We start from the raw sequence: 144179 nt of genomic DNA, 5'->3' as shown, positions 1-144179 counted from the left end.
CTCACTGGCTGAGTACCGGTCACGAAAAAGACAAAAAAAAAAAAAAAAAAAATGGAATAACTGGACATCCATGTGCAAAGGAAGGAAGGAAGGAAAAGAAGGAGGAAAAAATCTAGACATAGACTTTAGACCTATCACAAAAATTAACTTCAGGAGAATGGACCTAAATGTAAAATACAAACAATAAAACTTACAGAAGAAAACATAGGACATAGAAATACAGATGATCTTGGGTTTGTTGATGAGTTTTTAGATTCAACACGAATATCATCATATGTGAAAGAACAAATTGGTGAGTGAGTTGGACTTCATCAAAATCAAAAACTTCTGCTCTATGAAAGAAACTGTTAAAAGAATGAAAATAGAAGCCACAGACTGAGAGGAAATGTTTCAAAACACATATCTATTAAAGAATTTGTATCCAAAATATACAAACAACTCTAAAATTTAACAATAAAAAAACAAACAGCCCAATTTAAAAATAGATGAAAGATTTAAACAGACACTTCGCCAAAGAAGCAAACACTTCACACAGATGGCAAACAAGCATATGAAAAGACGTTCAACACAATTTATCATTAGGGAATTACAAATTACAATAACAATGTGATGGGGCCCAGGACACACCACCCCAAAACATAAATATGACTGCAGAAGACCAAAATATGCACTTTTGCATATTGATTATTTTGAGCTGGTTATTTTGAGAAACTGTAGATACAGGTGAATCTCTGAAAAGTTGCTTTTTTGTAAGACATTCGCAACTATCAAGGAAATCTCCATTGTATGTGTCTCCCTCTCTGCACCAGGAAGAAAAAGATGATAAATCACTAGCGACTCTTAACCAATGGATAAGGCATAGACTTAAACTTGCATAACAAATCTTACCTTTATTTTATGGTGCTTTTCCTAGCCCTCTCCTCTTAACCAGGCCTTTCCTCACACACTTTTTTCTTTATTTCAGAGAACAGTAATATTTAAGCCTGAAGTTTAAATGCTTTTTTGAGATCTACTCTGGAGATTTACTCATTTCTCTGGGTTTTCTCCCAGGTATTTACATGCAATGTACATGTTAATATATTTCTGTTCATTTTTCTCTTATTAATCTGTCTTTTATTACAGATAGTTTCAGTTAAGAACTACAATGTGTAGAGAGAATATTATTTTTTGTTCAAATGAAATACCACTACATACCTATTAGAAACTAAAATCAAAAAAAAAAAAAATGACAATACAAATTGCTCCTGTTGCAATTCACAGTAACAGGAGCTTCATTTATTGCTGGTAGGGATGCAAAATGGTATCTTTTGGAAGATGGTTTGGCAGTTTCTTACAAAGCTAAGCATAGTCTTGCCATATAATCCAGTAATTGCCTTCGTGGAGAGTTACCCAACTGAGTTGAAAAATACGTCCACATGAAACATGCATGCAAATGTTTCTAACACTTTAACTCATAATCACCAAAAACTACAAGCTAAAAGATGTTTTGCAACAAATTAATGCATAGCCAGACTCTAGTATACGTTGAGTATCCCTTATCCAAAATGCTTGGGACCAGAATTGTTTTGGATTTCATATTTTTTTAGATTGTAGAATATTTGCAGAATATAAATGCTGAAGAGTTGCTTTTTTGTAAGAGAAACTCACAACTATAAAGGAAACTCGAAACCCAAAAATCCAAAATCCAAAGTGCTCCAGTGACCATTTCCTTTGAGCATCATGTCTGCCTGAAAAAGTTTTGGATTTTGGATCATTTAGGATTTTGAATTTTTAGATTAGAAATGCTCAACATGTATATACAAACAGTCCAAATTATTGAGTGGTTTTAAAAAATGAGCTGATATGCCACAAAAAGGCCTGGATGAATCATAAATGCATATTGTTATGTGAAAGAAGCCAGTCTGAAAAGGCTACAAACTATATTGTTCCATTTATATGACATCCTGGAAAAGGTAAAACTATAGAGTTGATAGGTTTATCAGTGGTTGCCAGAGGTTCGAGTGGGTGAAGAGGGTTGAACAGGTGAAACTATTCTGCATGATATTGTAATAATGAATATAAGACACTAAGCAGCTGTCAAAGAACTATTTGGCACAAAGGATGACATTTTAATGTATACAAATTTTTTAATAAATCACTTAGGAAGTCAAGTTACCCCAGGATGTAATGAAGATTGTGACAAAAGAAGAAAACTGTATTACGAGTATATGAAACAATCTCATGGGAGAGGGTGGGAGAAAGTGTACTGACCTAAATAACTTTGGAAATGAGTGGAGTAAGTAAAATTAATTTATATATAAATATACAAGCACTATATTCTAGTTGATAAAGTAATATCTTTAGAGTATATAGGTTAACAATTCTAATACTGCTATCCATGCATACTGGAATGGAACAATTAAGAAAATGGATGGTGGATGATGGGATCCAGGTTTCTCACTGTTGCAGTGGTAGATTGCAGATAAGCAAGGGAAGGAGTCTAGAATTATCCATGTGGTAATGGATTAGAGTCAGAGACATAGGTATGAACTGGTGTTTAGCTTAATATGCATACAGATTGTAACATAAAGAAATGTTTATAGATATGCAAATATACGTGGGTTACTATACACATATATTTCATGGATCTATCAGCTAAGAGGGCTTAGAAGCAATGATACCCCAGTAGCAACATGTACACCTAGCCCCAGATTCTCCATCAAAAGGAAACAGCACTCCTGGGACTAACAACTAGTTCTAGGACCAGGGCAGGAAGTATACCACATGAGCTGGAGCATCTTACTGTGCCAGAAAGAAAGGAAGTGCTCGAAAAGAGAACATGCACAGCGTGACTATGTCAAAGGGGCACAGGAGCCAATTTACAGAACTCCCAGTGGCCAAAGCTGGAACAATTTGAGCAATAAAATTAAGTAGCATCAGATTATAACCCAAAGCATAAAAGAAATATCCATGATTCCAAACTAATATAAATAAATGATTGAATAAGTAAATGAGAAAGAATAGATGAATTGCCTATGCAAAAGAATTCCAAATAATGTATGTAGATACTCTGCCCTCCAGAAGGTAAAACATAACTCATCACTTTTTAAGTGTGGGCTGTATTGAGTACAGTTCGGATGGGGCGGACAACTTTACAGCAGAGAAACTGACAAATGCTACCTCAGCCAGTTGATCAAAGTTCACAGTGACAGGGAAAAGTCGTGCTGAAACATGTACCTTGAATATGATGGGATGAAAATAACACTTTGCTCCTATGGTCTTCCTCCCAAAAACACTTAACCCTAGTCTAATCATAAGAAAAACATTTTAAAAATCCCAATTGAAGGACATTTCACAAAATACCTGACCAGTATTTTTCAAAAATGTCAGTGTGATGGAAAACAAGTACAGTCTTAGAAACTGTCACAGCCAAGAGAAGCCTAAGGAGACATGACACTAAGTACAATGTGGTATTCACTAAATGTAATGAGATCCTGAAGAAAGAAAAGAACATAAGAAAATATGAATAAAGTATGGACTTTATTTAATAATAATGTATTCATATTGATTTATTAATTATAATTGTATCATCCTAATGTAAAATAATCATGAGAGAAATTGGACGTGGGGTATTTGGAAACTCTCTGTAATATCTTCACAAGTTTTCTGTAAATCTAAAACTCTTCCAAAATAAAAAGTTAATAAAAAAAAAAAAGCAATGAGTCAACTTCAGGGGATGAAAATGAAACAATTCATTATCTTGAGAACTGGTAAATTAAGGGAAAGAAATTAGGCACTTATCCTGTTATTAGTAAACAAACTATACCCTGAGTGATTTTGGTAGCATTGTAATGTGTCTACTTGGTTAGAATAAATTATATTTACCAGAATTTCCTTTCCTGTATGTTTTTGGTTAGGCTATGCCTCAAGGTACAATTCAAGGTCCATGCAGTGTGAGGCCTATAGTGGCCTCCAGCACACCACATGGGCAGAGCCAGTTTTCCTGGAGTCAGGCTGTTAGAGAATGTAGCCCAAAGCAAGTGGTAAACTCCATCTTTGGCTAAATATCAGCGAGAGACTGATATTTAACAAACTACTACCATAAGGACACATTAAAAAAAACTTTGAAGAGAGAGAGTGAGCAAGACAGAAAACACCGTCTTTACTGATCTAACTTAGGAAGTGACATCTCATCACTTTTGCCATATTCTATTCCTTGTAAGAGAGACTCTGGGTCCATCTCACACTCGAGAGGAGGGGATTACATGAGGACACGAATCCCAGGGCACAGGGAGCCAGGGCATTGGGAGCCATTTTAGAAGCTGCCTACCACGGTTTGCCTCTGGCCCCACTGACCCACATCCTTCCCACAGGCAAAGCACACTCACCTCTCCCAGAGTCCCCAAAAGTCTCACCCCATCACACCATCAGGTCAAAAGTAGAATTTATCATCTGCCGGATCAGGTCTGTGAATGGATGGGGCTCCTCAGGTGTAGTAACTATTCATTTCTCTTTTTAAAAATTAAAAACCCTAATTTCCAAATCTAAAACTTGAAAAAATATTATTAGCTTCAAGGTAAACACCTCCTTTCTGTCATTAGCAAATCTTGCACCATCCATCATATCTGTATTCCAAAGTGAACATTTAAGTACTAAAGAGAGAGACATTTTAGGAGAGCTTAATTAACAATTGCCAGGTCCACTGATTAATCTTGACAAATGTCTTTATTAAATGTTAGTGAGAAACCAGAAGACTGACAAGAATTCCCGGGGTTAGCTGATAGATCAAGACTCGATTCCTAATTAATCTTAATTCTGCCCTTTCCTATTTTTGGGTGTAAAAATGACATTTGTGACATTTTCCACTAATATCAAGAAAGTGAAAAAGGGAAATTTTATCATGCTCTCTAAAGTAGTTGAAACTCTTTCATTCACAAATGACAGAAGCTTACTTTTAACTGATATAAGCAAAAAAGGAATAAGGAATTTACTGGTTTGTATAACTGGGAAATGTAAGGCTGGAGCTGTATTCAGGTGCAAATGGGACCTCAAATGATATTGTCAGACCTTCCTGCTTCCCTTTCTCTCCAGCTCACAGAATCAGTTCTCTGAGAGTGTTAGCAAACTCTCCTCCCCAGGTACACAGCAACCCATCAAATGATCACAGAGCAGAGAGAGAGATCTCCTCTTTTTAAGAATAAACATATAAAATTTCAGGGAATGTCTCTGATTGGTCCACCCTGGGTCACATGTCTCTTGGGATGCCCTTGATCAAGAAGCAAGGTACTGTCATCACAAACCCACCAGAATTGGAGTAGAAGAGGTCAAGCCCCGTGAAGGAAAGTAGGAGAAGGAGGTGGGAACGGTGATGGTACGGTGGGAGGGGAAGAATCTTACCAGAAGAGGAAGGAAAGAGATACTGGACAGGCTAAAACAACAGTTTCATTACACTGTCTTAATTTTCATTATACTATCTTAATTTTCAAACTAAATCAATTATTTGTGAATTATCTAGCTATATCTAAAAGGTAAAAAGATACCAACATTTCAATTCAAGCCACTTCACCTAGCCCAAGATTTCCCTCCCTGCTCCTGAAAATTAATAATCTCCATATTCATTCATATCCATTATACATTTAAACTTTCAATTTGTTGATATTTAATTGATTAGAAGAATTATATTTGTTTTTATCTAAGCAAATATCACCTTATGTTAGTCTGAGTATGTTGCGTTGTAGGTAAATGTTAAAATAGTTTTTAGGTATGGCTCAAATTTAAAAGTTCTCTAATATAACTCTTCAAATAAAAACATGGTATATGCAAAAACAGCATGTTTATAAAAGTATCTATCTCCTATAAGAGTGGGGTACTATTGACATGTTATTGATATATTGTTTTGAATTATATTTTCAACTTTTTTATTTTAAAATAAAACATATACAAAAACATAGAGAAAATGAATAACTTAAGGAGTTATTTTAAGGTGAACTCACTTATAACCACAACCCAGATCATAAAATAGAATGTTACAAGCCACCTACAAGCCCCTCCATATAACCCATCACAATAAAAAGTCCCACATTCCCCCAAATTTAGCCACTATCCTGACATTTATAACAACCACATCTTTCTGTTGCATTATTGTTTTACCACCTAAGTATGCATCCATAGTTTAATCTTACCCCCTTTTTAAAAATTTGATGTGGGTCTTTTAAATCTTTTAATCTATTGGTTCCTTCATCATTCCTTTCTTTTCCTTGTGATTTATCTGTTAAAGAACCCAGAGCATTTGAGCTGCAGAATATCCCAGCAGGTTGCCTTGGCACTTCAGTTCTTTCAAGTCTGTTCCTTCACCTCTCCCAGTAATTATGTGAGTTGCTAATAATTCTGAATAAATTCTTTTCTGTTTAAACTAGCTAGAGTGGGTCCAAGTGCCTGTAACTATAAACCTTGATTAAAAAATGCAAATAACTTTTTGATCACAAAATTAGTTTTCTACACATATATATAATACACACATATACATATAGTGGTATGTAGGGTGAGGATAAAAGTTATCTGTAACATAATGTTTATTAAACTTTTTATTAAAAAGTAAATTCACATCATGAGGAACAGTATTACAGCTTAGTTTCTCAACGTCATGTAGTCATCAAGACAACAAATCTCTCTAAAAGTGCTTATCACTTGTCAGAGATTCATATGAAGATTTCTGTCAGTGGGGTTACAGTAGGAAAGGATATGTGTTGGTATGGATGAAAATACCCATGCAGAGAAACATGTATGAGAGAATTGCAGCAAAATTTAGATGTGCTATATTTCCAACAAAAACCAAATTTAGCTTTAGAATTTAAAAAGCAAACATGATCTAGCCTTTAATGAGCATAAACAATATACATGATACCACCAAAAAGTAGAGGCAATCATTTATCTTTATACACAGTCTGAAATTGTCATATAATTTAAGTAAGATAGAAGATAAAGACTCTGTGAAGGTTAATTCTATGTGTCAACTTGGTTAGATGAAGGAATGCTGAGAAACCTGGTAAAGCTATCTTTTTCAGTGTGTCTGTGAGGGTGTTTCCAGCAGAGATTAGTATGAGAGTCTGAGTGGACTGGGTGGGAAAGACCCTCCCTCAACGTGGGTGGGAACCATCCAATCTGCTGGGGGCCTGGAGAGAACAAAAGACAGAGGAAAGAGGTGAAGCTCTCTCTCTATCTGCTGGAGCTGGGGTACACTCTTCTCTTCTGCCCGTGGACATCAGAGCTCAAGACTTCAGCTTTTGGGGTCTAGAACTTACACCAAGGATGCCATCAGCTTCCCTGGTTTTGAGGCCTTTGGACTTGGACTGAGACAAGCTACTGGCATCCAGTTTCTAGACCTCCTGTCGTGGGACTTTTCTTCATAGTCACATGAGCTAATTCCCCTAATAAATTCCTCTCATATAATTATAACATATCCTATTGATTCTGTCTCTCTGGAGAACCCTGACTAATACAGACTCCAAACAAGGACAATATCCTTAACAAAAAGCAAAGCCTGGAAGTGCGAAGTGACTTTAAGTGTAACTACTGTTAGACTTAATGTAGTAACGATTAATGAAGACATAGAAGTATTACTTGAAGGAAGCTGGGAAATGGCAAGTAAAACATTGACAAACAGAGTGTGATTATTCTAATCCTATATCTAATTGACTATCCTTATTCTGTACATACAAAAGGAAAATCAGAGGAAAAGGCTGGAAAATTATTTAATAAACTTACCACATATTTTATATGTTTCCCATTGACCAGGCAAAGGTCCAGAATATAATTAATGTTTTAGCTGAATGTATCCTTGGTATTACCCAGAGTGGATGAAAGCTCTTCAATAACAGTGCCTAATAAAAAGATAAGAAAGTAGTGTCAAGATATATATAATACATAATAGGATTATGTAGATCATAACATCACGATGGTAGAGATGCTAACAGAGGTAATGATAAAAAATCTACAGGTTCACACATTTTAAAGCAATATAAAGAGTGACTTATTCCAAAATTCCTAACTTGGAACAAATCATTTTTTGTATTCCAGGCATTTGCTTGGTCAATTATGTTTTACTTTATACCAAAATTAATTTACACTGCAACATCTATCTGTAGAACACTAAAAGACAACAGCCTATGCAGCAGGCACTGTGCTATTTGCACCAGACCCATGTTTATGTCAGATGATATCTAACTGACTATAGCATTCTTTCCTTAGGATGAGGGCAAAGATTCTGAATTTTTTCTCAACTCATGGCCCCAGGCAGGTACTGCTAATTGAACTAGCATAGATGATCCTTGAGATACAGTCTATTTGCCCTCACTGGCCTGGAGTTAATAGGAAGAAGGCTAACCTCCTATTATTTGTCAAGACATAAGCCAAAGAATAGCCAGTAAGAAGCAGTATGAATACGCAGCACCGAAATTTCCACACAAAATGATGCTTTATTCTGGAAAAAGCTTTGAACGTAGATTTGAAAAGTCATGTTTCTTCAAGTGGTATGATATGCTGTCAAATTATTTAAATCCCTTGTTTTTCAAATAATATTCAGTCAAATCTTTTATGTTACATTGAGTGCTTATGCTAATTCTCATAAAATTAATAATTCATTAAAAAGTAAGTTACTTTCAGCATCCCTTACCAGGCATGTTTTTGAAGGAAGCACAAATGTAACATAGACTAACCATGATGCATCAAAGTTTAATATATAGAAGTATGTTTCTTTGAAAATACATATGCAATTTTTATTTACTATTGAGCTTCTACTATGGGTAATGCTCCTTTGAAGATTACTGTATAGTGATTCAAAATATGAGCTCTGGAATCCTAGGGCTGACTGGCTCCACCACTTCCCAGCCTGTGACTGTCAGACAAATAACTACTCTATGCCTGGGTTTTATAAAATGTGGTAAAAATATCACCTGTGTCATTATGAAGTTGTACAGATTAATGATATACTATAATGCAACAATACTACACCATCAACATATAGTAAATGCTCAACAAATTTTAAAAATTATTGTTCTTCTTTTTGTTGTTGTTATTGTTGTAATACAAAGATCAATACAACTTCTTTACTATACTCAAATCCTGCTTTAAGAGTCTGGAAGCACGGAATGGGAGAGGAGGTGAAGAGTGGGGAGATAGGCGGAAGAAAGAAAATACATGTAACAGAGTAATACTGCTATAAGAGATACCAGAAAAATATTGGTATAATGATATAAAAACTGCTATATCAATTCACCTGTTATTGGAATTCAAGTTCGGGTGAAAGGATTAAGAAATTCCTCATTGAGAAGATAAAATTAGAGAAAGACCTGAGATAATACACATGATTTCAACAGACAGAAGTGTCAACATGAGCAAGCCAGAAGGAAAGCAGAAAATAATGAGTTAGAGGTTATAGCAGTGAATAAGGAAAAATGTAAACATATAATTTAAAAGGTAGGCTGAACCATGTTTTGAAGGACTGAGAATGCTATGCTGAAGCTTTAACTTGAATAAAATGAAGTTAGAGACTCAGCATGTAAAGTGGGGCTAGAAGTCTGTGCATAGTAATAAGTCATAATAGAGTTCTTTTGTGGGACAATGATGGAGGCACTGGCAAAGTCGGATGCCAATCAAGTATGCTATTTTTATTCCCTTACTTTGAATTACAGTATATCTGATTTTTAGTTAACATTTTTAAATTACAGAGAAAGTCTTGTAAAATCTAGTTTATCTTGGAATTTGCACAATGTTACTCTAATCTGTCTTCCACCCTCTCAAATAATAACCAGTAAAAACAGAGCATGTAAAAGGATTATGCCCAACTGATGTTTTCACACATATTTACAATACCCAAATAATAATCTACATTAAAAGCAACATCTTCAAAATCAAAAGACAATCTTCAGATATCCATTTCTTATAACAAGCAATTATGGAGCTCTAACTAAATGGCACTGAACTTGATTTTATAAAGTGATATATAAGATTCTCTTCAAAGATACCTACATAAGGAATTGAGATATACATTTAAAATAAATAATAATAAAATAAAACACCATGTTAAAGGGCAAGAATAAAGTCAAAAATGGAGGGAGCTAATCTTTTATGAAATCCATATATTTTATATCCCCTATCTCATTGAATCTGCCCAGCAGCCCTGTTTCTGCAGGTCAGAGAGGTTATCAAGAGGTTATCTTTCTAACTCGGAGGCCAAGTCTAGACTCTGGAGCTAGAAGTTCAAATGCTACTACTGCCTCTTAGAAGTTTTGTGATCTTAAGCAAATGGTTAAGCCTTTTTAACTCTGTTGTTCCATCTGTTAACTTGAGAATATAACACAATTTAATATACACATGCTGTGAAGGGAACTGAAGAGTATATGTGAAATAATGATGCCCTGTTCTAGCATTTACCCAAAATGCTTTCTGAGGGAGATTGCCATGACCAGAAATGGATCTATCACCTTATAAATTGATTCTTGGGAACTCCTATGTAAAATTTTTACCTTTTGGTGATTTATAGTGTTCATTAAGACTCTGAGAAGTCCTGCAGTTCAAAAAAGTTCTCTTTAACTTTACTTAGCCTATAATTCCTCAAATTTATTTTGCCATGGAATATTATTTTCCTCTTTTCCTTTACATCTACTATCTTTCTTTTGTAGCTTGTTTGTTTTCTGTAGCATTTAAACCCTTATATCCAAAGAAAATTGTTCCACAGAACATTCTACAGAAAACGCTCTAAAACACAAAGTTAGCATTCACAGAAGGCATGAGAGATTTTAACAATTAGCAATTTTTAAAGTCCTAATGTAGAAGAGATGAATGAGAAGTGGAATGGTCTGGGCCTTACAAAAGAAATAACCCTGATGCAAAGATACAAATTTAGACAAACAGAAAGAAAAGCAGACTTAAATGAAAGAGAGCACACCATAGGCAGAGTGAACACAGCGCAAATGGAGAGTTTGTAAAGATAATAATAACGATGGTGATACCAGATATGATGGCTAACACATAGTGAACACATGACATTGAAAATTGATCTCCAAAGTGATATGCTGGATGCTATGTGTGAAAGGAGTAGAGAATTGACATACTGAGAGCACATTAGAAGGCAGTGAAATTGGGGGGAGGAGAATATAGTCAGGGAGACAAGCTAGCAAGTTACCATATGAATTCAAGTGTCAAATGGTGAGGGCATGCATGGAGACAGTAATGATCAAGGCAGGAAATAAAGAAAAGGGTTAAATGAGAAGTCAGTTCTAGGTGTTGGAGTTTAAGGGAGAGATAATCGAGACTAAGAATAGCTTAGCGCTCTTAAGGAGGGTCTTTAAACTGCAGGTTTTGATAGCGTAGGGTTTGTGGAATTGGTTTAATGGATCACAACTAACAATTTATTGTGTTCAAAGAAAAAGAAAAGAAAATATCAGAATGTACTATATATAGTAAGGACTGTTTCATAAAATGTTAATTTCAGAAATGTGTACTATAGACATGTGCACTGGCGCATATGTTGTCAAAAAAAAGTTTAAAAGCCTATGTGACTAAAGAATGAAATAAAGCAGTCAAAGCAGAAAAACAGAGGGGAGAATTTTAAGGAGAGGACATCATCATGTATCAAATACAATAGAAGCAAACACAATGATTTCTTTGAGAAAATGCTCAGATTTTGCCAGAAGTAGGTCAATCAGAGAAGAACAGACATTAAACTACTGAGAAATATCATTTATTTATTATTTTCCATTCATAGAATTGGTAAGCCAATATAGCTTAATCATATGTAATGTGGAAGTCCAAATATTTTAATTACATTCACATCTCTGATAGACTTTTCTCCTTTAATTAAATTAGTTTCAGTTGATAATAATTCAACAGTTTAAGACCTCCAGTGCACACTATTAAGAAAATCTTTAATCTATGAAAACCAAAAGATAAATCACTAGCAGGGTAGACACATAGAAAGTGTCTGATTCCATTCACACCAAAAGCCTTTGGCAAAGCAAAAGTTATGTTACCCTTCCAAAAACTTTATCTTGATTTATTTATTTCTATTACCCTTTCCATTAAAATACAGCATCAGACACAAACTATTTTAAAATATTATTGAAAATATTGCTCTGTGTTAGAAGAGATAAGAAACTTAGCTATATTGTCAGGTGTTTGTGTATTACTTTGACATTCTACAGGACAAGACATTTGGCCATCTCTGGTTGTCTAGACCTGCAGTGGATGTATTTCAACAAATACTAAATTCAAAGAAAATTTATTGCATTTCTAACATGTAGGAGTTTCAATAAGACCTTAGTTTTTTGCACATAAAAAGCTAACAATCTTGTAAGAGTTATAATTATATAATGAACCACAATTAAGGCAGAATATGCTAAGTGCCATGCTAGAGATTAAATCCAGGGTCAAAAGGGTTTTGAAGGATGAAAGCATCTCTTGAATTAGAATGATTAGTGAAGGCTTCACAGGAGATGTGACATTTTAACTGGCTCTTGAGAAACAATAAAGTTCTGACAAGTCAAAATTAGAAGTAGGGATTCATGATCTAAGGAGAAAACCAAGGTGAAGAACGGAGAGATGAAAAGCCATACTTCAACCAGTTTGAATGTATAATGAGGTGCAAGAATATGTGAAGAAGGACAGAGGATGCTGAGATGAGCCACTCAGGTCTCTCTGAAGGAATGAAGGACTTTCAGCCATTAGATGTCAGCCCTCTGCATAAATATCCTTTGCTTGAAAAAAGCCACCTGGACCAAGAACACTCTGCCATCAAGGGACAGCCCACATTTAAGGACTGATTGATGCAGGAGTACAAAGGCAGGATGACTCTGAAGGCCAGCCCAGCTTCAGAGCTTCCGGTCAGCTGAGGCTTTCACTGAGACCACATCACAGCTCTGCCAAACTCTGCTTCATTTACTTACCCTCCTTCCACAGGAGCTGATCTAAACAGCCCTCCCTAATAAACTGCCTGCACAAAAATATCCTTCACAAAGTCCTTCTTAGGGAAGCCAACGTATGACAAGAAGCATTCGTAGGAATTTCTGATTTTTAAGAACAGAAAACCGTTCAACCCTTTCTATCTATTTTATCCTCTAAGTTACCTCCCAAAACTCACAAGCAGTAAAAGAAATAGAAATGCCATGTTTAATAAAACCAGGAGATATCTTCAAACCCAAAATGCACTATATGAAGAAGGAAAATAGACAGAGACCAAGGCATGTAGCAAAATAGCGGATAGTGAATCCTGCAGAAGAAAATAACTAGAAGACAGTTTGCTCACAGATTCATGATTGTTAAAAGACTGAATTTTGTGCCCCCAAAATTCATATGTTGAAGTCTTAATCACCCCCTTCCTGGACCTCAGAATGTGACTATATCTGGAGACAGAGTCTTTAAAGAGGTAATTAAGTTAAAATGAGGTCCTAGGTGGGCCCTAATCCAATATTGCTGGCATTCTTGTAAGAAGAGGAAATTAGGACACAGAAACATACTGAAGGAAGACCATATAAAGACACAGGAAGAAGATTGCCATCTGTAAGCCAAGCAGAAGAAACCAACCCTACTGACCCTTGATCTTTAACTTCTAGCCCCCAAAACTACGAGAAAATAAATGTTTGTTGTTTTAGCCACCTGGTCTATGGCATTTTGTTATGACAGCCCAAGCAGACTATGGGTCTTATTTAGTACACCATGCTTAAGGATCATCAGATATTTGAAAAACTCAAACTAGCAATTAAAACAGCAGAGTCCTAAAGAAACATAAATGACAGAGTAGAGTAGCAATAAGGGAAGAAATTGTATTACGAAACAAGATATAGATTGCTATAAAAAGAACAAAAAAGACAAACCCCAAAACAAGTCCTTGTAAGTTAAAAATGTGACAGATAAAACTAGAAAAATATTAATAGCATGTTTAAAAAATAAAATTTGGAAATTTCTCATAAAATATTATAAAAAGAAAAGGTATGAGAATAAGAGAGAAAAAAAATGAAAGGACCAGCTGAGGAAGGCCAATATTTAACTGAAAGGAAGACCATGTGACATTGTTCTGGCCAATGAGACATAAATGGAAGTTGTTAGGTAGAGTTTCTGGGAAAACGTTTTACAAGAAAGACTCAGAAAGCACATGCTTTCTGCCCTTTTCCCTTTATTTCTGCCTGAAAGATAGATGAGATGCTGGAAATAAACCATTCATCTTACAACATACAAGTAACCTGCATGATATATAAAAAGCCATATGAGAAGAATTACAAAGTCAGAATGTAGCTTGTGTACCTAATGGCATCGTGAAACCTATATATCAGCACTGAACTGCCTATCTCTGGACTTACTACAGGAGTAAGATTGAACCCCTTTTTCATAAGGCGCAGCATAGTCATGTTGTCTATAATTAGCCAATACAATCTTATTTCATTATCATAGTGCAATAATTGACTCAGCAGAGAACAATACTTAAAATATCATAAGAATAAAAACTCTAAATTTAATTTAACTAAAAATTATAATATAACAAAAAACATTACATATTGAGAATATAAGGGTTATCTATGCCCTCACCCTGTAGCCTTCAGACTTTAAAAATTTAGTAAAGTCCATTTTCATTTTTTTAAGTGTTCCATGAGAATTTTAAGTCAGAACTTCAAGTGACTTCAAATATAAAATCAGAAAAGTACAAACTATTTTAAATCACACGGTACTCCTTTAGGATGGCTGGCGTTCAAACATCAACATGCTCCACACTTTAACTACCCACTGTCCCAGTGATGGATTTCCAGGATTACCTTTTCACTATACCAGTGATAGACTTCAGGTTTATCTATCCCTGGTTCAGGTGACAAACATCCAGGTTGTCTCCAGCTCTTACCTCCACAAACATTTCTGCAAGGAAAATCCTCACTCATGTCCTCTCAATTTCCCTGAGATATGTAGTCGGAAGTAGAAAGGTGAAGCTGTACACTTATACTTAATCTGAATAAGTCGTGTCAGATTGCTCTTCACTACCACCAGAAGTACAGTAGCATTTTTATGCCTTCATACCTCAATTGCTATTACCCATCTTTCTAATGTCTGCAAGTCCAGTAATTTAAAATCATAGCTTAGTGTTGCTTTAATTTGATTTGTATTTCTTAAACTACTCACCATTTTGGCCACCTTGTCATATACCTCTTAGTTTTCCGAGTTTGCTCTTCTGTAAATTTCATGTCATCTGTTTTGGTCTTTTTCCTGGGTGGTTTTTTCTAGTTGACTTCTGGGAGTTGTTTGCATATTTTAGATACTAAGCCCTTGTTGCTGTTAGATTTTGCAAATATCTTTCCACTTACAGTCAGTTAACTTTGTATGAAGAGAACTTCATTAAATGGAATATTTAATTTTGAGGTAATGATATGAGTTTGTGCTTTATAAGTTTTAGAAACCCTTCTGAGTCTCTTGTCACACAACAAAGAATAGTATGCAGCAGTTGGAAGCTACATTGGATGTACAAGTAGCAACATAAAAGATCTCAAGAAGAATGCTCAGTTTTAAAAGAAATAGAATATATAATATAATACTATTTGTATAAATTAAGAACATGTGCATACAAAAATATTTGGAGGGACACATTAAAATTAAAATGTATAGATTAAAAACATTAGTTTCCATTGAGGGGAAATGGGAGTGAGGTATTGGTGCCCCATGTGAGCATTCTGACTCCACAGATCAGAGACTGACCTGCCAAGCCTTGGAAAGGAAATGGATGTCTGACATTTATATTTGCACATCCCAGTAAGGGAATCACAGGTGGCGCTCAATTAGCATTGCATGCCTGATGCAGGTCTAGCTAGTTTTTCACCCAAAGGTTTCTTTTCTCTTACTTTCATTCTTTAAATATGGAAAATTCTTTAATTAAAGAGGAGGTCAACATAAATTACAACTCCAATGTCTCCTTAACACAGCCAGCTATAACGTCACTGAACGGCAGCTTGTAAAACTATTAGTGGTTATTAGACATCTATGACCTTGATACCCCATGGAAGGGAGACTTGACATAAAAATTTGGAAACAAATTAGTCACTTGTTAAAAAATACAATGGGTCTTGTCAAAGCCTCTCATCTAACAGTTTGGAATCTATGTCAAGTCACTCTGAGGTCTATTCTAGACCTTAACAAAAAACAAAGACATGTTTATGTCACCAAAAAAGGATAAAACTGAATCTTTGCCAGTAACTGAAAAAATTTTAAATTGGACGAACTAAAGTAAAAGAAGTTAATATTTCTTTGCAATGTTGGTTTTGTTTGAGCATGTTTTCTGTTCTTAACTGCATGTGCTTCACCAAAAGATTCTGAGGCTTTATGAGAAACGTAGCCCTGGTGCCAACCAGACCTCCTTTTGGGTCTTCTGCCTTTCTCTGGAGACCCCAAAAGTCAAATGGCTTCATCTCTATCTGTTTAATAGTTCAGCCCTTAAGCTCAGTAACCCATTTGAGAAACAAAAACTAGACTAAAATCTACCTGTTTTTGTTACCTTACTTTCTCTAAAACAGGGTGAGGCCTCACAGAGAAGCTTTAACATTTTTTAGAAACACAATTTAAACCTGACTGTCCTTTTATACCAGCAAGTTTTCTATTTTATCTGTCTCCTTATTTTATTTTAAACAAATCCTATAAAATTCTTATTGTTTCTGTTTATGTCTACATATATATATGTACATAAATGTATGTTTTGTCTACATTTTCATGTCTATATATGTTTGTATTGTCTGCATGGTACCAAATTGGCTTATAAATAATGTGTGCTCATTGAGTTAAAAAATGTGCTTTTCAAGTTCACTTGACTTTAATTTTCTAAAATTGTTGATAAAATAGATGTGTTTTCAAAATTTGATTTAAATGTTTTGCCTAAATTTGTTTTTTGGTCAACACATTTTGTGGTATGTTTGATGCTTGTTTAATTTGTTTAAGGACTAAAAGCTGTAAGAGCACTGGCTTCTGGGCTTCTCCCAAAGCCCTGCACATGTCTTGCTGTTAGCTTGTGTTTGATTTTAAGCCTCTAGATTCTGAACACTAAACAGAGGGCCATGGTGAGACCAGAGGACATAATGTGTCCACAACACATGGGCCATCAGCTGCAGGACAAAAACCCAATACATCTCCTCCTTATCTCAGCTCTGCCTCCTGGCCATGCTGGGAGAAACAACATCTCTTAGACATTATCTCTGTGAATGCTGCCCTCTGCCTTAAGCTGCACATGGCCTCTCTGGATTCCACATGGCCCTAAATACCACTTGGATACTTGGGACCCAGGATGGCTAGTGAAAGGGGACCTATGCCCAATATCTCAAATGCTCTAGTTAATATTGATTGATAAGGGTATAGCCTGATATGAGTAAATTAAACAAATGTGAATGGGTTAAATGCTTATAAGTGAGATCATTATAGTTTCAAAATTTCTTCTCAGTAATTTAAAATCTTAAAGTCATGTTATGTTGATAAAGTACAGAAACATTGGTTTTATACAAAAAAAACTAAGTATACTTAGATCTGTTAAAATTAAAAACATGTCTTTTCAGAAATGGTTTTCATCTACAAATATTAATATAAAACAATTCAAAATTGCTTATTTCCTAAATTTAATAATCTGGATTGGTCAAAATTAACTGTAATATTGACAGTACACTGGCCCTTATTTAAATTTTCATGTAAACTATAAAAAGTAAACAATAAATAGAAGATATTTTCCATAACTCACAGAGACTCCAGATTGCTGCCTCATAACTTTAACCTTTGCTAGAGACCTCTGAAACTACTTAATATACCCAGTTTGGGGCTGGGAAACCATAAATATCTATTCAATAGAAATAGCTGAGACTCAAACTGGGATTTGTGTAATCTGCTCTAACAAATGGATGCCCATTACTAACCTGAATGTACAAAAATGTTCTTATCAGCACACATCGTTGCCTGAGTTTACTAATCAAACAGGATTACATTTGTCTTTGCTAGAGTATTTGTAAGTTGTGAACCCAGCCAAAACCAGAAAAACCTTTCTATATTTGTAGACAAATGAGGCCAATTTAACATTGATAGAGAAAAAACAAGTATGTAAAAAAGAGGTGATATAAAGAAAGCTACAGATGTGAAGATGTAGTTATGGTTAGAAAGGCTAAAAAGAAAAGAAAAGAATTTTTATGTAAGGAAGTATCTGGTACAGTGTATTTTTGTCCTAGGGTAAAATGACTGGCTACTTAGGAAGTAGGAAGTATAGGACAATAACAAAAAGACTGAGTAAGTCATGATAATGGTTTGTACAGGTTAATTTGTAAAGGAAATTTTAAAAATTGGCTAAAGTCAAAAACAATTTATGTGTAAGTTTTTCTAAAAATTAAACATTAATATCAAAAGTAATCTGATACAGATTTAGAATTTGTTCTCCTGCATTGGAACAACCAGATTTCCTAAAAAGCACTTAACTGCTCTTAATAGAAAATTGTAAAAAGTTTTCTTTATCTTTTAGATAACTGCTCTAGGAAACTTATTTCTTGTTTTATGATGATAATTTCTTGTGCTCTCTGCCTTTGAAATCCTTTGTCACTTTGGTTTTATTTTTTGTAGTGATTTGTGATCTTATTCAACTAAGTGTTTTAAGCCTTTGTTATTTGACAAACTTTCCAAAACTAAATTCTGAAAACTCATCCTTTTGACTTAAACTAACTTTGAGGGGTTCCAAGGGCTCTGGAGCTTCTCAAAGGATATATATATGAGATGTATCAAAACTAATTGGCTTATTTGATAAATTAGACTATATGGGAAAGCATTGTCAGTACCAAGATGTTATGAATGTGTTCAAAAATTATGTAAGATTCTTAAAAATCTCTGTCTTATAAAATGCTATCAATCATAATCTTGCTTAAATAATAATTTTAAAGTATTATATCCTAAACTAACAAATACAGTTTATTCTAATGAAAAAACTAAGAGGGCTATAAAATTACTAACCAAGGTAAAAAGAACAAAAATTAATTACATAAAAATAAATTAACTAAAAAAATTATAGATTTTTTACCATTTCTTTATTTTGAAACATTGTTGGCTCCTTCTAACAATTAAAATATTTACTTTTCTCTCTACTTGCCTCCAGGATTTTAAAACTACTCATGAGTATTGTCATTTTATGGCAATATAGTCATTAACATGAGCTCAATAAGGATCTGTTCTTCTTGTAACAGGACACAATTGGAAACACTGGTTATTTTACCAAGGATTTGTTTGGAATTTTATACTTTCAGTTATGACCAAAGTGCCCTGCCACCACCTGCCCCAGCCACTGTGGTACAAATATGTTAATTGGAGAGGGAGCTTACACTCACCCTTGGGCAGCCCAGAACCTCAGGCTCAAGTCCAGACTATAGATTTAAAGAATTGTTTCTTTAACATTCCTCGGCATGAAAATGATAGGCAAAAATTTGCATTTTCCCTCCCTATCATTAATGCTGGGGCTCCTTTACAAAGATATCAATGGAAAGTCCTCCCTCAAGGTATGATTAACTGTAAGATTTTGTAGATTGTGCTTTACACCCTGCTTGTATGGTTTTTCCAGGTGCCTTGATTTATCATTACATGGATGGCATTCTCATTGCTCATCCAGACTTTAATGTACTTTTTCCAACTCAAATTAAAACTGACTATGGACCCACATATACTTCTAAGGCCTTTCAATTACTTTATGATAATTAAAATATTAAACATGTTACAGGAATGTCATATAACCCCACTGGCCAGGCAATTGTAAAAAGAGCTAACGGCCTACTCTAATCTCAAATAAATAAACAAAAAAGGGGGAGTATGGAGAATGGTTTGGCCCCTCATGAACAGGTCTTTAAGGCTTTGTTCACTGTAAATTTTTTTAAAAACCTGCAATTCTCAAAATTTAACAGCCATAGAATGATATTTTATTCCCACTGAGGAAAGACCTAAACGCTTGGTTTTCTACCACCACTTACCTATGGGACCACAATAGTTGGAACCTGTTAAATTGTTAATATGGAGAAGAGGGTCTTCTGTTCTTTCTCCTACAGGCTGACTTTGGATACCAGCAAAGGCCATTTGCCCCTATCGTGTGGCACCATGCGAGAACAAATCCAATTCCAGAACTCCAGAATCACGTAACTATAAATTTCAAAGGTCCAAAGGTAACATGTCTGTTTGTAACATATGGGCTTTTCCTTTTTATTCAGCCTTCCATAAGTAATAATGTTTATTGGACCCATGTTTTGAATCCTCCCATTTTTGAACTGCTTACTTGGGGTGATTCAGAGCCTCCTCTTTCATCTAATGATACTGCTTACACTGGAGGTCTCCTAGTCCATTACAAGTTTGCAGAATCAATTGTAGTACTAATTTTACTGCTAGCAACTTTTGCATTCCCTTTCAAGCACAATGGTATATAAATTATATTTTTACAGATTTTAATCGTATTATAGCTGTAAAACATCAAATATTTATTCAAACGGCAGGAGTCAGTGGAAATTCTAAATGGGAAAACAATCATCCTAAACCTGATATTCCTGTGTTCTCACCCTGGGTTGCTATTGGAAATGGTCTGGACTTTAATTGGGTCTCTTGCTATTCAAATAATTTTACAGAAAATAAATTATGCTGGATAGCTAATGTTACTTTAACTAAGTTTTGATCCATACATATTTGGATCAAATATGTATGAATCAGAGAGAGAGTGCACCCTAAGAGATCCTTGGATATTCTTATGGCCTCTACAGCTGCAACTGCTACAGCAGGGACTGTTCTCATTCTATCCAAACAGCACAAAGAATGGCTCTTTTCAAAATCTGACCTCTGAGCTTCTATCTCAAACTAAACTTTAATTCCTCCACTACATGGAAGGATGTACAAGACTTTTACATGAAACTTTGCATTCTGATTTAAATGAAAATATTCAAAACTTAATATTTAAACTTCTACAACAAATGACACTGCTTAAAAAAAAAACTCAAAAGATTACTATTAATCAATTAAATGATTTGGCTCATTGGCTTAATCCTACCCATTGGTTTTCCAGTTTAAACATAAAAATTTGGGTTATTGCTGGAATTAGTGTCTTATGTATCTTGTGCTTTCTTATAGTGATTAAACTGTTATGTTCCATATTCCAACAGATGCATCAAGCTGAAGTAATGCTGACGCTTCTTCATCAGAACGTCCTTGACTCCAGCTCCATTGACTCCAACTCCTTGAGAGCTTCCAATTTTTAAAATAAATAAATAAATAAGGGGGAAATGTAGAGAGTTAGAAATCTTGATTCTCATTTGATTTTAGAATAGGGTTTTTAGGTAAATGCATGTATAGGGCAAAAGCCCTCAGGTAGGGGCCACAGCCCACAGATAATGTATCTAATCAATTCTAATTAATTAATGTTGATTCTCATTTGATTTTAGAATAGGGTTTTTAGGTAAATGCACGCATAGGGCAACAGCCCTCAGGTATGGGGCCACAGCCCACAGATAGTGTGGCAATAGCCCATCTAATCAACTCTAATCACTGTTTAGGTACGGGATTGTATACTTTAATGATTTTAGAGACAACAGGTGGTTGTCATACCAATCCTGTTAAGAGATTTTAAGAATTGCTGAAGAGAAAGTTGTGGAAAAAGTGTTTGCTAGGGGCAAGCTGTCTGTTGGGGGAAACTTTAGAGATAATTGTATTTAGATTTTATCATAAGAATGTAACTTTTGCTTAAGGAGAGGTTATACTTTAGATAATGAACCAGTTTGACCAACTTAGCATTTAACTAATGGTACTTTGGAATGTCACTTTGTTTATTTTACTGATGTTACTAGCTTCCATTGTTAAGCTATACCTAGGCATAGATAACTTTTGTAACTCTGCCCATGTTCTTGTGTCCTTTTGTGATGACTGAATCAACTGAAATTTCTTGTGAAACTTCCTTGTCTTTACAATAAAAGACAGAAGCTAACTTTGAATGGTTTTTGTATCCAGTTTGCTCTGGGATACAGACCCTTCAGGCTTCTCAATGCATTCATGGTGCTTTGAGTAATCCTTTTTTCATCTCCATTACACAGTGAGAAGTGTAGCAAGGTATGGTAGATAAAAGAAAAAAAAAAAGGAAAAGAAGGATGAAGAGAAGAAGGCCTTGTATAGACCAATGTGGAAAATAAACTGCGGACTAAAGAATAAGATGAGTTCAATAGCACTTGGCAATTAAAAAAAAAAAGTGAATGAAATTAGAAGGCCTGATCACAAGCTACATCAATACATTGGACCACTCCTCTACCTTAAAATATTTATAGTTAAAAATTATATAAAATTTATATAACATTATAATAATGATTTTTATATTTTATATCATTATATAAATGATATTTAGACATTAATAGCTAAAAGTGAGGATCCATAATTACTAGAATCAGCATACAACATGTATTTTCAAATGGGTAAATTCTGTTTCTATTACTATGCCAGATTTCCTTTATGTGAGATTTTTACTTTTGTTTTCTTTTCCCCCTCATTTTGAAGGGCTTTAAAAAACTGGGTACTTATTAAATTGGTGGTTTTTAGATTTATAAGTTTAAAGGACTGTTGAAATTTTTAAAATTAAATATTTATGGGTCTGACAAAGCATTACAGACATTTTACTTGGCCAAATATCTTACAAATCAGTGCCAGCTACCATTTATTATCACCATGATTTCTAAAATAAAGGATAATGTAAACTCATAAGAGTAAGAAGAATATAATCTCAGAATAAAGGACATTTCATAAAATCAAATGCATCCAGTTTTATGCAAAACATAAAATAATGTCTTTAATTTTCTTCCACTATATTATAAACTAGTGAAAATATCATCATGAGTGGAATGGCATTTAGGAAACACTGAACTAGAAAATATCCATTAAATATTGCATTCTAGGCATGCAATTTTACATGATAGTCATAGAAGAAAGGAAAATATAGCTTGCTTCTGTATTTAAGGATTATGCAAAACCTAGCAAAAAATATTCAAAATTATAATATTAGTTATTGCTAATAGTCAAGGAAACTAATACTTAAATCGAACTTAGGAATATTAGAAAGCAGTATGAAATAATTTTAACAGATATCTTAATATTTGATCTCCCTCCAAAATTCTTATGAAATGAAAGTTGACATTATTCTTTTGGGGGGGTTATGAATATTCATGAGATACAAAGCTGACTGTCACCCTTTGTGCCCAAGATGTGAAGGCCAGATCCATACTGGCAGCATGCCCATTACCACAAATTGCATTTGTACTCCATGTCCCCCACCTGTTTATCACCAACGCCCCAAAGTGCCAGAAAAACCTCTAGAAAATAGAACAATTAAGAGATTGTTCATCTTTCAAAATCTGAGTAATCATAGATAGCCTTGACTATATGAAATTCTTCTAGTTGGCTTATTTATAGGCCAAAGTGACCTTTTACTCTATACCTTAATTCATTGCAAAAGGTAAATCCCACTGAGAAATTAATCTGTTTAACTTCAATTTTTCCTAAATAATGATGAGCTAAATAGCCTAGATTCATATTCAAAATGAATGATTATTCAAATGATATTTATGTTTCCTATTTTTTTCCTATATTTGTTTCCTACTTAAAAGAGCAAATAAAAATTTCTAAAGAAAGCCACAAAAAGTAAATTAAAAAGAATGTTCTAAATTTTAAATATATGGATGAAATATTATTCCTCCCAGCACAATTGTTAAATAATTGTTAAGGCTAAACTTTCCGACAACTTTTTAAGATGGATAAATGATAAACAAAGATAGAGAGATGGCTGGGGAGGAGGGGAGAACAGACACCCTAAAGTATATGGATGAATAACTTTTTGGTGCCAGAATAAATACTGAATTTTGGAGGCTTAAAAAATTAGGTTAATTCACATTCAAAAATGAAATGAAATACAAGCCAGATGTATCTCCTTACTTGAAAAACCTATTTTTATTAAAGAATTGAGACTGACAAATTTTCCCCTTCAACCTTAAATGTTTGAAATTTCATATAAAAGTGAAGCTGTCAGAAAAATTATGCAATTAAGTAGAATTGCCAGCACAGAATGGAGTTAGTCTTTCATCTACTTTGTATTTCAGGAGACTTCTTAATATTTAAGAGCCAAACTTATGAAGCTGAATTTTATGGGTGACCTACATTCTGCAGTCACCCCAATTTGTCTGACTTGTCACAGTTCAGAATGATAGTGCTATTCTCACATTTGAGCACTTTATACTCAGTATTTATAAGTTCAAAGAAATAGATTGCCAAGTATACCTTGCCCTAAAGTGGTGTTATTCAGTTAAAAAAAAAAAAAACTTTTATAATAATCATGGTATTATATCACTCTGAAGTTACATTTTAATAGGAACTAGCTACTGAGTCAAAGCTGGAATCCCACCAAGGGATTTTTTTAATTGAAACTTAATTGATTATACATAACTATGGGGTACTTAGTTGACTATCAGTATTTGTGCAGAATATGCGATGATCAAATCAATATTATCAGCATGTTCATTATTACAAGGAATTTTGCATTCTTTAGAATTTCTCATGCCACCACTCTAATCCAAATCACATGTCTCACTTGCACTTACTCCCATTTAGTCTTTATTCATAAATGTTTGCCCACTGTCTAGCCCCAACACACACCCACAGTAACCAGAGTGACATTTGTGAAATGCAAGCCAGATGTATCTCCTCAGCTTAGAAGTCTTCAATGATTTTCCATTGCTACTAGTTAAGATACATCTAAAATCATCCACATGATCTTGCCCTGTCTGCTTCTAAAGCTTCATCTCAAGCTGCACACTGCCTCATTTCCACATTCCATCTGTACTGGCATTCCTTAATTCTTTGGCCACACCATGTTCCTTCTCACTCCAGGGTCTTGCACAAGCTGTTACTCCTGTCTGGAGTATTCTCCTATTTCTTCCCCTTTCCTCTAGTTCACTTCTAGCCATGCTTGCGTCTGAAAACAAGCTCACTACCTCAGGAATGCTTTTCCCAAGCCCCAGTCTAAGCCCCTTATTATAAACTCTGAGATTTCCCTGTAATTCTCTGTCATGGTACTTATCATCCTTGCTATTTCTTTCTCAATATCCACCTATTCAACAAAATTATGAACACAGAAGGGCAAGAACTGTGTCTATCCCATTCATTGTTGCTTATCCCAGTACCTTCCATGGAGTAGACAGACTCTCAATGAATGTTCACAGAATCAATAAATAAATTCAAGGAACTGGTGTTTCATGCATAACTAAGAATTTATACAATAAATAAAAGCATAGGAGAAAAACTAGATTTAATTAGTTTTAGCTGATTTTAGTTTATAAAAGAAGTAGAAGGAAGGACTAATGAAAAGACATGAGTAAAATATAAAACAAACAGTAGAGCTAATCAACAAAGACAAAGCTGTTTCTTTAAAACATTTCACAAAATCGATAAAGTCCCATCAAGATTGAATAAATAAATAACCAATATCAAAAATAAAATACGTATATCACAGATACTACAGACATTAAAGGGATAATAAAATGATGTTATAAAAATTTTATGTCAATGAATTTGAAAATTTAAATGAAATGGACACATTCAGAGAATGGATAAACAAATTTTGGTATGTTGATACAATGAAACACTACATAGTGATATAAAGAAATGAACTGTTACATACAACATAGATAAATCTCAAAAACATGTTAAGTGACAGAAGTCAGTCACAAAAGAATACACACTGTATACTTCCATTTATATGAAGTTCAAGAATAGGCAAAATAATCTATGGATAGGAACAGAAGAATAGCAGTTGTCCTTGTCACTTGGGGGATGTTTGGATGGCATCAACTGGAAAGGGGAATGGAGGAACTTTCCATGATAGCCATTTTCAGGTGGGGGTTGTGAGAGAATTAAGCCTCACAGGAAATGATTTGAGTGACTATTTTCTTAATTCTCCTAATAATGATACATAGCTAGTACCATTTTAGATGCACAGTAGATGAACTAAATTCATAAGAAACAGTGCATGCCTTTGGGCATTAGGGTTTAATTCTCTCCCAGATTCACAGTTAAGAAGAACTATCTAGGACTGTACTGTAGCCACTAGCCACATGTGGCCATATAAATTTAGATTTAAATTATTTAAAATTAAATAAAATTTAAAATTCAGTTCCTCAGTCACACTAGTCACATTTCAAATGCTCAAAAATCACACACAGCAAGTAGCTACTATATTGGACAACGCAGATATGTGTATGTTGATTTCACCTCAATTTTTAGAAATAAGAAACTAGTACAAATAGGTTTATATTATATATGAATAAAGTTTTAAAGTCTGGTGTGAAAACTCATAAAACATAGAAACCAAAAAACCATTTTCTTATTTTATTTGTCAGTTTTCGTAATATAACAAATCTACAAAGCCATAAAATTTCATATGATTATGATTACCAATCTTGAATGATCACTTTCCATGCAAATCACAATTTAGAAATGTATATCTGGGCTCAAGTTCATTTTGAAATGTAATTAATACCCCCAGGGCTGGTCGGATTTGTTTCACCCAATTTATCTTTAAAGGATTACAGAACTAGGGTACATTGTAGTAATACGTGGACCAAATGCTTAACATTCAAGAAAAGGTTTAACACAGCACACTTGTGAAAAACATAATCACCACTACAAAAAATAAAACACGTTCTATGTTAGCAAGTTAAATGTACCAGCATTTTTCATGAAGTCATACAAACAGACTTTATATTTATAAAACCACAAGACACTGTTCATTGGACTCTAAAATGAGTTTGCTAAATTAATATTTCAATGAATTACAATTAAAGAGAATATACATATTTTCATTGCCATTGGTTTAGACCAAAATGACTTGTAAGTGAAAAATGAAGTTATCAGTAGTTGTCAGCAGCTGGTAAGTATTCAAATTAAAGTAAAATGTGTAAAATGTGAATTTATTCCAAACATCCAAACAAGAAAAGAAAGTGGAAAAGTGGCTCTAATTCCTGGAATAGCCTGTAATTAACTTTCTATCAGGAGAACATTTACTCCTTTTTTCTTCTTTTCTTTTTATTTATTTTTTTGAATTGAAACATAATTGATTATACATATTTATCAGGTATAGAGTTGCCTATCAGTATTTGTGTATGTATGTGATGATCAAATCAATATTATTAGCATGTTCATCATTACGAATGATAATTGTTCTTTGTGTCCATTACCCAATTGCTCCCTAACCACCCTTCCCCTCCTCTTTCCCGCCTCTAGTAACTATAGGTCTGTTCTCTCCTTCAGAAAGTTCAACATTTTATTGTAGTCTTTCTTTCTTTCTTTCTTTTCTTCTGTGGGAGGATCGCGTGCAGGCACCTCTAGTCAGCCATCTTGCCGCTGACTTAAAAAATAATTTTTTATTGGGTAGTTCTCTCCTGTCTTTTGCCAACCACTTAATTATTAAGAAATAGTTTATAATTCTAGTAAAATGGAACTTAGGAAAACAGGAATTATAGAACAAAAACCAGAGAGAAGAGAGAAAGAATATTTTTTTCACGGGACTAGACCCATAGACCCTACATTTTATACACCATACATACACCCCAACTTGGCACTGCCAGTTTGAATGCACAGGTTGGCATATCATCCTAATAAATAAGCCCTCATAAACAAGCAGACTGGTTTTCAACTTAAAAGAAATAATGAGGAAGTGACTTTAGCATAATATAAAGAACTGAGATGTATGTAATCTAATGTCTATTCTCTCCCAAGTCTACTTGTGACATTGACAAAGTTGTGATGTAGCACCAAACCCACACATTCACTGCTTCCTGAAGTCTAATCAAGAACTTACCATGCCTTACATCTTGTAACTCTCTTGATAATGCTTGAGAGGAACATTTTGAGTCTTTCAGCTCTGTGGAAATTATTTAAATGGCCCTCTTTAAGAAGCTGGTCAGAGCACCAGTTCAAAAATTCCAAATCTGTATGTCACCTCACAAACCAGGAATCAGTCTCTATTTCTCTTTATTGGGTCAAATACCTAACCTGTGGTGGTAGTGTGCAGGGACATAAGAAAGAACAACTGAGCAGGATAGTTCACTAAGTTATAGCTGGACTCTACCTTAGGCCAATCTGAAAAGTATATGTATGTGTCACCATGTTTAGATGATAGATGGTTGAGAGTTTTATTTTTGCTTTCAGCATAACTATAAGAAAAAAAAAGTCAACCTACTTTATACGGCTAGGAGGGAACAGGTCAAATATCAAGGCTAAGACTTAATCCCTAAGCAGCCAGTCTGAAATTTATAAGGGAGGCCTGTGCTTCTCAATAAGAACCTCAAATAGATACCGTACAGACTCAGCTCTCAATTCTGTATGAAAAACATTATCAAAACTGCTTTTATAAATCCATAACATTCTCATTTATTTGGCTTTTATTTATTTAGCAGATATTTATTGAACAACTTCTCTTTGCCAAGAATATCTAGACAGAGAAGGAGCCTTTCTCTCACTTCAGTAGAAGTGTTAAGAAGGCAATATATAAACAAACACCTGTGAACCAGATCCCATAACCTCTCTCCACATTCAAGGATTTTGTCCCTTTTGACATTGAACTACTCCACTATGCAGTCCTTAGACATATTTTCTTCTCTATCCACACTCACTTTATTGGTTTACCCATCCAGTTTTGTGACTCCAAAATTTATATATCAAGCCCAGAGTGTTTTCTGAACTCTAGGCTCATATATCTAACTATCTAACTATGCACTTAACATCTGCACTTAGATGCCTAGTAGAGATTTCTACTTACCAAGTCCAAGTCCATGTAGGCAGGTAGGCAGGTATTTCTGTCTTTTGTTTACCTCAGCACCTAAAACAGTGCCTGGCACACAATAGGTACTTAATAGCTATTTGTTGAGTTAATACATTAATTTATAAATTATCCTCTCACTGTCCTACCAGATCACGTTCTTTACTGAATTATTCCCATCTACAAACTAAAATGGCAAGGAGGTTGAATTTTTACTCTAAACGTGTTGGAAAATCATTGATGTAAGTAACAGCATGACATGAGCTGATTTAAGTCTTAAATAGATTCCTCTCACTTCTCTATAGAAATGAGATTGTAAGAAGCCTGGAATAGGAGCAGGAGGATGAAGCCTAGAAGCCATTATTAAATAAGCAACAGAATTATGTACGTACAACCAAAAAAATCATTTGGAAAATATATCAACAAAAGATAGAAGGCAACAAATGTGACTAGTTGTTTTTATTGATATTTAACTTTATGCCCAGTCTTTAAGCATGTTTGACAATAAAGATAATACTATAACATTAATACTTATACTTGGCCGTTGCTCATTATAAATGAACGTGTGACCTTCTATACAGTCTTCTGTATATTTCATACCAGAAAGCAAATGAATTTCAGATGGATGCAACTAAAAGTGGGGTTTGTCATAGTTACCTATGACAAAATGTTTTCTCATATTGGTGATATACTGCATGCTTATATGTCACTCACCTAAGGGCTGTTTCAGAAGTCAGTCCTAATATTAAAAATTAAATTCTAATATGGAGAATTAAAAAATAAAACTAGGAGTTGGCCAGTTAGTTCACTTGGTTAGAGGGAGGTGTTATAACACCAAAGACAAGGGTTCTGATCCCCACACTGGCCAGCCACCAAAGAAAGAAAAAAAGAAAAATAAAATAAAACTGTTCCACCTTTTCAAGAAGCTTGTCTTTAAAAAAAAAAGTCTTTAAATGCAGAAACAAGAGCAAGAAACCAATAAATGGGGGGGTTTTTTTGCTTTTGTTTTTGTTTTTTAATTTCTTCTTTATTTTATCTTTTGCTTAGATTGCAGGCTTGAATAGATATTTTAACATTTTTAATTATTCCAGTATAAAATGGTCAATATCTTTTTTTTTTCTATTGTTAATTATAAAATAGTGGTAAGGAATGCTATGTACAGACAGAATTTGGGTTCTTATTCTATTACTTCAGTATCAAAAGATTTCCACAAAGTGGAGGAGGGAAAGGAAGGGTTTCATATGCCATTGTGTATTTTTTCTCAATCGCTTACATCATTCACCTGTACTCAAAACCAATGGCAAGAGGAAACAAAGGTGGAAACAGCCCTAGGGTCATGGGCAGCCTGAAAATAAAACTCCTGCATGTTCTTCAGATATGCAAGTAACTTTCAATCTGCACACACAAGGAGAATAATAAAACATTCCCTGTGCAACTATATTATTTATGTGTCAGATACACATATACCTTATTCACTGAGCAGAGCAGGCAGAGCACCTGAAAGGAATGATTGATAAAATCTGGCTACAAAGGAAGTACACCACAGGGGAGATCCAATTTGGATAAACAAAATTCAAGGTGAGATCAGAATATTGTTATGTAATTAAGATTAATCTTTTATGAAAAAATAAGTCATTATATAAATCATACATACTAGAAAACTATTTTCTGCCATGATTTCCACAGATGTTGAAGCTAATGTCATTTTAAAAATTAAGCTAATTTATAGTGAGTAAAAAAGCAACCAAGCTATGCTTCTGTATTTCCTTACCCATGTATATAGAATTCCTTTATACAATAAGAGATTTCTATTTAAACTTACAGAAGTTAGAAGGGAGCTAACCTTAAATCTTATAAACAATGTAGGACTTTGTCCTGTGCTCATTTTTGTGTTTGTTTTCAGACACATTATGCAACAATTTTTCTGGCAAGGGTAAGATGAACTTTCAAAAAAAAAGACTTTAGTAAGCACATTTCCACATCAAGGATTACAACTAAATATGGTCCACCCTAGACGTAAAATGAGATCCTCAATCTCTTGCCTAGACCATTTACAAAGCCACCCCTTATCCTTCCAAAATTCATATTTCACATCATCTTTCTAGACCAGCCCATTCATACTAGTCAAAAATTTATTAAAACTTTGTCCACATTGATGCCAAATTAAGCTTCATTCTGCATGACTTTCAAATTTGATTGCCTTAAAAATATTGGGGGGAAATGAGAATCATGTCATTATGACCATGACATTAGCAGATGAACTCATGGAAAGCAAACAAAAAGACCTACATTATCTTTAAAAGTGTATATTTGAAATTAAAAAAAATAAAATTACTCTTATTTCTAGGTCATCGGTTACTATTAATACTAATCCCACAAAATATATAATGTGTACATGAGAAGCAAAGTGTCAATATCAAGCATTCCCAGAGATAATCTGTCTTTACCAGGTTTGCCTCCAGTTAAAAGGAAAATGTTTGATAAAAGTTGAGTTACGCAAATTCTATGCTAATATGAGGGATTTTTCCTAAAGAAATGTTTTTTCTTAAAATAGCTTAATAATCTCTATTAGGGTCATCAAGATAACAACAAAATTGCGATGGCATAAATATATAATTCTATTTATTTTTATTATTTATTAGTAAATATTATATTTCCTATTTGATTTCTAAGTATATTATGATGTATATCTGCCAATGTATACCCAAACTTCACCCAATAATTACCTCTAACATTAATTCATTCCAGATGGTCACTTGCCACACCTTTTTCAGCTTGTAAGCAGTACCCGCCTCCAGCTTTTTGCTGAAGTGATCTTTCTATCACTCCAGGAGGCTCTGTTCAATAGGACCCCCAGATGGCTGCATGTCTGCTCTCTCTTCAGCATGACTCATATTAGATCCATAGGAAGCATTCACATATATCTTGGCTGGACAAACTTATACTAGGGGCTGATCTCAATATAGGAGCACTCTCCAGCTTGACTCTTGAAGCAGTTTGTCCTACCAAATCTTATCTTCCAGGTTTCCATGAAGGAGTCAAGCCCTAGCACAAGTCCTTGCTATAGAAGTGGCATCTTAAGCTTTCCGTTTAGCCCTCTGAAAAGGCACTCTTCTTAGAAATAAAGGAGTTAGCATAGTTCTGTATAGCCACCTGTGTCTCCTCAGGGGAACTTTCTACCTAAAATAATAAGCCCGGAATTTCCTATGACTTTTTGTTCCTAGAATGTTGAAAATAAAACCGCTCAGCAGAGCTTCTGCTACATTTAGCATTTGTGAATCTTCTTCAGAGTGCAGGGTCAGGCAATCCTAACTGATGGTGGAGCCAAGAAGTACGTGAAATATTCATTTCATGGATTTAAAATATTGGCTAAATTCCTTTGTAAGCTATGTTAATTATTAATGATTGGAAGAAGTTAACAATGCATAAAAGAAAAAGAAAGTAACAGACCAATTCTAGAAAAAAAATAGGGTAAGAAAAAAATTTCTGAATAGAGCTGCCTCCACTCATTGATGGGTGGGTAAAGCAAAAGGGCAAGTCTAAGATTCTTTCATGATGAATTTTTAACTATTTATAACTGTGAGATAACTATATATACTTTGATGGGGCATTGAAAAAGGGGAGGGGTGAATAGATCAATAGGGTCACTAGGCAAGTTTTGCTCACTTCATCCTCCAGCTCAGTGTGCTTGCTTCAGCAGCACATATACATCATCTAGTTGAGACCCAGTCCTGTGCATCATCATATTAAATTTGAAGGGAAAACATCCTCTTACAAGTAAACACTTTTAGGGTACAAATTTAAGATTGCTTTTTTCTGCTAGAAAGAACTGCAGATCAAATGGGATGTGTAGATTTTCTGTTCAATAATAAAGTGATCCAGATAGATTAATAGTTGGAAGCTGCTGCGACACGTCAGAATGGTAACACAGCAGTTAGGAGGTAGATAAAGAGATATATATAGGCAGACAATGGCAGAAAAGTTTAACTGCAGTTCTGCCAGAGAGCCAGGAGATAAAGACCTACAGAGGTCCCCAACACTCCTTTGATATCTTGAAATGGCAGACGAGAGCAAAGTTCACAGAAGAGCTAGGAAATAAATACATCCCTAAGGAATGGCTCTGAAAATAAATACAAAATTTAACTGTTTTCAGAAAAAATATATTGGCCTAGCTTGTGATGAAGATAGGTAGATTTTGTTTGATAAATTGGATTTAAATTTCATCAAAGGCCAAAACTTTAATTTAAGTACAAGTCTGGGAGTTACAGGATTAAAGGAAGGTTGAGATGTACCTATCATGACCAGATCAAAAAAATAAAAAATGAAAAATAATGGAAATGGGAAGTGGGTAGCAGAAAGAGCAACTGATGTCAATCCAGGAAAGAACTGTGATGTTGGATCTTGGCAATTTGCACCCGACTAAAGAATTAAATAAGAAAAACACCTTATGTGTAACAAATCCCTTGGGAGCTCAATGGTATTACAGGTTTCTTATTTAAAATTGAATCCATGCTGTAACCTTGTGACAGAAAAGAGACACCTGCTTTTATCCCTACTTCGTTGATTAAGAAATTAGTTTCTATTTATTAAAGGAAAACTAGGAAAAGATGAGATTGCTGAGATTTTCCTTCTATTTTAAAATGATCCCAAAGAAACGTAGTTAGCTGGACTTTGTTATCGCTACAGCTCCACTCATTGCCGTTGTTTTTCCACATGTCCAATTACTCTGAGTTACTGGAGGGATAGATATTGATAGCACCTGTGGATTTTTAAGCTGTGGGAAGAGAATGAACACTAGAAGTGTTGTGTATATAACAGATTTTTTCTTGTTCACATAGCAAATTGGTTTTGTTAGGGGAATTGCTTGGCATAAGAAGCCAATCTAAGAAATTATCTTTGTACTTAGAAGGATCCAGTTGCCAAATAAATAACAAGTCAAAGCTGGTGATAAGGGTCTTTTCAAGTCCCAGATGAAGAAAAATCTATAATACTTGAATGCATTTTGCAAGCTTTTAAATCTCAGAGGACAGTAGGTTAAATTCTTTCAGTTGTTGCTAGAGAAATACATAATAGAAACTAGAGCTGTCAGAATGGAGACAACTTAGAGAGAACTCCAGAATAACTAAGTTAGGAAAGGACTTTCTGAGCTTATTTCCCGTTAAGAAACAAACAAACAAAAAAACCCTGAATTTAGCAAAGCAGAAAAAAAATCTTGAAAATCTGATTAAAATATTATGAATTTAAATATGTAAAGAGCTTAGGAAACATAAAAGATTTGAATTGACCAACATTACAGTTTTCAGACTTCTGGGAATTCCAATAAAATATTAAAATTTTATATGTTTAAATAAGTGCTTCTGTGAGATACAAATATCCCCCACATAATATGAAATTGTTTATATCTTACATCCTTGGTCTTTTGCTTTTACCTGCTATGATACTGAATAGTAAAAACAATGCTAAGGAAGTGATAAATAACCTACAAACATCTTAATTTAGTTTTCAAATGTCATTTGAGAAATAGTTTCAAGGGCTCCTATGTAAGATATATTCCATTACTTGAGTGTATAGTAGCTAAATTTTAATCTAACATTTTTTAAAAAGAGTATAATTTGCAAATATCAGTCAAGAATTTTTCAGTTCATAAAATTGTCATGCTGACTTTCTCTACTATATCCATCTTAGCGTAGCTTACTGATTGGGCAAAGGACTATTTTCCAAGCTAGAAAATGCTGTGTCTACAACAAATTAGCTTTTAAAAATCAAATTATATGTTTCAAAATATTATTGAATGTTTACAAGTAGAAAATTAAGAAACTTACATTACCACCAAAAAAGTCTAAAAGAGGAGTAATATATGTTGTACTAGTCTAAGCCCTAGATGGTAAAACTTATAATACTTTTAATATCAGTCTAGAGATCAATACCACACATTTCAGTCCTATGGGCAAGATCTGGGAGCTGCAGTGAGACATCATCCTTCAAAACTTGTAAATAATATTGCTCTTTGAGTATTCAACAATGAAATCAACCTAGAGTAGAGGATGCCCTGATTGACTCTTTATAGAAAAGCATTTTTAACTTAGATTTGTACTTATAAAAAAGCAGTTTGCTTATAGAAAGAAATTACTTAGAAATGGGCAAAGCCAGGAAGTATTAATACATTTAAAGGTGAGACTTAGACTTACGTAAAAAAAAAAAAAAAAAAAAAAAACTAAAAACTCATATGCAGAAGATAGGCTAGATGGCAAAAAGAGGATGTATCTACTTCTAATAGAAGAGGGAATCTGGCCAGTGGACTTCCCCTTAGGGAAGTCTGGAGCAGATTTTCTAAAACCTAAAGGACAAGTAAGACTTTTTCAAGCAAAGGAAGCTGGAGAATAAGGGTCACTAGGCAGTTGGAAGGTTGTGTGCGAAGGCTTGGGGCAGGGACAGAGGAGAGCAAGTTTGGGGAAACTCAGCATTTGTGTGTGTCTGAAATACCAAGTACAAGGAAGGGAGTGGGAAGAATGGAGCCAGGAGAGGGAAGCAGGACCAGATCCTCAGCTAACCAAGTTCAGATTTGATCCCAAAGAATTTTAAGCCAAGAGAGGCTGATAGTAAGTGCTATGAGTGTTACGTAGATATTAACCATCATTATATATTTTTGATAGTTTTGCATCCTTTCTCAGTTGACATTATATTCTGAGCACTTTCCATATAATTAAAAATTTCTTGGAAACCACTTTATTACAATAAATGGCTGCATAATACTACCTGCAAGACAATTTATTTAGCAATTTTCCTATCATTGGAAAATTAACATATTTACTTTTTTGGTCTTGAAAGTAACCAGTGAACATCTTTGTGTATATATTTTAGAACTCATCTTTGACAGTTTTCTTGGGAATTTCATGTTAAAATGGAGTTACGGAGTAAGAACATTTCACACTTAAAAAAAATGTACCAATTTACAATCACATCCTGCTACACCATTGACCAAGAAAGATAACTTTTTATCTGTGCCTGAAGGATGAAAAATGGTATCTTACCTTTTGAATTTACATTTCTTTCTGACTAGCAAGACTGCAGATTTATCATGTTTATTAGCCATCCTATCTTTTCTATCCATTTCTTCACCCACGAAGAGTTGTTAATGTTTTCCATATTGTTATGTAGGACCTCATTATATGGTAGTCATGAGTCATTTGTTCTAAACATTTCTTTCCCAGTTGGCTTTCATTCTTGTCTTTTGCCACCCACATTTTTAAACTTTCAATCTTATTCTAATTGATTCACTCAACAAATATTTATCAATAACCAGCTACGTGCAAAGCATTTTTCTAGACACATCCTCAATTAACAAAATAGTAAAAAACAAAACAAAAACAAACAAACAAAAAAACCCATGTGGTACTTAAATTTTAGTGAGGGGAGAGAGATAATAAATAAGCATGATAAATTCTATTAGAAAATAAGTGCTATGGAGAAAAAAATGGAGGGCAGAAGGGATTAGAGATGGGGAGTATGTAGGTTGCAGTTTTAAATACAACAGAATGTTAAGGCTAGTGTCCCGTTGAAAACATGACTTTTGAGCAAGGACTTGGAAACACGGCTGTTACCATGCAGCTTATCTGGGGGAAGAGCGTCCTTGACAAACAATAACCAGTGCAAAGTTCCTATGCCTGGAACATGCCTGAGATGTTTCATCAGAGGTTGGAGTGAACAGTGAATGAAGTACAAAAAGATGAAGTCAGAGAGATTAATGGTGTGTTTATGAGATTATGTAGAACATTGTAAAGACTTGGGTGAAATGGAGGGTTCTGAGCAGAGGATGTGATTTGACTCATTTTTTAAAGGACCACTCTGAGTGTTGAGCTGAAAACAGAATAGTGGTAGCAGTGAAGATGGTGAGAAGATAGAATTCTGGATGTATTTTAAAGTATTATCAACAGAATTTCTGATGTATTGGATGTAGGGTGTGAAAGAAAAGAGAGAAATCAAGGATGACTGAGGTTTTGAGCCTGAACAACTGGGCACATGGAGGAGTAGCCTTTTGGGGGAGGGGGCAGGGGGAAATAATCCAAATTTCAGTTGTGGATTAAGTTGGAGATGTCTACTAAATATCCAATCCAAGTGTAGATGCCAACTAGGAAACTGAGTTTGGAGTTTAGAACAAGTTTGAGCTAGAGATACATATCCGGGAGTTATTAGCATACAAATGGTATTAAAAAGTGTGGGACTAATGAGACTAGTCTAATTAGGGAGTGAGACAGTGACTGGAACCAAGGGTTGAGCCTTTGGTAAAATATTATACATTAATCATTCCCACAATTACTCAACTTTTCTATGAACAGTATTCATTAAATGACAATCCATTCTTTGCTCTAAGTCTGTTAGCTTAACTTCTGATGGGCAAAGATCTGTTTTCCTCTACCTTTGCTCATTTTGGACTCATACTTATATGCAGTAAGTTAATGGGACTGTGGCACAAATGTGTTCCTTTAAAAAACACCTTCTAAGTTGGTTATGATGGTAAAGCCTTAAGATTATATATTATTGTAATTGGCTTTAATGTAATTTATTAACTTTACACATAGGAGAGAGTCTTGCTTTTATTAAATGACCCAGAAATTGTTATTTCTCATCAAATGTGTAGTTTCCTCATGGAAGCACGGAGAAAGGTAAGCATGGAAATAAAATTTTTACTTCTGTTACTGAATATCTCCCTTATTTGACTTTCAGGAGGAAATAAAAGCAATTTTGAAATGACTCAATTCTCACTCATCCACATGGTATTTTCATGACATCACATTTTCAATTGTGCTAAAAAAAATTTACTTATTAAGTACAAATTTTAAAAAGTCAAATTTTATGAGATAATTTCAAATAATTATTTTATTTTGTTTTGTGTATTTGCAGGCAACTCAAATAAAAAAAACCAAAGCCCTCACTTCAAATGCAGCATCAAGTTCAACAAATGAAACATTCTATGAAGCTGATGATTTAAAAAAAAAACAATGGATACAACACAAATCAACATTGCTTATGAACTAAACACACTGTGTTTTAAAAGCTCACTGGAAAAATGGAGCAATAAAAATAAAGAATGCATTTCAAACATAGTTTGTAATATTGCTTTTCAAAAATTCGCCACTCACAAAGCAAGACACAACTGCATTTTCAAACATTCAGTCAATTTATTTGAACACCCACAAAGGTTTCTGATAGATTTTAATGTGCACAAGTCTACTTTTATTTGCCAATTAAGATGTTTCAGCTTTACATCAAATTATGCTAATTATTCAGGAGAAATTAAGGAATTGATCAAAAACACATATAAGCAAACCTATCTCAGTGAGGAACAATGAGAAGTTAATGTCACATAACCAGCATTTCACAATTTTTATACAGGCAATTATTTTTATGAGATGGCACTGGATAGGTAAATCTTGGGAGGTGAGCATGTTGTCTTATAAACTAGAGGTGGCATGTTCTTAAGTCTCTTAGAAATCAACCCAGGCCTTTTTGGAGGATTTCCTGGGCAGGCAGCCAACATATTGCCTTTATAAAAGCTAATATTCAATAACAAAAAAAATCACAATGTATAATCTATACAATAAATATTTTCTGTATTAAAATACATAACAGTAACCATAACAAAAATCCTTTGCTGATAAATTTCCTAAAGAATCTCTGTAATGAAAGTTATAAGACAAAACAAGTTCTCTGTTCCCGCCTAATGCTATCACATTAATACCACTTAGACATCTAGAAATAAAACTAGTTTCTGCAAATTATAATTGTTTTAAAAGATTTTTACTCATAAGTGTGATTTCTATTATAAGAATACAGTCTTGGATTTATAATGGAATTCAACAGGAAAAAAAGAGTAATTTTAAGCCAGGTCTGCTGAACTCATCTACTGTGTTGTATAAAGTTTCTGTAGTTAAGGACTAGCCTTTCAAAAATGTGCCAAATACAGCTTCTCTGGTCTGATATATATATAAAAAGAATGCCTTATTGTTCTTGGGCATGCAAAGCTCAGGGTTAGAAACTTTTCATCATTAGGCTGTCAAAATTTCTACCAAGAACTGTAGATATTTTCTAGACCAGCGTTGCCCAAGAGAAGTTTCTGTGATGATGGAAATGTTCTTTCTATATTTGCACTATCTGGTACAGTAGTCACTAGCCACATGTGGCTACTGGGCACTTGAAATGTGGTTAATGCAACTGAAGACATAAATTATTTCATTTACTTAAATAACCATGTGGCTTTATTGACAGTGTAGTACTAAATCATTATTGCAACATCTTTCTGCCTCAGTTGGATTTCATATTCAAAAAGAGCACAATTTTACCAAGGTTTAAATATTAAAATTGCTTACAGTATATGTGAAATTTGAAAGCTATTTCCATTATAAAAATGACATTTTTTTGTGGTCATAAAGGCAAAGAATTTTCATTTATTTTTGTGAAAACGCATGAAGATTTTGTGGGTACTTCTTGATCTTTCTTTTAAACAGCTTTGATATTTTATCCCAGAAAATTTATCTTGATACACAGGAATCAATTATATTACTTTACTGCCTCAGGTGAAAATCTAGGTTAATGGTTTAGTTAAGGCACTAGTATGGTTCTACTGTTGTTGCTCAAGGGTAAGGACAGATGCCATAAATGACACAAGAAGCAGGAAACTTAAGACTCAAGGCCAGCAAAATTGCTCACTGCCCCCTTCCCCCAGACCACTTCCAATCTGTGGGAGAGACATACTGGGGCCAAGCATGGCTGGGTGCAACATATGCTGTGCTCTAGGAGAGGTTCCCCAATTCTCCGTCACTCTGCATACTCATACTTTTGGAGGAGTTAACTGACATCAGAAGACCCCGAGCTTCAGCACAAGAAACTGATGCAATTGTTCTTGGATGTCAGCTGCCCAGCAAGTTTGAATCCCAGCACTAGAATCTGCTGGAGTCCTTGAAGTGCTCCCTGCTGAGCAGCTTATCACTGGGTTACCTGAGGAAGAGACACAGGGCTCATCCAGTAGACTAATTGGTTATGTCTCTCTGTAACTCTGAAGCAGTTGTGCTTCACAGATTAAGACAAAATATTAAAACAAGAAGCCTTATCAAATTACAGCACAGTCTATACACTGAAAATTATATTTGGAATGATTTATCTGGACCTAACAAATACTAACATAGTGATAGCATTTACTTTAAGCCAGTCAAAAATAATATAAAATTATAAAGAAAACACATTTGAAAGTACATATAATTCTGGGGATGGGTCTGATAACGAATATAGTAGCTTTACGTGTTTTTAGACGATTTAGGTCACTGTGTAAGTTTTGGTAATAATTTAGATCTTAGAAAGAAAAATGGGTCTAGAAGAAGAGTACAAATAATAGATTATAAAAGAACCAATTTTTTTTCTATTTGGACTTCTACTGAGAGCAATTTCATCTTTAAATATTGTGGAATTAATCATATTATAAAGTGGATTAAACCAAACCCGATAAAAGTCATTTCCTTCCTTAAAACTTTTTAATGGTGTCTTACTGCTTATAGATTAAGTTCTAAACTTCCAAACATCAAACACAAGACATCCTTCTCATTTCCAAAAACCTAAAATGGTAGTTTCAATTCTTATCACTTCCTGCCTCACCTATGACACACCAGCAACACTAGATTGCTTTAATTCTTGACACACACAGAACACGGCTTTTTCCATATGTGATCTTTGCTCACAGCACCCACCCTTTCAGGAACCGCCACAGCCCCCACTCTCATCCACAATCAAAATGCAATTCAGACATGACTTTCCCTAGGTAGCCTATTCTAATTTCTCTAGGTTAGTTACCCCTCTGTGTTTTTATAAACCCATGTTCAGGTCAATCACTGCACTTATAATGATGTGTTTTAGTGTTTTTCCTGCCAACTAAACTGTGAACTCCTTCAAGGAAGCAAATGTGTCTTATTTATTTCTGTATCCTCAGTACTTAGCATAGTGTTTGCTATGCCAGGTACTCAATAAATGTTGAAGAAAAGACGCAATGGCATTTTTATCAATATTACTAATAACTCTTCAGCCTAGTCTACTACTGAAGGTGACCTACAGCTACATAGTTTTACACAGAGTAGTAAACACACACACACACACAGTTGTTTTACTTCTTATTTATTGATGTTTTGGCCTCAAAGAACCAAAGATGTAAATGAAGATGTACTAAATGTAAAGAACTACGAGTACCTCTGAGAGATTTTAGCCAAAAGAAAGAATAGAAATGGGGAATCTTTGTGGGGAGTAGGTCCATTAACCCAAAAACAATAGCGTCAAAGTGTTCAGATAATTTGGTTACAGATGCAAAACTAAATATAAATTCTATCTGCATCTGCAGAAATGATGTACATTGGGTATAAAGAATATGAACCAAATATCAATTATCTGCTTAAAGAAGTTGAATGTGTTTAATAGTTGCATTAATAAATTCAACCTTTAGTATTATAGACTGCTAGCTGCTTATCTATACTAATTTCTAAAATGAATATTACTTGAATTTTACTAAAATGTTGATAATCACACACATGAAAGACCAGAAGTTATCTCAGAGATAATATGTACAATATTTTATAGATGAAAGATACCAAGACCTGGAAAAACTAAATGACTTTGTTGAAGGTCATATAGGTAGCTAGAACGGCCAGGACTTTTAGATTTTTACTAATTCAGTTTTGCTTTTGTTACATACCTGCCTTGAAGGAAATTTCATTAATTTTCTCCTGAAAAGTATTAGTGAGATTTACATCCAATCTTAATAATATTTTGGAAGAAAATTACATTAGTAAAGATAAATTATTTTTATTCAGATATTTCATAAACTATCTTAATATTACAGGAAATTTACTTAAGAATAATTCCAAGATTATTACTGGTGGAAAGAATTACTGAGCGTTAAAATCTTTTAATTTGCATACTATATTAGTTAATGGGGGCTGAGTTTTTATATAACTCTTCTGAATCATTATTGTCACCATTCAGAAAACAAACCTAATGAGCCAACTTATAATCTGTACAATTAACAGAAATAAAACTTACAAATAACTCAATTAACTGTTTCACTACAATTATTTGCATTTTTAACCATGTTAACACAGTCAATGGCGTGAGGCCATCCTTTTGCATATAGCATTTTCTAATCATTTCTCAAAATGCTTTTTTTTTACTTATTTTTTTAATCCGATGACCAAAGAACTGTATTTTCTTAAAATGATGAAAATACAGTAAAGGCAGAACAAATCCTTAAAAACTTAATAATTCTGTCTGTTTCTCTCCCAACTAACTGAAATACTCAAACAAAATAATTTCATTTGACGGGCCCAAACAACTACATTAGGTTATTAAAAAGCTGGAAGTGTGAGAGCTTTCATAGCTGTAATGCTTAGAATAAGGATGTGGGTATAGCTTCCCTAGAATTTGAACATGAGTAAATATACGTTAGGAGGAGTGATGAGGTTCCCCAACTCTTACTGCAGTATGCCGGATGAACAAGAATCAGTAAAAATTTCACCATTATGAGTTCATCTTATTTCACCACTACCAATTCATTGCAGCCATGTCTGTAGGTTACCAATTTGAAAATTTATAAGTGCACCACAGTGAGGTATTTGCAGTCTTTGGTACTGTGCCTTTCGATGCTGCTACAACATAAGTATTTAACTTATTAGGCATAAGGGATACATAAGTATTTAACAAAGTAACACCAATCATTGTGAAATTTAAAATGCAAGAAACATTTATATCCACTAATATATGTTTGAAAATCCTCACCTATATAAAATTTCCATTGTTATATAAAGGCTTTCATGATACAATTCCCTGGCTCAAATTTTTTAAGTACAGAATAAAACTCTTAATTCTAAATTTTCGTAACTGCTCCTGAGGTTTGTGACTGAAGTAAAAGGGAGAAACATCCACAGTGGTTATTTATGAAACCATAAGTTCAGTGTGAAACTTGCTTCAAAACTAAAAATCATTTCAGACAAAATAAACATACATGCTCACATTTATAAAAGTTTTCCATATTATTCGTAGAAACAAGCTTCATAAAATTTGCATACTGAATACAATAAAAATCAGTTCTCATGAAGATTTAGCTGTCTTCTTAAATAAAAATTTCTGTGTTTGAGGTATCACTTTAAGACATGCCAATATGGCACATCTGTAAAACCCAGGAATCTATACTAAAAATCCTGACCAACATAGAATCATCTCTGCAAGACTTACTAACAGGCTGAACTAGACTAGTCTCTTTAAACAAGGAAGGAATACTTTAATTGTTACAAAAACAAAGGAGGCAGGTACTAGAAACTCTATATTTCCATAAAACAGTGAAATTTTTTATAAATATTTTCATGATTATCTTCTTGCAGACAACCGTTCATTTAAAAAGTCCTAGTTAAGACCAATAAAGCACCTACATCTCCTATGATATTAAAAAATGCCCAGAGATTTAAAAATAGTGAAGATTTTCACTCTTTCTACATTACATCATAGTATATATATATATATATATATAAAATTTTTCAGTGTCAAGAGTAAAGCATTACCTCTACATAGCTTCATCACTGGGAGGCAGATACCTGATTCAGCAATACTCATTAACTGATAGGTAGATTACCTGTGTCAACTGTAGTAAAGCCATTTTACCATCAACTTATGAAGTAATAACACTAGCCAAACACACAGGGACACAAATACCAAAAAAGATGTGCTTTGTATGTACAAATTGCTCTACTTGGGGCATGACTATCAAGTAACAAGACTGATTTAATACTTTATAGTCATAGCACAGTAAAAATACATTGCCAGAGGGATAATGGTCCCACATATGAAAAATGTCTATATGAAAATGGCTGTGATTCATTGCAAAGCATAATTATATAGCAAATTCCAAGGAAGGACAAATAATTTTTTAAAATAAATTTTTGAATTTAATGGATCAGGCCAAGTCTTAGTTACTTTTTGGAGAATTCAGAACTATTTGAAGAATGCTTTTTCCTTTTTCATCTTCTTTTTCTCCTTTTTGTGATGTTTCCCTTTTTTGGATTTATTCTTTTTTTCTTTTCTTTCTTCTGATATTTTTGTTTCTTCTGTTTTGAAGTGTATTGTTCAGTGGAACTGGATGAATAAGACCTATGGGCAATAATACATACTGATTGATAATTGCATTTATGATTGATAGGCAATTTTAAATGGAATTTGAACTGCCTTAAATTCTTCTTGGAGTAAGGTGGAGTATAAACATGCAAGGGTACTTCACGAAGTTCACAGCAAGATTCATATTCTCTTTTAATTCCATTTTTCCACAAATTTTTCAAAGTGCCCTTGTAAAGAAACTCCAATGTGCTTATATATTTGTATTCTCTTAAAATGCTGAATTCAGAATTTTTGCTGCTTTGTCACAGAAACTGATAAAACTAATATGTCTATTCTGTTCAACTCTATAATGAGTTTTAAATTCAGTACGGATGATATTTTCTGTGATTTTCAGTTTTTCATGCTGTCCTACCCTTATCTTATAAGGAAAAGTAGCATTCACCAAGCCTCATTATACACACAATTAACTTCTGTATATAACTTGTTAGCATGTTCTCTTAAAAGCACCACAAAAGGATGCAATTATATATATGTGTATATAAAGGGCTATAATTGAACCTTGGCATAAATGCACAAAAGCTGAAAATTAGCAAAATAAAAACACTTTTGTTAATTCTTTTGATTTTTCAAGTTAAAGTACTTGATACCTCTGGATGTAGATACAGATAAACATATGCATTACAAAATAATTTTCATTAGTTACAGAAAGGATGCTTTTAAATTAACACTCTATATAAATGGATGAGGACGACTTATCATTATACTTTACTTTTCTAATATTACTCTACTGCTAAATTTGAAACAAATTGTAAAATTTCTTCCTCTAATATTTAAAAAAAAGAAAAAAAAAAAAAACAGAAAAAGCCATCTTTTAAGATCTTATATAAAGAGGTTCTACCTATATCCAAACCTAAAATATGACAAGGCAGAAACTGAGTTAATTTAAAATTTAAAAAGACATCTCAAGAGTTCAATGTTCTAAATATTAGGAGCTAAAACCAAACTAAGAAAACCCAAGATAGTCATAAAAATGGTTTAACAGCAAATCCATGAGACTACACGGCTTCAAGGCTGTCTTGTGTCTGTATAGTGACTTGTGCGAATTCCTTAACTGACTACCTCTCTTTTAGTGACTACAAGTTTCCCTCATGTCTGTAATGCTGTATTCCTTTCTCCTCCTTGTCTGTTTACTTAGACATCTTCTAAGCTTATTTTCTCATGTATTCTCTTTCTCTCTTCTCAACTCTATTATTATCAAGTCTTGTCTGCTTTCCTTTAGACTCTGCTTGACTTGACCTCTGGATTCTGACTAGAGCTTCTTCTCTGCCTGCACATTTTTCTTTGGCTTTTTGATCCTGGATTCTCATTTTTAAGTCAAAATTTTAGGCGTTGGCATAGCAACACTATTAGGTGGCACTATCTCTGCTAAGGGTGCACAGAAAAGTTTAATCTCAGGCCCTGTCTAAAGTCTGCAAGGCTCAAGGTAGAGAGACCTGAATAAATAATATATTACTAGAAAACAAGTATATTAGAATTTGGAAGACAATAAATAATCTCATGATTCCTGTAAGCAATCCATCTTGCTGTGGTAGCACAAATTTTCAAAAACATACTAGTCAGAAATCCTAAGCTCTACATTCCTATTAGTTTATGTTAAGGTTTATTATTTAACTCCCAACACTTGAAAGTAAGCTAACTTTCCCAACTTATAAGATATCTAAGGTGTTTAAATGTACGTATTAAATGCTCTATAAAAACTACAAAATGACAAAACCTGATTTACAGTACCTATTCTGTGAGATAACTGGGTCCAAACCAGGAATAACTACATCAAGTTCCGTAAAAAATGTCTATATGTATATATTTATGCTAGTATGAATGAAACCTCACTCATTAACCAGGAAAGGAAGTTAGCTGCCTCTTCCAGGGAAGACGTTGCCTCTTATTTTGATCAATTTCTTTAACAGTTAGTTGTTAAAAGAGTTAATGGTAAAAATTCACAGGTGACCAGGAAGGTTCTGAAAAACCTGAAGGAATTTTTAACATAACAAGTTCTATTGAATTCTATTAATTAATTTCTTAGCCATGGTGACGATATTATGAGAATACAAACATTTAAGCTCCAACTTCATATATATAAGGACAAAACACATGCAAAGAGTTTAGACATATGTCCAATTAAAAGCTTAGCTGCTGTTTTAAAAGTTAAAAAGCTAGAATACAAACAGAATACATAAAAGGTGGGGGAGGGCTGTTACTTATTCATACCTTGATTTGTTCCAAGAAGAAAATTTAAGGTGGCTGAATATAAATTATTTTTGATTCCTAATATGAAAGACTTGGCTATTTTACTGAAACAACTGAACATCTAACTCCATTAAGAAAAAATTAATATTAAATTAACTGGACTACACATAAAAAATAAGATTTTATAATCCATCCTGGGTCATAGTCCTGCTTTTTTAAAAAAATGCTATTTAAAGAATACCTTTTTCTTTTTTTTTTCAATTTGATTTTCTCTTTGATTTTCTCTTTTTTTTTTCTCTTCTTCTTCATTTACTCCTGTGGGGAGAGGTGGTAAGAAAAAATCAGGTCACCATGAGTCTATATACTAATATGATATGTACATATTTTTTGATTTTAGTTGTTGGCTGGTGAATTTCACTGGTCAGGATACTGTACTTCTCTTTTAGCAATCCCCGTTCTTAATTATTTTTATTCATTAAAAACTTTAAGGAGCTGGCCAGTTAGCTCAGTTGGTTAGAGTGCCGTGTTGTAACACCAAGGTCGAGTGTTCAGACCCCCAGACAGGCCAGCTGCCAAAAAAAAAAAAAAAACCCAAAACAACCACAAAACAAAAAACCTTATAATAAAAGTATTATATGCTTTTTAGAAAAATTGCAAATAATGCTACACATATCAAGTAAAAATTGCAAGTACTCGACTTCTAAATCCTATAGCAAATCAATGTCAATGTTTTGGTGCATACCATCTTGGCCTTAAAAAGCAGGATAACACAATAGTACATAGTTTTTAAATTTTCTTTTATTCACAAAATTAAGATCATGCAACACACATTATTCTCTAACTTGTTTTTTAAAACACACAATTTGGTGTGTATTATAGGCATTCTCTATATAAAACCAAATACACATATTTAATGATACAAACTTTGGTTTCTTATAAGTCCCAAGTTTTTTCACCTTTAAAAAACTTATTATGACATATATAATATTTTCTTTCACTTAACACAGCAGATATTTCCCTGTATCATTAAACATAGATCAATATCATTATTAATGGTAAAGATAATACGATGGTGATATTTTAACATATAAAGATGTACATGAGAGTTATGAAAGAAAATCAGTGAGAAGTACTCTATGTAGAACTAAAAATGTGACTGAGAAAAAGAAAAAATATGGCCAGACCAAAGATAAAATGTATTAAGAGGGAGAAAAATCTTGAAATTCCAAGGAGTATTTTTAACGCCTTTCAGCTCTCAGTTACTTCTCTTCCTTTCTGAGTCTGGAGCACCTCTTTCTTGAGTGCCATCAGCTAAAGATGTCAATGGCTGGCTTAGTAAATTGGAAAAAATGATAAAAAGCAAAGTGAAGAAAAATAGGACAGGGGAATAAAGAAAGCATCTTTTAAAAACTACTCAAATGACAATATACAGTGGAGACTCAAATTGCAAAAATAAGTGCCACAGGCTACTTATCTCTTCTTCTGGCATTCGGGATTTTGCAGTTATACCAGCAGCTATTTAGGAAACTGGTCAATGGCAAATTCCCAGAAAAACTCTCTTTCCATTATGAGAGAAGTACTAAAACAGTGCAAGTGATGGCATGCTGGGAGAAATTCTATGCTATTTTAAGCAGAATGAATAATATGATTTTTGAGGCTAACATCTCAATTACACGCAGTACTTGGGAATGAGCAGACATTCTATCAGCTCAGGTGACTTCTGTTAGACATGAAAGGACAGGGCTTCGGTCTTGCTTTCCAGTCTCAGTTTTCTTTCTATATCCCATTCTCTCAAATTAGCTTCTATTTCACAATCCTGAATTTGTTACTAGAGGAGAGGTATACACTTGCATTGAGAAAATACTGCTTATCTGTTTAAAAACTGCTTGTGTATTTATCATGAGAAGTAGATGTGAACAAGCATGAGAGGCAGCATGGCACAGTAGCTTTGGAGTTAAAGTACACCTGCATTTGCATCTAGCTTCCTGACTTACTAGCTGTGACAACTTAGACAACTTTCAACCTAGGTTTCAGTTTCCTCATCAATAAAAAAGGAATAGAAAATATTAATCGAGTTATTGTGAGGATAGAAGAAATCAAGGTATAAAGTATCTAGTGTTATTTTGGTGTATGGTAAGTGCTCAATCAGTAGCAATTATCAATTTTTTTCTTTTATAAAATGTGCTTTTGATGTTTTATCTAAGAAACTTTTGCTTAACCCAAGGTCACAATAAATTTCCCCTGTCTTTTCTTCTAAAAGTTTCAGGTATTAAATTTAAGTCTATGATCTTTTTCAAGTTAATTTTTATGTATGATACAAAGTAGGGATCAAAGTTCAACACAATATAATTATTTTAGCACCATTTGTTGAAAAGACTCTTTCTCCACAAAATTGCCTTTTCACCTTTGTTAAAAATCAGTTGGACTTCCACTTCTGGGAAGATGGAATAGAGACACTTTTCCCATTTCTCCGATTAAGTACAACTAAAAATCCCAGATATTATAAACATAAGAAGATTCTGAAAGATAAAGAAAAGACAGACCAGTTAGTGATCTTGAAATCGAGGGACAGATACAGTAGTAAGTTCCCTGGGGTTTCTTTTTGCCTCATATATCTTGGACTTGCAGCTGAAGAAGCTGGCAAGATGGCAATGACGAGCACAAAAATGCTCCAAAAAAAACTTCCTCTCTTCAGCCAAGAAAGCGAGCCAAGAAAGGGGCAGCCTAGAAAGATAGAAAACTTAGAAAATAACTTCCCTACTCCAGCCAAACACTACAGAAAAAAATTGTGGCACCACCCCACCCATGCCAGCAAAGGCCAATCTTTGTGAAACTATTATAAGGGATCACAATAACCCAATTAGGTGTATAAGAAGAGAAGTCCAAGTACGGTGCCAGAAGCTTCATCCCCACTGGCCAGTAATGAGGCCTCCATTAATGATGTCAGTGGAGACGACATGGGGCGCCTGGACTTTCACCCTCACCTGGCAGTAATGAGGCACCCCTCCCATCCGTGCTGGAGTGGTGTCAGAGGAGACCTTTTTACCATCACTCAGTGGTAACAAGACCACCCAACCATAGTGTCAGGGAGACATGCGGAGCTGGAACTCTGACCCTCACCCATCAATAACAAGGAGCTATGCCCACCCTTGGGTGTTGATGGAGGCTGAGTGGGGAAACTAGACTTCTATCTCTATGTGGTAGTAACAAGGCAGCAACCCCTATTTGTTTTCTGTTGTGAAATCAGAGAAAGCCAGATAAAACTGAAGGTTTAAAGAAAAGTCAGAGTTTCACAGTGTAACTTTTAAAAGCCCAAATTTCAATAGTAAAGACTCATCAAATCAAGAACCAGGCAAAACTCAAAGTGAATGAAAAATGAAACAATTACTAGATGACAACATCATAATGAAAGAGATATTAGAATTATCTGAAAAACATTTTAAAGCAGCCCCATTATGCACATTGAAACAAATGAAAAAACAGAAAGCTTTGGCAAAGAAATGGAAGATCCAAAAGAAAAAAAAATGTTTTTAACTAAAAATACCATAAACTGAAAGCTCAGTAGACGGGCTCAGCAAAAGAATAGAAGGCACAGAAGAAATTATCAGTGATTTGGAAGACAGAACAATAGAAGTCACTCAGTCTGAACAATAGAGAGAAAACAGACTTTGGAAAAAATGAACAGAGCCTCAGGGACCTGTGGGACAATTATGAAAGATCTAATATATACCACTAGAATCTTGCAAGGAGAGAAGGGGGTGGGGGCTGAAAAAGTACTGAAGAAGTAATAGCTAAAAACTTCTCAAATTTAGCAAGGGACACGAACCTACAGATTCAAGAAGCTAAGTGAACCCCTAAACAGGATAAAATTCACGTAAAGACACATCATAATTAAACTTTTGAAAACTAATGACAAAAAATCTTGAAAGCAGACAGAGAAAAATGATACATTATCTGTAGGGGTAAAACAACTACAGTAAAAGATTTCTAATCCGAATTCATTAAAGCCAGAATGAAGTGGCACAACATTTTTCAAGTACTAAAAGAAAAGAACTGTCAACTGGTATCCTCTACCCAGTGAAAATATCCTTTAGGAATGAAGGAGAAATTAAGACATCCTCAAATAAAGAAAAACTAAAAGAATTTATCACCAACAGACATACCCTAAAAGAACAGCTAAATTTTTTTTCTCTAAATAAAAAGGAAATGATAAAAGAAGGATTTCTGCAATTCTGAGAAGGAAAAAACACAGTTAAGAACGAATATTGGGGGCCGGACCCGTGGCTCACTCGGGAGAGTGCGGCGCTGGGAGCACAGCGGCTCTGGGAGCGCTGAGGCCACGGGTTCGGATCCTATATAGGGATGGCTGGTGCACTCACTGGCTGAGCGCAGTGCAGACAACACCAAGCCAAGGTTTCCGATCCCCTTACCCGTCACACAAAAAAAAAAAAAAAAAAACAGAATATTGGTTCCTTCTCCTCTTGAATTTCTAAATTATGTTTGATGATGGAAGCAAAAATTATAACTGTCTGATGTGGTTCTAAATGTATATAGAAGCAATATTTAGGAAAGTTTGCATTGTAAATAAAAGAGGATAGAGAGACAAAGAGAAGTAAGCTTTCTATATTTCACTTGAACTGGTAAAATGACAATACTAGTAGAATGTGATAAGTTATGTACATAAAACATAACATCTAGAACTACCACTAAAAAAGCTATACAAAGCACCATAGAAAAATTTAAAAACATCCAAAGATACTATAGATAAATCAAGAGACTACCCTTTCCCCAGTGTGTATTTTTGGCACCTTTGTCAAAAATCAGTTGGCTGTAAATGTAAATGCATAGGTTTATTTCTGCCCTTTCTATTCTATTCTGTTGGTCTATTTGTCTGTTCATATAGCCAATACCATGTTTTTTTGGTTACTATAGCTTTATAATATATTTTAAAGTCAGGCACAGTGACACCTCCAACTTTGTCCTTTTTGTTAAGATTGCTTTGGCTAGGGGGCGTGCAGTGGGGGGTGAGGGTGGTTCCATACAAATTTTAAGATAGCTTTTTCTATTTCTATGAAGGATGTTGTCGATATTTTCATAGGAATAGTTTTGAATCTGTAGATTATTTTGGGTAATATGGACATTTTGATGATATTATTTCAACCCATGAACACAGGATATTTTTCCATTTATTTGTGTCTTCAACTTCTTTCACCAATGTTTTATTGTTTTCATCATAGAGGTCTCTCACCTCCTTGGTCGAATTTACTCCTAGGCATTTCATTTCTTTTGGTACCTATTGTGAACTGTTTTACATTCTTGATTTCCTCTTCATATATTTCATTATTAGCATATAGGAATGATATTGATTTGGGGGTGTTGATTTTGTATCCTGCCACTTTATTGAATTCGCTTGTTAGTCCTAGTAATTTTTTGGTAAAATCTTTAGGGTTTTCTGTGTATAGACCATGTCATCTGCAAACACAGATAGTATGACTTCCTCCTTTTCAATTTGGATGCCTTCTATTGCTTTCTCTTCCTTTATCATGCTGGCTAGAACCTCCAGCACTATACTGAATAAAAGTGGGGAAAATGGGCATCCTTATCTTATTCCAGATCTTAGAGGAAAAGTCTTTGACTTTCGTTCATTCAGTATACTAGCTGTAGGTTGACCACATATGGCCTTTACTGTGTTGAGATACATTCCTTCTATACTTAATTTTTTGAGTGCTTTTATCATGAGAGTTGTTGGGTTTATCAAATGCTTTTTCTGCATCTATTAAAATGATTGTAGGATTTTTCCCCTTCATTAAGTTGATGTGATGTATCACACTTATTGATTTGTGTATGTTGAGCCATCTTTGCATCCTAGGATGATTCCTGCTTGATCATGGTTAATGGGCTTTTTAATGTGTTGTTGGATTCAGTTTTCCTAGTATTTTGGTGAGGATTTTTGTGTCTATGTTCATTAGGGATATCGGTTTGGTTTTTTCTGGTTTTGGTATGAGTGTAATGGTGAGCTCATAGAATGAGTTTGGAAGTATTCTCACCTCTTCGATTTTTTTTTGAAGAGTTTGAGAAGAATTCGTATAAGTTCTTCTTTAAATGTTTGGTAGAATTTGGCAGTGAAGCTGTCTGGGTCCTGAAGTTTTCTTTGTTGGGAGACCTTTTATTACAGTTTCAATCTCATTACTTATTGTTGGTCTGTTTAATCTTTCTGGTTCTTCCTGTTTCAACCTTGGTACATGGTATATGCCCAGGAATTTAGTTCTTTTAGGTTTTGCAGTTTGTTGGTATATAGTTGTCTGTAATATTCTCTTATGATCCTTTGTACTTCTGTGGTATAGCAGTAATGTCTCCTTTTTCATTTCTGATTTTGCATCTTCTCTCGTTTAATCTGTTAGTCTAGGAAAAGTTTTATTGATTTTATTTATCTTTTCGAAAAGCCAACTCTTTGTCTCATCAATCTTTTGAACTATTTTTGTAATCTCTTAATTTATTTTTGCTCTGACCTGGGTTACCTCTCTTTTTCTACTAATTTTGGGTTTGATTTGTTCTCGTTTTTCTAGTCCCTTGAGGTATAACGTTAGGTTGTTTATTTGACGTAGGCATTTATTGCTATAAATTCACCTCTTAGAACTGATTTTGCTGTATCTTACAGGTTCTAGTATGATGTGTTTTCTTTTGTCTCCAGAAAATTTTTAATTTCCTTTTTGATTTCTTCTTTGACCCATTCATTGTTTAGGAGCACGTTTAATTTCCATATATTTGCACATTTTCCAACATCCCTTGTTATTTATTTCTAGTTCTATTCCATTGTGGTTGGACATGATAGTTAATGTGATTTGGATTTTTTTTTTTTTATATTTGTTAAATCTTGTTTTCTGACCTAATATATGGTCTATTCTGGAGACTGTTCCATGTGCTGCTGAGAAGAATGTGTATTCTGCAGCTGTTGTATGAAATGTTCTGTAAATGCCCAACAGGTCCAATTAGTCTAGAGTGGAGATTAACTCTGATGCTTCTTCATTAATTTTCTGTCTGGCAGACCTGCTCTTTGCTGAAAGTAGGGTACTAAAGTCCCCAACTATTATTGTGCTGAAGTCTATCTCTACCACTAGGTCTAATAGGAATCACTTTATATATCTCGGTGCCCTGGTGTTGGTTGCATATATATTTATAATCGTTATATCCACTTCTTAAATTAATCACTTTATCATTATATAATGACCTTTCTTATGTTTTGTTTGTTTGCTTATAGTCCTTGGCTTGAAGGATATTTTATCTGATATAAGTATAGCTACTCCTGCCCTTTTTTGTTTCCATTTGCATGAAATATTTTTTCCATACCTTCACTTTCAGTCAATGTATGTCTCTATAGGTAAAGCGAGTTTATCATAGGCAGCATATTGTTGGTTCTTATTTTATAATCCATTCGGCTACTCTGTCTTTTAATTAGGGAATTTAATCTATTCAAGTTTAGGTTTTGTTTTTTGTTTGTTTTTTTGTGGCTGGCTGTTACGGGATCCAAACCTGTGACCCTGGGGTTATAAGGCTGAAGAGTTATTATTGACATATAGGGACTTTTTACTGCCATTTTTTAAAACATTTTCCTCTTTGTTTTGTTGATCCTTTTTTCTGGTCTTACTGTTTTCCTTTGTGATGAAGTGATTTTCTTTAGTAGTATCTTTTGATTTCTTGCTATTTATTTTTAGTATGTCTATTATAAGCTTTTGTGTAATGGTTACCATAAGACTTACAAAAAACATGCTATAGTTACAATAGATTACTTTAAAATAACAACAACTTACCTTTGGTAAAAGAAAAAAAAAAAAAAACCCAAAGCCACTTTATGCTTTAACGTCATTCCCCCCAACTTTTTGATATTTTGTTGTTTCAAGTTATATCTTTTAATATTGCCTCTTATATGGTTGTTGTATTTATTATCTCGTTACAGTTATCCTTTAGTCTTTATACTAAGGATATAAGTGGTTTATTAACCACACTTACAACATTTGAGAATTTTGAAATTGTCTACATATTTACTTTACTAGTAAGTTTTGTACCTTCGAATGTTTTGTTTCACTTTAACATCATCTTCTTTCAGACTGAAGAACCCTCTTTAGCATTTCTTGTAAAGCAGGTCTAGTATTAATGAAATCCCTTAAACTTTACTTGTCTAGGACAGACTTTATTTCTCCTTTATATTCAAAGGTTAGTTTTGCTGGATACAGAATTCGTGGTTGACAGTCTTTTTCCATTAGCACTTTGAATATATTATCCCGCTCTCTCTCCTGGCCTGCATGGTTTCTACTAGGAAATCTGCTGAAAGTCATATTGGGGCTCTGTTGAAAGTTATCTGTTTCTTTTCTCTTGCTGCTTTCAGTATTCTGTCTTTATTTTTTGATAATCTGATTATGATGTGCCTTGGGGTCTTCCTCTTTGGATTGAATATGATTGGTGTCCTCTGAGATTCCTGGATGATGTCATTTTTCTCCATGCTTGGGAAATTTGGAGCCATTACTTCTAGGTGTCTTCCTTTTCATCTATTTTGGGTATGCCAATTATATGGAAGTTATTCCACTTGAAGAAGTCCCATAATTGCTGCAATTGTTTCATTTTTAAAATTTTTTCTTTTTACTCTGATTGGATGATTTCATTTGTTTTACCTTTGACTTAACTGATTCTTTCCTCTGTTTCATCAAGTCTGTTGTTGGAACTTTCTATTGAATTTTTCAGTTCAGATAACATATTATTTATTTCTAGAATTTCTATTGTTTTATTTTTAAATCGATTCTATTCCTTTGTCAAGTATCTCATTCTGCTTGAAAGAGTTTGGACATGTTGTCCCCCCAAAACTCATGTGGAAATCTGATCCCCAATGTCGCAGCGTTGGGAGCTGTTTGAGCCATGGGGGCGGATCCCGCATGCATGGGTTAATGCTCTCCCTGGGGGGTGGGAGTAGTGAGGGAGTTCTAGCTCTATTAATTCCTGTGAGAGCTGGTTGTTTACAAGACCCTGGCATCTCCACTGTCTCGTGCTTCCTCCTGCTACGTAATCTGCTTGTGCCTGCCAGCTGCCTGCCATTTTCCACCATGAGTAGAAGCAGCCTGAGACCCACACCAGATGCAGCTGTCCCTGAATCGTAAGCCAAATAAACCTCTTCTTTATAAATTACCCAGTCTCAGGTATTGTTATAGCAACACAAAAATGGACTAATATACTGCTCCTGAATTGTTTTCCAAATATTGCTTAATTTCCTATCTCTATTTCCTGTGACTCCCTGAACATCTTTAGAATTAATCTGAATTCTCTGCCAGACATTTCATAAATCCCTGCTCTTCTGGGTTCACTGCTGGTGCTGTTACCTTTGGTGGTGTCATATTTCTTTGTTTATTCTCAATCTTTGTGTCTTTACATTGATGTCTGCACATTCGAGGAGATGGCTACCTCTTCCAGGTTTTACAGGTGTTCTTTGGTGGTGCTGGACCTTTCCTGCTCAATCTCAGAACTTTGTCTCTGGCCTGTGGTTTTATCTGTTCTGCAGTGAATTAATAGCAACCACCACCACTTACATACTGCACTGGAACTAATTTGCTGTTCTGTGGTTAGTTCTTGAATTATAGGAAACATCCAGTGGGGACTGGAACTTGAGCTCTGTGCCTGAGCTAAACTGCTACTTTGCTGTTGTTTCTCAGTCTAAGAAGAACTTTTTGTATGAACTGGATTTTAATTGTTGTCCTTTTAGTCACTTTTGGGTCATGTGGGGTCTCCACAAACTCAGCCGGGCAGTGTTGGAAATCTGGCCCAGGACTGAGTCTGCAAACTGTGCTCCCTGCAATTCTATTGTACTGACTGGTCTCAATTTGGTGCCTGTGCCAAACGTAAGGAAGAATAGCTGTCAGTGCTGTGCCCTGATTTTCCCCTGGTGGATCAGCCCTCTTCCTTGGCACTCCAAATGTTTCCCATGGGGCAGACCCCACATGAGTCTACTGTGAAGACTCCCCAACCTCTGGGTGATTCCTTCCCCTCATCAGCTGCAACCTCTCCCTCCTATGCAGGCCCAGGGAAAGCTTGGGAGTAATTCTGCTGCCTTGGGGGATGAAATGGTGCACTCAGAATGGTATCTTTTTTCTTTTTGCCAGCAGTCAGAGCATCCTTCTCCCCTCCAGACTCTAAGTAGCTTCATGCAAAGGGTGATGCTATAGCTTTGCCATTGTCAGGTAGCTGCTTCTGTGTGCTGGCAGCTGCTTTGTGCTCTGTGCCATGCTGGCTGGGGGAGCAGCTAGGGCTTGGGCAGATCAGTGTATCTCTCCTCCTGGTCACTGCAGCCTTCCACACCTTCGTGAACTCCCATGTATCTCTACTACTCTGCCTACAAGTTCCAGTGATTTTCAGATGCCAGTTTTTGTGTTTGAATAGCTGTAAGTTGATCTGTTGTGGGGGATGGCAACATCAGGGACCATCTATTCCAACATCTTGGCAATGTTAAGAATACCTCATGATCTTTTATTCCCACTTTTCCATGAACTATTTGAAATACCATAATACACACACACACACACATATATATATACACACAAACCTTCATATGTATATATGTGTGTATGTATACGAAGGTACTTCAAAAAGTTCATGGAAAAATTTGTGTTATCTTTTAATTCTTTTTCCATGAACTTTTTAAAGTATTCTTGTATAAATATATGAAAATAATTCAACAATAATAGTGATGAAAAGATGTTTAAGATCATTAGCCATTATTGAAATATAAATTAAAACCACAATGAGATATAACTACATGCCTATCAGAATGCTGAACACCAAATGAGGGTCATTCATACATTTCTGGTGGGGATGTAAAATGATACAGCCACTCTAGAAACAGTTTGGCAGTTTATCAAGAAACAAAACATGGAACTACCATATAATCCAGCCAATTATACTCTTGGGTATTCATCCCATGGAAAAGAAGACTTATTTTCACCCAAATCCTGTTTATAGCACTTTTGTTTTGTTTTAATTTTTATTGAATCAAACTTGATTATACATATTTTGGGTGTTCAACATTGAGATATGTTGATCAAATCAATATTACTAGCATATATATTGTTACAAATCATAATTATTCTTCATGCCCTTTTTCCAATCTCTCCCCATCCCCTTCTCTCTCCCCGCTCCCCACTCTAATTACCCTAGATTTCTCCTCTTCTTCTGAAAGAATAATAGTTACTCTGTTGATTTGTTGCCTAGATGATCTGTCCAATGCTGAGAGGTATGTTAGGTCCTCCAATATTATCATAGGGCAGATGCCTCTTCTGTCACTCTGAAATAGGGTTTGTAGAGAGAGACGTCCTCTTCTTTTCTTTATCTCTGCTGGTGGCTCTCCTTGTGTCAATGCACTCCAATGGCTGGCAGACTATCTGCGTGGTGACTGTAGTGTCTAGCTGCTTTCACGGCAGCCATGGTTATTGTAGTGGCTGTGGTGGGCCACCCATATGGAGGTGATGTTTTTGGCATGCTCCTTTGTGCTGGCAGTGTGCCTGCTTGTGGGGAGTGTCCGGACCCTGGCTCCAAGCCTCAGGTAACCGGGTAGCCTCCAGGGTGCTGGCACATTGTGCCTGGTTGTGGGAGGGGGGTCCAGTCCCCCTCTCTATGCCTCAGGTCCCCGGGCAGGCCCCAAGGCACTGGTGTGGTGTGCCTGGTTGTGGGAGGGGGGTCCAGTCCCTGGCTCCCTGCCTCAGGTCCCCATAACAATCCAGCTTTTGGTAGTTCCAAAATGTGGAACTACTGTATAATCCAGCCAATTGTACTATGGGTATTTATCCCATGGAAATGAAGACTCATCTTCACCCAAATCCTGTTTATAGCAGTTTTATTAATAGTGAAAACTGAAAAACAAGACATCCTTTAACAGGTAAACACTTAAACTGTGGTATATCCATGCCATAGAGTATTATCCAGCAATAAAAAGTAACAAACTATTGACACGTGCAAAAACCTAAGTGAATCTCCAGGGATGTATGGTTAGTTAAAAAAGCCAATATGAAAAGGTTACATACTGTATGTCTCCATTTATAAACATTATTGAAATTACAGTATTATAGAAATAGTGAGCAAATTTTTGGTTAAGAAGGTGGTCAGGACAAGAGGGAAGTGGATGTAGGTAAAAAAGGACAAAATGAGTGATCCCTGTGGTGATGGAAGTGTTCTGTATTGTCACTGCATCAAAATCAATATCCTGTTTGTCTTATTTGTACTATAGTTTTGGAAGATGTAACCACTGAGGAAACTAGGTAAGTTCACAAGGAATGACCATATTATTTCCAGTAGCTGCATGTGAATCAACAATTATCTCAAAATAAAAAGTTTAATTAAAAAAATCAGTTGATCATACATGTAATATGTATAGGACTACTGTGTTCCACTGATATATTTTTACATGAATACCACACTGTCAGCTGGTTAGCTGAGTTGGTTAGAGCATGGTGCTAATAAAACCAAGGTCCAGGGTTCAATCTCTATATTGGCCAGCCACTCAAGAAAAAAAAAATACCACACTGTCTTGATTACTTGTAGCTTTACAATAAATCATGAAATAGGTTATATTAGCTCTGCAATTTTGTTGTTCTTTTTGAAAGTATTTGGACTATTCTAGGTTTGTTACATTTCTTCAATAACTTTAGAATTGGCTTGTCAATTTCTAGAATAGCCTGATGGGATTTTGACTGTGATTGCTTTGAATCTATAGATCAGTTTGGGGAGAACTGACATCTCAAAAAGACTGAGGCCTTCCACTGAATGAGTATGGTATATCTTTCCATTTATTCATTTTGAAAATTTTCCTCAACAATGTTTTGTACATTTCTGTCTTGAATATCTTTTGTCAGATTTATTCTTAGTATTTTATATTTTTTGATGTTATTGTAAGAAATACTTTCAAAACTTCTGATTGTTCATTATCAGCATACAGAAATACAGTTAATTTCTGCCCACTGATCTTGTCTGTATCTTGCAACTGTGCTAAACTCATATATCAGTTCTAGAAACTTTCTTGTTAGATTCCATAGGATTCTTACATAGCTAATCATTTCATCTGCAAATAAAGACTTTTTACTCTTTTCTTTTCAATCTGAATGCTTTTTATTTCTTTTTCTTACCTTATTGCACTGGATAGAAGTTCCAGTAGAATGATTAATAGAAGTAGTAGGAGTAGACATCTTTATCTTGTTCCTTATGTTATGGAAAACATTCAGTCTTTTACCATTAAGTACATTGTAACTTTTTGGTTTTATAGATGTCTTTCTTTGAATTGATGAAGTTCTCTTCTATTTCTAGTTTGCTGGGAATTTTTATTAGAAATACATGACTGACTTCCTCAAATAATTTTTTTAAAAATATTGTGATGATCATATAGGATTTCTTTTTCAGTCTCTTAAATATAGTGAATTATACTGATTGACTTTTGAATGAGAAACAAATGTTTTGTTACTGGGATAAACCTCACTTGGTCATGACACATTATCCTTTTTATATATTGTTTAGTTGAATTTGTCAAAATTTTCTTAAGAATTTCTGTGTCTATATTTATGTGAGTCTCTTTTTCTTATAGTATCTTTACCTGGTTTTATCAGGATAATTAATGTTATATGAGTTAGAAAGTATTCTTTTCAATTTTTAAAAAGAGTTTGTGTAGAAATGGTATCATTTCTTTTTGAAATGTTTCATGTAATTAATGAGAGAAGCCCTATGGGCATGGAGTTTTGTTTAAAAATTTTAAACTAAACATTTAAGTGTAATAAATGCAGGGCTACTCTTCATTTCTTCTTGAAAGTTTTGCTGGTTTGCATCTTTCAAACAATCACTTAGAATTACAAAGGCAAGTTGCTTCGGGAAGTACAAAACACAGTATAAAATCTTAATCTTCTTGAAGCACTGTAGTGTCACCAGACGGCAAGCATGATACCACACACACATGCAGTAAGTCAACAAGAACTTATCCTTGCTATGCACTGATTGTTCAATTTATTCCTGTACATAGCACTGGTGACGTAACTTTCTAGGGCTGCACAGGTCCCAGATTGTTACAGTGTGATTAGACAGTAATGTTTGTTCCTATCCATATCAAGTCTTGTCATCAAATTTTCTAATTTGTATCAACAAGTGATTATATTTGTCATTTAGAGTACTTTTGTTTGCTTGTTTAAAAATAAAAGGTACTGAGTCAACACTGAAAAACATAGAGGGGGTGACATGAGCAAGATGGTGAAGTAGGAAATCCCAGCCCTTGTTTCACAACTGCTAAAGGATTGAGCTTTTTCAAGCGTGCAGTCAGTTATTACTAACCCACTTTTCAGTTTCCAAAATTTTGTTGCACTGGCTGGTTAACACAGTTGGTTAGAGCGCAGCCTTATAACTCCAAGGTCATGGGTTCGGATTCCTGTATAGGCCAGCCACCAAAAAAAAAAAAAAAATAGAAAACAAAATTATGTTGCTATTGCCACCTATCCTATTTTCTTTGTCCTTGTAGGTTTACTCCTTAAAAAAATTTTTTTTCTACTGTCGTTTTAGTGCTGTTTCAGTAGGCAGCAAAAGTAAGTGCATGTATTCAATCAACCCTGAAGCTGTATAATGTAATATGCTCGTCTGCTATCTTTGGGATTCTCTCCCTCTTCTCTCAACTTGTCCTAGCACCTTGCATTTAACTTCTTCACTTACTTTAACTGAGTATAATACAGAAAGCTTAAAATTTTTTAAAAATGTTTATTGTTCAATGTTCCCTGATAATCTAAATTAAAATGAGCTTAATTTTTGTAACTCATCCTATGCCTAAGACCATATTCAAATAAGTTGCATTTTGCTTCTGTGTAATGTCTACCATATAGCATTTCATAGTTCACAAAGTATCTTCACTTACAGTATTACATTTTATCCCTAAAAACCCCATTGCAAGGATGAGCCATTTTATATACAAGATGGGAAAGAAATGTTTAAAGAGTAAGTCTGCAATCCACTCTCTCCATTGGAGGAAAGCAAGATGACCCCAAGAAAGAAAGAGAGTGACTTGGTCAAATCTCTTTGAAAACATACTAATGACAAACCTCCTGGAAATAAATAAATGATATCTGCTAGTTAAAGAATCTCTATTTACAGAATGCCTATAGCTGATGTAACTGTATTAAGACTGTTTACTGTAAACAAACCTGGAATCTATGGATTTAATGGGGCATAGCTCTTTGGAAAATGTAACTATCTGGACATAAAATGGAGATGTTTCATTACCAAATTGACTCTCCTTTGTGTGACTAATATAAAAACTTATGTTAACCTTGACAAGAGTGGGTTCTGAAGTAGAAAGAAAATACCTAGGAAGTTGTATGGGCAGTCCCAGAACTCTGTTGTTCTGTTGTTGTTGAACTCTGTTGTTTGGGGACTAACAATACAGCGCCCCAAGTACTACCCAGCATAGGAGGAGAAAAGAGTCACACTGTAAGCATCATTTAGTCCAAGGCAGAGTTCCATGCCTCACAAAGATAGCAAGCCCATTTCCCTCAGAGACCCATGCACAGAGCCAAACTAAACACACAAAACAGGCAACCACAGAATGAAGTCAGCTCCAGTCCTGAGCATATTTCACCCTTCTCCCATAGGCTGCTCTGCCTGTGCCTCACAGTCAGTTGTATATATTACTTGAAATTATTAGTAAAGCTTGATACTGGCAATGTCTTTGATCTGTGTATGATTTGACAATCCAATCTTTTGTGTTATCCCATAAAGGAAGCTGAGGTTAAGAGTGATTAAGTGACTTGATGAAAAAATCACGTTAAAAAAAAAAAAATGGCCAAATAGGGCTAGAAACCAAGTTAAATCAGACTCTTTGCACCACGTAACACAGTCGAGTATGATGGGGAAAAAAAACAATAAGAAAAACAAGTCAGAAACAGACTTGTCTCCTGGCTCTATCACCTATCGGCTGTTTGACTTTAGGCAAACTATTTACAATGTTAAAAAGCCTATTTTCTTACATATTCAGTAGCTCTTACATAAAATATAAAAGATATCTTAATGATAAGTAAAATAGACAAGAATAACATAATACAGCACAACATTCAGAAACATTTTTAAAGAATGGAGAAAAACAAAGTACTGCTTACTTTTTTCCTGTAATGCTTGCTATTTATTCAGTTCTTCATTCTCTTCATTAGTATCTTCACTACTTGTACTGCTGACATCCAAAACTATGTCCCTTTTGGGATCTACTCAGAGAAAATTACGGCATTCAAAAGTCAGGTGACTAGCTAAGTAAAACAAACAAAAAAATGCAAATAATAAAACCACAGAAATTTAACATATTAAAAATACATTAAATACACCTAAAAATTTAATGTATAGATACATCATGAATTTGTTTCACTGCTTCATGGTAAGCAACAAGTTATAATTTTAATTATATAATGTAAAAAGCTTTAACTTTTATTCAGTTGGTGGCAGTTCGGTTATTTCCCTCAAATTTTCCCCTGAACGTAATGCTCAGAGAGAACCTTTTCTTCATCAGAATTTCTAATTCAAAAGCACTTTTGGGGGCCACTTTTTATTGGACTTCTAAGTATTAAATTATTGCATTTTTTTTCTAAAGTAGAGTAATATTTTTAATTAACTAAACTGAGTAAAAAATACAGCCTCATACTTGGGACTTTACACTATATTCTGTTCCGATAACTTCTCCTTCTCAGCTTGACTACTGTACTCATGCAATTACACAGCTTTCATCTACTTAAAGTTGCCATAGTAATAGACAAGCATTAATGTAAATGAATATGCTTTTCTAAAGGACACTTAAAAATTTAATTCTGACATCATTCCCCTAAAGACCCTCCCTATATGAAAACTATAACAGTTACCTACATACTGCATAATACAATGTTTTAAAAATTCGAATATTACAAACAACAGAAAAGTACAAGAAATAATACAACCAATAGCTAAATATCTATCTCCTACATGTTAACATTTCGTCATACTCACTTTCAATCCTTTTAAGGGAAATGCTTGCACATGAGTACACAAACAGTTGGAAAGCTTGTATCACCTTCTGGAATCCTACCTCGATTCCAATCCATTCTTTCCATCCTCAGAAATAACTACACTGAAGTTGGTGTCTATCTTTCCCAAGCAACATATTGTATGTATTTTTTTAAAAAACAAACTTATCTACCTACTATTCTGTAACCTGTTTCTGCCACTCTATGTTTTGACTTATTATCTATGTTAACATAAGTAGACATAATTTTCTCATTTTATCTAACAATTAATGTTCCACTGTATGAAAATCATAATTTATTTATTTATCCTACTACTGCTAGAAACTCAGATTGCTTCTAGTGTTTTGCTATCATAAACAATGATGAAATGAGCAGCTGTACATGTCTCTTTATATACACATATACCAGGTTTTCTCGAGGGAAGCAGCATTCAAATTTTCTTGACCATCACTGACCAACAGTAAAAAATAATAGAACTCACACATACATTCATAAATAAATATACCCTAACACACAAAAAGTTACACAAAGCATTACTACATTCAGTGTTCAAAAAAACCAATGCTGACAGTGACCAAATAACTGAATTTCTTGAAACACAAATGATTTACCACAACTCTGCTAGGGCTTATTTCTAGTTTTCTCTTATTTTGAAGGTGAAGTTCACTGGGAGTCCTAGGTTTATATCAGAGAACATCCTACTAGAGACCCAGTCTTGCTTGGGCAAGGGTGCCTGGGCCTTGCTTTTATCTGCTGCATCCTGCCAGCCACGAAAGTGAAAGTTCAATAACCCCAGGTTCATCAACTACCCTCAAAACTTACGTCTTGGATCTTGTGCTTTCTATTCGTTGTTTGCCTTTGAGTATTCTTTAATTTTTCATTTTTTTCCTAGTATACTAACATATTATTACATATTTTATACAAGTTTCTTAGCTGTTTATAGGAGGGTCTAGTTTGCCATATTGCTGGAAAAAAGTTTCTTCCATTATGATTTCCTTCCAAATGAATCATTCAAAGAGCCTTTCTTAGTTTCCAAACATATGGAGTTTTCAGACTTTGCTTTTATTGTTGATTTCTAAATTTATTACACTGCTATCACAGAATGGGGTATGATATCAGTTCTTTGGTATTTGATGACATTTCTCTTATGATCTAGGATGTAGTAAATTTAGGAAAGATTTGCTATGTATTTGTTGAAAAGGGTTCTGCATCTATTTTGTTCAAATCTTTTCCATCCTTTTTTTTGGGGGGGGTGCTAATAATTTCTGACAGAAGTACTTTAAAATTGTACTATTATTATTTTGTCTATTTCTCCTTGTAATACAGTTTTTGCTATATATATTTTGAGATTTCATTAGTATGCACATTATTATTTTATCTTTTTGGTTCACTGTTCTTGAATCTCTCCTTATCCTCAGTGCTGCTTTTGCCTCAAACGTCTGAAATTAGAACTGTTCTACTAGCACTCTTTTGGTTATTACTCATTGAATCATATGAAATTGCCACTTTTGTGGGTAAAACAGCTAAATATCAATAATATTCAACCTAACATCTGTTTCCTCTTTCTTTTCCATCCCTACGTTTTGAAAATTTCTGTGTAGTTTTTAGTTTTCTGTGTGTATTCTAGTTTTGTATGTAGTTTCATTAATAACATGCAGCTAGACTTAGTTTCTTTATCTAATTTGATATCAGACCTTTTTTTTTTAACTTTTATTTTATATATTGAAACATAATTGATTGACATATCTGTGGGGTACAGCATTGAATATCATTACCTGTGTGCAGTATGTGATGCTGAAATCAGGATAATTAGTATATTTAACATAGTACAATGTAATCATTTTTTATGGCCCTTTACCAATTTCTTGCTAACCCCTCCTTTCCCCTGTGCCTTTCTCACCTCTGGTGGCCTCAGTTCAGACCAATTTTTTATGTTAATTTCTCAGCACAGGAAAAATAGTTCCTGCCTCACTGGAGGCAGTACAAATTCACTCTTCATACTTAAACGTACTTACACGGTGTAAGCTTGACTTCTCAATTCCTGATTATTACTTCTCTTCTAATTATTATTTGATAGGAACTCAAACACACTGTATGTGTTCGTAAACTTTTCCTAGACAGTGAGTGGAATTTTTCTAATCACTCCTTCACAGCCTTTTTGAGGAGTCTGGCTTTATGCGCGGGGCTCCACTCTAGCCATGCTGCCATCTCTCGGGCTTCATTCCGTGGCTCTGAAAGGTCTGCCCAGTAGGCCCGCACACCAAGTTTTCAGCTATCATTCCCTGCTCTGGCTTTGAGCTCTTTTTCATTTCCAGCACCTGGAGACTTCCTTTTCATTCTTTTGAGCTGGGTTTTTTGTTGTTGTTTTCACTCTATTTTCCTCTAGTGTGTGTTTGAAGCAGAAGGGAGGACTTTCTAAACTTGCCATTTTGATCAGAACTCCTTATGATACAATTTTTACTTTACTCAAGCTAGCTTTGCACCCAAACACCTCACACTGAAATAAATAGTTCAAATAAATAAAATGCTTAAATAATGATTACACTTGGTAGCAGGCTCTGTCTCATACCCATTTACCTTTACTTCAATGAAAGTGACCGTAAAGTAAGACAGATTACTTGTGAAGCTACAAAACTTTTTTTTTCTTCTATAGGGGAATAAGTGAATGAGGCATAGGAAATAATTATGCACCAAATTACAGTTCTTGTGGCTTCTTTCCTAAACAAACTCTAAGCAGACAATGAGCAGAGAATTCTTAGAAACTTAAAGTTTTGACCATGAATATGTAGAGTCATTTAAAGTTATAACATTTCAGTAGCTAATTATAAAAAGTGATGTGGCTTTTTTCAGAAATGGAAAAGCCAACCCTCAAATTCATACGGAAATGTAAGAAGCCCCAAATAGTCAAACAATCTAGGAAAAAAGAAAAAGGAGAGAGGTAGAAGACTCATACTTCCTAATTTCAAAACTTACCATAAAGCTATAGTAATCGAAACAGTTGGTACTGGCATTAAGGATAGACATATAGACCAATGGAATAGAATCCAAAAGTCTAGAAATAAACCCATAGATACATGATCAGTTGAGTTCTGATAAGAGCTTAAGTCCGTTCAGTGGGGAAAGAACAGTATCTTCAACAGATGTTACAGGGACAAGTGAATTTCCATGTGCAAAAGAATGAAGTGGGACCACTCACTTCATACCATATATAAAACAACTCAAAGTGGATCAAATACCATAAAATATAAGAGCTAAAATGATAAAATCTTAGAAGAAAGCAGATTTCTAGGGAGACAGTACCACCCCTCGTTGAGAATTAACGACAGAAGAATTCTGCACTTAGATTTCTTTAAAAGTATCTTAACTTCTTGCCTACCTTTGAAGAAACAAACTATAAAAACAGAAAATTCATTTCAGATGTGTTTTGCACACAAAAGACTGTGTAACACCAATAAGCATACCCATAGGCAAAGAAAAGGTAATGACTCTACATTTAAGTTAAATAAAACGTTAAAATTATTTAGGTATCTTTTTTTTCCCTGATGCGATCAAATGCCCACACACACCAAATCTACTGTACTGAGCTTCTTTTAATCATATTTTCTGAGAACAATCTTAATTATTTGAGACATTTATTCCTTGCACAAAGTCTTAATGTCCTTGAAGGTTTTAAGTATTCAGAAATTGCCAACTTCAAAAAAAAATTCTAATAAAATCTCATTATAGATATAGCCCTTTTTCTATAAATTTCTTTTAAATTAATTTTGCTGAGGAGATTCTGCCACAAAAGAGAAGTCCACGTTATTTATTAACATATTCATCCTTAACTTGAAATTTTTAAAAACAACAATATATCCACTATTGAAACGTACTGACAAAATATTTTTAATCAAGTATTAAAATTATTAAAATTGTACAATCTAAACCCCTATTTTTTACAACAGAGACAATACTCTTGTAAATAACTGAAGAATACCCATATTTTTAAGCACTGAAAATATTTCAAATGGTCTTGTTCATCTTTCTCTACCTCTATACAAGCAATACAAAGATTCTGGCCCCCCAAATAAAAGGTAAGCTAATTTTTAAAATGCAGTTTCTACCAAAAGGATGTGTAAACTGAGAAGACCTTCATCTCAAACTGCTATAGAGATGTAAATTTAACACATAAGGGAAATGTTACCAAATTTTTCCACAGGAGACAAATTATAAACTGTTTGATGATTTAATCACTAAAATTAAAGACGAATAATAAAGCAGAAAGAATTAAACTTGGGAGGACTGTCAAAACTATTTGCTGACTTATCGTCTCTAAAAAAAATTCTGATTACTTACAGATGTTTCCACTGTCATCTAAAACAACAGCAATGAGGAGACTAAATCAACAAACATTTTTTTTCTGGAAAATTAGTTTAATTTTTTTCCAGAAGTCTTAGGTTAAAAGAAGTCCAAGTAGATAAACTGATATTACTAAGCAGATTTGGAAATCCATTCCAGATTCTGAAAACACAGTATTTCTATATATAATAGATTCTTAAGTCTTTAATAAAGAAATGAGCAATGGATGAAAGAAAGCAGAAGTAAATATAAGCAAATTTAAAGACAGAAAAGATTTCACTGCACTCATTTCTTTCATGCCAAGTATATTCTTCAGTTTTCATTTATGTGAGGGATATGTATACTTATGCACTGAATTTTGCTACACGAGCAGGCTTTCCTTGAACCAAGTTTTAGTCTTTCCTTGGAAGTGTGTGACTTGTTCTCTTGCATACTTTTATCATGTCCTGATGGAGATTTAGGCCCTGAGTGCTCTCTTATCACGTTCTTGCATGGAGATCTTTTTGTTAAATCATCCTTATTTTGTTAAAAAACTCTTCAATGAACTGGAGCGTTATTAACAATCCAGGCTAATTTGCATGGTCTCCAAACAATTTAGAAAACAGTAAATGCTGCTATTATAGCCGTTAGTAAAGCTTTAGGAATTGTTACATTTAACTAGAGAAATGATATTTATTTACAGTATAAAATAGCAATTTTATAGTATATAATTATACATGTTCAAGTTTACTTTTATTCCATTATATTAATCATAATGTAAATTAATAATTGTTTAAATCAAGTTGTTACCCATAAGCAGAAAATCTGAGACCAATTATACCCTTATAAAAAGGGATAAGTAAATTCAATAAACATGAAAAAATGTTCAGTTTGCATTGCCTTCACCTCTTCACTTAGTATCTAGAAGGAAAAGGAATAAAAGAATAAGTATGTACTTAAAAAAAATATATTTTCTCCAACTTCTAAAACTACCATTAACCACTTGTACTTCATGACATCTTTGCTGGACACCAGATACACAGCTACTTGTCACTGGGTCTACAGCAGGGAAGGAAAGTGAACATTTAGTGCCAACAGGAATTTCTGAATCAAATGCAAATCTTAGTTTAGGACTAAAAGATTATGCACAGGGCCCCTGAAATCAGGATGCTAAGTAATATTACTCAAAGAGGCAATGATTCCAGTAAGAGCAATGCACAAAACATTATCTTTTAGTGTACTTACGGTAACCACATTTTTTACAGCCTGCTCTAACACTGTCTTTGTTGCAACCTGAAATACAATTAGAAAATATTTTAGGAATGTAAAATATGTAAATAAGTAAAAACATAAAAACTTTATCACGTAAAAAAAGCTAAAAAAAAAAACTCCAAAAAACCCAAAGCCCATCCCTGACACTACTCAATTATTATGACTCTTAGAAACTAACAGAAAGGCCAATTTACTCAGATTAGTTGGCAAATACTTCAAGAACTTATTTTTTTCTAATTCGATAGAAATGCAGCATTACAATCAAGAGCTTAAACATCTAGGAATTCTATGACACTGAGGAAGAAATTTCAGGGTACTTTGGCCTGTCCCTCAAATGTAAAATAATTAATTTACTAGTTATATATATGAATATTTATGTTAAATGTTTTTATACTTTCCAATGGGAGAAAAAAATTTCCAATTTTCTTAAAGGAATTAAAGAAATTTCAGAAATTTACTTTAATCGTTAGGTATTATAAGGAACATCTAAATTCAACACTCGAATTTTGACAAGAGGAAACAATATACTCATACATCTGATTCTGATAAATGTTTACAAATATTCACAGTATCCCAGTGTAATTAGTATTACATGAAGATAATGCTGAAGATGAAATAAATTAAAACATTTTTTCTTTGTGATAAAATATTTGTAACATAAAATTTACCATCTTAACCATTTTTTTAAGTGTACAATTCAGTGGCATTAAATACATTCACAATTTTGTACAACTATAACCACTACCCATTTCCAAAACTTTTTCATCATCCTGAACAGTAACCGTACCCATTAAATAGCAAGTTCCTTCTTCCCTTCAGGCCCTGGGAATCTCTATCCTACTTTCTCTGTGAATTTGCCTATTCTAAGTACCTCATATATGGGTGAATCATACAATATTTATCCTTTTGGGTCTGGCTTATTACACTTTGTGGAATGTTTTCAAGGTTCATCTATATTGTAGTATGTATCAGAATTTTATTCCTTTTTATGGCTGAATAATATTCCATTGTGTGCATATATAGTTAAAACTAATTTTAACTTAGTGACTTCAGTCAACCAACGAGAGGCTCAGAACAGTATTATTTCATTTCCTTGATGAAGGGCATCTAACTCCTAAACCCTTAAAATGGAGACATCACCCCAACTTAATAACACATTAAAATACGTACAATGCAAATATAAGATAGTGCTAACTAAAACTTTTTAAACCATTTCTTTAATGTTATAAAGTTAAAATATTAGTTATTTTTTCCCTAATCCTAATTTGCTTTAAAGTACATGTTATTGAGTTGTTATAGAAAAAATACAATCAGTTCTGCTATAATACTTGTTTTAAAAATGCAAATATTGTTCTAATGCAACTGACACATTAGGGAACAATTTGAGCACAGTGTGACTTTTCATACATGGAAAACACGGAGTGAATGCAGAAAACTGTGTCCAGGTGATGGACACAATATACAAAACACAAAGGCAAACACCTCAGAACATTTCCAGTGACTTCAGTTCAGTGCATGTGTTGTGTGTGAGCAGCACTCATCCACATCTGGGATTATAACTTCCCATCAATTTCATGTCACCACCCTCCTACCACCACTTAATAACAACTCACAAGCTGTAACTCTTCTAAAGCCTACTTACGCAGCAAACTCCAGGTTTTTTCCAAGGTAAAGTGCCATATTTATTGTAGTATTTAGGTGCTTTTTAATCAATTAACATGTGTAAAATTGTGCCACTGTTTTTATTAGGTTCCTATCTTCCTATCTTATATGTGTCACTAATGAAGTTTTTGATTGTTGTGCCCTAGTCCCATTTTTTTTCCCATAAGCCCTGTGGTTTTTACTGCATAGTATAAGCATTTGCCACATTCTAGCAGAACTGACTGGGAAATAAAATCGGATTAATAATATAATCTGAGGCCCTTCCATTATGAAAATAACTACATGTTGAAAAAAACCTCAGAATCCAGGTCAATGTTGGGTCTGTTTTCATAGAAACAGAAACATAGATGCTGAATAATACTGAACAAAACTGTGCTAAATGCACCATTACTGTTCCTACAACAGACAAAAAATATTGTAATGGACAGATCCAAAATAATATTTCAGCAGGTATTAGAATTGAATTCATTTATGACAAAAGGCACTGACAAAACTCATCATTCAAGCATCTCATTTTTAGAATGAATAAAATATGAAACTTTCTGGTCAGGTCACTTTCTTTAACAAAGCTGAAACTTACATGAAAAAGAAATATAACAAGAACTGAAAATAAATTAACTCCCTATCAGCTATTTCTTCGCCAGCCTTTAGTTAAATTACGATTTCAGCTTCATTTTCATGACTGCTTGACCAACTAAATGCTTCTATGTGGGATTCTGAATCTGAAGCAACTGACACCATAGATCTGAGAAAAGTGACACAATGAAGTGAGAACAGTTAATTCATTCTGCTGTCAGGATCCTGTTTCTAGGAGCAATGATGCCACCAGCAGCAGCAGCCCTGACCAGGTGTGGGCCTGTGCAGGATCTTGGATGTGAGTTCCTCTGGACTTTTCTATTTTCTGACCTTATTATGCAGACTTTGCTCAGATTCAGTGAGCTCTCTGATATTTTTCCTTTTCTGCTTATATTAACCAGTAAGTTGCTGTTGTTTGGAACAAGAACCCTGGCTGATACAATGGTGGCCGATACATGGTACCCGAAATCCAACTGAGAGGAAGGCTATATTGTGAGGCCCTTACTCAGCTAAGTTATCCATTTCCCCATCTTCAGCTCCCATGCTGTTCTCTGTTCCACTCCTTTTTGAAGTTTGCTAAGGCTGTTCAAAATAATAAAGCCCGCCCCCCTCAAAGTTTTCCTTTCTAACAATGACCTGTATTCCAAAAGCCATTAAATAAAAACTTGTAAATCTGACTACATAAAAATCTGAATGGCAAAAACCACCAAAGCCAAACTCAAAAGACATGAAGCCGGGGGGGGGGGGATCTGTACCTCACAGTACTAACAAAGGACAATTATTATTCCCACTGTATAAAACTCAGCAAATCATTTTTTAAAAGACCAATAACCAATAGGGGAAAAAATGCACGAGGGATCTGAACAGAAAATTTATACACTATAGAACTGTTTGTAATAGTAAAAGAATAGAAATAATTTAAATATCAATAGGGGACTGGCTGAATAAGGTATAAAAATGAGGATGGTCATTATTTAATGATATGTGATCTCTAACATATTTTGTAAAGAGGGGGAAAAAAGCCAGGTGCAGGTCAGTGCTTATTGTATGTTGCAATTTGTATAAAGAATGGATATATATATATATCTCTGTAAGGCTATACATTGGTTACTTGAGAAAAGAGAACTAAGTCTGGGGGGGAGAAAGAGGTGAGAAACATGTCACTATACACTTTTTGGTACCTTTAAAATATGAAACATGTGACTGAATTACCTTTTCAAAAATAAAATCAGAAAACCTCCCTCAAACAAATTTTTGTGCCAACCACATTAGTCACATATTGCCACTGGTGCCAGGTCAACTCTTCATGGAGAATGGTGAATCACCGCCACAAATGTCAAAGCTAATTTCAACAACTGTGAACGGGAAAAGCAGTTTTTCAAAGAAAGTAAATTTCACTGAAACCTCTGTTTGTCATTTCTCTAATAACAACTAAGATTTTTCCAAAAATCTACAACATTTCATTGTAGGTAACACACAAGGCTATGGAAAAACAGCTGAAGCACATGACCAAAAAACAAACAAGGCAGATTTTCATGTGTGGTTTGTGGAAAGCAGCCTTGTCACTTTATATAATCATACCTTGTAATAATCACTAGCAGGACCCCCCAAAATCCCAAGCTGAATCCATTATGCCTAAAATAAAAGAACACAATATAATACCTGTCTTCCTTGATAATCACCTCAAAAGGTTTTGATGGAGCCCTATTTTCGTTTAATACACTGTCTGTATCGATCATTCAAGAAATTATCTTAACATTCTCTGTATCTATATTTTCTAATGACACTTGCATTGTACTTTTACAGTGCTGCCATGCCTATTACCTCAATTTTTACTGGATTTAAACAGTTCATCTATGTCTCGCCAACTAGCTTAATGACACAATTTGAGATTATTATACTTGAAGCATTATTGTGAATTGAAAGAAGGATAACATATCTATAAAACTGGCCTAAGTTTAAGGGAATTTCAATAAGGGTTTTTAAAAAAAAATCACTTTTGTCCTCTTTCTTAAGCAACACATTTTCATTATCAGACTTCAGATTTATGAGGGCACAGACTATGACCTTGTGTGCCCCAGCGTGCCCATACCACACAGGTGCTCAAAAAGCTCCCTTGAGTAATGAAATGCACAGTGACAACAGGTCAACCTTGGATACAACTGTGTGATGCAAAGATCACCAGGGCTGATTTGGCCTATCAGGATGCCTAGGCAACCTACTGTGCAAGCTTATCTTTCTCTGGTGGTCCCTTAGATGTTGGTATTCCCTAGGCTTCACTCAGTCACAGAACTTCGCTTCACACTTTATACACTCCACCTGAGCAAAGTCATCTACTCCATGGCCTTAACTCCTATTACGTGCGTGGATGATATCCAAATTGTTGTCTTTGACTTCTTTAGTAAACTACAAATTATATCACTTACTATTAGATATTTCCATTCCTATGTCTGACTAATCTCAATACAAGTCCGTACTGAAATCATCATCATCCCCCTAACCCCTCCCTGCTCCTTGTGAGGTGTGACCTACATTAGTAAAAAGCCCCACCCAACTGCTTAACAGTAAAACCCAGGTAACCCTTATTTCCTTTTTTACCCACCCACATGGAATCAATCACCAATTCCTAGTGAGTCTACTACCAAAAGTATATCTCCAACCTGCTTCTCTCCTTTCCTACTGAGACCATACCTTTACTCAGGCATCATCGAACCCCACGAGAATTACTCCCAACTGGTGACTCTGCCTCTAAACTAGCTCCCTGCTTATTAAATATTAGCTACTGTTATTATCTCTCTAGTCAATTTCTCACTTCTCTCCCACTTGTATTCTGAATTCCATCCATAACAAACATCTTTCATTTCTTCTCATATTTTCCTCTTCCTTTATATATCCAGTCCCTCTGATTGCAATCACCCCTCCCCCCACTTCACCCTTCTCACAATTTAGGTCTCATCCTCTGGAAAATCCTTGTGGGCCCTCCGTACCCTATTAGGTGCCCTTACTATGTGCTCCCCAGCCTTTGTATTTTCCTTGCCATACCACCTGTCCCACTTTCTGTAAATGTCTCTCTCTTCACTGCTAAATTCTAAATTCTGTGTGAAGAGCAACAGTGTCTATCTTGCTCACCACTGTATTCCCAATGCCTAGTACCAAGTGCCTGGAACACAGTAGGCACCTAATAGAGGATATGTTTCTTCTCTTACAGATCTGGATGCGCTCCTCCCTAAACTGCAGTTGTTAGAAAAGCATAATCTTCCCATAGAATAAGGGACAGAATAGGCTACCACAGAACAAAGAACCTGGTCAAACAATACTGGTAAGGGAAAGCTTAAACAAATTAGGGCTTCTGAACCTTAGTACTTTTCAATCTTTTCTATCCTAAAGTGCATTGTGAACCTCCAAGTTGAGAAGAGGGAAAGGTGCAAATTTCTCAAAATATCTCCTGTAATCAGTGTTCTGCAGAACACACCGTGGCAAAGCCGATTGAGGGAGATGCCCTCCACTAGAACTTCCAAATAAGCTGGTAGTTGTGGACGAGAAAATCTCTAAAGCGCTTATTCCGCAGGGTTTACCATTTTTAGGTCAGTAACCTCTTGACACAGAATCTGAGAGCTAGAAGGAGCCTTAAATATAATTTAACAAAGCTCTTTCGTTTACAGCTACGGGAACTGAGGCCCCAAAGGACAAATCGGCGGGCCTACAACGACACAGCAGCTACATAAAACAAGAGCTAGAAAGCACACGCCCGTTTCGTCCCACCGACTTCCAGTACAGGGCCTCTGGCTACCTGGGTCCGCCAAGTGTTCCCACCTCAAATCTCATTTTTAAGCCCATCAAAATCAGAGTCAGTTTTCTCGGCCGCCCACCGTCTTAGGCCTACAGCTATTGCCCCTCACTCCTCCCTTCCTTCCACAATACACTTTCCTTGTAACCCGTGCTGTTGGGGCCTGGCTGGGGGAGGGGACGATGGTTTCTTTCCTTCAGATTTTATTTTTGGAATGTAAACTTTTTCAAGTAAATTCATCAACTCCATTATTTTTAAGGCCTCCACCTACATCTGCACGGGCACTACTCCCTGCCTCACTGCACCCTAACCAAACCTGCCCTATCCGCTCCTTTCCTCGCTCAGACGCAGGTAGGGTCCCTGCTGTTGATCTTCACCTGGGATTGCCATGACGCTGGTAAGGGGAGTCGCTGGAGCCTTCAGCTTTCGAGAACGCGTTGGCTTCCCGACGGCTGCAGGAACAACGCACGGCCAAAGCGGCCTCTTCCTCCTACCCGGGCCGCGGCACCTTGGCTACAGACTGGGAAGGCCCTACAAGCTCCTAGCGATAGCGGAACCAAGTAGCCGCGGGTGCAGTTTCCAGGAGAGTCATATTGAGACTACACACGGTCCGAACCATTATTGCCAGCTTTGGGGTGTGAGTGTGACCTGCACACGCGTGTGGTAAAGTAAACACCACCAAGATATATGGATTGTTACTTTTAATGTTGTAATACGAATTACATTAAGTTACAGGAACTTTAGAATCTTTTCTAATTCCCCGGAGAACATTGGAATTCCCCTTCTCAGTGTTAGCGGTGCTCGGGTCCGGGAGCAACATGGCGGCGTCCGTGAGGAGCTAGCTTTGGGGAAAGCTGTTTGAATAACGTCTTAACTGATAATTGACCTACTGAAGCTTTTCCCGATTATCCGACTTAAGGAAGCATATCCTGATTGCAAGACAGCTTTACTGACTGGTCGTTCGTTCTATTCTTAATAAGGAACAGAGTCCTGAGCACTGACCAGGATGAGCAATGTCTACATCCAGGAGCCTCTCACGAACGGGAAGGTGAGAACCTCGCCTAGGATACCTGGGCATCTAGTGAGATGCCTCGATTAGGAGGGGTTTAGGGATCTTAGGGTTGGAAGAGACCACAGAAAGTGTTGTCCTTATCCCTGCCTATGGATAGTGTTGCATAGGAAACACTGAAATTGGCACGTCTCATCACATACTTGAAAAGGTCCAGAAGTGGAGATTTCTATCTACCAGCCATCTGGCCCTATATCCAGCCTTAACCCAAATCGTGTAGGCGTTTTCTAGTATCCTAGGTTCTCTTAAGTACTTTTCTGAGTTTCACATACTCTTTGCTTAACTTGGAGATCGCTCTGGCACTGTACTAGGAGATCGCACTGGGCACTGTACTAGGCTCTGGGGTTGGATGGGTGAGGTCTAGCAGTTGCCGCGGAATAGCTTGTAGATTGGGTTGAGAGACAGGTAAGTAAAGAAAAATCTTATGATATGTCTGGTAGGCGCGTTGTGGAGAGGGGAACGTATTGCAAAGGCAGTACTTAGGAGTGAGCAATTGGGAAAATTGGGAAAAAAGCCTCATGTAGGAGGTAACTCTTGAGCTGGTCTTGAAACATGAGATGATGATCAGTCAGAGAAAATGGGGAATAGGGAATGTTACCACATTAGAATGGGAGAATGATTCTTTGATTGCTTAATGGCCAGTGTATGTTAACTCCTGTCCAAGGTGTTCATATACAGTATGAGGCAAGAGTCAATAGTGAATGTCGCCTGAATTCTTGAACTGAGCCCCAGTCTGTATCGCATATGAACTGTGATGAACCTGCACAATGGAGAAAATAGCGGTATTGAAAGTGTATAGTGAATTACGATCAACTAAATTTACCTAAAGTAGAATTCTGTTGCATGATTCTATCATAAGTTATACAATCTTTTATTTATCTATATTTGGTGCTGTAATGAGGGCAATTTGAAAGCAAAAACAAAAATGCTGTGGTTTTCAGCAGAAGTTTTAGTGGGTATTTTGGACAGCACAGTTCTTTCAATTCTTTGTTTGAACTTCTCCTGTCATTGTAACTTAGCATTTCCACCCTATACTCCACCCTCACTTCACCATCATTGTGAAAACCCAAAATGCCTATCTCCTCATATTCCGAATGTTTCTTGAGGGTGCTATCACCCCCAGTTGATAAACACTGGTAGAGATTGAATAGATTGCCCATCATGCCAGGCAGGGCCTTCACACCTGCTGTTCCTCTCTCTAGCATGCTGTTTTACCTGTTCAAATGTCAACCTTAGAATAGAGGCCTTTCTTATCTACTTTCTATGAAATAGCAAACCTTAATCATGCCTTGCATCCCAGCATTCCCTGGCTCCCTTGACCTCTTTAGTTTTCTCTATAATATTAATTATTTATTTGTTTATTGTATCCTCTCTTCTCCTTTTCCCACGTAGAATGCCAACATCACGAGGGCAAAACCAAGCATCTAGAACAACACTTGACAAATGGTAGAAGGAGTTCAAATATGTACTGGATAAGTGAATGGATGGATTATTTAAGACTTTATTTCTCTTAGCTTCTGAGAAGTATTAAAGCATCAGTGAGTTCAAGGTTATACTGCTTCTGGTCAAGGGCAGACTTAGTTGCTTTACTCTAGAGGAAGATTTGACATAGTCATATAGATGAAAAGCTTTAACAAGAATACATTCCTAAGTAAGAGGTCATTGATTCAACCAATATTTATTGAGTACCTAGCACATATCAGGTTCTATGCTAGGTTTTAGGAATATGAAGGTACTTCAAAAAGTTTGTGGAAAAGTAGAATTAAACAATAATACGAATCTATAATGGAAAGAAAAACCATCATCATCCATGTTATTGTGGAGTCAGTTGAGTGAAATATACGTTAAGAAATAATCATGCAAATAAATGTATAATTACAAATTTTGATGAATACTGTCTTTCTTCTGCACAGAAAGGGGCTGAAAGAGAACACAAGGCAGGGCCCAGGTTTTCCTCCAAAGACAATTTGGGACTTTTTCCAGCATAAGACTGTTTGAAGACATTGCAGTTTCAAAGTTCTGTACCATAGAGAGCATGGCAAGAATTTTAGCAAGGCAAGAATTTATGTTAGATATAATAACAAGTCTGCTCAATGAATGTTAGTTTAGTTCCTTTACTGTCTAATGGATCATTAAGAACTGAAAGGATACAGAGATATTCAGAATAAATGGGACAAAATTCCTCCATTCAAAGAGTAAAGTATCAACTTGGGAAGTAATTGACACATGATACCAGTTGTTTACTCTAGCTGTTGTCCATAAATTTGCTATGTTTTGCTGTGTTATGCTATCATCCTAGCCCCTAAAGATGAGGCACAGAATTGTAGCACTTGTTAGAAACTTTCTTAAGCATAAAAGGTAACTCACCGAAAATGAGATTTCCGCATATTATGATCACTTAATCTAAATTGTATATTAATATATCATTATTAAGAAACATGGTATTATTGAAGGGTTGTCTTATTTGTGAGCTTTAAGAAAAAGAGCCACCAAGGCCTGACAAAGTAGTGATGGCCAAAGGAAATGGTTGGCCAAAGGAGGAAGGAGTCATGTACCATACTTATTAATTCAGTAGATTACCAGTGAAAAGATTAAGAAAGTCTGGTGAGCAAGGTGGCCCAACCATGTATGTATGCTGCTTTTTAGAACAATTGTATACGAATAATAATTAGAATAGTAATGGCTATCATTTTTTGAGCATAGTATTTGTCAGGAACTGTTCTAGTCAGTCTATGTATAATAGTTCATTTTGTCCTCACAACAAACCTATGAAGGTGTATTATTATTATCCCTGTTTTTAGATAAGGAAATTGAGTCTCAGAGATATTAGATATCATGCCCAAACATAATAACAAAGCTATCAAATGGAAGAGTCAGTATTTGAATTTGGGCAACCTGACTCCAGAGGGATGATATACATTAATTTGGAGGGAGGGATGATGTACATTAGTTTGTTCTTCAGAGAAGTGCTTTCTAAACCAGTGAGTGCGTACTTCATGGGGTGTGCGCAATCATCCATGGGGTGCGGGGAGAAAATCAAAATGTTTTTATTTGTTTTCTCCTTTATTTGTTTAAATGCAATATTTTATATATATAAAAAGATCCTTGTTATATATAAAAATATATTAAAAAGATCAGATACTCATTCAGTCACTTTTTTTTGCATCACTTTTTCTTTGCATCATGATGTAATTTTTCTCTTTTTTTTGAGCCAGTCAAATTTAGCAGTGGGGAGTTGTATACCAACTTTAATGACACTAGTGTTAAAAGTTCTGATAACTCACTGCCATCAGACAAGCCAATGATGTAATTTTTCTTAATGACTAGCTAATGGATTTATAGACTATGGTATATAGATAAACTAAACCAGGCCTCACAAATTTTACATTGAAGATAATATTAATAATGTAAACATAAGAAAATGGTAGCATTGTAGTCTCAGCATGGGAAATCTGACAGAAAATTAGAAATTGTTTTGAAGATAATATGAAGTATGGATTTCTGTTTATTATTATTAATGGTGAACTTTGCCTTAAATATATATTACATCTTGAAATTTTTATCAGTGAGAGTATAAAGCCATTGTGGTTTTCAAGACATTTAGAAACTAAGTATATAGAACAAGAGGACAGACCTCTATAATTTGAAAGCAGCATTATGCTAAGTGAAGAACCCAGGCACGAAAGGCCACGTATTGTATGATTCCATTTATGTCCAAAAGGCAAATCCATACAGACAGAAAGTAGATTAGTGGTTGCCAGGGAGTAGTGATAGCGGAAAAATGGGGAGTGACTGCTAATGGGTACAGGGTTTTTTTGGGGGGTGATAAAATGTGGTGGAATTAGATAGTGGTGGTAGTTGCACAACTCTGTGAATATACTAAAACCACTGAATTGTAAACTTTTAAAGGGTGAAATGTTTGGTACATGGACTATATCTCAATCAAGCTGTTATAAAAATGTTCATTGTAGCATTAAAACTTCTTATTTTGTGTGATTCTTTTATAATATACTGAATTAGGCCATTTTGTGTTGCTATAACAAAATACCTGAGACTGGGTATTTATACAGAACAGGGTTTATTTGGCTTATGATTCTGGGACAGCTGTGTATGGTGCAGGCCTCAGGCTGCTTAACTCATGGCAGAAAATGACAGGCAGCTGGCAGGTAAAAGCGGATCGCATGGCAAGAGGAAGCAAGAGAGAGAGAGAGAGGAACTAATAGAGTGAGATCTTACTCAGGCCTCCCTCCCCCAGGGAGAACATTAATCCATTCATGAGGGATCCGCGCACATGACCCAAACTGCCACACTGGAGATCAGATTTCCATGAGTTCTGGGAGGACAATACATCCAGACTCCATCATATACATATTAGAGCAAGATAGTACTATGTTTATTGGAATATACATATTTTGAGTGTGTGTGCTCCAAGCCCTTACTTCTCCTCTACTCTCCATCCCCCACCCTTTTTTTTTTTCTTTTTTGCTAATAGGGATGCACACTTAGAAAAAGTTCGGAGACCATTGCCTTAGGGTTGCAAAACAAAAGAAGGTATGTCTAGGTTCCCTTTAACAACAGTGCTTTATTTCAAGTATACAAGGGGATAACAGGTAGGACAGGACATTGTCTTTCCAGGTATACTATACTTTAAGAATGGGATGTACATCAGGCCTCATGGAACATCAGAAGATGTTGCATAGTGTTCCAGATGCATTCTGAGGTGGGGGAAGTTATCCAGCCTCTCAGTTTGTATCCCAAGTGTATACTTCCCAGTTGGAGAGTGAGAATCAAGTTGTATTGGATTGTCACCATCCGATATGGAGTATCTCTTTTTGGATTGTCACCATCCAGTATGTAGTCTTTGGGCGGTGTTTCTTGCCAAGCCAAGTCAGAAGGCCTTGCTTGTGTTCAGCCAATATATGATTGCTTTTGATCAAGACTTTCTTCTCTATTCAAATCAACTGTGACCAGAGCAACCTGGGGATTTCTTTTGAGACATATGGCAGGACCCTAGAGCTTGATGGACTATTTTGCCAGTATTGTATAAAATATACAAAGAACTTAGTGGAGGCAGTATGATGATATAGAAAAAGCATAGGCTTTGTAGCCAGCCAGACAGCCTTTGGCTTAAGTCATTCACTGTGAGACCTTGGATAAAGTTACTTTATCTGAGTTTCTGTTTCTTCAAAAGTAAAATGGTAGTAATGACACCTACCTTGTAGGTGAGGATTAAATGGTATAAGATATGTAGTGTCTGGCACAGAAGCTGACACATTGAAGACATTCAATAAATGTTCCCTTCTTTTTGTAGAGGAAGTGTAATGAATTGAGAAAATCAGGCACATTTGTATTTCTAATCCTTTTATATTTCTTTAAGAGTTGAGGAAACCATTTTTAAATCTACTACAACATGTATTTTCACCTCTCCCACCCCCATTATTACTGAAGAGTAATTATAGGAGAATTATGTAGCCAGTAAAAGCCCAAAGAGATACAATTAATTCGTCAATGTTATATAAATTTATGGCAATATTATCTGGGCTTATGAAACAGAAATTGAAAGGCAGCTGTAGCAAAAATGCATTTCGTGTGAGGGAGGAAATAAATGCTATTCCTCCTACTTTGCTATTAACAAGCTTTCTGACTCGGGCAATTTACAACTTCTCTGAGGCATCCGTATGACGCCCGGGGGCTTACCTGAATGGTTTTTAAGATTCCTCCAATTCCAAAAAAGTAAATTTGTGGAAATTAAGTAAAGGAGTTTTAGAAAATAAAAAGTGTAGAACAAAATGATGCTGACTTCCCATGAGAATCATCTCATGTTTTTAAATAGTTAACTGCATACTTGTTATTTGCAAGAGCATTCTAAATGATTGTCAGAAATTATTGACACTGATCTACTTTGGTACACTGGGAGAAAAAAAGTGATACTGGAAAAAAAAAAAATTGGACCCCACAATACTCAAATTTAGAGCCTAATATTCTTCTGGTTATTTGTGGTTATTAATAAGACAGTTAGAAGCTGTTTCCTCCTGTGTCAGTAAGGGTTCTGGTTGTTGCAAGACAGCTGGTTCCACCAATGACTAACTGCTGTCATGAGCTGGTGGAATGGAGGCTATCAAAGGACATATCACTTTAGTAAGTTACAGCCCAGAATTAGATTATGAGTGTTCATTTGTAATTAGGAATAGCATGATTTAAAATGAGAAGGTAGAGTAAAAGGGTATTGTAAAAATGTCTTATAGTGTCACAATTTAATAGGTTTATTGTTATTTCATTTCTTAATTTGCTACACCAATTTTATTCAGTGACGCAATGGGAAACTTTTAATTATAACAAGTTTGCATTATCAGTTTTTAAATGAAAGATTTTTTTTTCTGTGATTAAATAGGTATGTGCTATTTTTTCTTAAATCTTAAACTTTTTCTGAAAATGATGTGTTGAAAGACCTAAATATACAATGAGTTGAAGTGAATATTTGATATTTTGTTCAGTATAACAACAAAAGCCAAGCAAAGTTTCTAATATTTCTTTTAAAATTGAAAACTCACTAGAGAATTCTACAAGTTGAGCTCCCATTCAACTGATTATCAAGCAAAATGATAATTTAACATAATGATGATTCTCTCTAATGATTCTTTCTATAGGTTTTATTGAAAACTACAGCTGGAGATATTGACATAGAGTTGTGGTCAAAAGAAGCTCCTAAAGCTTGCAGAAATTTCATTCAGCTTTGTTTGGAAGGTAATTGTAACTCTTGAGTTTTATTCTGTAGGAGAAATTTTTGTTAACTTAAAAATAAACTGCAGTGTTTTTCTCACAACATTGATGACTGGTGTTAAATAGTGGTAATTAGTGATAGGCATTGATATGAGTGACATGATGTTGAACTATGGGTCAGGAAATAGAGAAAGGAAGTAAAAGCTTTCTCCAAAATAAATCTGTATATTTTTAATGGAGAAATTATGTCAACAAATAATACTTTGATCCTTTCTGGTCTTCTTTGCTATCTTCTACTTTCATTCTCTAAATATAAGTATTCCCTAAGATTGTCCCTAGTTCTCTGTTGTCTTCACTCTTCATTATTACTTGCATCCAAATGACCTGTCAAATTTAGAACTCCAGACATTTCTTCACTTCTCAGCACTGATTTACATATGTAATTGCCTAGTGGACTTTTCTACTGGAACCTTCCACCGTAAGCTACAACTAAGCCAGTGTAAAACCTAATTTACCAGTTTCTTCCCTAGACTGCCTTGACTTTCACCTACACAAGTAGTTTTTCTCTCTTTTCATCTTTTATATCTTTTCCTTCTTATTCATTTGGTATTTGAGCCAGAGGCAGCTTGGCTTCCTAACTTTCCAACTTTATTTTTCATTGCACAAACTGCTTTGTTTCAGTTGACCATTATCATTATTTCTTGAATATTTTTTTCCCACTTCCACTTTTATTTACACTTATCCTCATACTGATTATCCTTTTGGAGTATGCTTTCTTTTCCCTTTTCTACTGTTCAAGTCTACCCATTTTTAAATGTCCGTTCATAATTCCACTTTCTTTACAAAATCTTCCATCTAGTATTCAGTGATGTTATTATCAATGTCTCTAGTTTTAGATTTGAGTCATAAAGTGACTATTTTCGTTTTTAAAAATCCTTGCAGAATTATACATCCACTTCAGTGTTTTTCCCTTCAGTATTCTCTTCGAGAACTAAACATTCCAAACATTTTTAGGGCTTCTTGTTGGCTTCTAGACTACGATTGCGTATGGTTTTGAATATCTCCAGTGGTGGCAAATTATTGTCCTTCTAAATAATATCTGATTTTCAGATACATTATTCAAGGTATCAGAAACAGGCATTTTGGGTCAGAAGCAAGGTGTTTATAGTATAGCAAGAGCTCTCAAAATAGGTAATTAGACAAATAGATTTAAGGAATAAAAAATACTCAGACCAAAAAAAAAAAACTGCCAAAAAAGAAAAAGAGAAAAGACATCTGTAAAGACCATTATTAATAATTGCTATGGCAGGCAGGAAGGAAGTAGTCAGAAAGGTAGTGTATAGTCAGAGAGGCTTCAAATAACTGTCAACAAAGCTGAGAAACATAGGAGACACAGAAAAGTCAGACTTGTTTCTGGTAAGAAGTTTTGAAGAATCAAAAGCTCAAATTTTACAGGAGGAGAGTGAAATTACAAAAACATTAGAAAGAATGAATGGTAAATTGCAATCCGTGAACAGGTGAAAGGAAGAAACAAAAAACATCTGGATACAATATGACAGTGAAGAAGAAATGAGGTTCTTAAATTGGGTGATGCAACTCGATTACAGCAACAAATAATTATTCCCCTATTTACAAGAATACAAGGAGAAAGAAAAAAGAATCAAAAAATAATAAGAAAAATAACTAGAGCAGTTCCCTTAATTGAACAAGTGAGATATAGATTATTATTGGAAAGGCTAACAAGAAGCCTGAGAAGACCAATTGATATAAAGATACTCCCAAATGAGTAAAATCAAGGTTTTAAAAATATAATTCAAAGAACCCCATTTTTAGTAGTTTATACTTAAAATATTATATTTCTAGGTCTTGTAACACTCGTGTCAATATTAAATTAAAAAACCATGGTTTCTAGAATGTAAAAAAGCCAAAGAATAAAACATGAGGAAGTGGGAGCATAGCCTCAGATATTGCTTCAACTAAAATGGTGTTCACAATTAAAGGGAGGTTCAAGGCCTTTATAAAACTGAAAGATTTACAATTACACAGACTTAATCGTGCATGTTAGGTCTTTGCACTATAGTTAGGCAAACATTTAAAATGAATGGATTTTTTAAAATTGTCAGTTTAAAAAGTAGGGTAAAAAATATGTAAGGGAAGGAAAGAAAAGCTTGTTAGCTTTGATAATTAGTTCTTCTGAAGTGTTATCAGGGCATAGAATTTTAGGTCGGTGAAACAAATTGGGGAGCACATAGAGAAGTAGGTAAAAAAATAAAATGTTTTTACTTTTATTTTTTACTTCAGCCATGCTTCATCAGTTATCTTTTTTCCCTACGTCCTTTATTTAGTTTAATAATCTTTAGAAGTGACAAACATAAGTATATATTGATATGCTGTAAGTTAAAAGAAATTTCTTCACAAAACTATTTGTTTAAAAAAAGACCAGAGAGACAGAAGTAAATAGGGCAGACTGATCACAAAATGAGTTATAGATGAAATGTTATAAATGATAATATATACAAAATTAAACACAAAGCAAGATTCTGGAAGAAGAAACACATATAACTGATTTAAAAATGCAAATAGAAGTTCCTGTATGTACTTCGGTTGGAAGTATAATTAGCCAAAATATATCATAATGTCCATACATTGTACAGCAGAAATTAAAACTGTAATGACAAGTAGAAGAATCACAGCAATCAAATAGGAACTTTATTTCATATTTGAGATACATTTAAGTTTCTTTTCTCAATAACGGAGAACATTTAGGAGGACATTATGAAATGCATAATGAAATAATAAGGCTTCTTTCTTCAGAGTACTTATGAAGATAATGGATAAATTTTAAGAAGCAAATCAAATAAACATTATTGCAAGCAGCAAAATTTGTTATAGTGCATTGTAAGTTATAAAGACAACTATAAATGCCTACTTCAACAGTGATTATTAATAAATTATAAGGAAGTAGAAATAGTGGATATGGAAAATTTGTGGAAATTGGAAATTCCAAGCATAACAGAATACAATATTACGGTGTAGAGATTATAGAAAATTCCTACTCATTTATATATAGTATTGTAACAATTTTATGCATCCAACATGAGTATAATTAGGAAAATCATAAAGAAAACCTTAAAATAAAAAGCCGGCATCACTGAAAGACTTAATGGGAAATAGGAAAAGGAGATTGGATGGTGCAATTTTAAAATTTCTGAAAAGTAAGGAAGACCTTTTATGTCCCCCTTCCCTCACATGTAATATATATATATATCTGGGTCTTACATACATAGATCTTGCTTCCTAAAGAATTATTGAACCTGTGCATCTCAAGGTAAACCATAGTCATGTTTTCTTTTGACTCTTGAGACAATAGTTATACTTGCGCTGTGTTCTCTCTCTCTCTCTCTCTCTCTCTCTCTCTCTCTCTCTCTCTCTCTCTCTCTCTGTGTCTCTCTCTCTCCCTCTCTCTCTCTTTCTTTTGCTCTTGCTCCTTCCCCCCTCCCTCCAATCCTGTCTCCTTCCAATCAATTCTTCATACTGGGAATTTGAATGATATTTTGGAAAAGCAGATCTGATTATGTGCTTAAAAAATGTTGATTGACTGTATATTATGGATCTAAAGGAATTTTTTTCATTTTATGATATACAGTATATACCAGGGTATATTTTGTATTCAAATTTGAATATGAATTTGTAGAATTTGAGTGAAAATATTAAAGTTTGACCTCACATTTTTGTTAAACTTGAAAATATATAGGTTGCTTTCACATTATCTTATTTAATCTTCAGAACAACACTGTAAGTTAATTTATATTATTAGTTTTATACTGAGAAAATTGAGTTTAATGTTGTACAGCTCATAAGAGTCAAGACTTAGAGCTCCTGACTCCTACATACAGTGTTAGTCTAACTGACAAATGGTTACTTAGGGATATTGGAGAGACACTTTTAGATTTCTGATTTTTACAGTTTCTATCTGTAACCAGAGAGAACTTGTCCACACTGGGGAGCTCTTGTGAATATAGCCCAACAGCTCTTCACTGAGAGAAGGAACTGAAAAAAATCAGCTGGCCTTTATTTCTGCTTTTTCAATGTACTGAATTCAGTTGTTAGATTACAGATTACATCTTTTTCAATATGGATTTTATATCCAGTTATACTTGCAAATGTAAATAATTATGAGGGTGCCTGCAGACCACTATAACAGGTACTTTGTGAATTATGTCAGTAATTTTATCAGTACAATTCCTGGCCACAGTAGTTACTTGATAAATATTTTTTATTGAATGAATTAGTTTGTATTCAGTTGCAAGTAATGGAAGACTAAATTCAAAATTATTTAAATAATAAAAATACTTATCACCCTGACTGACAAGAAATGTGGTGTTAGTTCTGCAGCTCAGTGAAGTTCTCAGAGAACTATACTTTTTCTATCCTTCTGCTTTGCAACTCTCACCATATGATTGAATTATGACCACACTCAATAACTGGCTCCACCTCAACCTACTCTTGTTGCTTGTTTTTTGTTTGTTTTTACAACAACAATAATAATAGCTTTGGTTTATTCAGTATTTCCTTTAGGTAGACAGTAGTCCCCCCGCTCCTTATCTGCAGGGGATACATTCCAAGTCCCCCAGTGGATGCTGAAACTGTATATAGTGAGTTTTTTTCCCCAACATACATACCTATGATGAAGTTTAATTTATAAATTAGGCACAGTGAGAGATTAACAACAATAACTAATAATAAAATAGAACAATTGTAACAATATGCCAGCATAACTACACTTGTGCTCTGGGGCAATTATTAAGTAAAATAAGGGTTACTTGAACACAAACACTGCCATACTGTGACAGTCAACCTGATAACCCAGATGGCTACTAAGTGACTAACGGGTGGTAGTGTCTATAGCATGAATCCTCTGGACAAAGGGATGATTCACATTCTGGGCAGGATGGAGTGTGACTGAGCATTATTTCATCATGCTAATGAGAATAGCATGCAATTTAAAACATGAATTATTTATTTCTGGAATTTTTCATTTAATATTTTCATTCTGCATTTGACAGCAGTGACTGAAACCATGGAAAGCAAAACTGATAAAAGGAGGGACTGTATACAAACCCACAACATATCAATATTACTTATTGATTATAGGTCTAGCACCATTAATATACTCTCTTCAAGAAATTTTCAATAAATAAAACAATCAACATAATATATTCTGCATACATTTTCCTCTTGTACTTACCTGACTAATGTAAGTACAAAGCTAACGTCAGTGAGATAAAATAATTTCTTTCCTTTCACATAAAGGATTTAAAAAAAAAAAACTGAGGTGAAATTTATATAACTTAAAGCTAATCATTTTAAAGTGTACAAATCAGTGGCATTTAGTACATTGACTATGTTGTTTAACCAGTACCTCCAGGTAGTTACAAACATTCTATCACCCCTAAAGAAAACTCTATACCCGTTAAGCAGTCGCTTCCTAGTCTCCCCTCCCCCCCAGGTCCCCAGCAACCACCAATTTGTTTTCCATTTCTATAGATTTACCTATTCCTGATATTTCATACAAATGGAATCATGTAATATGTGACCTTTTGTGTCTGGTTTCTTTCACTCAACATGTTTTTGAGGTTCGTCTATGTTGTAGCATGTATCAGTACCTCATTCCTTTGTATGGCTTAGTAAATATTCCATTACATGATATATATACACACACACACACACATATATATACCACATTTTACTTATCCACTCATCCATTAATGGACATTTGAGTTGTTTTCACCTGTGAATAGTGCTTCTGTGAACATTTGTGCACAAATACTTTTTTGAGTTACGTTTTTCAGTTCTTTTGGAGGTATATATGTATACACACACACACACATGTTTTTTAGAAGTGGAATTGCTGGATTATATGGTAATTCTTTGTGTAACTTTTTACACCATTTTACATTCCCACCAGCAATGTATGAGAGTCCCAATTTTTTAATATCCTCACTAACACTTGTTATTTTAATGTTTCTTGTTGATAGCCATCCTAGAGGGTGTGAAGTAACATCTCATTGTGGTTTTGATTTGCATTTCCCTTATGACTGATGAGGTTGAGCATCTTTTCTTAGGCATGTTGGTCATTGTTGCCACTTCTTAATGTAAACTCTCTTAGTCAGTCAAGCCCTAATTCTTGCCCCCCACCAAGTTCTTTGTTTATGCTTCCTCTCACTGAGATGCCATACTCTGCCATACCCAAGTTAACTTCTTTCTCCCCTATGAAGTCTCCCTAGTGATTCTAGGTTCCAGATAATGAATACTATAGGAGATTATATATGATTTCTCCTGCATGTTTATGACCTCCAAGTTATATATTTATATATAAATATATTTCCATTGTTTAGCAAACTGAGAGGCTAATTAGTCTCAAGTATATATTATTTGATTTATTTATTGAAAGTTTCTTGAGAAGAGTACATTGATGGTGCCAGACCTATAATCAATAAGTAATTTTGATATATTGTGGGTTTACATATTGTTGGTGTATTAATAAATTAATTTTGTATGTGGAGAAGAGGAAGAAGTAGGAAATAAGGTATTCGTCTCTACCAGGGTTTCTCATCCTGGGCATTGTGGACATTTGGGGCTGGTTTTCTTTATTGTGCGGACTGTCCTTTGCATCGTAGGATGTTTAGCAGTATCCCTACCCTCTACCCAGTAGATGCCAGTAGTATCCCCCAGTTGTGATAATGAAAAATATTTCCAGACATTGTCAAATGTCCACTAGGACATAAAAATGCTGCTCCTCCTCCCCCAAGTTGAGAACCACTGATCCATACCAAAACTCTCTACTTTTTATTTTGAGAATAATAATTGAGAGGTTGAGAGAATCTTGGAAATAAAAACAAAGCAACAACAACCATGGTTTTTGTAGAAATGTGTGCTGTTTTGAAAAGTAGATATTTTATAAGTAGGGAAGAAAAGGTTTTGGTTTGGGAGCCTAATTAACATTCTAGAAAATAAATCTTGTGACTCTAGTTGTATTAGCTCTGATAAGTATAGGTATACTTAGTTTTAGACATTGATAAATCATTTGGCAGTTTTTTCAGGCTATTATGACAACACCATTTTTCATAGAGTTGTACCTGGTTTTATAGTCCAAGGGGGAGATCCTACTGGCACAGGGGCTGGTGGAGAGTCTATCTATGGAGCCCCATTCAAAGTAAGACTGAATTATAATTTATTATTATTATTATTATTATTATTATTCTTTCCAAGTCAGCTCAGATTTCTTAATTGAAAATTATTGTGCTCCACAGGAAGAAAAACATTTCATGTTAGTGTACAAAATCAGATGTGTGTCACATATTTAGGATTCTATAGGAATAAGAGCAATACTTACCCTGTCAAGCATTCTAAGTTGTCTTATCTCAAGCTTTTATGTTAGATTGAATTCAGGTGGAGTTAAAGGTGATAGTGAAAAAAATGTGATTCAGAAAGAAGCCTATAAAGGATATTTCCTGATGTCTTACTGTTTCTAATCTCTGCAACTCTGTAAATGTAAAATATTTTTAGAACGTTTGCATATCCTGTCCTATTTTAAAACATTTTATTTAAATACTATATTGGAATCTGTAGTCTGCTCACGGTGCTATAACAAAACCCACAGACTGGGTGGTTTAAACACAGAAATTTATTTTTCACAGTTCTGGAGGCTAGGAAGTCCAAGATCGAGTTGTCTGCCAGTTTGGTTCCTGGTGAGATCTACCTTCGTGGCTTCCAGATGACTGCCTTCTCCAATATCCTCACATGGGGAAGAGAGAGAGAGTTTTGGTGTCTCTTTCTTTTTTTATAAGGACAACAGCCCAATTGGATTAAGGCCCCACCCTTGTGACCTCATTTAACCTTATAACCTTTATTACCTCTTTATAGCCCAAATATAGTCACATTGGATGTTAGGGCTTCAATATATGAATTTCAAGAGAACATAATTCAGTCCATTGCAGAATTTATTCTAAATTGTATACAGTAGGTTTCTGCAGCAAAAAATGCATGCCACAATGGAAAATAACAAGGAGAACAGAAGAAAGAAGCAACATTAAAATGTTAGAAAAAGATATATTAATCAAGAATAGGTCAGTGATTTCTTCATTTTATTGTATTGTATTGTATTGTATTGTATTGTACTGTATTGTACTGTATTGTATTGTATTGTGTTGTATTGTATTGTATTGTATTGTATTTTGTCGATATACAATGTGGTTGATTATTGTGGCCCATTACTTTTTTTTTTTTAATTTTATTTTGTCGATATACATTGTGGCTGATTAATGCTCCCCATCACCAAAACCTCCCTCCCTTCTCCCTCCCCCCCTCCCCCCCAACAATGTCCTTTCTGTTTGCTTGTCGTATCAACTTCAAGGAATTGCAATTGTTATGTCTTCTTCCCCACCTCCAGTTTTGTGTGTGTGTGTGTGTGTGTGTGTGTGTGTGTGTGTGTGTGTGTGTGTGTGTGTGTGTATTTATTTATTTATTTTTAGCTCCCACCAATAAATGAGAACATGTGATATTTCTCTTTCTGTGCCTGACTTGTTTCACTTAATATAATTCTCTCTAGGTCTATCCATGTCGTTGCAAATGGCAGTATTTCATTTTATAGCTGAGTAGTATTCCATTGTGTAGATATACCACATTTTCCTTATCCACTCATCTGATGATGGACATTTGGGCTGGTTCCAACTCTTGGCTATTGTAAAGAGTGCTGCGATGAACATTGGGGAACAGGTATACCTTCGACTTGATGATTTCCATTCCTCTGGGTATATTCCCAGCAGTGGGATAGCTGGGTCATATGGTAAATCTAGTTGCAATTGTTTGAGGAACCTTCATACCATTTTCCATAGAGGCTGCATCATTTTACAGTCCCACCAACAATGTATGAGAATTCCTTTTCCTCCACAACCTCACCAGCATTTATCGTTCAGGGTCTTTTGGATTTTAGTCATCCTAACTGGGGTGAGATGGTATCTCAGTGTGGTTTTGATTTGCATTTCCCGGATGCTGAGTGATGTTGAGCATTTTTTCATATGTCTGTTGGCCATTTGTATATCTTCCTTAGAGAAATGCCTACTTAGCTCTTTTGCCCATTTTTTAATTGGATTGCTTGTTTTTTTCTTGTAAAGTTGTTTGAGTTCCTTGTATATTCTGGATATTAATCCTTTGTGAAATGTATATTTTGCAAATATTTTCTCCCACTCTGTTGGTTGTCTTTTAACTCTGTTAATTGTTTCTTTTGCTGTGCAGAAGCTTTTTAGTTTGATGTAATCCCATTTGTTTATTTTTCCTTTGGTTGCCTGTGCTTTCGGGGTCATATTCATGAAGTCTGCGTCCAGTCTTACTTCCTGAAGTGTTTCTCCTATGTTTTCTTTAAGAAGTTTTATTGTTTCAGGGTGTATATTTAATTCTTTAATCCATTTTGAGTTAACTTCAGTGTATGGTAAAAGGTATGGGTCTAGTTTCATTCTCCTGCATATTGATATCCAGTTCTCCCAGCACCATTTGCTGAAGAGGCAGTCTCTTCCCCAGGGTATAGGCTTGATGCCTTTGTCAAAGATCAGATGGCTGTAGGTGTGTGGGTTGATTTCTGGATCCTCTATTCTATTCCATTGATCGGTGTGTCTGTTTTTATGCCAGTACCATACTGTTTTGGTTATTATAGCTTTGTAGTATAAAGTCAGGTAGTGATATGCCTCCAGCTTTATTTTTTTTGCTCAGCATTGCTTTAGCTATGCATGTTCTTTTGTTATTCCATTTATATGTCTGGATAGTTCTTTCCATTTCTAAGAAAAATGTCATTGGAATTTTGGGGATTGCATTGAATTTGTATATCACTTTGGGTAGTATGGACATTTTCACTATGTTGATTCTTCCAATCCAAGAGCATGGGATACTTTCCATCTTCTTGTATCCTCTCTAATTTCTCTCAGCAGTGGTTTGTAGTTCTCATTATAGAGATTTTTCACCTCCTTGGTTAACTCAATTCCTAAGTATTTTTTTTTTCGTGGCTATTGTAAATGGGCAAGCTTTCTTGATATCCCTTTCTGCATGTTCACTATTGGAGAATAGAAATGCTACTGATTTTTGTGTGTTGATTTGTATCCTGCTACTTTGCTGAAATCATTTATCAACTCCAAGAGTTTTTTGTAGAGGCTTTTGGCTGTTCAATATATAGGATCATGTCATCTGCAAATAGGGACAGTTTTACTTCATCTTTTCTGATCTGGAATCCCTTTATTTTCTTCTCTTCTCTGATTGCTCTGGCTAGTACTTCCAACACTGTGTTGAATAGGAGTGATGAGAGTGGGCATCCTTGTCTAGTTCCTGTTCTTAAAGGAAAAGCTTTCAGCTTTTGCCCATTCAGGATGATATTGGCAGTGGGTTTATCATGTATAGCTTTAATTATGTTGAGATACTTTCCCTCTATACCTAACTTATAGAGTGTCTTTGTCATGAATGAATGTTGAATTTTATGAAATGCTTTTTCAGCATCTATAGAGATGACCATATGGTCCTTGTGTTTGATTTTATTAATATGGTGTATCACATTTATTGATTTGCGTATGCTGAACCAACCTTGCATCCCTGGGATGAATCCCACTTGATCGTGGTGAATAATTTTACGTATGTATTGCTGTATTCTGTTTGCTAGTATTTTCGTGAGGATTTTTGCATATATATTCATCAAGAATATCGGCCTGTAGTTTTCTTTTTTGGTTGTATCTTTACCTGGTTTTGGTATCAGGATGATGTTTGCTTCATAGAATGAGTTTGGGAGATTTGCGTCTGTTTCAATCTTTTGGAATAGTTCGTAAAGAATCAGTGTCAATTCCTCTTTGAATGTTTGGTAAAATTCTGCTGTGAATCTATCTGGTCCTGGGCTTTTCTTTGTTGGGAGCCTTTGATAACAGCTTCAATCTCCTTTATTGTTATTGGTCTGTTCAGATTTTCTACATCTTCATGGCTCAGTTTTGGGGGCTTGTGAGTGTCCAGAAATTTATCCATTTCCTCCAGATTTTCAAATTTGTTGGCGTATAGTTTATAGTAGTCTCGAATGATTCCTTGTATTTCAGATGAATCAGTTGTAATATCACCTTTTTCAGTTCTAATTTTTGTTATTTGAGTCTTCTCTCTTCTTTTTTTTGTTAGCCATGCTAATGGTTTGTCTACTTTATTTATCTTTTCAAAAAACCAACTTTTTGATTCATTGATCTTTTGTACTGCTTTTTGGGTTTCAATTTCATTCAGTTCTGCTCTGATCTTAATGATTTCTTTCCGTCTGCTAACTTTAGGTTTCGATAGTTCTTATTTTTCTAGTTCTTTAAGGTGAAGTGTTCGGTTGTTCACTTGCCATCTTTCCATTCTTCTGAGGTGAGCATTTAATGAGATAAATTTCCCCCTTAATACTGCTTTTGCAGTATCCCACAGGTTTTGGTATGATGTATCATTATTTTCATTAGTTTCAATAAGTTTTTTGATTTCCTGCTTGATTTCTTCTTGGACCCATATGTCATTAAGTAGAATGCTGTTTAATTTCCATGTGTTTGTATAGTTTCCTGAATTTCATTTGTTATTGATTTCTAATTTTAATCCATTGTGGTCTGAGAAAATACATGGGATAATTCCAATTTTTTTGAATTTGTTGAGACTTGATTTGTGACCTAATATGTGATCTATCCTGGAGAATGATCCATGTGCTGATGAGAAGAATGAATATTCTGAGGTTGTTGGATGGAATGTTGTGGAGATATCTGCCGAGTCCAATTTGTCTAGAGTATTGTTTAGATCTTGTGTTTCTCTGCTGATTCTTTCCATAGATGATCTGTCTAATATTGACAGTGGTGTGTTCAGGTCCCCTGCTATTATGGTATTAGTGTCTATTTCCTTCTTTTGATCTAACAGAGTTTGTTTTATAAATCTGGCTGCTCCAACATTGGGTGCATATATATTTATGATTATTATGTCTTCTTGATGGATCAGTCCTTTTATCATTACGTAGTGTCCCTCATTGTCTCTTTTTATGGTTTTAGTTTAAAGTCTATTTTATCAGATATAAGAATAGCTACTCCAGCTCGTTTTTCTTTTCTGTTTGCATGGTAAATCTTTTTCCATCCTTTCACTCTTAGTCTATGTGAATCTTTATGGGTGAGGTGGGTCTCTTGAAGGCAACATATAGTTGGGTCCTCCTTTTTAATCCAGTCAGCCAGTCTGTGTCTTTTGATTGGGGAATTTAAGGCTTTTACATTAAGAATTGTTATTGAAAAGTATTGATTTATTCATAGCATTTTATTGATTATTGTTTGGTTGTCTTAGGTGTCTTTTGTTCCTTGCTTTCTGATTTACTGTTTGTTTTCTGTATTTGTTGGTTCCTTGGGTTGTAGATAGATAGCTTTTTTGTTTGTTTGTTTTCTCTTCATGAATGCCATTTTTATTATACTAGTGGGTTTTGATTTTTCTTGGGTTTTTATGGCAGTGGTAGTTATTTTTCAGTAACCAAACCCAGTACTCCCTTGAGAATTTCTTGTAAGGGTGGTCATGTGGTGGTGAACTCCCACAGTTTTTGTTTGTCTGAGTAATATACTATTTGCCCTTCATTTCAGAAGGATAGCCTTGCCGGGTAGAATATTCTTGGCTGGCCATCTCTGTCTTTTAATATTTTGAAAATATCATCCCATTCCTTTCTGGCTTTTAGGGTTTGTGATGAAAAGTTTGATGTTAGTCTGATTGGGGCTCCCTTATAGGTGATTTGACGCTTCTCTCTTGCAGCTCTTAAGATTCTCTCTTTGTCTCTGAGTTTTGCCAATTTGACTATAACATGTCTTGAAGAAGACCTTTTTGGGTTGAATACATTTGGGGATCACTGAGCTTCCTGGATCTGAAGATCTGTGATTTTTCCTATACCTGAGAAGTTTTCTGCAACTATTTTGTTGAATATGTTTTCAATGGAATCTCCTTTTTCCTTCCCTTCTGGAATACCCATGATTCGGATATTTGAGCGCTTAATGTTGTCTGATATCTCTCTCAGATTTTCTTCAATGCCTTTGATTCTTTTTTCTTTTTTTTTGTCTGCCTGTGTTATTTCAAACAGCCCATCTTCAAGTTCAGAGGTTCTCTCTTCAACTTCTGCAAGCCTGCTGGTTAAACTCTCCGTTATGTTTTTTATTTCGCTGAATAACTTCTTCAGTTCGACAAGTTCTGCTACATTTTTTTTCAGGGCATTGATTTCCTTGTACATTTCCTCTTTCAGGTCCTGTATACTTTTCCTCATTTCATCATGTTGTCTAGCTGAGTTTTCTTGTATCTCATTCAGTTTCCTTATAATTATCACTCGAAATTCCTTGTCAGACATTTCAAGGGCTTCTTGTTCTATAGGATCTAGAGCTTGAGAGTTATTACCCTTGGTGGTGTACTCTCTTTATTTTTCGTATTTCTGGTATCATTTCTTTGATGTTTATTCATTGTGGCAGGGGGTTTCGCAGTCCAAAGATTTGACACTATTGTCTGACTAAGATTTTCCTGGGGTTGCCAATTTGGTATGGCTACCTCATTGACTGCTCAGTTGGCCACTAGGGCCTTGCGTGTGTGGTTGCCTTGGGTCTTGGACCTCTCCGGGGAGCCACCTCTCTGGTCAGCTTGGACTCGGCCGGGCTGCTGGGCCACAGGGTGGTACGCAGGGTGTGTGGTCTCTGCCAAGCTTCCACCTCCCGTGCCTGATGTCTCCCTGTTCCGCTCTCACTGGGCCAGGCTGCTGGGATGCACGGAGGCACCGCAGAGCGTGTGGTCTCTGCGGAGCTTCCCCTTCCCCTGCTGGACGTCTCCCTGCTCCGTGTATGCTGGGCCGGGCTTGGAATGGAGCTGGGTGGTGGCAATGAAGCCTACCTGCTGGATCACGTGGCAGTGGCCCCACAGGATGTGTGGTCTCTACAGAGCTTCCACCTCCCCTGCTGGATGTCTCTCTGCTCCGTATGCACTAGGCTGGGCTGCTGGATCACATGGTGGTGGTGTGGTCTCTGTGGAGCTTCTGCCTCCCGCACTGGACATCCCCCCGCTCTGTGCGCACTGGGCCGGACTGCTGGAACATGTGGTGGCGTTGTGGTCCCCACGGAGCTCCTGCCTCCCCTGCCGGATGTCACCCTACTCCGTGCGCACTGGGCCGGGCTGGGAGTGGAGTGGGGTGACTGCGGTTAAGCCTATCTTCTGGATCACGTGATGGCAGCCCTGCAGGTCATGTGGTCTCTGCGGAGCTTTGCCTTCCCCCGCTGGACATCTCCCCATTCAGTACGCACTTGATGTTATGTTTTTATAGTTGTAAATCGGTTGATTTGTGGGAGAGAGTGACGCTGGGGACTGTCTATTCCGCCATCTTGACCAGAAGTCCAACGTATACTAGTTATAATTTAGAATACTGCACACCGGTTGGTAGGCTGGGAAGTCCAGGGGTCGCATATGGTGAAGGCCTTGTTGGTACCTGGTGACTCCTCACAGCAACACAGCATGTCACATGACAAAGTGGCTTGACTCCATGTTTGGCATCCTCTGCACACTGGTGTAGGGGTAGGGTCCCAAGTTCTCAGGCAGTTAGTTTCTGTGGCTGGGAAGTCCAAAGTCCATCTGGTGGCGGTGACAGTGATCCAGGGGTCTCACATTGCAAGGTGGGAGAAGCAGGTCAGTGATTTTTTTAACTGCTAACGTAGATCTAAGAAGAAACAGAGTTAATGTTACAGTTAAGATAATAAGAAAACCATTGAGTGCAAGTAAATCTAAAAGTCATTACTTATTAATCTCATGGGACTAATGTCATGTTCTTTGAATGAGTAAACATCAATAGCTCTTAAAATATGGGAGTTTTAAAAAATTTCATATTAATACTAATGGTATAGAGTGTTTAGAGTTTTCCTTCATCTTTTACTGGGTCACTGTGTGATTCTTGAGAAAAATACTTGAACAGTTTGCTTTAATTTCCAGATGATAGGGCCTTAGAAAATGTGTAATGGCTATAAAAAACTCTCAGATGTCGCTGTTAGACTATTTTGTATTTTACCCATGTGACGTCTCAAGATTTTAGAGCCTCCATCTAATAGGAGGCATTCCTTTATTCTATTATCTGATGTAACAGAATATCCCTTTTTGACAATTCCTTCCTAACTTGAGATTTGTATACCTTACTATTTTCAGGTAATACAGTTATCTTGTTAAGTTTTTCAATTAGGTTATTTTTAATACAGTATACAGAGTTATGATCCATTGACTTTAGATCTCTTGAGAATAATTTATTAAAGAAAGATAACTTCCTTTGTGAAAAGCATTAATTATATAATGTGACTGCATTATAAATGAGTCCCGTATCAAGTCTGGGTGGAAATTCTGTTAACTAAGAGATTAATGTATGATGGTACTACAAAAAGTTTGTGGAAAAATAGAATTGAAAGATAATATGAATCTTTCTATGAACTTTTTGAAGTACCCACATGATTGTTAAGTACCCCATCACAGCATGAAAACCACCTTATAAAGCCTTTCTCCTCCTGTTTTAAAAACTGGTAAATGGGATCAGTGCCAGTTCAGAGAAGATTCATCCTAGGACTTCCAAGAACACTATAAAACCACATAACACAATCATAGTATTCCTCGAATTAAAAAACAAGAAGAAAGAATTGTTTCATGAAATTTAGAATGGGATGAGGAGGAGCAATAGTTGAAGACTCTGAAATGGTCCTAAGGTGGTTTTCTTGGAGAAATAGTAGAAGATTTTAAAAGCTTAGATGACTTTGAGGGACGAGAATAGGGAAATGATTCTTACAAATTCATTCCACGTTGAGTACCCTTCTTGTATGTGTAAGTAGGCAGCTTTCCACAAAATAAACTGTATTTGTGGCTAAGTATATTTAGAAAATAAAGGATAGTGAATTCAAGTTTAATAGCACTTAAAGAATAGTAAATATTGGATTTGATTGTACTTGAAAATCAGTTAAATAAAACTTCAGCGTTTTTTATTAGAAGTCGTGTGGGACCTTGCTGGTAAGCTGAATAAGTGATTGAATATAAAGGGTTTTCTAACTGAAGATATTCACTAAATCTTTTTTATGTTTCAGGATGAATTTCATTCACGGTTGTGTTTTAATCAGAGAGGACTGGTCGCCATGGCAAACGCTGGTCCTCTTGATAAAGGCAGTCAGTGTTTCTTTACACTGGGTCATGCAGATGAACTTAACAATAAACATACCATCTTTGGAAAGGTTAGTGTCCAGTTATCTTAAACCTATGGTTTGGTGTTTTGTTTTTATATTATTCGTTTTGTTTTGTTTTTGTTTTTTAAATAATCCCTATGTAACGATGACCTGTAAGGAGATCTTAACCCCTTACTTGGTGTTGTCAGCACCAGGCTCTCCCAAGTGACCTAACCGGCCATCACTATATAGGGATCCGAACCCATGGCCTTGGTGTTATCTGCAACACACTCTCCCAAGTGAGCCACGGGCCAGCCCAGTTTTTATGTTATTCCTTAGGTTCCTATGATACTTATGATCAACTTACCTAAGAGCTGCCTTCATAAAAGTATTCCCTAGAATATTTATTTATTATTTTCAAAAGTGATGGAATATATTAGTGTTATAATGAACTATGAGGGACCACCTGAATTCATTTTTGTGTGTTTGAAATCAGTCATGTAGTTTTGATTTTAATGTTTTCTTTCTTTGAAATCATACTAATGGTATTAGCTACTATACCACTCAGTCAATAATGTTTTTATATATTTTTAGAAAGACATCTAGGTGACAATATTTAGTAGTTTAAAATTTTTTTTATTAATGATGAATTCCCTTAACTTAAAAGTGTAAGTTGTATTGACACTGAAACTTTTTACTGGAAATATTATTTTGAATAGTACCTATTTAATCTTGCTAACATTTAATATCATGTTAGGGAATGTCCTTTCTGTAGAATTTTCAACAATTCACTTTAAAAGGGGATTCTAAAAGTTTTCTTCTCTCACTCTTCTCCCTTCTCATAAATCTATCCCTGTATATTTTAGGTCTTAGGCATATTAGACATCTCTAGTGTATCAGCTCCCTCTGCTGGTTTAGTAAGAATTGTTGCCCCATATCCTAGGCAAAACTGGATTTTGTGATGATGAAATGGAAAAAGCAAATTTGTACAATTGGAAACCTAGTATTGTTTTAAAACTCCTGAGAATTGTTGAATAAAAGGAGTTATGCTAAAACCATGAAATGTAATATATTGCTTAACACTTAACAACATGAGGTTTTGGGAAATAGAGTCTTTTGAGCCACTGCAGCACAGGTTGTATGATCTTTATATGTTTTTTCCCCCATTATTTTTTTAATATAAGAGTGTAAAATAAAATGAGATTTCAGTTGTCATTATGCATCGATTTTTACAATTGATATTATATAACTTACACATTAGAGACAATGGATAGTACGGTAGTTAGAAGTTAGGAAGGCCATCACTGTTGGCTCTATAACTTCTTTTAGCCTCGATTTTCTTATCTGTAGAAGAGGAGAGTGAGAGCTCCTACTTGTAGAATGTTTGTGAGGATTAAATGAGTTAATGTCTTCAAAGCACTTACCACGTGGCTATTGTTATTGATTTGTTTATGATGTTTTAGTGAAAAGTTGTAATTCAGTAGGAGGTTATTTGGCATTATATTTTTGTTTTTAATAAAAACAGATATTAAGTATATATTGGGAATTTCCCACAATGCTTATTGAGGTATTGAACTCTTTATCTGTGCTTTTCTCCCTTATGGTGAAGTTGCTTTATTTGCATTATTTAATGGATATGCTTTTATGTAATAATATGAAATTTCCTTTTAATTATTTAAAAAGTATTTTCAAAAGTCTCCCCTTAATTTAAAGGATGAATGCAATAATTTGCAATTACATTTTATATTTTTATTTGATAGGTTACAGGGGATACAGTATATAACATGCTACGACTGACAGAAGTAGACATTGGTGATGAAGAAAGACCACGTAATCCACACAAAATGAAAAGTTGTGAGGTAGGAGCATGATTATTAGGAGATACAGCACTTAAGTTGTCATTTAAGATGAATCAGTTATTTGTATTTTTAAAAAGTTAGATAAAGGCTTTATACTTAATTAACATCATAATTCAGATTTATTCTTTAATTTTATTTAGGCACAATTTTTGATTAAGAACTTTCTTTTTTTTAATTAAAGATTTTGAATTCAAAGATGAATTAAAAGCTTGACTCATAAGTTAGAGGAATTAGGTTTATTTGGCCCAAAGAAATAACTTCATAAGTCCTTATGAGCATTTGATTTGGAGTCAAAAAACCTGAGTTTGTCTCTCTTCCTATGTGTTATTTAAATTTTCTTAAATATTTTTCTTTTTTTTAATAAAGGGATAAAATATTCCTTACTTAATAGCACATAGGATTATTGGGAGAAACCTCTGAGGTCGTGTAAGTGGAAGCACTTTGTGTAGTATATCACTATTCTAATTATGTTTATGTGGGGAAAAATGTAGACACTTGTTAATGTAATTAAGTATTACTTTTAATTTTTTGTGAAATTTAAAATATGCAATAATTTTTTCAAAATGTTTCTTTTTATAGGTTTTGTTTAATAGTTTTGATGACATCATTCCAAGGGAAATTAAAAAGCCAAAAAAAGAGAAACCAGAGGAAGAAGTAAAGAAATTGAAACCCAGAGGCACAAAGTAATCATAGTAGAAAGATTTTTCGTCAGCTTGAAAATGGCACTAATTTATTTAGTTTACTTTATTTATTTTTGTAATTGCTTACTAGCAAGGGAAAGGCCAGTTTGAACCAGGGAGATATTAGAAGTCTAAGTGTGTGTTTTTATTTTGAAATGATCATTTTTTATATTCACATGTAGTATGTAACTTAAGCTAAAAAAGTATTGTCTCAGGGCCGAGCCCGTGGCGCACTTGGTAGAGTGCTGCGCTGGCAGCGCGGCGACGCTCCCGCGGGTTCGGATCCTATGTAGGACTGACCGGTGCACTGCCGGTCACGAAAAAACGACAAAAAAAAAAAAAAAAAAAGTATTGTCTCAGATGTTCGTATGAAGTCTGTGTTAATAAATAGATAAATATTTTATGATCATTATATCAATTATTTACATAAACAAGTTGTTGTGAAACTTTTGTTTTTTATTTGTTTTTAAATTAGTACTCATTTATGCTCACTTAGTATAAAGAATTTGGAAGTAGAGAAAAGTATAAAGAATATTTTAATGACTGTGATTGCATAAATTTATTTAACCTTTCCCTCTTCTTTTTGGTACTATAGAAATAATCTTATAAATATTTTTAAACATAAAGCTGCTTTATTCAGTATTCTAGAATATTTCCTGAACATTGTTTTCCAAAAGACAGAAATTTATTTTTAAAATAAATTTCATTATTTTGTGACAATGCTCTTTACACTATTAATATTTTCTGTTTTGTGAAAATAGCACAGAATTAGATTTCAACTTTTTTACTGAATTGTAGCATCCTTATTAGGGATTTTATTGTACTTATAAATTTTAGGTTCAGGTAATTCTAGGTATAAATTCTAGGTATAATTAACTCTGCCAAGACCAGTTAATAAGAAGCAAAATTTGCTAGTCTTTCTGAGCTTCAGTTGTTTCATCTTACAAAATGGAGATTATGATAAGTACAACACCTGGTTTTGTGAAGATTAAAAAGAAGGGGTTTGTGAAAATACCCAATAGTGTTGGTGTTCAATACATATTAGTTTCTTTCCTTGATATCCTATAAAATCAGTAAGTTGCTTTCATAAACTGTCAGACATGAGCCAGACACTTTAATAAGCACTTGATGCCTTGTGGCAAAATAACTTTTTATACAGCTATGTATTTGATTTTTATTTTATTCTTTGAGTCATTTGTTTTTACTGTTTTTGTTTTTGTTTTTGTTTTTGTTTTTGTTTTGTTTGGGTTTTTTTTGTGTGTGTGTGTGTGTGTGTGTTTTTTTTGTTTGTTTGTTTTTCGGGTTTTTTTGTGGCTGGCCAGTACAGGAGGTTGGTGTTATCAGCAACAGGCTCTAACAAACTGAGTTAACTAGCCAGCCCCTCTTTTGACTAATTTATCTCTGGATGACTGTCACTTTATTCATATACAGTTTTTTATCACTGTGATTTATCTTGACAACAAAAGATTTTTTGTGTGTTTTGTTTTCATTCATAGCAAATGTGTTAGTGACGATGTAGTCATTGCTTGCATCTATATTTTGGAAAAATAATCCTTTTGTTGCAAAATCTTTAATTTTTCCAATATTTGAGAAAGAATTTTGATAACATTATTTGTCCTACTTGGGATTTCTTTAGTTTGAAGGATCAAAGGAAAAAGTTTTTTTCCATATGAGCTATTTTAGTTAAGTTTATTGCTTATATTTTTTTGGTCTGACAATTTTGTGCACCTTATTAATTTTAAAATATTGAGATGTATTTTGCCAAATACTAGATTAATTGCTTCCCATTTACAGTGCTATCAGGGCTATATATTTATTAGTTTTTCCAAAATCTTCATTTTGCTACCAGTTTTGATAAATGTAAAAATCTTAATTTCCTTCATGCTTGACTCAATATATTTAATGGTAATGCTCAGGATGGATTTTTGGTCATTGGTTTAATATAATATATGAAACATTGGTTGTCTGAGACCAAACCCTTTGTGTTATGCTGAAAATATAGGCCCTTAGTATACTTCTGATGAATACTGAGTAATACTGTTTTTTGAAAACAGTCAGAATGTATTTCTTCTTGTAAATTTTTTCTGTTGCTTTGAAAGTAGGATATTTATGTTTTGTTTAACTTTTTCTTTCTAATTTTCTTTCTTTTTTTCACTAGAAATTTTAGTTTACTTTCATTTGGAAAGGAAGCTGAGGAAGAAGAGGAGGAGAGCAGGTAATCCCTAATTTGCCCTTTGTTCTGAATTAGAAAAGAGATTAAGGTCTATATCTTACTCCTTTTCATATCTCATGCTGTACCCAGCACAGCATGTTTTTATATGTACACTCAGTAAGTGTTCATTGACTTGATTTGTAAAATGATTCGTGGTCAATAATATTTGCAACTTCTGAGATGATTGCTGTCCAAAAATTGTGGTGTTTAAATATTTATTTTTAATCTTGGCTTTTTTTTTCATCAGAACTAGATGAGGTTATTTGAATGATTCAACTTTATGATTCAGATTTTAATTACTATTTGTTTAATTGGTTTACTAGATGATAATGATTATTATTATCATTATAATAAATAGTCGCAGACCAAAACTCATATTCTTTTTAATGTTAATTACATATATTTTGTTCATTTTATTAGTTCTTATCACAGTCCTTTGAGATAGGTGTTATTATCCTCATTTTACTCATAAATAAATTCAGGTATAGATAGGTTTTAATTTTCTCAAAGTCTCATAATCAGTAAGTAGCTATAGCTGGAAATGTATAACCCGAAGACATATAAAAACTATGTCTTTGGATTATGCATTGCCTCCTAGCCTTTTACTACACCAATCCTTCCCATGGGCTTTTAAGTGTGGTTTTCCTTAGTAATCACTTTCATCTCAGTATTCATTGCCGAAACACAACAGTGTCTTCCCATTAGTTAGAGCAGTGATTCTGGTATGTATATCTCAAGAAAATCATCCTCAAGAGTTTTTACTTCCAAAAGTTCTGATATGCCATCTTTCTTAAAAATTAGCAAACACTGAGACCTAAAGGATTAGGTTCAAAGTCTTTATTGTAGTAATTGAAACTCTGCATTGCCTTACTTGCTTAACATAGTCACCTATTTCTTACCAACGTTAACAATAACATTGATTTAAAAGCACATTATTGTTACCGTTGTCTTTACTTCTTTATCCATGTGCTTTCCTCATTGGTGAGCATGGTTTTGATAGGCTAATATTGGACACATAGTAAGCACTCTACTTACACCTCTTGCATTAAAGCTGAATTAAAATGGGCATGTATAAGAAATATTTTGTTAACAATTTTCTCTACTCTTTACAATCCTTGAGTGATCTATTTGATACTGTGGATTCAATTATCATCTACCTGTACACCAACATTCTAAACTCTAGGAGATAAGGCCAAATATTTCTTCCGGACTCTTGTTCCTTATTCTGAGTTGCTATAGGAAATGTCTCTACTTTAGATGTCAAAACTAAATTTATTTTTACACAGAAACCTTTCCCTGATCCTTATTAACATTACCAGTCACTCTGGCATCTCAATATCTCAGGAGTCATCTTCTTTAGATGTCAATGCATTAGTCTTGCATTGTTTATGATTCAAATTTGTGCCTCATCAGAATGAAAGATTTCCTATATGTCATGATTCTGGGGGTGTATTTGTGAATGAACAAAGCCACAAATGTCGGATCTGGGAATTGCCAGATTCTGTTTCACTAATGTTTTCTAAAGGTGCCATGCCTTCCCCACAGTCCCCCCACCCAGTTTTTCCTTTTGCCTGGAGTGTGGTCTCTCCTTTCTTTGGTACCTTTTGTTTTTCCTTTAAGATTTAGCTCCACTACCACTACCTGATTACCTCTACTTCCCTTTCCCACTGAACTCCCTCCCAGGCTGAGCTAGGTACTTGGTTCTATGATAATCTGTCTATGGCCTTCAAAGCACTTATCATACTGCATTATAATGATTTATCTTCTCATCTGCTAACTGTGCTAAATATTTATTTTATCATATTTATTCCATAACATGTGATATAGATGTTATTATTCCTATTCTGAAGATAAATCAATGCTCTGGTTAAATCGCTTGAGCAAAATCATATAATTTGGAGGTGATGGAATCAGAATTTTGAACTTTGGTTTTTACAGCTGTTTAAGTCTCTAACATGATTATGAATGCTACAGAAGCTTTCTCCCTCAAGTCCAACCCATCTAAAAAGCTGGTGAGAAGTTTCTCTGGTAGCCGGCATTCTGGGGGCGGGGAGGGGGGAGGCAGCAGCTATGCTCAGTGAAATTGGCCCACTGCCCTTTCTTAAGTCCCATAGGGTCATGGAGAGTAGGTTGAGCAGCCTTGGAGAGCAAGGGTAGGAGAAAGGAGTTTTTAGGTCAGTCTTTTTGTTGAAATTAAATTTCTGGTCTAAAATAAATTTTGTTCACAATTACTTTGAGATTGACTTTACTGGGAAATTAGTTTGAATTTTTTCTATTTGTAACAGCAGAATGTGTTAAACATTCAAAGTTTATCTTCCTTCTGCTGTTTTATATTATACAAAGTAGAAAAAATAATGTTTGAATTATACTGAATATTGTGAATTTATACTCCAAAAGCAATTTGTATTTGCCATAAAATTAAAATGTGAAAGAATACCACCACAGATAATGCTGGTTTGCTCTTATTTTCTCTTTCTGAGAAACACTTCAAACAGTTTAGAAAGACTAAGTAAAATCCTCTCTGCTGAGAAAATTACAACCCACAGTCCATTATCAAGTATTATTATCCTAATATTATGTCACCATATTTCTTCCATCTGATTCTTTAATGGGGGTGCTGTGTGATAAAATTACCATGAAATACTTGTATCTGACTCTCACATCTATACCTCTAGGTTGGCTTACTATTCTTTTCTCCAGCTGCCTGCTGGACACCTCTCTATTTGAATATCTCACTAGTTACCCAAGCACTGGTCAATTCTTAACTCATTATCTTTTTTCTCCAAACTTCTCCCTGTTTTGTGACTTCTCTTTGTATTCCCTGGTCTCAGTATCTGACTTTTTTCTTATTTTATCAGCACCACCAGTTAGTTGCACTGTCCTAGCAATTTTTCATCCAAAATGTATCTTGAATCTGTTGTTTCCTTTTCATTTATTTTGCTTCTACCCTTGTTCAGGCTTCATTATCCTTAGCCTGGGCTTTGTGGTAGTCTATGGACTGGTCTCCCATCCCTTCTCTTTTTGGCCTTCTGCTCATAACTACCAGAGTAGCCTTCCTGAAGCTTAAGATGTTACTGTGTTACTGTTAAACTCTCTGTTGACTATAGAAAGAAGGCCAAATTGCTTGGTCTTTAATTCAAGCCTTTGCTTTCATGACTCCCCTTCACCAACTCTGACTATTAGCGTAGTACTTCTTAAACTTCCCTGTTGATAAAAATCATTTGTGGTACTTTTTAAAAATTAAGATTCCTCGGCCCCATTTCAGACACATTGAGTCAGAATTTCCAAGGGAGGGGACTGGGAAGCTGTAATTTTAATGAATTCCCCTGGGATTTATATCAAGGAAATGTAGGAAACACTGCTTTAGCAAATCTTAGTGATTTGCTGTTCTATATGTATGCCTTTTCTTTTCTCTTTCTGTATGCCTTTGTTTGTGTTCTTTTCCCTGCCTGAAATGTCCCACCGCACCTCTGGGTGTCAAAATCCTATTTATTTTCAACACCTAAAATATCATCTTTTCTAAATATCTTTTCCAGTTTTTCTTAATCTTTTCTTTTTCTGACCTAATCCTTGCCTTTCTTTTGATACTTTACATTTTCCTTTTAAAAACATCTTTTTGGCTTTGTTACACGAGGAACATATGATTATGTTCTCGTTGTATACTATGCCAACATTATACCCTTACCTCTCTGCCTTATTAATTGTATAGAGTACTGGGCTGTGAGCTCCTAGAAGATAGACTCTGCGTCATCTTTGAGTGGCAGTGTGCTGGAGTAGAAATAGCATGGATTTGGGATTATACAAAATTGTATTTAGGCTTTACTTTCCACTGACACTCTGATCTTGTGTAACTTAAGTCTCTGAGTCTCAGTTTTTCTTTTTGTAACAGAGAAATAATATATACTACTTGGGGTTGGGTGATAAGGACATGGATAATTCTTATTTTGATACAGTATGTAATCTTGAAAAATGTCTTTGAAAGTCAAATGTTATAAAATAGAGCAATATACTATGTGTTATAGTTAGTATTTTAGTATTTTATTCTCAGAGAGCTAAAGAATATCAAACAATCTCTAATGTGATCACAATTATGTGGAAGCTGCTGCCCTCATGCCCAAGCAATTTAGAGGGCTGGTGAGAAAGTTCACCAGCAGCTCAGCCTTCTAGGGTAGGATGCCATAAGCTTGGAACAACTGGCCTTGTGCCCTTCCTGAGCACTCCCATAAGGTCCTGGATAGTAGCTTGAGCCAACTTGGATATACACCTGTGCATTACGATCCAGCAACCCATTCTTCACATGCAAGTGGTTCCTGGCACACTGCAGAATCTCTGGTCTACAAATTTAGTTGTTTTGTCTGTTTTATGTAATGACTAGTGATTAAGTTTAATTTGAGAAAATAGAACAACAACAAAATTTTTGACATTTATAGTTTAGAGGAAAATAAATTGCTGTAGAGTATATGAGATAAATTCAGGAGAGAATCCAAATAGAGGTATATTTTTGTTTATTTTGTTTATGTACAGTTCTTTGGACTACATGTACCCTTCAAATACATTTTACCTTTTGGGTAAAAGCAAACCTTGGTAAGAAAACAGAAGGCTAGCCTGAATATTAGAAAAGTATGGTCAATAGAATATATATATTTTTAATTTAGTTTTATTATTTTTAAATGTATGAAATAACTAGAGACAAAGCCAAGAGTCTTTTATAATGACTAAGAACAATCTGCAGTTTCAGTGGTTGCATGAAATTAAATATTTCTAAAGGTCTTGAAAATAATTGTTTCATTATTCATTTGCTTATCAAGTTTCTTTTTTTCAGTGACTCCACAGTGTTAAGCTTTATTCCAGAACCTGTCTGACTAATCACAAATTAATACTTGGTAAAGTCTGAATTGAGGCTTTACTTTATGTGAAAGGAGAAATAAGACAGAGTCCCCTCTGGTTTATGGATCAGTGTGGGATTACAGACACTCGTTCACTCTACTCATTTATTCATGACAAGGTGCCTCTCCCCCATGAGTTTTTCCTTCATTATTTATTTCAGTGTCTTTCTCCTACCTAATAAAATCTCTTTAGAATCATAGAATTTTATAGCTCAAAGAGATCTAGGCCAACTTCCTTTCTTTATAGGTGAGGAAACTGAGACTTTGGTTAAGTGACTTGCCAGACTGACTTCATTTCCTTTTTGATAGGATTGCATGATAGGGGAATGCCATAATAATCATATCTGGAGTTTGGAAAAGCACATTGTCAGACTCTCTAATGATATTCTTGTGGACAACATGAAGAAATGTGATCTGGGAGAATAGTATAGTCCAATGGATTCGTAGCTAATTGAATACTTCTACCTAAAGGGTGTTTTGTTGTCAACCTGTGCCTGATTATTTGAACTAGTAAGTTGGAATGTAATAGTAGTACATGTAAATTCCGTACTTTAGCTCAATAAAATCAGCTGAATAGATATGACTTAATAGCCTGTAAGCTCTAGTCGAATTACTGAGTAAGCTCTCTGGAATAAGGAATTTAACATTCTCTGCATTGTTTGGATCACATTTGTAGCAGTTTGTTCAATTCTGAACATATTTAAGAAAGATATTAATAAACTAGATGTATCCAGTGGAAGGGTATTGAGGAGGGTGGGGATGATGCCAGACATCCCGTCACACAGGAAATGCTCGAGGAACTGGATATGCCTCGGAGAAGTAAAAACCAAGTGAAAATGTCCTAGACTTCAAATATTTGAAAGCTTTTTATCTGGAAATTCCTCCCTTCATATTGCTTTCTTAAATAATAGTTTCATTCAAATGTCTGTATTGGTTTAAATTTTACTCATTAATCCTTCCTATAACTTAAACATAAATGTCAGAAAATATTTTCCAAGTAAAGCTTATAATCAGGCAGGTAGTTTTCATGAGACAAGTTAAATGGCAGGTCTATTATAAAAGAATCTCAATAGCTAGATTTTAATACAGTGATCAAATTGTGCCACATTCACAGTTATGCTCATAGTATTTCTCTCACTGTAAGACGTAACATTTTTACCTCAAATCCAAAGTTATAGAATGGTCTTTTTCTCACCCAGAAAAAGTTATATTGGTAGACAGATTCACCACTTTTAAGAGTAAAGTGAGAATGTTTCTTCTATTCTAGTTTATCCTACGGAATTAAACTTTCCCAAAAAGTTGGGAGGTAAGGTGGGCATGGCGTGGAGAGTGTTGCTAGGCTGTTTGCATGGAGGTTGTCAGAAGTGTTATGCAGTTTAATTTATAAAATGTTTCTGCCCCATCAAGTTGTACTCAACTTTCATTTACTTATCTTTCTAGTTGTTTATATTTAACCAATTTTAAAAAGATGTTGACATATTTTATTGGTTTTATATTGTTGTTGTAACAAATTGCCATAAATTTAGTGGCTTGAAGCAAAACAAATTTAGTATCTTGCAGTTCTGGAGGTCAGAAGACTGTAATAGGTTTCACTGGGCTAAATATCAGGTTGTTGGCAGTGCTTTCTTCTTTCTGGAGTCTCCAAGGATAATCCATTCCCTTTTCCAGCTTCTAGAGACTGCCTGTATCCTTTGGCATGGCTCCTTCCTCTGTCTTCAAAGCCAGCAATGACTGGTAAAGCTTTTTCATGCTGCATCACTCTGATAATGACTCTCTTGCTTCCGTCTTTCATGTATAAGGATTCTTGTGATTACATTGGATCTACCCTGATAATCCAGGACAATCTCCCCATCTCAAAATCCTTAATTTATCTGCAAAGTTCCTTTTGCCATGAAAGGCAACATGTTCACAGGTTCTGGGGATTAAAACACAGACATCTTTGGGGGCCATTATTCTGCCCACCAATTTATATCTGCACTAAACTCTATGTAGTATGCCCAGTAACAGGACTTGTTTATAGCTCTAGAAGGTAGAACTACATTTGGTTGGAGGGTTAGAAATTTCAAATAGATTTTTTATTTTTTTTCCAATGAGAGAATTTTCCAATAATGGAAGAAATGCATTTGTGTATGTATATGTCTGTGTCCATCTGTCTGTGTGTTAATTTAGGTGTTAAGACATAAGTTGACCAGTCAAGGAGATTCCTGCATTGGGTGGGAGAATTGACTATATGGCCTCTAAAATCCCTTTTTTAACTATTAAGTTTTCCTGGTTTTATGCTAAATTTCTCAGAGTGTATTAGTCAGGTTCTCCAGAGGAATAAAACCAATAGGCCAATAGGATATGAGAGAGAAAGAGAGAATATCAATCAATCAATCAATCATCGATTTATAGGAATTGGCTCATGTGATTGTGGGAGTTGACAAGTCCCAAATATGTAGAGTAGGCCAGCAGGGATTTGGGGAATAACTGATGAGTTCAAAATCTGCAGGCTGGAAATTCAGGCAGGGTTTCTATGTGGCAGTCTTGAGGCAGAATTGCTGCTGGTTTGGGAAATCTCAGTGCTTTGCTCTAAGGGCCTTTAACTGATTAGATGAAACCCACCCACACTATAGAGAATAATCTGTGTTCTCAATGCCTATTGATTTAAATGTTAATCTCATCTAAAAAAGTTTTCATAGCAACATCTACACTGGTGTTTGACTAACAACAGGGCACCATAGCCTAGCCAAGTTGACACATAAAATTTACCACCATAAGGAGTTAGAGGTAAAGCCCCTGACCTTCCAGCTTTTTGGCCATATAAAAAATGTTCCTCTGTACCACCATGCCTCTTTCTTTCATTTCTACTTGTACTCTATTTATTTCTTGCTGCTTTGATGCCTCTTTTACCTTGAGTATGAAGTGCCAGATAATATGGTAATTTTTCACTTTGATGTTCCTTTTTAGATTTGCTTGCAGATAGTTTTGAATTTGCTGTGGCTCCTTACTCTGAATTCACAAAATATATTTACTATTTTATTCAGCAGCTAAATTCTTCAACTAGCTAGCTTTTTTTATGCAATTTATAAAACACTTTAAAATATTTTTGGTATTTGTTCTTCCTTTAAAATCAGTGTTATCTGATGGTACAAGAACCTTAAAATAGGTAAATTCAGAAAGTATAGGCATTACAGAGAAATGTCTGAATTCATTTTACCCTTTTTGGGATTGTCTCCTAATTTGTTCAGTTCCTCTTCAAGTTGTTCTCTCTTCTGCAGGATGTAGTCAACTATCATGGTAAGGGAGGCCTAAAAAATTGTTTTTGATCATATATTTCTGTGCTAATTCAATTTTAAAACTTAATTAATATTTGAAATGATAATGATTATTGACATTAATTCACAAGTTTCTCCTATTGTTGAGTCTTATTTTAAATTAGCATACAACAAGGTTGTTCTTTTCCCTTCAAGCTGTTTAAAGTAAGTTTTGGGAGATAAACAAGAACCTCTTTTAAAAATTAATTAATTATTTTAAATTGACAAAAACTTTATGTATTTAGTGTGTACAACATAATGTTTTAATATGTATACATTGTGGAATGGCTAAATTGAGCTAATTAACATATGCATTACCTCACATACTTGTCATTTTTTTGTGGGGAAAACACTTAAAATCTATTCTCTTAGCAATTTTCAAGAATGTTATACAAGAACCCATTTTTAAAAATTAACAAATTGGGCCGGCCCCGTGGCTCACTCGGGAGAGTGCAGCGCTCTTAACGCCGAGGCGCAGAGGGCGCAGAGGCCGCGGGTTCGGATCCTACGTAGGGATGGCTGGCGCGCTCACTGGCTGGGCGTGGTGCAGACCACACCGTGCTGAGGGTTGTTTCCCCTTACCGGTCAAAAAAATAAAATAAAATAAATAAAAATTAACAAATTAATGATTGTAAACTAACATTTACAAATAGATGAAATAGTATAGTTCATTAATGGACTAAGAGCTTAGACACCTGAATTCTAATTTTACTCATGCTCTTTCTTAGGGTAACTCTCCTTTTCTGATCTGTGAACTCCAAGACTAGAATAGAGGGTCTGAAGCCAACTCTGGCTGTGATGTTTATGAATGTGACTCCATGAGGGAGCTGGGTGGGGAGAATCAATAAGGGAATATTTCTATTTTAGTAGATGAAGATATCTGATTGCTGGAGATGTAGGAGGAAGGAATTTTAGGGAAGAAAAGTACATGAACGAAAGATGTTCAAGTTTTATTATAGTTTAGGTCATTTTATATTCACTGTGCACTTTTGTACATATTTAAGCCTCTTGAGTAAATCAGGCAAGGCTGCTATTATTATTAGCATTTTGTAGGCAAGGGTGCTGAGTTCTGATGAGGTCATTCTCTTTCCACAAATGGCACAAGTTTTAGATTAGAACCCATGGAATTATGGAATATTAGATTCTGAAACCCATTTGGTTCAACTACCATCTTTCTTCTTGTCCTATGTTCCTACTACTAAATCACCTTCTGTTTTTTGAACACTTTTTTCCATTTTTCATAATTGAACACATATTATCAAATAATTAGTTGATATTTTGCCTTTTCATCACTCCTTAGTTTAAGTAAAGTTATGGAATCAGAAATATAGATTAATTGCGGCTGACCGGTTTGCTCATTTGGTTAGAGCACAGTGTTCTAACACAAAGGTCAAGGGTTCAGATCCACATACTGCAAAAAAAAAAAAAAGAAAGAAAGAAAGAAAGAAACATAGATTCAGTGAGTAATTCAGATTCTATGACTTTTTAAAACTATAGATTTTAGCATATTTAGACCAACTGAGAAAGATTTTTTTATTTTGTTACATAAAACTAGACTTTAAGCATGTTTAAATCTATTATTTTCATCATGGAAATACATTTCAGAAGGTATACATCTGCCTCAGAGTAAAACCTGTGAAATTTAAGAACCTGTTCTCAAAATTAAGTGGTGAATGTGGCTTAAGAGAAAGAGGTGATTTCACCTCTCTGTATGTGACATTTTAAAATTTCAGTAAACATATTTTGTAATGGATTTTTCAAAATAAAATTCCCCTTTAAAATAAATAGAAATTATTCTTTCTTTCTGTCAACTCTAACTTCTCACTGTTCACTTTTATATGATTAGTTGGGGGTTGGGGCTGGCGAGCAGCTTCCCACCTCAAGAAACAAGTATAAGTTTGAAGTTTCCCACCCTAAAGTGGAGAAGTCGGTAGGATAGGGACTGCAGCTCTGAAACCAGGCCAGTGTTCTGGGTCCACAGTCTTATTTTTAATAGTTATCACTTTTTGAAAGAGAAGGTGTTTCTAAAATAGTATTTTTAGTCAATGGAAGATTAGGGTTCTTTATAATGCTTTAGTTTATGCTGAACTTTTCAGGAACACATCTATTGCTAATCACATGTCAGTACTAGATTTTATGTAAATTTGTTAACTTGTCCTTTTGAAAGACTGTTTATTTCCTCACTTGTGATTATATTGTACATTCCTTTCCAGAGCATGAAGGGAAAAAGCAAAAGTAGTCATGACTCGCTTAAGGGTGATCCACATCTCAGTTCTGTTCCGTTTGTTGAAAGGTTAGTTTGGTGCTGGTATGATCCTAAGTTCTTATTTTTTGGCTCAGATAATTTTCTTGCTTCCTTTGTGAGTAAACAGTCTGTTTTCATAAGTCAAAGTTTTTAAACCCCTCCCCAAAATAAAGCTTTTTGAAATGGAGATTGAGCACTTCTAGCATGATAGAGAGAAGCACTCAAATCACTTTCACTGTTTTTGCTGTCTACTTCTGTTGAACTAATAAAATTTAAAATTAATTGTTAAACTTTTAAGTATTAGGGTAGTTTGAGTACTAGAAACTGTTTGCTTTAACAATTTAATGTTTAATTCAGAGTTGCATTGTTTACCTTTTCCTTGAAGCATTTTTTTGTCTCAGGTGGTATCATGGGTAAGCAAATCAGAATTGAAGGTTTTTGTGAAGAAGTCACCACAATTTGGGCCAATCTGCTGAGTGTAAATGCTCACATACTTTCAGGAGCTAACAGAAAATTGTCTTACTATCTTTGTTGCTTCTCTTTGAAAACATGTGTTAGTGTTAAATATAAATGCACATGATATGTTTGGCCAAGGTCTCAAACGGAGACTAAAATACTAATGTACTGAGTTTATTAGCTCGTTTTCAAAAACCTTATTTCAATATAATCTTTTCTCAGAAGGATTTGGTTTCTGTATCCAAAATACTTCAAGCCAATAGAAGAAATTGTGTTATGTAGACCTTTATTTATAAAAATGATTCCCTTTTAGAATGTTTTCATCTGCTCTACAAGGCCATTTTGAACTTCCTACATTGAAATAAATTTTTGGAATGTTAATCACAGCAGACTATTCTAAATTTTTGGATTATTAAATAATTTTATTAGTTTCAGTTTGAAGCTAAAATTTGTTTTATCTATTGTTTTGTAGTGAAAAAGGTGATGCAGCAGATTTGGATGATGTGAGTATTAATTTTAGTATAAATATAGTTTGAATAATTTACAGAAGGTTCAAAATTTTTACAAAAAATTAAATTATTTTTTCTTAAAAAGTAATGTATATTACTTTTGTAATTATATATAAAATTTTGAAAAATTTTGAAAAATGTAAATTATTTATTGGTATATTTCCTCCCAAGTGTATATTTCCTCCCGTGTGTATGTACATGTGTGTATGTGTCTTTCCTTACAAAATTGGAATCATATATTAATTTATAGCCTGCTTTTTCTTCCCTCACATAACATTCATGAATACTCAAAATCATGATTTTATAATTTTATTATGTTAAAAATTTAAATGTTAATGGGTGGACATCTTACACAATATATGGGAAATAATCAGTCATTTATAGTAGTATTCCTTTTTTATATAAGCATTTCAGAAGATTCTCATTGAAGACTGTAGTGATCTTTATTAGTTGTACTGGCTAATAAAACAGAAGGAAGATTTTCTTTTAATATGTAAGACACCAAGTTTTTCAAATTATCCACATGCCACTTTATGTAAAAACCCATATCTGTGCATTGTATAATTCAGTAAGAAGTACATAACTTTCTATGCATGAACACAGATTCATCTATTGCCACAGTCAAAAAAGAGGGTTCTCTCTGACAATCTGTAGTAGGGAGAGGATGAATATCTGACCTTGTGAAGTAAACCTTCTTGGAAAAGACAATGCTGTGTTATGTCTGTAGGAGAATTAGGAGTTTTAATTAGGTCAAAAAAAGAAAGTGGTGAACATTGGGGTCTCTCTAGTTCAGGAAACAGTATATGCTAAAGTATGGAAATAAGGAGAGATTATACCTCATTTAGGAAAAACAAACTGAGATTTAAAGTTTGGAGCAGGCTGCCTTGTGAAGAGCAGAGAGGAAGAGTGTTGAAAGTAAAGGGAAGCATGAGCAAAAGGCTGTGAAGCAGGAGAGTTTGGTGTGTTCCAGGAGCTGAAAGCAGGCCAGTGTGACAAGAGAGTAGTGACAGGAGGGAGAGTGGGATAAGCTTGGAGAGGTAGGCAGATGGGCATTACAGTGTCATAGGCCATGGTGAGGAGTAAATTCATCCTAAGAGTAATGAGGAACAGATGAAGGGTACTTGTTAAAAAGAAGGGTGCTCTAGTCAACTTTGCATTTTAGGAAGATCACCATTGATGACATCATAGACAACAATTTAGAGGAAATAGGAGTCAAAGAGAGCTATTGGGAGGCTATTACAGGAAGAGAGCTTGTAGTAAGACCACAGCTGTGAGATAGAAAAGAGGTTGATTTGAGAAAGGTCTAGGAGGTAACTGATTCCATACTATGAGGTGAGCAAGGAAGAGTCTAGGACAACCACAAGATTTCCAGTTTGGGTAGCTTGTTAGAGGGATATAAAAGAAAGAATAGGCTTGAGGTGAGGGGAAAGATGAAAAATGAGGTTAATTTTGTACATTTTGAGACTGAGATAACTTGGAGACATCTTTGTAACGATAATATAGGCCTAGAAGATAAGATCAATGTATAGGATAAGATGTAAAAATATAGATTTGCTCTTAGGTCATGGGTGGGGTTAGGTCATCTAAGGATAGTGTATGGTTTCTATCCTGTTTTGTGTCCCAGAGCCTTGGAAATGACTAATACTGTGGATCCTTTCCCAGAAAAATGTACTACATCCACAAAACAAAATTGTATGAATTTGCAGGGGATTTTTTAAGATTTCCTGAGGCCCAGGCATGGAAGGACTTGATTTGTGGTTATCAACTTCTAGTGCTTAAGCATTACCTAAATATCTTGCTGAAAACATTCGCCGTCTCTATCCCCAGAGATTTTTGGTTCACTAAGTCTTGTGATGAGGGCTAGGGATTTTATATTTTTAAGAAACAACCATGTAATATGTAGTCTGAGGAACGGACTTGGAGGACTACTGCCTCAGGGGTCCACAAGCCTCAAGTTAAGAATCCTGCCTCACCATGACTCACCAAATCAACAAATCACAAGAGAAAAATGATCCACTTGGGGTGGTTTCTTCCTTCTCCTTCTCTCCCCCACTCCCTTCCTTTCACTCTTCCTTCTAGAAGTTTAAGATACAGCAGTAAGCAAAACAGGCCAGAATTTTAGCCCTCATGGAGTGTTTGCTCTAATTGGATGAGAGACAGTTAACACATAAGTAATTAAAATGTATAGTATATTTTATAGTATAGTATATGGATGATAAATGCTTTGGAAATAAACAAAGGAAAGGGAATATAGTATAGTATATGTGTATTAGTCCGTTTTGTGTTGCTATAACACAATACCTGAAACTGGGTGATTTATAAAGAAAAACACTTATTGCTTACAGTTTCTGAGGCTGGAAAGTCCAAAGTCCATCTGGTGGTGGCAACAGTGACCCCGGGGTCTCACATTGCAAGATGGTGGAAGCAGAGAGAGCAGAGAGAGCAAGAGAGAGAAAGACAGACTCTCCTCTTCTTTTAAAGCCTTCAGAACCATGCTCATGACCACCATTTTTAATCCATTCACTATGGCATGGTGCTACAATCCAATCACCTCTTCAGGGCCCCACCTTTCAATTACCATGATAGGATTTCCCACCCTCTTAACAGTAACAGTTGGGGCTAAGTTTCCAATACATAAAACTTGGGAGACACAATTCAAGCTTCAGGGAGTTTTGGGGGGACACAATTCAATCCACTACAATAGGATGATAAATGCTTTGAAAATAAACCAAGGAAGGGGAATAGAGAGTACTGGAGGTGGGTAGGTGGTTCTTCCATTTTTCATAGGATGATCAAGAAAAGCATCACTGAGAGGGCAACATTTGAGCAAAAATCTGAAGGTGATGAAATACAGATATCTGGAATAAGAGTGTTGGACAGAACAACAGTTCCAAAGTTGGCTCCTGCTGCTGGGCTAGAGTTGTAGGAGACTATGTCAGGGAAGTATAGGTTGTATAAGGCCTTGAGTGAGTTGGGGATCCACTGGAGGATTTTTAGAAGAGGAATGAATGCTGTGACTTAGATTATAGGAATAAATTTCAGCTTTTCCACTACACCTCTTCTACTTGAATTAATCTCTGGTTGAGGTCAGTATGTTGGCCAACTGCCATCTAAGCCACATTTCACACTGGGATTAGAATAGGAATGTAGATAGGCACAATATCCTGGGTAATGCAGAGGGAGCAGTCTGTGCTGCACAGAGTTGCTGAATATGAATTGAGCAAACAACCCTTCCTGGGGTATCTGCTGCTTATATAGTTGGCCTAGAGCAGACCCCAGGGTATTCCCACCTGGAGCAGATTCTTCAAGCCGTTACTAATTAAAAACAAAACAAAGCAAAAAATGAACCTGGCCTAGAGTGCAATGAGGAGCATCTAAGATGGATTTCTGGAAGTGAAAGAGGAAATTGAATGCCTGGCAAATACTCAGTTTCGATTTCTACAGGATGGAAAAGATGCAAGTGCACAGCAAGATGAGTATATTGATGGTGATGAAAAGAACCTGATGAGAGACAGAATTGCAAAAGAGTTAAAAAAAAAAAAAAGGATACAAGTGCAAATGTTAAATCAGCTGGAGAGGGAGAAGTAGAGAAGAAATCAGTAAGCCGCAGGTGAGTGAATTATTATGCTTCTATGTATCAGAGTCTTTGTCTTTTTAAATTAAAATTGATTCCTCCATTCAACTAATTTTTTTAAGTACTATTTTCATAATGCTTGATAAATATAACACTTGTGCAAATTGGCCCATTTGGGGGCATAAAATAAAACAGACTAGGCTTAAAGTAAATATAGCAAATGACCCTATGAGTCAAATCCCGCTTCATTTCTCTCTGATCTCTTTTTAGAAAGACTCTGTAAGCTATATATATATAGGATAAGCAATGTATTAGCTAGATTCGGAAGCTTGTGTTTGTTTAATACCAATGAGACCAGTAGAGTAATTGTACGGAAAGAAAAGAGACATCCTGAAATAATTTAGGTGAGTAAAATTTGTCAAAACTGGTAAAGAAAGTGTGTGGGCCTGAAAACGTTCTTAAGTGTCTTTTCAAGTCTGATTTAGCAAATACCATATACCCCTCCTAATCTCAGTGGTATCATAAAAGAAATTGCAGCAAACAATGAAAAGTTTACTTTGGTGATAAAAGTTTGTTGGATTTTGGGACTCAACATTTTCTTTTCCTGAAATTCAACTTAATTGGAAAACTCTCTCCTTTCCTTTGTGATTATATTATTACAACTCTATGGTATACATTAAAAATAATGTTGCTTTAAAAAAATAATAGTATTTGTGTTCTTCAGATGGTTTACATTGGGGGATAAGAGATGTAACTACCTATAAATAACATTCTTTTTTTCTATCATGTTTCTCACCCTCATATAGAAAAACTTAAAAATAAAAAGAATTTCCCTGCTTCCATTGCATAGCTCCCTCAATTTTTTCCTTTATGTAACCAGAAATAAAAGTGTTTCCCAGAAATTTCCATTGAAATTACAACGTTTTGCATTCAGAAATGGTACTTAGAAGTTAACTTAAATATCTTTTTTTCCAGCAACATTCTCTTGAGTAACATTCACTCAAGTAATCACTGTTGAATAATTTAATATAGTAGATTAACTTTGGGCCAATATTGACTGAAGATTTTAGTGATCATATACTTGCTTCGATATATATGGAGTTGAAGAACCTCTCATTAACTCTGTAGTTTTTAGTCAAATCATGAATATACTTAGGATACATACATAGTATACAAGGATACATAATGTTTTTTTTCTCTTGTATGCATTTTTTTATTTTTAAGAATTATGAATTTTTAAAGATTAATTTTATAATGTGACAAAAATATATTTAAAATTTTTGATAGATTAACCAAATATTTATTTACATTATATTTAAGTATTCCCTAAGCTCTCAACTCTGTCTCATTAGCTTTAACATAATTTCAAATACTTGTATATCCTATAATTAATATAAATTATAATTTAAGAAAGCTGCATTATCTGTAAGAACTAAATAAAGCTTATTTTAATGTAACTTTCATAAGTGTCTTTAAAAAATTGGTTACCTAGTATAAAAAAATGTTAAACAGCTTGCATTTTCCAAAAATATGATCATCCTTACAACAAACAGTTATCCTTAAAAGATTCCTTGATCGTGGTATGTGCCCGATGAGCAAACATGGTATTGATGACGAGATTTAGCAGTATGTTCTTTATCATGAGAAGAATCGGGAGCCATGGAAACATTTTTAGAGGTGAATGATTAATTGAAGTTGTGTTTAGTGTGGAGAATGGATTGGTGGAGGAGCGTCTTCTGTTGCTATATCAAAATACCATAGACTGGGTGGCTTAAACAATGGTCATTCATTTCTCACAGTTCTGGAAGCTGGGAAGTCCAAGATCAAAGCACTGGCCAATTTGGTTCCTGGTGTGGGCCCTCTTCCTGGCTTATACACAGCTCTTTCTTTTCTCATAAGGACACTAATTCCATCATGGGGCCCTCATCCATATGACCTCATCTAAAACTAATTACCCAAAGCCCCACCTCCACATAACGTCATATTGAGTGTTAGGGCTTCAATATAAATTTGGGGGACACAAACATTCAGTCAATTAGAAGGGGAAAGGCTGAAGCAGACAAACTGGGAAGCTTTTTTAGTAAATCCTTGTGAGAGATGGTGGTTAACTGGACCAGGGTACTAAAGGTTCAGGTGACCTGAACAGGTTATTGTAAATATTTCACGTGAACATCATGTTTAAATTATAAGAGATATTCTTGATCTTATCATTTGAAGCTTAGTTTTTGTGATAATTTCTTACATAAGAACATGTATGCCCATTCATGTTTGTAATTTTTTTCCTTTTTAAAAATAAGTCTAACTTGCAAAATTAAAGCTACATAACCTTAAATTTATGAGCATTTTATATATTCACTGTAGAGGAAAAAGCTGTATTCACATGCTTTGCAAGTCTACTAGGAAAAGTAAATTAAGTAAAATTAAATCTACAAAGGTGGCTTACAAATTTTGGGTAAATATATGGGTATTGTTGACATTATTGAATTCTTTTACATAAAATAATTGGCAAAATGTGCCTTTATAAATGATGCAGATAGCAAATATTTATTTATAACTGCCCCTCTGTTCCTCCAAATTTTCAGTATTCAAATCCTCCTTTCTCCCTTCTTTATCCTATCTTTCCTACCTACAAAGAGAAGCAAAAGAAAATTAAGGTGTCAGAAGAGAGGAGAAGCTACAGAATGTCAAAGGGAAAATACAGTTTTTCTCTGTAGTCTAAAAATTTCCGTGATTGTCTCATGACCATATTTTTGAGTTCAGAAAATTTCCAAATTCATTAGTACTTTTGGTCAGTTATAGCACATTCACTACAGTATAAGTCTCTGGAGTTAATGATTTAAAATACAACAACAAAAAATAGGACACCTCCAATAGTCTTGAAAAATTGTAATGTCGTAAAAAGGATAATTATATTGAAAGGAAAGCCACTGGCTCAGTTTAAAGTTGAGTTATAACGGGTATAGCTGCCAGCCAGATAGGATGTCAATGTGAAATCATTACCTGTTCAAAAATCAATGCTCTTGATACATACAAACTTTTCATCTAGATGTGCTTGAAGTACTCTATTATCCTTTGGTCATTTTCCAGTTTGATCAGTAGAATCAGAGACTAGCCTAGCCTACCAGCACTTCAGGCAAGGAGCCATTCAAAGTATAATTTTACTGAAAATCTGTGGTATTGTTCATATTGGTTAGGAAACATCTGGAATCTGTTAAAGCTGTTCATCAATTCGAATATTAAACCTGCAAGTAGGTTTATTGAGTACTTACTTTTTAAGCTGGGGAATGGTTTTTTAACAATGTGATTTTCAACAAATATACATACAGTAGAATCTTTCTCTAATAATGTCTTCTCAACAATGTCTCTAGCTGTACCTTTGAAAATCACTTAGGGGTTCAAGGAAAATAATTCAAAACTCTTCCTACCTTCTCTCCTTATAGAGTAGGTACCCTTATACCTATTTTGACTTCTTTATGACTTCTAGTCCCTTGCCTCCCCCCTTTTCTAAATACTGTATATCAATCCCACTCTCTTTCTTATCCAGCCAACCTTCTCTCTATATCTGTATCTGAACTGCTGGATGTTGCTCAGCAGAATCACACAGGCATGTACAAGTTAGTATATAGTAATACCGTAATAGGATTTTAATTTCCTGCCTCAGCTGTGCTTCCAATGCTTCCTTATTACTCACTCCCCACAGTGTTTACTTCAAACCTCAAATTTACTCACACTCAGCAGATCACCTCGCTTCCTCTTTTACAAAAGAAGAGTAACTTCTTCAACTCTTATTCTTTTCTCTTTGCCTCCTTACCCTTCAGACCAATTCTTACCTTCTTTTCCCCTTTTTTAAATGGAGAGGAATCCCTCTACGCATTCGAAATGACCCTACCCTCTCTTTCCTTTGCCTTCAGTTTTCTCTCTTCACTGGGTCTTTTCCTCTAATTGTGAAGAGGCTTAAGCCTCGCCCAGCATTCAAGAGAAAAACAAACAAAAACCATTCCATTTTAACCTCCTTACTTCCTGTTTGTTTCTAAATACACATCATCTGGCTTTTCCTCTACCATTCCACTGACGCTACTCTCACTAAGGTCATCTAATTGACAAATCTAATGGCTACTTCCCAGTTTTTGTTTTTTTGGTTTCTGCTGTGGAAATTTTATCACTTCCCTCTTAAAACTCAACTTGCTCAAGAACCTTGCTACTTAAATTGTGATCTGTGGTAACAACCACAATTACTTGAAGTTGATACGACAAGCAAACAGAAAGGACATTGTTGGGGGGGGGGAGGGAGAAGGGAGGGAGGTTTTGGTGATGGGGAGCAATAATCAGCCACAATGTATATCGACAAAATAAAAATAAATAAATAAATAAAAATAAATTGTGATCTGTGGACCAGCGTTAGTATCACTTGGGAGCTTATCAGAAATGCTGATTCTCAGGCCCCACACCTTTAGAATAAGAATGTGCATTTTAACAAGAGCCCTAGATGATTTATATGTACATTAAAATTTGAAAAGCAGTCTTCTAGAATAATAATTTTTATCTCAACTACTATTGGACTAGTCCAAGTTTATATCATCTTAGCTCCATGGTCAGCCACTTGGTACTATGTTCTCTAACTCCCCCTAGCATACCTACTGCACCTTCCTCACACTTCTGTGGTAGTTAGTATGACAACAGGTTATACATTTCTTTTTCTTCTTTGTGTACTCTTATACTGTAACTTTCCTGAAGACAGTGATCGTGTCCATTTATTTATGCTTGTATCTCCATGGTCAAACATCATATTTCTATAAATGAACAAAAAATGAATTAATTCTTTGACAAATCACTCTCCTCTAAATCTTGTAAGTAACTTGCTTATATTTTTGCATGGGATTTATTGATTTGCCTTTTTCTTGCCTAAACTAAAACCTCTTTAGAGACTTTCTTATTTATCTTTACATCCACAGAGCCTAGAACAGAAACCATGTAGTAATTGGTCACTGTAGTAAAATTTGTGAAGTGAGAGGATGAATAAATAAATTAATACATTTGCTTTTCATTATAGGAGTGGTTTTCACTTGCAACTGCACATTAGATTCACTGGGGGGAGCTTTAAAAAATAAATACTGGTGCCCAAACCCCACACCACAGATTCTGAATTATTCGGTCTGAGGTAAAGGCTGGACACACCCTTTTTTTTAACTTTTTAAATTTTTAATTTAGGTATAGTATACATACAGAATATATCTGTATGAACTGTATTTCATAGAGTACATATCATAATCATTGCTGAATTTTTACAAGCTAAATACAGCCATGTATATACCTATTACCCAGATCAAGAAACAGAAAACAGCTGTTATGATGATACTTCAAAAATTCATTGAAAAATAGAATTAAAAGATAATATTAACCTTTCATGAACTTTTTGAAGAATCCCTCATATCTAGAAATCCCCCCCTTGCCCTATTCTGATTACTTCTTCCCTCATCCCCTAGTAGTAACCACTTTCTAAGTTTTTTTTTAATTTAATTGACAAATGATAATTTTGTGTATTTATGGGGTACTGCGTGGTATTTTGATCTACACATACATTGTAGAAAGAGTCAGTCAAGCTAATTAACATATCTATCACCTCACCAACTTATTTTTTCATGGTGAGAACATTGAAAATCTATTCTTTAGCCATTTTGAAATATACAGTATTATTCACTGCAGTCATCACGCAGTGCAGGAGATCACTAAAATTTATTCCTCCAGTCCAACTGAAACTTTATACCCTTTGATCAGCATCTTCTCTTTCCCCATCTCCCTTTCCCGCCAGCCTTTGATAACCACCTTTCTATTCTCTGTGTCTACTGGATCAACTTTTTTAGATTCCACATATAAGTAAGATCATGAAGTATTTATCTTTCTGTACCTGGCTTATTTCACTTAGCATAATGTCCTCTAGTTCCATTTCTGTTGTCACACATGACAGAATTTTCTTCTTTTTTAAATGCTGTATAGTATTCCGTTGTGTATATATACCACATTTTGTTTATCTGTTCATCTGTTGATGGACACTGCAGTTGATTCCATCTCTTGGCTATTGTGAATAGTGCTGAAATGAACATGGAAGTGGAGATACCTCTTCAACATACCAATTTCAGTTCCTTTGGTTATAGTCCCAGAAATAAGATGGCTGGATCATATGGTAGTTCTATTTTTAGTTTTTTGAGAAACTTCCATACTGTTTTCCATAATGGCTGTACTAACTTAACATTCCCACCAACAGTGTACAAGTGTTTCCTTTTTTCCACATCCTCACCAACACTTGTTATTTTTTGTCTTTTTATTTTAACAATTCTAACTATTCCCTAATGATTAGAGATGTTTAGTATTTTCTCATATATTGTTGGCCATTCTTATCTCTTTTGCGAAATGTCTGTTCAGATCCTTTGCACATTTTTTAGTTGGATTATTTTCTTGCTTTTGAATTGTTTGAGTTCTTTATATATCTTGGGTATTAATCCCTTATCAGATTTATGGTTTGCAAATATTTTCTCCCAATCTGTAGGTTGTCTCTTCATTCTGTTAATGGTTTCCTTTGCTTTGCAGAAGCTTTTTAGCTTGATGCAATCTCGTTTGTCTATTTTTGCTTTTGTTGCTTGTGCTTTTGGAGTCTTATCCAAGAAATTATTGCCTAGACCAAATGTCAGGAGCTTTTCTCCTGTGTTTTCTTCTAGTAGTTTTAGTTTTAGGTCTTCAATGTAAGTGTTTAATCCATTTTGATTTGAGTTTTGTATGTAGTGCGAGAAAAGGTTCCAATTTCGTTCTTTTGCATGTGGATATCCAGTTTTCCCAGCCCCATTTATTAGAGAGACTGTCCTTTTCCTATTGTGTCTTCTGAGCACCTTTGTTGAAACTCATTTGACCATAAATACTTGGGTTTATTCTTGGGCTTTCTATCCTGTTCCATTGGTTGGCATGTATGTTTTTATGCCAGTACCATGCGGTTTTGATTCTACTAGCTATATAATGTATTTTAAATCAAGTCATGTGATGCCTCTAGCTTTGTTGTTTTTGCTCAAAGTTGCTTTGCCTATTCAGGATCTTTTCTGGTTCCATACAAATTATAAGATTGTTTTTCTTTTTTTATGAAAAATGACATTGGAATTTTGATAGGAATTGCATTGAATCTGTAGATTGCTTTGGGTAGTATGAACTTTTTAACAATGTTAATTCTTCCAATCCATGAACGTGGGATATCTTTCCATTTATTTGCGTCTTCTATTTCTTTCATCAGTGTTTTATAGTTATCAGTATACAGATCTTTCACCTCCTTGTTAAATTTACTCCTAAGCATTTTTTTTTAATGCTATTCACTTTTCTAACTTCTAAGAGCATACTTTAATTTAGTGCGATAGTACTTTATAAAAGCTCTCCATATATTCTAATGCGTATCTGGTGCTAAGAATCCTCTCCCCACCAATATATCCTCACTTGATTACTTCTGAGGTATAGAATAATGTAAAAGGGGAGGATATTTCATAGGGTCACCTCAGATCTTTTTATAGTCTAACAGGATTAAGACATTTATATCAACTAAATTTGGTTTTAATCTTGAAAAAGATAAAAGGGTCAATATAGTGGGAATCAAGTAATTGTAAAAGAAAGAAAATATGTTTGAGTAATCCTAATATTTTTAAAGTAGTTGTGCCAATAAAGAACTAAATCAGCGTCTTTTACCTTGTCTGTATGTACATTTGAATCACCTGAGAACAGGCCACACCCCTGATCAACTTAATCACAAGTTTTGGTATAGGGCCATAAGAAATTTTTTAAAACATTTTTTCTAAGTATGGATTTTATTTTTATAGCAGTTTTAGCTTTACAGAGAGATTGAGCAAAAAGTACAGTTAGTTCCCATACCTTCATACTCCCCTTTCCACCACACATAGTTTCTCCTGTTATTAACATCTTACATTAGTGTGGTACATTTCTTACAACTATGAACCAATATTGGTATATTACCATTAACTCACCTTTACATTAGGGTTTCTTCTTTGTGTTTTTCTGTTCTAGGGGTTTTGTTAAATGCATAATATCATGTATTCACCTTTATGGTATCATACAGAATAGTTTCATTTTTGCCATAAAAATCCTCTTTGCTCCACCTGTTTATGCCTCCTTCCCTCTCTCCTCCTGTGAAACCATGTCAGCTACTGATTTTTTTCCCATTACCTCAAACATTTATCATATCTTTGTGTTGGGAATGTTCAGAATCCTCTTTTCTAGCTAATTGAAAGTATACAATAAATTTTTGTTAATTATTGTCACCCTATGTTACTATAGAACACTAGATCTTATTCTTCCTGTCTAGCTGTAATTTTGAATCCATTAACCAACCTTTCACTGTTTCCCACCCCACCCTCCACCCTTTCCAGCCTCTGGTAAGCACCATTCTTCTACTCTCTACTTCTATGAGGTCAACTTTTTTAGCTTCCACATATGAGTGAGAACATGCAGTATTTCTATCTGTTCCTGGCTTACTTCACATGTCTTCAAAGCTCATCCATGTTGCCACGAATAACAGGATTTCATTCTTTTTTATGGCTGAAGAATATTCCATTGTGTATATGTACCACATTTTCTCTGTCCATTTATCTGTTGGTGGACACTTAGGTTGATTCCATGTCTTGGCTATTGTGAATAGTGCTGCAACACACACGGGAGTACAAAAATCTCTGCAATATATGGATTTCCTTTCCTTTGGGTATATACCCAGCAGTGGGATCCCTGGATCATATGGTAGTTCTATTTTTAGTTTTTTGAGGAATCTCCATACTGTTTTCCATAGTGGCTGTCCTAGTTTATGATCCCACCAACAGTGTATAAGAGTTTCCTTTTCTCTACATCTTCACCAGCATTTATTTTCTGTCTTTTTTATAATAGCCATTTTAACTGAAGTGAAATATCTCATTGTGCTTTTGATTTGCCTTTCCCTGATGATTAGTGATGTTGCACATTTTTTCAAATACCTGTTGGCCATTTGTATATCTTTTGAGAAATGTGTATACAGCTCATTTACCCATTTTTTGATGACAGTACTTATTTCTCTCAATCCTGTTGTATGTAAATTTGAATAAACTGAGAACAGTTCCCACCCCTTTTTAAGTTAATCAGAATTTTTGTTATGGGCCATAAGACATTTTTGAAAACACCCTCGGTGGAGGTGGGGGTGGGGGTGGTGGTGGTGGTTATTTTCCTCACAGTCTAGACCCCAGGTTATTCTAATGTACACCCAAGATCGATTAAAAGTTTGGGATAGTTGCAGCTTGTCTTTTGGTAAAGTCCTGTTTTAAAGCTTATTGTAAAGAATCCTTTTTTGCCTGTAGGTGGAGCTCAGCTGCTGCAAGTTAATCATGTAAACCAAATTGTGCTGTCTGCCCTGTTTGTTTTTAGTATCTGTGTATTGATTCATAATAAATGGCTAAACAATAAAATCAGACGGAACAAGCAGACCAGATAGCTAAAAATCAATGGTTTGTTGTGATGATTACAATCATTATAGAGATGTTCTCTCATATTGTGTAATTTCTGTCATCTGTAATTTTATTATGATTATTCTTCTAAATTATTTTCATCAAATCAAAATATCAGTCAAAGAAATCTTGACACACACCCTCAAATCACAATAATTGAAGATTTGATAGTAATCTTTTAAGATTAACTAGAATGTTATCAGCCTTGGTGTTTGAACAGGTTTTAGTTTTATCAGCCATGTTCTGTTTACCTGTTTAGTTGACTGTGGCACTGTTTCTTTTTCATGAAACAGCTATTATTTGGTAATGGTAAGTAGTGTCTGTGTTTTAGTCATAAGCTGCATTGGTTTGACTGAATATGAAATATCTTACTATAATAATAGCACCAGAAATTTAGATATGAATATTAAAGTTGAGGTTGAAGATCTTATGAATTGATTAAACTTTAAATTATGGAGCAGAGGATAATAAAGAGTCATAAGTAATGTTTTCATACCTCCTGAGGCCAGGATGAACACCTAAATGAGCTGTTGCTAATTTTAGTCTCTCAAGCCTTCCTCTAATGTGTTTTAAATATGTGACTAGGAGTTCTTATGGAACTTTGAATAATTTTTTTTTTTCCCAGAATTTCTAGACTTCTCAAAAACATTAATAAGGCTTCTCTAAAACTTGAGACTTTGTGTTCTGGTTTCACTTACTTTATGATCAGAGTTAGAAAGTATAGAGTTGTCCTTGGTAAATAAACTTAGTTGGCTTAGCAAATTCAAAAAAGTAGTTCAATATTTAAATTTCAAAACTTTAAAAGATAGTATACATTTTTAAATGATAGTACAAATTTAAAATGACAGTACAGTAACAAAGATTGAAATCCATGGACATTCTAACAACCTAATTTATTTTATTTTGTTTGTTTATTTTTTTGGTGGCTGGCCAGCACTGGATTCAAACCCTAGACCTTGTTGTTATAACACTGAACTCTAACCAACTGAGCTAAAAGGCCAGCCTCTAATAACCCAGTTTAAACCATCAGAATCATCATGTCTAGGATGTCCTCTTCATCTTATCAGAACATTTACAAGCAAGGAGTGAAATTAACCACATAGAGCATTTATGTTTCTTTGTACCCTCTTTGCCCCAAGGTATTGGACTGAAGCAGACAGTAGAAGAGAGAAAGAAAAAATAGAAGTGCAAGAACTATACACTGGGTAATTGGTTTTAGAATAAAGAGAATTTACAATTATTATTTCTTTGGTATGGAGTAGTAGTGGTCCAAATGTTTTATTTTCAGGAACTGTTTAAGAGCAGACATTAAGCTTTGGACTTTGATGCTAGTGAGATGAATCATTTTTTGGAATTACTATTTTAAAGGAATAACACTTTAGCATTAAGTTCAGTTCTTTAAATTAATGTTGTATAGTCTCCCAATGTAGACTAGATGGTTTGTTTTATTGCCTTTACCTGTGATGGTTAAATTTTGGAATGGTATCATTTATAATATAAACCATAAATACCATCATTTGGCATTTCTGGCAAGCTTCCATTTTTCTTCTGTTTGGATCTTTACAGGAAGAATTTGTGTATATTCTGGGCTGTTTCTTAGGCTGACTGAAATAAAATGCCACTTTTTAAATACTTAGTTCATTGAGAACCAGTTAATTCATATCCAATGAATCACCTTCAAAATAAAACAAAACAAAAAAAATCCTTGCACTTTAGTTATATACTTCAGAAATACAACAACCCTACTGTATTTCCAATTAGATTTTGTATGGCAGACAGGAAGCAATGAAGTGCACATGTGGAAGAAGATTCTCCTGTCAAAATGGAGCAGAAGTATTTGTATCTCTTTAGAATGTATTGATTTGTATTACTCTTGAGCGTTACAATCTATTGATCTTGCGGCATCAGTTTATAGGCAATGGAATTATACATTTGAAACATAGTACCTGAGATTACATGCAGAAAACCATTCTTTAAATTATTCAGTGTTTGATGAAGTGTTCTCTACCCAGGAACAAATATAGTCACATTGAAGAATTTTGAAATATTCACTACTTTCTTGCCTTGCTAGGTCTTATGTTCTGAATTCACCTGTAAATTAAATTGGCAAGTATAGTGTGGGTAAGATAAGGAAGAGAAGGGCCACTCATGATGCAAAATTATTTTTTTTGCATAACAGTTAAAAGCACATAAAGTTACACAAGGGCCTGAGGGAAGATTATAGTTAGTGATTTTACTTTTGCCATCTCTAGCTCTTCTTTCTATCTCCTTTCCCTCTAACTATTCAGAGATTTTACCACTCTTCAGATATCAGTTAGCTTTTACACATTCATTTAGTTCTACATTTGTACCAGGCACTGTCCTAGTTCCTGGATACTCAGATTTGAAAGTCTCAGTCTCTTTTCAAGCTGCTTAGTGTCTAATAAAGTGAGACAGTTGTATAAATAAATAAGGGCTGTGAAGTGTTCATAAGTGCTCTGACCAGGGAGTTATTCTGTTATTCTACAAATATTTATCATTATTCTACGATGGGACTAGGCATTTTGCCAGATCAGTTTTTTCCCTACAAGATATATAATACAAGGTATAGTTTGTATTATAATTCTGTTTTACAAATGAAAAAAATCAAAAACAACAACGACGACGACAAAAAATAAAACCTTGGGCTTTAAGAGGTTAAGTGACTTGCCTTGTGTCCCATGGCTAGAATGTAGCAAAGCCAGTACTTGAACCTGCAATGATCGTAATACCTCTACAGAGCCTAGAAAGAAGTTCTCCAAGGCCAAGTCATGTGTCTCCAGCTAAAGAAAGACTCTGACATGGAATGTTTATAGCAAAGGTGTGACATCATTTTAGATATATTACTGTAGATAAATATAGGGGATGGAATAGAGGAAGGAGACTGAAGCAGAATGACACATTAGTCGATTATTACTTTAGTCTAAGGGAGAGGTAATATGGGTTTAACTATCTAAGGTAGTATCTGTGGGGATGGATTTGAGAGAGATCAAGGAGGTAGAATGATCAAGATTTGGTAGCAGATTGGATGTAAGAGACCTGAAACAAAAGGATATATATTCCAAACAACACCTAGGTTTTCTAGGTTGGATGACTGGCTACATAATGCTGATAAGCACTGGGATAGGAACACTGGGTGTTCCTAGTGCTGCCCTCAGATATTTTTGTTCTGTTAGTTCTCTTTATATTCCTCAATGTCTCTCTATATAAATGTACATCCTGAATTGTTTCTTATTCAACTGTTTCATTATTAGTCAGGTTAGGTTGTCTATGGTAACAAACAACCCCCCCATCTCAGTGGTTTAAAAACAAGTAATATTTGTTTTCTTCCCTGGCTACATCCTGGTGGGCAGCTGAGGATCTGCTCTACATCATCTTTATTCTAGGGCCCAGGATGAAGGAACAGCCCCTTTGTGAGATGTGCTACTCTCATGGCAGAGGGAAAGGAGTGATGATGATGGAATCATATGCTAGCTCTTAATGCTTCTGCTTAGAAGTGACATATGTCATTTCATCATTTCATTGGCCAGAGCAAGTGAAGTGGCTAAACCTGGTGTTAATAGGGTGAAGTATAAAACTTTCACAAAGAGGAGTAATGAACTGCTGGGAACAATAAGACAATCTACTATAGTTTCTGTGCTTTAACTAGTAATTGTGATAGATACCTGGGACTATGTAATAAATTTAATCATCTTTCTGGCAGTCAGGACAAAAAGAGATATATAAAATTATATAATCATCATTATCTGAATTTTTAAAAGGATATCAATTTCTAGTTATTTCAGACTTTTAAAAAGTACAGAATTCTAAAGGAAATTCTATTGTATTAATCTTTACACCAGTGGTGGAGAAGAATACAATAAACAAGTTCCACAGAAGATGCAGAAACATTTCATATGCACATAATATAATTTTCTTAATGGATTTCATAAGGATCCTTTTGTTGTAGAGAATAGAAACCCACTCCAATTAGCTCAAGTAAAGAGATTTCTATTTAAAGGAATAGGGGAGTTGCACAGAATATAAAAGAATTGCATACAGTCCTCACAGAAAGCAAGTTGTCAAGAAGTTATATTTCTTCTCTTCCTGTGTAGCCTCAGATACTCTGCTTTTCTCTGTTGGTTTGTTCCGTTATCTTCTATAAAACTGTTTTCTCTGTAGGGCTCTAGTCTGCTCCCTCTTACAGTTCAGCTCTTAAGAAGTAAATTGACTTGATTTCTGTGTCTTAAATCCAAATGCTCAGGACAGAGAATCTTACTGGCTTGGACTAGGTCAGTTGTCCACTCAATTACAGTATTGATAGTGAAGTAGGAGTTGAAAAGCCATGAAGTATGTGGATGTGGCAAGGACAGCTAGTCGCTTCATTATATACCCTTCCCTTCTTACTTGGTAAAAGGAAGACCAATATTTAGCTAGACTTATGGCTGCCTAGCTCAAAGACATTTACCAGTCTCCCTTGTGGCTAAGTATGGCCATGTGACCAAATTCTGGCTAATGAGGTAAAATAGAAGCGTGGCAGTCTTTCAGGCAATCTTTTTTAAAGGAAGAAAGGAAGAGGTTAGCTTGCCTTAATCCTTTCCTCTTCCTGCCTGGCACACAGATTTGGTTGCTGGAGCTAGGGACGGCAGAAGGGAGGAGTAGAAGGAGCCTGGGTCCTTGAAGACTTTGTGGAACCACTATTCCAGCTTGAATTGCCTACCTCTGGACTTTTTCTGCATAAGATAAAATAACCTTCAAATTGTTTCAGTCACATTTGGGGGTGTTTCTCTTATGTACAGCAGAATCTAAATCTAACTCATACAGTAAGGCTGCTTCTCTCAGGGCTGTGAGTAGGGCCGGTTCTTTAAGATGGGAATGCAGCAGGGAGGGAATGAATTATTTCTTAGAGCTTTCTTAGTTGATTTTCTTGTTTTTAATGGAAAAGAATCATATTAGTTTGCAGCATCAAATGTCTACACCTCTCTTCTCACTTTGGGCTGATCACTTTGCTGTTTTATTAAGAGACTGAAGGAGTGTGAGAACTTGTTCATTTTTCCACCACTAAATCTACCCATCTGCATGTGAATACATATTCTTACTAGCAAAAGCAACCCCTTCTTGTTGTGTCCTAGTCCTCACACCTTTTCACTTTCTCACACACTTTGGCCAAGCAGTTAGCCGTTTTATTCTTTTTGCTCACTTTGCACCAGGCATGTAGACCTTCTTAACTGTTCCACAAACATACCAAGCTCATTCCTCTTTCAGGCCTTTGCACTTGGAGTTACCTCAGCTTGAAACTTTCTTCTCTGAGATATTCGTAGTAACCATTGGTTCTTTTCATTCAGTCCCTTGCTCAAGTACCATATTATCAGAGAGGTCTTTCTGACTATACTATTTAAAATAACTGTTTACATCCTTACTAGGGGTACATATCCAAGTTACCTAGGGACGAATTTATAAAGTTTGACTTTTATAAAATGCATATGATCAGACCCATTCCCCTCAAAAAAAAAAAAAAAATCTCATTCAGTAGGTCTAGCATATGATTTAGAAATCAGCTTTCCTAGGATGTTTTCCTTTTTTTTTTTTTTTTTTCTTTTTTTGTGACCAGTAAGGGGATCGCAACCCTTGGCTTGGTGTTTGGCTTGGTGTCGACCGCACCACGCTCAGCCAGTGAGCGCACCGGCCATCCCTATATAGAATCCGAACCCGCGGCGGGAGCGTCGCTCCGCTCCCAGCACCGCACTCTCCCGAGTGAGCCACGGGGCTGGCCCAAGTTTTACAACTTTTTGAAAACCACCACCATAATGTTTTATTGATATTAATTTTCTAAATGAGTGAATTTTGTTTTTTCTGTTTTTTTGGTCTTATTTGTGACCGGTAAGGGGAACGCAACCCTTGGCGTGGTGTCGCCCGCACCATGCTCAGCCAGTGAGCGCACCGGCCAGTCCTATATAGGATCCGAACCCGCGGCGGGAGCGCAGCTGCGCTCCGAAGCGCGGCACTCTCCCGAGTGCGCCACAGGGCTGGCCCTGTTTTGTTAGTCTTATTGCATTTTTGCCTTTGCTTAAGGTTATCTTTTTGAAAGTGGATACAATATAAACTGTTTAGTAATGACCTTTGAATAGGAATGTCACAGAATTCATTACAGTTATTTCCTACCCTTTTGCCAGTTTTGATATGTTAGTAATATTTGATTTCTCTTCCCTCCTTAGTCTTTATTAAATAGATATGGCTATACCATGTGTCTCAGTTCATTCAATATACATGTGCATATATGTTGATTTAAATGTGTTTACCATTTAAATGTACTGATGTGAGTGTTAAACCTTAAATAGGATTTCCATTTTTACTTTGAAGCATATCATGGCTTGCTACATTTTTTAATGTAATTTTATATTTGATTTATTTTTCTTCTCAAATTTTTTTTAAAGATCCTTAATACATTTTCCTGTTTTTGCTAATTCTTAATTTTTTGTTATTAACTTTGTCTGCTTTCGATTTTAAAATTTATGGTGTTGATTTAGCAGCTGCTTTAGAGTTATCTTGTTTAAACAGTCTCAGAATTATTATATGATAATTGGTGGGTTTTTGTTCCTACTGAAAAGTACTTTTCTTATGTCAAAGATGGCTATTAAATGGCATATGAGCTTAAGTTGCTGAATTATTTCTTTTTTATTTGTATTTTTGATTTGCTCTAGAAATTCATTAGATCAAAGGTGGGCACTCATAGGTACTCAACAGATAGAAAGTTAGATTTGTTCTTTGCTGTATATTTGATTTTCTTGACTCCATGAAAAAGAATGTTTTCTTAACCTTGAAAGTTATATGACTTCTTGCCAATTTCTTCTTCCTTTTAGATAAGCATTTACTTTTCTAGTTTTATTAATCATTACAGATTAATAGAAAATTTCCGGATATGCTTATTTGTTCGCAATATTGACAATAACTTGAAATATCATAAAGACAGGCTTTATTTAAGGATTAAAAAGAAAAACCCTTGGCTTGGCTTCAAAGCATTCAGATAGATATCACGTAGGCCTGGACAAAGACTAGAGTGTTATAGGTCCTTGTCTTGTCTTTTATATCTTGCTGCTGTTTGGTAAGACTCAGTTTTCAGTGAAGTTTGTACATACTTTCGTAGTCACCTAGAAAAAGTGATGCGTACTGTAAAAGTACATTTAGTGGGATAGAAAGTGAAGATGTCTAATCCTGATGGCATTGGAGAATAGCCCAGAAATTGAAGGCCCAGATAACATTGCAGATTTATTTAACAGCCTTAATTGTTTGGCTTTCTGCTGTTAAATTCTCAGGTAGGATTTATCAGTATTCCAGTGAAGTTTTTAAAATTATATTCTGTTTCTTTTGTCGTTTTAGCCTATGTTTTGTAGTATGGAAAGAATTTTGGAACAAAATGTGCTTACATTATAGTAGATATTTAAAGGTCTTTGCCAATAATTTTTATAGCCAGTTAGTGATGAAAATACATTTGTTGCTTAACCTTTTTCCTATGTATTGGGAGCACAGGTAAATAAAAGTAAATAAAGTTAAAAAAGCAAGTTGGGATCTAGATTATTTTGTCTTTTTCAATGCTAGACTCAGATGTTCGCAGAAGACACTGGTCACTCTTCTCTAAGGAGACCTAAGGAGAAAAAGTGAGAGTGTTTCTTCTCCTAGCCAAACTAGCCTCTTTTCTAAGCTCTGTCAGTGAATTACAATTATTAGTGGGAAGAAAGAGACAAAACACCTTTTATAGAACTTAAGCATAGCCTGCAACAAAAATTGAACACCTAGGACCCTGACCTCCAGAAAGGGATTATAACCTAAGGATGGTTGAAGTGCAGCATCACTGCTTTGGGTCTTTGATGTTATGGTCATAATATGGGAGGATGTTTAAATTACCTTAATTCATGGAGTTTATGGTCATTCAGAGCTTCTTATTATGTATAAAAACTCCTACTAACTCAAAGCACTTTTCATAAAACACTGATAAATACTGTTTATTCTGATAAGAGAGAACATAAAAGGCACATTTGCATATAAAAAATGATTTCATCAAAAGTTTTACCTAATATTTTAAGAATGTTTGAAAGTTCATGTTGTATCCGTCTTTGAACTGTTCTTCTTTCTAACACTATTAACTACTGAAGATTAGTATAGATGAACACCTGGCCCCTAAACTGGGTTACAGCAGAATGCAAACAATTAAAACCCTTACATCGCTATAAATCTGAATAGGCTATGCCAATGTGATTTACCTCATCTGAGCTCTTAAAGACTGAAAAATCCCCAGTTTTCAGGCAGAAAAATTTCCTAGCCTTAGTATTGTTGCATGCTACAGCAATCTGTATCTGCTTTACATCACTCAAGTTCTGCTTAAGAAAACTTTTTGTTGTTGCTGTTACATTTCCATTCTGATTCTTAGAACAAAAAGAAATCCTTTTATATACAAACTAGATGAGCTACTTAAGTGTATGCTGTTTACCAAAATCTAAAGTATTACATACCTATTAACTCTTAAAGAAGCAGGGGGAAAGATGGCTAAATGATAGACAGATCAGTGAAACAGAATACTGGCTAAATGATAAAGAGACAGATCAGTTAAACAGAATACTGAGTACAGAAATAGACTGACACAAATATAATCAACTGATTTTTAATAAAGATACAAAGACAATTTGATTGAAAAATGACGCTTTTCAACAAGTGATGATGGAACAATTGGAGATCTGTGTGCAAAAAAAAATGAAGCTTGATACATACCTCACGCCTTAATACAAAAATTAACTCAAAATGGATCATAGACCTAAATGTAAAATGTAAAACTAGTAAACTTCTAGAAGAAAACATAGGAGAAAATCTGTATGAACTTGGGTTTGACTGTGGGTTTTTAGATACAAAAGCATGATCTATGGACAAAGTTGATAAATTGGACTTCATCAAAATTAAGAAAACTTTGGCTCTGCAAAAGATGCTGTTAAGGGGATAAAAAGACAAGCCAGAGACTGGGAGAGCAATATTTGCAAGTCATGTATCAGATAAAAAGACTTGTATTCCAAATATATAAAGTACTCTTAGAACTCGACAATAAGAAAACAAGCCAATTTTAAAAATGGTCAAAAGAAGGGCCGGCCCGTGGCTCACTCGGTAGAGTGTGGTGCTGATAACACCAAAGCCACGGTTCGGATCCTATATAGGGATGGCTGGTTAGCTCACTGGCTGAGCGTGGTGCTGACAACACCAAGCCAAGGGTTGAGATCCCCTTACCGGTCATCTTTAAAAAAAAAAAAAAAAAATGGTCAAAAGACCTGAACAGATATTTCACCAAAGAAGATATATGAAGCAAATAAACATATGAAAATATGTTAATTTCCTTGCTGAGATGGACCATTATTTAAGCAAAAAGGGGATTTAAAATTTTCTTTGTAATGTTATTTCATATTTCAACATATAGTGAATAAGGGGCTAGAAGAAAACAAAATTTAAAGCTTATTTGTTTTAAAATCTAGAACTTAATTACTTCTACCTTCAGGAAACCTAGAACTTAGATTCTGTTGCTGACTCTTAGTTTTGTGTTTTGCAGGAAATGCTGAAGTTGCTCACCTTTACATAGGAGCAGAGTGGTATTGCAAAAAAATTAGAAGAATGATAAAGCTAGAGAGCTTTCCTACCTTTCCCCAATTATATTTTCAAAGTTTACCTTACTCAGGATTATTCTCCCACTAATGGACAATGTGGGATTTAAACAAAAATATGTTTGTCTTAACTGCCATATTATACCTCTCCTGAGATGAGGCTTAAAGAATGAAATATTAGAATGATGTTCCAAAGGTGCAGATAATAGGCCCAAGGGGATAGGTGACAGTTAGATATTTTGATAACTGCAGGAACTTGTGTCTGCATGGATGCATGTCTGCACGAATTTTGGTAGAAAGCATTAGAGAAGTAGACTGAGCCAGGTCATAATGGGCTTTGTGTGTTATATTTGGAAACTGGACTCTGTCCTTTAGAGAGTGGAGAACAATATAAAGATTTAAATTTGGAAAATAACATGATTAGGTTTTTGTTTTGGAGAGATCACGATTGTAGTGATATAAAAAATAAACTGGAGGGAGCCAAAATTAGAGGTTGAGGAGGCAGACATGATGAAAACCTGAAAAAAGGCAGTGTTCTGTTTGCTAGGTGATTTGCATTCAGCAGTTTTTCAAACATCTACAATATCCATGTGATAGATATAAACATAAAGAATGATACTACCCTTGCCCATACACATACACACAAAAAAAACTCTGAGCCGAACCAGATAGATAACAATCTCTACACAATGAACTGTATATAAAACAGAAGTTCAGAGAAAGTACAGTAGCTTCATGGAGGTGGGAGAGATTAATTTTGACTTTATGGATCAGGAAGTCTGCATGTATGCAAGTAGATAGCATCAATACTAGACCTTGAAGAAGTGGTAGAATTTGAATAAGAGGAAATGGGTGGGGAAGGGAATTTCCAACAGAGGAAACTGAGAAAAGTACAGGGTATATTTGAGGAACAATCTATTGTGACTAAAGGAGAGGATATAGTTGGAAATAAAACTGGAAAGAGGTTGGGCCCTAATCATGAGGTACCTTCCAGGATAATAAAGTGTAAATATAACTCATTTGCTTTATTTTTGTGTTAATTCAAGTGTACAGATAAACATAGATCAACTTTTTCAACTAGAGTGAATTAATTTGAAAGATTCAAGGTTGGGTGAATGTTGGGTTTCTACATTTTTGGAGGGGGCAATATGAGAAGGAAGGTTTGCTGAGATTATTAAATAATTATGTTATTTTACTTTTGTAATTTGAAAAATGAATACCAAATCACTATAGTAAATGGGGTAGTGGTTTAGGGAAAGGAATGAATCTATATAGTGGCAAGATGCAAACAAATTTTATTTCTAGAACTTATGCTAAAAATTTTATTTTAATAATGAGTGCAACTGTGATCTGTGAAGACTTAGGTTCTAATTGCAACATTATTTACTAGAAATGAGATTTGAGTAAATCAATCTTTCTAACATGTTTCCTCATCTGTAAAAATGTGGTTAATACCTGTCTTTCCTATCTCAATAGGGTTTTGGTAAGACCAAATGAAATAATGTATATAAGACTACTTTTAAAACGTGATGCCATTGATGGCCTAAGCTTAGAGTTCCTTTGATGCCCCATGGTCTAATGCTCTCATTTGACAATGCAAATCAGCTCACTTTCTGGTACCTTCTTCCAATAATGGCATATTTCAAAGTAAAATGAAAAATTAATTTGTCAGATAATTGGCAATAGTTGTTAATCATATATGGCAACTAGAGTAGTATTTAAAGGGCTATGTGCATTTAAAGGATACAATACCAAAGAAGTAGAATTAATGAACCCAGTCCATGGGTATGATTTGGGGAGATAAGCCAAGCCACCTAAAAAATTAGTAGCTGCTGTCCTTCATAAACATCCTGGTTCTCCCACCATCTACATTCCTGTCTTGACTACAGAGAATGTACTCTGCATCATAGCGATTATTGCCTAAATCATGCTCTGTAGGACATGGGCACATGTCATTACTTAAGTAATATATTAAAAAGTACCAAATGGCATAGATAGATTGAGTACTCTAAATACATAGGAAATTTCAAGTAAATGTTATCAGGTAAGGTTAAATAGAGTTTTCCTGAAGGTATGGTTTAAGGCAGATTTATACTGCCAACAGCCAGAACACAAACAGAAGTAGAATGTAGGGGTAATTTTGCTAGTAAAAGGAATGGTCTCTTCTAAGATAATGGGTTTGCTAATTTGTTGCATTACTTATATCATTACTTTCTATTTTTATTTCACTTGTTTAATTTTGAATGTTTATAAGAATGAAGGTATTATTTTTTAGAACATCCTGTTTCTAATAAAAACTTCATGACAACTTCATAAAACAATAACATGTCTACAAATGTAATTTATGGGCAGATTCACTTAAGGAAACAAATTTTAAAAGATAAAAATTCTGATTTTAGCTAATGTGTGCAACTGTTCTATTTTAGAAAGATAAATGTCCTTGCTGAAAGTTCATTTAATGCTTAGGAAAGCATGTTGCTTTATTTTTTTCACCTATGTGTTTTTTAAATGTAACACTTATATAGAAACATTTGAAATCTTACTAAAGAAAACAAACTATCACTTTTTAAAACAAAGTATTGGTAATAAAGTTTTCCTATTCTACTCTTAATGTTGTGATTCTTCTTGAATATTTATAATATTAGAACTTTGCTATGCCAAGAGGTTTAAGACATAGCTTAAGAATTATAGTTTTAAACTTTTTTATATATATATATGACTTTATGAATGGATTATTTTTATGGAATGACATTACTTGATTTTCTGCACTTGACAAAATGGTCAATGATTAGTAAAGAGGGCTACTGAGGATGGTTGGGCAGATTGTGACCTGAAAAGGGGGACTTAACCAGGGAGTGTGAATATAGGCTGAAATCTAGCTGGGGCTCTACTTACCAAGCCTTATGCACTGATGATGGGACACATTAGCCCCCCAAAATAGGTACCTTTTTCTAATCCTTTAGCCTAGAGAAGGTGTTTTTTTTTTTCCTAATAGGAAAAGTTCCCCCCAGAAAGGGTGCCCTTTTATAATTTACAGAAATGTACCTTTTGTGCTAGCCTGTGGATAAATTTAAGAAGTAAAAGTAAATGAGCACTAGCATGATTTTCCAGTGGCTATATCACGGTGACCTAACTGGCAGATTTTTAGTGATATGTAAGGCAACTTGGAGATAGTGTATTATAATGGAAAGAGCTCTGGAAGGAGTTTGGAAACCAGAGTTCTAGTTCTTGTATATATTTTTTTTCTAGCTATTTGACCCTGGTTATTCTTTTCTTGAAAATGAAAGAATTTACCTGCTACCTTTAAGAGTATATTGAGCTGTCAACTTCTGTGAAAGTTGTATCTGGAACATGGTAAGCAGGAAGAGGTTTGGGCTGGAAATACCAGGTAGTTCTCCAGCTTCCTTCTTTCAACTTGTTTAATTTGCTCCTTTCTCTTCTTCTTGTCCATTTTTTGCTTCTGTTTTTTAGCTTCTTATTATGAAAGCTTAGACAGTTGATTTTGGACCTTTCTTCGTTTCTAAGGTAACCATTTAAAACTCTAAATTTCCCACTAAGTACTGCTGTCTCTGCATCTCAGCAATTTTCATGTGTTGTTATCATCGTCACTTTTATATGTCAACTTGACTAGGCTACAGACCCCAGTTATTTAATTAAAGACTAATTTAGGTGTTTGTGTGAAGGTATTTCGTATACGTGATTAAAGTGTATAATCAGTGACTTTAGGTAAAGCAAATTATCCCGTATAATCTGGGGGCCTGATTCAATCAGTTGAAAGCCCAAGGAGCAGAGCAGAGCTGAGGCTTCTCTGAAGAAGAAGAAATCCCATCTGTGGATAGCACCTTCAGCTCATACCCAAAAGTTCCAGCTTGTCCTTCCTGATGGCCTGCCTGTTCTACAGATTTCAGACTTGCCTAGGCAGCCCCCCACAACTACATAAGCCAATTCCGTGCAATAAATCTATATATATGTCTCCTACCAGTTCTGATTCTCTGGTTAGACCTGGACTAATACAGCTCTGTTTTTAATTTCTTTCTTTCTTTTTTTAATGAGACACATTTTCTTTTTTAAAATTTATTTTTAATTATCCATATTTGTGGAGTACAGTGTGTTGTTTCAATACATACATATATTATTCAATGATTCACTTAGGGCAGACAGCAAATCCATCACCTAAAACATTTGTCTTTTTCTTTGTAGTGATTACATTCACAATCCTCTTTTCTAGTTATTTAGAATAACAATACAATATTGTTAGCTATAATCAGCCTAGACCACCAGAACTTATTCTTCCCATCTACCTGTAACTTTGTACCTATTACTTTGTACATTTTCATTCAGTTAAAAATATTTCCTAATTTCCCATGTGGTTTCTTTTTTGACCTATGGGTTATTTAAAAGTATGCTGTTTAATTTCCAAATATTTGGGAATTTTCCAAGTATTTTCTGTTACTGATGTCTAAATTAATTTTATTATGGTCAGAGGACATATTCTGTATGGTTTCTGTTATTTTACATTTACTAAGTCTTGTTTTTTGGCCCAGCATATGGCATATCTTGGTGCATGTTCCATATGCACTTGAAAATTATATGTATTCTGCTGTGGTTGTTTAGAATTTTCTGTAAATGCCCCCAAAATTTTTATGGCACCTTAGACTTGCATTTTAATGTTTAAATTATACTTGGCAACTCACAAATTTCCTCAATCAGATTTTTGAAAGGATTGCATTCCTGAAAAACTAAAGGACAATGTAGTAAGTTCTGGTTTTTAGTTTATTATTTCAATTAATGTTAGTAGTAATTTTTACCTTTGCTTTTTGCTACAGGTCATAATATAATACAACTGTTAGTTTCATGTCCTCTGCTTTCATTTTTATGCTGTATAATACTTGGAAATCTGTTTCCTTTTGATTATCCAAGAATAAATTTTTATTTGGTAAATTTTCTTGGACTTGTCTTACTTAATTTTCTTCAGGGCGTGTGTGTGTGTGTGTGTGTGTGTGTGTGTGTGTGTGTGTGTGTGTGTGTGTGTGTGTGTGTGTGTGTGTGTGTGTGTGTGTGTGTGTGTGTGTGTGTGTGTGTGTGTAAAAATAGAAAATTAAAACAGCAGGTCTTTGGATCCTTTCCTTAGAAGATTCCTCATATTATTCCTTTAAATAATATACTTGCTATTTGTGATTAATTTACAATTCATGTGATACAAAATTGTAAACTTCTGTAATGAGTGGGAAAATGGGTTAGATAACCTATAAGTTTCAATGAATTGAAAATAATATTTACGTTTGAGATTTGGAAGTTGCCTTAGAAGCCATCTGATCCAGTATCTCACCCAACCTCAGAATTTATTTTACTGCAATTTATTCCATATAAATTTATTCCATAGCTATTATACCATGTTTGTCTGAGGTTCATTTTTCCATGTTGTTCCATTTCCCATTACCATTAGTACTTGAAACTTAACTATAAAAATGGGATTCATTTGTAGGAATCAGAAATACTTTATGTTTTTGTAGTGGAAAGAGTATTGCTTTGGAGTTAAACACACCTAGGTTGGAATGCCAGTTGTGCCATTTTTTAACTTAGTGTCTTTGGGTGCATTATTTAATCTCTCTGATCCTCAGTTTCTTCATTTAAAATCAGAAATTTAAAAAACCTATCTTACCGGATTGTTGTAATAATGAGATGAGTTAGTAGACATTCAATAAATCATAGCTATTTAAATTATATCCTTTTCTGTTTTCAAGATACTACATACTTATAAATATATTTTCTAATGTATTTTCAGAATTTTCCAAGTGATTCTTTCTGAATACTGTTCATTTTACTATATGACATTTTTAATTTATTTAAGAAAAATCATTAATGTATAATATATTTTTTAAATAGCCAGGATGAATCATTTACATTACTGTTGTTTTCCTATTAAGTAGCATTTAATCTTCTGCCCCACTTAATCTTCCTACACCAAATGTTTACAGCACTGACATAGAATTATGGAAGTTTAAAGTTGGAAGACGCATGTCAACTGTCTCTCAGTGCCTTAGCCCAGTCAGGCTGTTACAACAAAATACAGTAGATTGGCTGACTTATAAACAACTGAGATTTATCTCTGACAGTGCTGCAGTCTGAGAAGTCCAAGATTAAGGCATGGGCAGATGTGGTGTTTGATGAAGGCCACTTCCTCCTAGAGACAGCCATCTTTTTGCTGTGTCCTCATATGGCGGAAGGGGGAGGGACCTCTCTGGAGTCTCTTCTGAGCACTAATCCTATTAATGAGGGTTCCATACATGAGGACATAAACACTCGGAGCATAGCACCCAGTTTCCTCACGTTACAAGTAAAGATTTGAGAAGATAAGTGATTTATTTGTTTAAGATCATTTTGTTTCTAACAACCTAGGTAGTCTGAGTCTGACTGTGAACCTGGCATACTTTTTCCTATACTGT

General features: G+C 34.8%; 1 protein-coding gene and 1 long non-coding RNA gene across 2 annotated transcripts; one reads left to right on the top strand and one right to left on the bottom strand.

The window, feature by feature from the left end:
• Nucleotides 1-58148: 58148 nt before the first annotated feature.
• LOC134369983 (uncharacterized) lies at nucleotides 58149-75381 on the bottom strand. The gene is made up of 4 exons (XR_010022638.1): nucleotides 75244-75381; nucleotides 68815-68862; nucleotides 62365-62508; nucleotides 58149-60650 (listed from the first exon to the last, which is right to left on the bottom strand). It is a non-coding gene; the product is annotated as an uncharacterized LOC134369983 (long non-coding RNA).
• Nucleotides 75382-75692: 311 nt separating this feature from the next.
• LOC134370169 (spliceosome-associated protein CWC27 homolog) lies at nucleotides 75693-137729 on the top strand. The gene is made up of 8 exons (XM_063087180.1): nucleotides 75693-75914; nucleotides 82583-82679; nucleotides 89759-89871; nucleotides 98798-98941; nucleotides 100633-100731; nucleotides 101311-101414; nucleotides 103570-103626; nucleotides 137682-137729. The coding sequence occupies exons 1-8, from the start codon at nucleotides 75873-75875 to the stop codon at nucleotides 137689-137691; spliced, it is 666 nt and encodes a 221-aa protein (XP_062943250.1). The 5' UTR covers nucleotides 75693-75872; the 3' UTR covers nucleotides 137692-137729.
• Nucleotides 137730-144179: the final 6450 nt, after the last annotated feature.

Source organism: Cynocephalus volans, chromosome 2 (genome assembly GCF_027409185.1).
Source record: "Cynocephalus volans isolate mCynVol1 chromosome 2, mCynVol1.pri, whole genome shotgun sequence".
Classification (NCBI taxonomy): domain Eukaryota; kingdom Metazoa; phylum Chordata; class Mammalia; order Dermoptera; family Cynocephalidae; genus Cynocephalus; species Cynocephalus volans.
Note: the sequence above shows the minus strand (reverse complement) of the source record. Positions and strands in the feature narration are given on the sequence as shown.

Bases quoted from the DNA above. Each gene is read 5' to 3' on its own strand.
- LOC134370169 (XM_063087180.1), top strand. From the start codon at position 75,873: ATGAGCAATGTCTACATCCAGGAGCCTCTCACGAACGGGAAG. The intron at 100,732-101,310 runs GTAGGAGCATGA...TTCTTTTTATAG, and splicing joins ACAAAATGAAAAGTTGTGAG to GTTTTGTTTAATAGTTTTGA. The intron at 101,415-103,569 runs GTAATCATAGTA...TTTTTTCACTAG, and splicing joins TTGAAACCCAGAGGCACAAA to AAATTTTAGTTTACTTTCAT.